Source organism: Pinus tabuliformis, chromosome 8 (assembly GCF_031772625.1).
Source record: "Pinus tabuliformis cultivar Carrire ecotype Pingquan chromosome 8, CPIR1, whole genome shotgun sequence".
Classification (NCBI taxonomy): Eukaryota; Viridiplantae; Streptophyta; class Pinopsida; order Pinales; family Pinaceae; genus Pinus; species Pinus tabuliformis.
Window position 1 is genome coordinate 767,634,104 of NC_142294.1, and position 144,179 is coordinate 767,778,282.

At 38.0% G+C, this 144,179-nt stretch overlaps 1 long non-coding RNA gene across 1 annotated transcript; it reads left to right on the top strand.

Annotated features, from left to right (window-relative positions):
• The first annotated feature begins 37,810 nt into the window (after positions 1 to 37,810).
• LOC149237844 (uncharacterized) lies at positions 37,811 to 115,975 on the top strand. The gene is made up of 3 exons (XR_016246329.1): positions 37,811 to 39,163; positions 44,947 to 45,060; positions 115,416 to 115,975. It is a non-coding gene; the product is annotated as an uncharacterized LOC149237844 (long non-coding RNA).
• The last annotated feature ends 28,204 nt before the right edge of the window (positions 115,976 to 144,179 follow it).

Here is a 144,179-nt window from a genome sequence, read left to right on the forward strand (position 1 = left end):
ACTCACTAAGATGACAGTTCACAGTGCAGCAAGTTAACATTGCCATCAAGTCCAAAGGGGGAGATTGTTGGCATTATGATACAGGTGTTGTCCTTGATGGCAACTCACTCAGATGAAAGATCAAAGTACTGCAGATTAACAGCAAAGAATTATAGTTCAGGCTACACAGAATGAAGAAAGAAAGGTATACGCAGGTTCACCTTGACCAAGCTGCGTATACACATAGATTCATTGAACAAAAGGAGCGTATACGTACACATGCACTTTCACAGAAAGAAAAGCGCGTATCTCTTGGGAAAACAATTTTTAGGTCCAAGGTATTTCTTTGGTCCAAGGCATTTGGTCCGTGGTATTGGTCCATGGTATTGAGAAAGGCCTAAAACTCTATAAGGAGGAGAAGATCATTAGGCCAAAGAGTACAAGCATTCTTGAATATCTAACGAAGTGTGAGATCTAGTATGCAGATTATGGGTTTATGATGTTCTGTTTGATCTGAACCAAGGAGAAGCCTTAGCGGTTGATGGAGGACAAGATCTAATGATGGATCGAGATCTTAAGGCTTGGAATGAATAATCTTTATATGGTTTGATCATGTTTATTCTAGATCTGTATACTGATGCATGTGTTGATCTGTAAATATTATGATCTGGTTATAACTGAAGTCTAGAATAGCTGCAAAATTATGAATGAATATTTACAGATGTATACGCTGGTTGACCTTGGTAAAATCGCATATACACATAGGTTCGACACATCGAAGTAGCGTATACCTTGTGAACCATGATTTTTGAAGTTGCAATTGGTTCTGGTTGTTGATGTAGAGTTCTGGGTTTTACATTATGTTCTGGTGACTGTTTTCTGGTGACAGTATTCTGCATATTCAGATTGGTTGATTGTGATTAGCTTCAGAGTTGATGGATGAAATCTAATGATGGATCAGGATCATAATGACTTATCATTATGTGATCTGATAATGGATGGGCTAGATCTGATCACTAACACATGTTTTATCCTCTATGTGTGATTATGTCTAAAGTCTGGAGGTACAACAAAGTGTTTGCAGATCTACACGTTGGTTTGCTTTAGGGAAGCTGCGTATACACGTAGGTTGGCTTCTGCCAAATAGCGTATACACTTTGAAGCATAGTTTTAATATTATAACTGATTCTGAATGATAATGTAACTCAGATCTGTGAACTGGTTACAGTGATCTATTTGTTGTAGTTGATTGGTTAAAGTATGAATGATTGATTGATTCAGTTGTGTCAGAGGTTCAGAGGTTGTCAGTGATTGATTGAGTTTGGTTGATTCAGGTTGAGTTTCAATGATTAGTTGATGTAGATATTTAATGGATGTATTGTAGTGGTGATTGATTTTGAGCTTCAATGTTGTTGATGGGTCCAGTATGAAAATTGGATGAAACGTGGCCTTTAAATTATGATGTTGTGTTCCAGGAGTATCTAGTCTAAAAATTTATGAAACGAGGTCCCTGGAGGAAGAGAGAAGGTTGTAGCCTTCAGTAGGTCGGAACCTACGTACTAGTAAGCATATCAGCTAGTACAAGAGCTAGGGGGTCATAGCTCCCTTCTAGTAGAAGCTGGAGAACGAGAGAAGGTTGTAGCCTTTTGCAGGGAGAAGCCTGCGTACTGGTATGAGTCTACACCAGTACATTATTGTAAATAGATTTTCTTATTATTAAAAGACGATAGAGACAAAAACAGCAAGTGGTTTTCACCCACATTGGGTTTCCACCTTAAATCTTGGTGTTCATGTGTGTTGCTTATGTGTGATGGTTCACTCTGTTATTAACTACATATGGTTACTATTTAATGTTTAATAAAGTACTGATGCACAAATTAAGATCAACATGTGATGAATTAACTGAATCATTAGTCTGCTGGATATACGCTTGTTTCCTTAAGCACAGTTGTGTGTACACGAGTTACCCACATGGAAGTAGCGTATACAAATTTGAGTATGAAAAGAAAAAGATTATTGACTTAACTAATACTGATTCACCCCCCCCCTTCTCAGTATTATTTCCAACAAGAAGGAAGATCCTCCGAATCTCTACTATGACTAAGTCAAACTCTTTACTTAAAGTCTTCTTTAAAATTTTTGAGTAGGTTAGGAGCATGTAGGAATAGAGTAAAATTGCATGGCTAGAAACATCTTCTAGAATCTAGAAGCATGTTGTACATAGAGTTCTAAATACTCATGTAGAAAAAGAATTTATAATAAGCACAAAATGCATGGATAGAAATATCTTCTAGAATATAGGAGCATGGTAGATATAGCTCGAGATATTAATATAGAAGGAGCATACATAGTATAGGACCTCATCCACAATGAAAGAAAATTGATGATGATTAAGAATCTTAGAATACCTCCATCATCAAAAGAAAGAAACATTTGCAGGGTAAGGGTCTTCAAGATCCTATGATGGAATCTTCAAAAGAAGATTCATAAACAAAAGCAGATGTCTCATTGGGAATTCCATTCATGGTATTCAAGAAAAGGATGATATGCAGGCAAGCTAAGATGAAGCAAGAAGGGCCACACCAAGGACAACCAAATGAAACTAAGATGATCAAACGAGAATCAAGATGAGGTATGTATGCGTCAAAGTTTAGTCATGTTATCATTTTTATATTATTGAGTCATGGGAATAGTTCTATAACATGATCAAGTAGGAAATCAACGCTTTCACCAATGACATGCTCGAAGGCATGTACTATAATGCAATGAAGGTCAAAAAAATAAATACTCACTCAAGGAGTATACGATTACCGACTAAGAAGTAGGTGAAGAAGGAATGTTGACTAGTCCTAGAAGCAAGCAATGAAGAAGTGATCCCACAAGGAGCATAAGATGGTTGATGAATCTATCCATGAGGAAGCAAATAAATAAAGAGATCAAGCATGTGAAGAACACTGTGATCACAAATAATCACTATCTGACAAAGATCCGTTGAAGACATCTCCCGAAAGAAGGTAGGACAACTCTGACTAAGAAAGGAAAAGATCAAAGGACCCTTGACATCTATGAAGGCATTGGAGATATGAAAGTTGTAGATAATTGATTCTACTCTACGAAGATATCATGATGAAGAAGCCATCGAGCAAAATCACCATTTAATGTTGAAGCAATATCAGGATGAAGTCATGAAGGACTACTAGATCAAAGCATGGGAACAAGCAAGTACAAAGAAGCATCCATGTGAATAGTAGTCTGAAGCATAGACAACATGACAAGGAATAACCAGATGACAAGAGAACCTAATATGTGACAAGAAGGCCACTTTCCATGAAGGAAGCAATGACATGACAAAGAAGGAAGGAAAGTGATAGACGGATGGTGCCCTACCAAGAAGAAGTTCGAATAAAGACTTCATGACATCAAAGGAAGGAAGGAGATCAAGCAGATGGAGGGCCCACAAAGAAGAATTTGTTGATGAATGGACAAGTCCCTAGCTAAGAGGGAGTTATAACAAGTTCCCAATTACAAAGGAACTTGGACAAGTACCTTGTCAGAGGATACTTGGGCATGTCTTCTTCAATTGAGAGGAAGTGATGGACACACCATTCTTGTCTTCACTTGGGAAGAAAGAATGGGAGGATTGGGTAATCATCTAGCATTTGATACTCTTTGATGATGTGTAGGTCATCCAAGACAAGAGTAGGCAAGAGGACCGATATTCTTTAATGGTTGGGAACCCAAGATAAGAATAGTCCTAGAAGGTCATACTCAGTGAACAGTCGGGTGGGTATGTACCTTGAGAGACAATGACTAAGGTGTCTATAAGTCATTGATCTCGCCAACATTGTGCTCTAATCCATTGAGAGATAAAGTTGTCAGTCAAGGCCTTGTTGTGGAAACAATGTTGGTTATTATGATTCTATAACAGATGGATTCCCAATCTGGTTTCTCTTATGTGAATTCTTCAAGATTGAAACATAAACAAACACCTTGTAATGTTGTATGAATACCTCCCTAGTTAAGAGGGAGTGTTGAAGGAAATGTAACTTTTTATATTTGTATTTATTCAAGAAAAGAAATATTATTTTTATAATATATGTCAATAAGTTTCTTGCTCATTAAAGTATGTATAGCACATGTTAAAGTGTTATAGGTGAGTCAAAATAATTATGTTGAAGACCTTAAAGGCATGTTACACATTGTATATTTATGTATGAAAGTCAAAGAAGACGCCTCCAAGCAAAGTCAAGTCTTCTCCTAGCAAAGACACCATCAAAAGAGGCAATGGCACCATTAAAATCACCCATCAAAGAAAAGGAAGTCAAGTCAGCCTCAAGGCAACAAGTCAACCTATAAGTCAGCCTAAAGGAGGGACAGTCCTCTATATATAGAGGTTGTCCACTCCTTCAAACGACAAGCAACTAACTCTGAAATCAGCGGAGATAGAGGACCAAAAAAGAAGCCAAGAAAGGGACGAAGAAGGAGCTTCTAGTGCAACGAAGAAAAAAGAAGGAAGAGTGAAGATTTTGGGACTGTTTTAAGGCCAATACCAACCACATGTGTGAAGAGAAGGAAGGGCTATCTGCGGTAAGGACAACAGTAAGTCACCTTCCATCATACCTCATCGTTTGGGCTACAAACTAGGCCTACTAGCAAAGACACCTTCAAAAGAGGCAATGGCACCATTAAAATCACCCATCAAAGAAAAGGAAGTCAAGTCAGCCTCAAGGCAACAAGTCAACCTATAAGTCAGCCTAAAGGAGGGACAGTCCTCTATATATAGAGGTTGTCCACTCCTTCAAACGACAAGCAACTAACTCTGAAATCAGCGGAGATAGAGGACCAAAAAAGAAGCCAAGAAAGGGACGAAGAAGGAGCTTCTAGTGCAACGAAGAAACAAGAAGGAAGAGTGAAGATTTTGGGACTGTTTTAAGGCCAATACCAACCACATGTGTGAAGAGAAGGAAGGGCTATCTGCGGTAAGGACAACAGTAAGTCACCTTCCATCATACCTCATCGTTTGGGCTACAAACTAGGCCTACTAGGCCTCCTATCCAAGAGAAGAAGGAAGGACCTCAAGCAAAGGAAATAGGAGCCATATAACATCAACAAGACCTCTCACACGTGTGAGAATTAGGGCTACAGTGTTGTCACACTAAGCCTACCACTATACATCAAGAAGGTACTCGGTTGATCAAGATAAGGAAGGAGTATCTTTAGGTGAAGGATATCACTAAGTACAAAGGATAAGTATGTGTTCTAGAAGGTCTACTATGAGTGGAAGGAAGAACGAAGTGTCGGAAGAAGGACAAAGTGTCGGGAAACGAAGTGACTAAAGGAGGTGGACAAAGTGTCGGGGAAACATAGTGCGAAGAAAAAGGAAGGACTTGACTCATGCTTGGAGGATCTTTTAGTCAAGGGTCTAAGGTTTGGCATTGATCGAGAAAGAAGCTTCAATAAGAGAAAACTTATCGAAGGGTTTTCCTCTCAAGAGAAGAGAGGTTTTGGCCCTGGCAAAGAGCCAACATCTTGTGTTCTTGTTTTATGTTTTGATAGCAAATTGATGAAGCACACTCACATGCATTAATAAGGGAAAAAGAAGATTAAGCTAACAAAGGAAAATTATAAAAAGACTTCACAAATTGTTATCTAGTCCCGAAGAATCACTCTACACCTAATTGCCCTAGATTCTTCAACATGTACCATCACTGCTAATGAACATGTAATTTCTCTTTCCAATGCATGTCACAATATTGATGCCAATGATCACGACACCTGCATGCAGCTCTTTGTGAACTCCTTAGAAGGGAAAGCAACAACCAATTTCTTTGAACTTCCTCGCAAAGCCCTCTCTATGTAGGTAGAGCTCTGTTACTTGTTTAAATATACTTATAGCCAACCTCAGAGCCTTGTTGATATCCTAAAATAATACAATAATGTCACTTTTAGAAAAGGTGAAACTATTAAATTGTTTAATCTCCATTTCACCAAATTGTATAATCAGATTTCTGAGATCATCAGGCCATAAAATCAAATGGCCATGTTGCATTACGACAATATTATTCCTCATACTTATCATCACCAATTAGAGGAGAAAAATATGAATAACCTATGGACTTCTTTACAAATTTGTTTGGGATACAAACGGTAATTGCATCACAATGGTCTTCCACATGACTACTCGATCAATAAATCTAACATATCTTTCATCCTCCAATTCATGTGAGGCATGAATAATCATTTGATGTCTTTTGAGAATAAGGTTGCGACACAACCTCATCTTGAAGCTTCTACTTTAGCTCCCATTAGGAACCCTTCCTCGACATATCATCCAAATGCCATCCTTTCCTGACCATGTTGTAACTTCTGTGACGAATACCACGAAGAAAAGACATGTGAGATTAAAAAGAACACTAAGGAAAAAAAATATTGGTGAGAGAACTGACCCCATGGTTTCAACCTTGGATTGAGATGAGGATAATGAAGTCATGATGGTGAAAACAAGGAGCGCTTTTAGAGCTAGAAACCCTAGCAAACAACCCTCCAAGGAGGCTAATAACAAAAAAAAAAACCATATGCCACTTCCTCGCCTCTGAATGTAAATTCTCCCACCCCTTCCTCCTTGGTTGTCTCTCGATTCAATATTTTAAATAAAATGGTCAACATAAAAGGTTGATGTTGTGTTGCTTGATATAGTCATCATTCCCAAGTAACAACAAAATTTACATTATTTTCTTGAAGGAAAAACACCTACTCCTATCCATTTCTAGGAGGACCATGTTAGGGCCTGAATCTACCTTAGGCTGAAGGAGGGCAGGTCTAGGGTAACATCAAACCACGCTTAACATGGTAGCTAGCCCTACCAGGTCGGGAGAGGGCTCTCTCCTTGTCAATCTCAATTAGTATATTTAGCAATTAGGGCTTGAGATGACTGAATTTAATGTAGATTTTAGGCTAGGTATAGTAGCTTAGGGTTTCTGGTTTGATTTTTAGGTTTTGGTTGCTGGATCAATTAGAGAAGGCAGATAGGTCCGGGAAATCAACTTAGGGATACAGTCATGTTCTGTGGGGCGAGGTAGACAAAGGTTTATGTACTTGAAATGGATTGAGATGGTATATTAAGAGAGCTGAGGAGTTGAGGAGGGCATAAAGAGACTATGAATCCTCTTCAAACAGTTGAAAACAATGAAAACCAAATGCATTCCCAAGATAAAGCACAACAGTGTATTTTGTCCATTCACCTTGATTCTTTTAGTTTTAGAAGAGAAATATGGATTTGGATACATATAAAACATAAGAAAAACTCATTACAAAGAAGAAACAATACATAAACTCACTGTCACAAGAATCCCACAAAAATAGTTGTGAAACCTGGTTTTATTCCTTGCCAAACTGCTGATACAAAATGTTCAATGAGTCCAACACTTCTACCAAAGTCCAACCTTTGCAAATGACTGAGAAAAGACATCATATAGACCTCAAAACCATCTGAGCTATCCATCAGGGGTCGAATCCATGAGTCAAGGAACTGTTTCAACAACATCTAAACTAGGAACAAGAAAATAGGCAGTGGAACAACTTGCCTCTAAAACTAAGGAAATTGATACTTTCACCTTTGCTTTGATGTATCTACCCCCTCATGTCATTTTACATCATATTGAATCATTTACCATGCAAAATTTACCAAGAAAAGAAGAAGAAGTCAACTGCTGAAGAAACTAGGCGAATTTTGACTTTTAGGCAAAATTGACAAAAATTTGCCTGATGCGCAGTGCCCTGAGCCTAATGCATAGCACCACTTCAAGGTTACTTTTGGAGGCCTCCCACTCATCCAAATCAAGCCCAAGATAGCTTGTTGGAAATCCATGCCTGTCTAGTTTCTAGAAGACTTTGAATTTTCTGATTTGGAGGTCATTTTCCCCCTCAAAAGTGGATTCTCCCAAGACTAGTTCCTGTGTGTCCAAAAAGTGGCAGAGATGGCACTTTTTGAGTGTTTATTTTCCCTTTTGGTGGCCAAGATCTCCTCCAAATTTGATGAAATTTTCTAGGTTTGGTTTTTTTTCATGCTGAATCCAAAACTACAAGCCATTTGGAAAAAGAGTGAGCCAATCCAATGCGCAGTGCCGGTGGCGCTGCGCATCCACTAGAATTTCCTGTGTTGCCTAATTCAAAAAATCAAAATTTACAAAAATTTTCCAAAATCTGCCCAGTTTTGGCTCAAATGTACTTCATTGGTTACTTTGTTGGGCAAGTGTAACATCAGCCAAGATCTCAAGTTTGTCACCCCTCTTTTTGCTTCTTAAGGCCCTCCTTAATCTTACCTTAAGTTGATTAATTCTCATGTTACCTATCCTATTCTGGGTCAAGTAATGGTAGGCCATATGCCTAAGCATCTTTTTGTCTCTGTTGGATTTCTTTAGAAGACCCTCAAGGTGGATATTTACCCTCTCAAGCCATATTTCTCTCTCATTAACCACTTCTTGTTCAACTGGAGTCAAGGGAACTGGATGCTTCTCTACCATTTCACAAAAATCAAAACATGACTGATGTCTGAAGCGTGAAGTGGTTAATGGGCAAGCAAGCAGTTCACTCATACTGATGGGCTCCTCCCTGATAATCTTGCCACCTTTGTGAGGCTTCCTCTGCTACAAAATCCTTTCCCTAGAGCTGTCACTAAGGGTGTCCTCCTCAAAATCTGATTCACTGCCTCTTTCCATGCTTGTCTCTATGGGATGATGTGGTGATGATATGGTGAATGGTCGATAATAGATGGGGGAAAATATGAGTATGAAGAGATTTGTGAAAGGAACAATAGTGATGAGGTGAGGTAGGGGAGTGAGAGGGATGGATAGAGGACCTAGGGTTTTGATGTATGAGCTTAGGGTTTCATAAAGGAGTTAATTTTAATAAGGAAAAGGGGAAAGGGAATATGAGTGAAGTGAGATAGGATTAAAGGGTGGGTTTAAGGCAAGTGAAAATAGGAATATTGAGACAAGGAAGAAGATTTTGTAGTGGTGACAAATAAGATAGGAAAACACACTAGGGTTTTGAGTCTTAGGAGATAAAAATATAATTGAAGCATAAAAACCCTACCTAGGCTCCAAAGTGAGTGTACTTACTTGTTAAGAAGGCAAATGAAGCATTTGGGAAGATTTGAGATGAATTTGTTTGGTTTTGAAGCCTCACTGGCCAATGCGCAGCGCCCCTCTGATGCGCAACGCCGACCCTCTGATGTGCAGCGCCACTGTTCTTATGCGCAGCGCCAACTTCAAGGTAAGTTTTGATTGTCTTCCTGATGTCAAAATTGGGTGTGTGATAGCTCGTTGGAAATCTTGTCGAGTCTACTTTCCAAAACATCTTGAATTTTTCAATTTGGAGCTCATTTGCCCTATCAAAAGTCAAATCTCCCAAGACTGGTCAAAATGTGCATAATGAGACTACTTGAATGCAGAGTGTTGTTGCAGTCAACTTTTGAAGGTCTTCCTCAACTCCAAATTGAGCTCATGATAGCTCATTGGAAAGATCTTTGTGTCTAGTTATCATTTCACTCATCAAGCAAGTCATTGGCCAACCAAGCTAGGAGAAATTTTGATTTTTTTTGAGTCTTCATCTGCAACCTGACATTCAATGGCATTCGGGAGCTGCAAATCTAGATATGAGAAGTCTTGAACAAGGATTTCATTGCCCTCAAGATGGTCTAGATCGAAACTTATCAATGGTTGATTTCCGATAGCACGAAAGTTGTCTTTGATGATCTGAAACGAAGCAAAACAAAAAGGCAAAGATCCTACACTTACTTCAAAATTTGTTGCACTTTCCTCCTCACTTCCATAGCTGATATGCATCAGCTGATCACTGTATTCGAGCTTCAAGTGAATTTCCTCCTTCCACAAACTAGTTGTTGATTTATCTGCAAAACTAGCTTATGTTTGGAGGACATAATCATCATCATACTTATCAAACTGAGGCAAACCATCAGTAAAAAACACATCATCAAGCATACATGTCATATCAACAGATCTCTCTTCTCCAAGATGATCTATAAAACAATCATTATCATATCTATGACAACTGGGATAAGAATGAAAATGTTTCGGATTAGCAACTTGTTTGTCTTCAATCAGCTAGCCATGGTCTTGAACATCATACTCATTCCTTGTGGTGATCCTTTGCATCATCTCTTCCACTACACTTACCAAAATGTCGAGCTTTACCTCTAAAGATGTCAATTCCTCTGGATCTATGTTCTTCATCTCTTCTTCCTTCAACTTTGCCCTTCTGATCAGCAAATTAGCCTCTACATCTACTGCATTGTTTTGCATCTCTTCAAGTGTTGCAAGGTTCCTTTCTCTCAGCTGAAACTCCATTTCCGGATCAAAGGCATCTGGGTAGTGCAAGAGAGCGGATCTAGGAGGAGGTCTTATATTAACTGGCATCGAAAAATAGACTTGGTTAAACCTGGCAGAAAACTGTTGTACTATCTCCCCTGGCAATCTTTTCTATTGGTTATACTCTTCTATAATCAAGAAAGGGTTTTGCCTGAACACCCACTTGTCGAGGAAAACTTTGATGAACTGCTGGAAATCTGAGATGCTCGCATCAGGTAGGGTTTTGAACCAACTCTTGACTTTTCCTTCCAAAGAAAGAGCAAAAATCCTAATACTGACATCCTCTTCATCAACTTCAGAAAGGTCAAGAAAAGACTCGAAATTCAGTACATGTCTCTCAGCAGTGATGTTGTCACATTCACCATCAAATCTTGGTAGATATAGGTAATGATTTTTAGGGAAAACATGGGATATAGGAGGTAAAATCAGAGGCTTGTATATATCTGGAATTTTACAAGGTATAGGAATATGTACAGAAGGTGTAGAATTAGTCTTTGTCTCTTGAGGCTCATCAGTTTGAAGACGATCATCATAAAATTCAGAAGAAGGGTCTTGATCAAGATCAAAGGCATGCGCATATTTTGTATCCACAATCTTCAAAGGGAAAGAATCAAATGTAGATCTAGGATCTTTCCTCGAATACAATATACTTTGTAAAGCCTTCTTGACATTCTCGAGAAAAGAGAAGAAATAATTTATAACGAAGAACATAATGTCTTGGATGAAATTCCAACTTGAATACCTAATCTTTCCATATTATCCTTTCATGTTTCTGCTGGTCAGGTTCATCCTCCAGTGGAGTCCTTGGATCTGATCTCGAAACTGATTTGGAGTCGCCAGGTGAATGATTTCAGCCTTCCTATGTCTAATCGTTGTCCACCATCAGCAATCGGATCTAAACTTGATACATTTTGTTGAGGAACATAAAACTACGTTCCCCAGTGGAGTCGCCACTATGTTAGGGCCTGGATCTACCTCAGGCTGAAGGAAGGCAGGTTTAGGGTAACATCAAACCACGCTTAACCTGGTAGCTAGCCCTACCAGGGCGGGAGAGGGCTCTCTCCTTGTCAATCTCAATTAGGATATTTGGCAATTAGAGCTTGAGATGATTGAATTTAATGTAGATTTTAGGCTAGGTATAGTAGCTCAGGGTTTCTGGTTTGATTTTTAGGTTTTGGTTGCTGGATCAATTGCAGAAGGAAAATAGGTCCAGGAAATCAACTCAGGGATACAATCATGTTCTGTGGGGCGAGGTAGACAAGGGTTAATGTACTTGAAATGGATTGAGATGGTAGATTAAGACAACTGAGGAGTTGAGGAGGGCATAAAGAGACTATGAATCCTCTTCAAACAGTTGAAAACATTGAAAACCAAATGCATTCCCAAGACAAAGCACTGCAGTGTATTTGGTCCATTCACCTTGATTCATTTAGTTTTAGAAGAGAAAGATGGAATTGGATACATATAAAACATAATAAAAACTCATTACAAAGAAGAAACAATACATAAACTCACTGTCACAAGAATCCCACAAAAATAGTTGTGAAACCTAGTTTTATTCCTTGCAAACTGCTGATACAAAATGTTCAATGAGTCCAACACTTTTGCCAAAGCCCAACCTTTGCAAATGACTGAGAAAAGACATCATATAGACCTCAAAACCATCTGATCTATCCATCAGAGGTCGAATCCATGAGTCAAGGAACTGTTTCAACAACATCTAAACTAGGAACAAGAAAATAGGCAGTGGAACAGCTTGCCTCTAAAACTAAGGAAACTGATACATTCAGTTTAAAATCACCTTTGCTTTGATGTATCTACCCCCTCATGTCATTTTACATCAAATTTACATCATATTACATCATTTACCATGCAAAATTTACCAAGAAAAGAAGAAGAAGTCAATTGTTGAAGAAATTAGGCAAATTTTGACTTTTAGGCAAAATTGACAAAAATTTCCCTGATGCGCAGCGCCCTGAGCTTGATGCACAACGCCGCTTCAAGGCTACTTTTGGAGGCCTTCCACTCATGCAAATCAGGCCCAAGATAGCTTGTTGGAAAGCCCTGCCTGTCTAGTTTCTGGAACACATTGAATTTTCTGATTTCGAGGTCATTTGTCCCCTCAAAAGTGGATTCTCCCAAGATTGGTTCCTGTGTGTCCAAAAAGTGGCAGAGAGGGCACTTTTTGAGTGTTTTTTGCCCTTTTGGTGGCCAAGATCTCCTCCAAATTTGATGAAATTTTTTGGGTTTGGTTTTTTTTTCATGTTGAATCCAAAACTACAAGCCATTTGGCAAAAGAGTGAGCCAATCCAATGCGTAGCATCCACCGGAATTTCCTGTGTTGCCTAATTCAAAAAATTCAAAATTTACAAAATTTTTCCAAAATCTGCCCAGTTTTGGCTCAAATGTACTTCATTGGTTACTTTGTTGGGCAAGTGTAACATCAGCCAAGATCTCAAGTTTGTCACCCCTCTTTTTGCTTCTTAAGGCCCTCCTTAATCTTGCCTTAAGGTGCTTAATTCTCATGTTACCTATCCTATTCTGGGTCAAGTAATGGTAGGCCATATGCCTAAGCATCTTTTTGTCTCTATTGGCTTTCTTTAGAAGACCCTCAAGGTGGATATTTACCCTCTCAAGCCATATTTCTCTCTCATTAACCACTTCTTGTTCAACTGGAGTCAAGGGAACTGGATGCTTCTCTACCATTTCACAAAAATCAAAACATGACTGATGTCTAAAGCGTGAGGTGGTTAATGGGCAAGCAAGCAGTTCACTCATATTGATGGGCTCCTCCCTGATAATATTGACACCTTTGTGAGGCTTCCTCTACTGCAAAATGTTTTCCCTAGAGCTGTCACTAAGGGTGTCCTCCTCAAAATCTGATTCATTGCCTCTTTCCATGCTTGTCTCTATGCGATGATGTGGTGATGATATGGTGAACGGTGGATAATAGATGGGGGAAAGGATGAGTATGAAGATAATTGTGAAAGGAACAATAGTGATGAGGTGAGGTAGGGGAGTGAGAGGGATGGATAAAGGACCTAGGGTTTTGATGCATGAGCTTAGGGTTTCATAAAGGAGTTAATTTTAATAGGGAAAAGGGGAAAGGGAATATGAGTGAAGTGAGATAGGATTAAAGGGTAGGTTTAGGGCAAGTGAAAATAGGAATATTGAGACAAGGAAGAAGATTTTGCAGTGGTGACAAATAAGATAGGAAAACACACTAGGGTTTTGAGTCTTAGGAGATAAAAATATAATTGAAGCATAAAAACCCTATCTAGGCTCCAAAGTGAGTGTACTTACTTGTTAAGAAGGAAAATGAAGCATTTGGGAGGATTTGAGATGAATTTGTTTGGTTTTGAAGCCTCACTAGCCAATGCACAGTGCACTGAGCCCAATGCGTAGTGCCAGTGTATTTTTACATAGGGAAAATCTGCCTGATGCGCAGCACCCCTCTGATGCACAACGCCGACCCTCTGATGCGCATCGCCACTGTTCCTATGCGTAGTGCCAACTTCAACGTGAGTTTTGACTGTCGTCCTGATGTTGAAATTAGGCATGTAATAGCTCATTGGAAATATTGTCGAGTCTACTTTCGAAGACATCTTGAATATTTCAATTTGGAGCTTATTTGCCCTATCAAAAGTCAAATCTCCCAAGACTCGTCAAAATGTGCAGAATGAGACTGCATGAATGAAGAGTGCTGTTCCAGTCAACTTTTGAAGGTGTTCCTCAACTCCAAATTGAGCTCATGATAGCTCATTGGAAATCTCTTTATGTCTAGTTTTAATTTAACTCATCAAGCAAGTCATTTGGCCAACCAAGATATGAGATATATTGATTTTCCCAAGGCCACTCCAGAGGTGCAGCAACCCTCCTGAGGCAACTTTATTTTTGACATTTCTCTAAAACCATGAAACCTGTGTAAAAGGTGAAGGAGGTTTTTCTTCCTTGGAATATTATGGACAAAAACCTCTCTCAAATTTTCCAAATTCATTTTTTCTTGCTCAGAAACATCATTTGAGTAAATCCTGTCCTGATGTGTAGAACGAGGGATTTGTCGAAATGAAGTGAAATGAAGGGGATAAGAGGCTTATAAATTCTTGAGAAAGTTTTGGGAAGTAGGGAGGGATGTTAGGAAGAAGGGGAAAGTGAAATTTCAAATTTGGAGTGAGGGGAAGGGGTTCAAAAGGGAAAAACACAGGCCTAGCCTAGAAAATTGTCAAATTGTAGCAACAAGCTAGGGTTTGTGGAAAAATGATGAATTTGAGGGATATCAGTGATGGGGAGTGTTTAAGAAGGTATATTAAGGATAGAGGAAGGTTTATGAGCATCAAGATACAAGTTTTGTTGATGATTTGACCATCCAAGAAAAATTACCTTCAAAACCCTAGGAGAGGGAAATGAGCCTTACCCAGTACAACTGAAACACGAAGAAGGTGTAAAATGACCCATTGGAACCTGAAATGATGATAACTCTTTTAAATGATGTTACACTAAGCTGAATTGTGACATGGACCAATACTTGGAAAACTTTGGAAAGACTGAAAACAAACCCTATACCTAATACCTAGTAACCAAATTTTACTTGAAGACTCATTGAAATGACAAAATTTGACTTTGACACCCTGAGACCACTTTGTAAGAGCATATTTGATCACTGATGGAAGGCTTCAAAGGCGGACACTAACAAACCATATGGAAGAGGATTCTCCTGAAGACAAATCATTTGTTGTAAATAATTCTAGAAATTTTGTCAAAGGAAGGAAAATGACAAGAAAATGAACGTAAAGGGCAAGCAAAGGATGGTTGGATCAACAACTTCAACAAGAGTATTGTGTAGGTAATAGGTTGCATGTGTGATTTCCTTGTTGAGTTGTGAATGCATGGTATATGCATTTGTTTATTTGGTTCATTTGTTGTCATTGGCATGGGTTTTTCTTGGTTTGACAATGGTTTCAGCCTTGCCTTTCCATTTCATGGATAACCATGGTGTGATGGGATTCATTCTTGCTTGAGCTTTGGATTGCCGATTTTTTTTTTATCTGGGTGAGGTGGTCTTAGGAAAATCCCAAGGGTTGGGTCTAGAGATGGTTTTCTATGGGAAGCCTTTGATAGGTGGGTGGAGACAAGAAAATTACTCAAGGCATGGTGAAGGAATTATGAGGCATCCAAGCTTGGTTTGGTTTTGTGATCCTGGGACCTATTTAGGTGAGATCACGATAGCTTGAGGGTGTAGGTGGTTTAACCTTCAGAGTCCCTGGTTGTTCATGTATTGGTTTATTGTTACACATCATTTTGTCACCATGACACTTGATCGATATAAATGGGTTTCTCGCCATCTGTGAACATGTTTCATTGAACTCCCTTAGAGGTCAAACAATAAAAAACCCTTGAAGAAGATGAGAATTTTGGGGAAAATGGCTTGTATACCTTGTTAAGTATGACCTAGGCACTTTTCCTAAAAGTTTTTGTGCATTTGATGTACTTATCCCTGAGAACAGCATAAATCTGTGCGCTGTCTACCACTATAGACCGCACAGATGAATCAAAGAAAAGTAAAAATAAAAAGTGAGATCTAGAAGCATTGTTGGGTGAATATATCCCAACTAAAAACTCCCAGGTCATATCTATTCGAGCCAAACCCCTTAGATGATGGACCTAATTGAACTTATGTTGTTGAATTGAGATTGGAAGGATTATCATCTAAGGAAAGGGTTGGAGGCATTTGGGAGGAACCTCATGACATCAAGGCAAAGGTTGTAAGGCTCTTCTTTATCCTTGAATTAATACAAATGAATCCTTTTTTCCATTGTATTTTCTTACTGAAATGATGAATGGTTTATAGTTCTTTAGATATTCATTAAGGCAATTTCAATTTCTAATCTCCTTGATCATTAGATTAAGCTTGTTTGAATTGTTATGTTGCATATGCCTTTGATATTTCTTATGTTTGTGGTTGCAGGTCTTTTCAAGCATTGAGAAGCTACATCAAGACAAGTGGGGATCTTCATCAAGCATTTCGCAAATAGGTAAGAGGCTTATTCACTATCTTTTATACTCATAATTCAAACGAAGTAAGCTTAGGGAAAGAGTTATTCAATTGTTTATTTGTTTCTAGTTTCCTTTAGGATCTAGGGAGATCACTCTTGTCAGCAAGAGGGATTTATTCGCCTAACAAATTGGTGACCATACTAGGGAACGTTACTATTCTCTTCTCTTTTCTTGGTTTTGCTTTCCGATCTTCTTTGTCTAGCTGGACTTGAGTCTTAGAAAATTTATGATCTTTCAGATCCTTTTGGTTTGATTTCTTTCTTTTTTATTTTTCTTGGATTTCCCAGACCTATGCAATTTCTGTTCATACACAGAGCACATATCTGCGCAATTTTTGCGTTAAGAAACTTACGCATGCGCACTGGTTTACACTGCTTACTTGCGCAGTTCCTAGAAATTTTTGAAAAAATAGGTTTTCTCTCAGCCAAAGTTTGAATTTTGATTTCTGAAAGTGTCATCATATTTGTTTTGATTGTCTGTACCTTTTCTAAACTTGTTTGAGTGCTTTGTGAGGTCTTTTTGGGAATTAATCTTTTTTGCAAAGTCAATTAGGGTTTTGTCTGGCTTGTTTGTTGATTAATCAAAAGGAGATAGGTTGTCCTCCAGATCACTGTATTCCTGTATTTTTTTCTGTCAAATACACCAGGTCCATTATCAATCTTGCTTATTTGTGCTGAATTTCTTTGTTTAATAACAAATTAGGGTTTCTCAAGATTTAATGTTTTGATGAGATGTGTTTCTTATGCTGCATTGAAAACATAAGTCATTTTTATTCCAGTACTGAAGTTTAACCAAAATTACACTTTAAATTTTGATTTCATAACATTCATTCAACTATTTTTCATTTTAAGGATTTCATTGGGTGTTTTGAATTTGAATTCCTTTGGTCATTGCTCAAGCATTTGTCTCGGTTTCTTAACAATTTGTGCATGTTTCTGCTTTCATTTTTGCAAAAAAATTCCCCTTCAGTGGCCGGGGGCGAGGTTGAATTGTGTTTGAGTGTAAATCGCCTTTGAGTATCCTTATTTTTTATCTTTGGAATTTTCACCCGATTTCCTTTACTTACAGTTGATTGGTTCTTTAGTTGTATTAGTGAAGGGAAATAATCTTGTTGTTCTTTCGTTGCTTTGGAATCATCTTGTTTTTGTTTTGAAGAGTTCTCTTGCATAGATTACATTTGCATGGTTAGTATTCTTATTTCATGAACATAAATTGTGCATAGATTACATTGTGTGGTTTGCAACTTAGAGCTTTGAATTGCATTGAAAAATTAGAAGTGGTACATTATGGAGTTATATTTTAAAGAATAACCTCTTTACTTACTCTAGCTAGAATTCATCGAAATGAAGAAATTACAAATTTCATATTTGATGCATTATAGTTTTGAGTTAAGGCATAATACCATCAGTTTCACATCCATTTACCCTTGAGTAAATAACTACTTTATAACACATCGTTAATAAAATTAATCTAGAATTTTAATTATTTTTAGGGCTCTTTCCACCTACAGTAGATTAGGTTGTAGAGCTTTGGAATAGGGAAGTGAGTAAACCTTCCAAAGCTACAGATAGACAATAGAATCTTGCGTTAGGGAGAGAAATCCAATTATTTCAGTTTTACTCTGGGAAGCTCTTCTTATACATGAGTTAAGCACGAGATCATGTCGGATCTGGTGAAGTGATCGTACCCACTTAATTGGCTATGATAAAGTGATTTGCATGTAATACAATGATGTCGAAAAGGTGCTTGGAGTCACTTGAAAGTAAACCTCCAATTCACCACGTTGAGGAGATTTCAAGGGGATTGAGCTTTGTTACTTTGCCCTTGCGTGTACGTCTGATTTACGAATGTCCCCCTAGGTAAGATTGTCATAGTTTGTAAACTTAGAGACCATAATGCCAGGGCTCTACCTAAGGTGACAGCATAGGGAAGGTCCTGTTGTACCTGGAACATACGTTGACTAGACCCACTTGGAATTTTTTTAGGGTAATCTTTGCTCGAGATGGCATAAGAGAAATTACTTGCACCAGACTGTTTCATTAAGTAGGTTGTCAGGGTCACTAGTTCCAAACTCTCATATCTATAAAAAAATTCACTTTGATCTCTATGATGTTCGATTTCATCACCAACTAGTAATTATTGATCTCTGTGACAAGTCAGTTTGTATGGTTTGAATCCCTAGATTTTTTTTTTAGCATGTGTTACCTTGTTTGTTTTTACATTCTACAAGACCTTGGGTGTGGATTGTGAATATTATTTAATTTTAATAATAAAAACTTATTTGGATTGGCTCTAATGGAAAAATGTCGGAAGTTACCAATAATGACCTCCCTTTTAACGAGAATCCTAATCCTTTTCCTAATTTTGCAAATGTCGGTCCTCCTTATATGGCTACATTGTCACTTCCTAGATTTACGATAGGTTTACTTGTATGGATGTTCTCAACTCATTTCATTACAAATACTCCAGTTGTACCAGCTCAACCGATTTTTCCACCTCAACCGAGTTCTCCATCTCAACATCACCAACCTACTGTTGACCCTTTTCCTTCTTCATCCAACATGTCCTCCTCCCTTTCTTCTTCTCTGCTTGGTAAAATACTTGATGCTAGTAACCAAGTGACTAAGAATAAGAAGAAAGTGAAGAAGAAGAAGAAGCAAGATAAGAAAGCAGTCAACCAACCAACCATGGTCATAAGTATTGGTAATGTTGAGGGAACTTCTACAATGCATCGTAAGCCAAAATACCCTTGCAAGCTTTGTAAGGGTTGCCACTTCCTTATCAATTGTCCTAGTATTCCTAAGGTTTTGGAAGTATGGTCAAATAATTCTCATAAACTATTTGTTGATCCATCAACCCGTGATTCTCAGATTTTGGGGAAAAAGCTTAAAGTTAGGTTTCCTTGTAGGTTATGCAAAGTGAATCATCATAGTTCCTTTTCCCTCACATGGATGAAGCCTCAAAATTATTGGAAAAACTTATTGTTTCACATCAACAACTTCCAACTAATTACCACAAACTTTCTCCCCCCCTATCGTCAATTAACGAAGTGAATGATCTAAATCCAAATAGAGTCAATCTCACTCTTCCATTGGAGTGTGAAACATGTGTCACTCAGCTTGATGGACCATTTGTTGATCAAGTGGTCGAATCGATTCCATTTTCGGTTGATCCCACTCTCCCTTTGGAGAGAGAACTTCATGTCGCTCAGGTGTAACAACCCTAGTGAAAAATTCCATGTAATAAAAGTTAAAAACAATAACCACGATCGATGGGATAGTTATTCCAAGTTGAATGTTGGGAAAGACATCCCAGGGGGTGTTCATTTGGTTGTTTATGGCTAAGGAAATGGCTAAGGCTTTGGAAAGGAAAAATGGCATTTTTAGCACATTTGTTTATGAAAATAATGGAAATTGGGAGAAAAAGGAAGTGAAAGGTCACAGGTTGCATATGAGGAGGAAAATGAAGGAAAATAATGGAAAATGAAGAAAATAGAGGCCTCATCCATAAGAAGGATTTTGAGGATCAGTTGGTAACCTTTTGTCAGTTCAGTGTTGGAGTTCTCTCTCTCTCATACTCTTGGATACTTAGAGTTTTCCTGGAGCACTCTTGGAGGGTGTGGCATACTTGGATTCTTGGAGGAAGAAGGCAAAGGAAGAGCACGAAAGTGCAAGAAGGCATCAACATCAACATCTACATCATATTTGCTTATAGGTACCAAGTTGCATGTATGATCACTAGTTTTGACATGCATGACATATGCATGTGGCTCCTTGGTTATGATCTATCATTGGCATGGAGGATTGCCTGGATCGACAATGGATTTCCTAGCCTTGCCATTTCCTAGATAGACATGGTGATTGTGGATTTATTTTCATTGATTGTTTTTGGTTGGTTCTCATGTTTCCTTAGCTTGGGTTGAGTTCTTAGTCCTAGAAGTCCTGGTTGAACAAACGCTCTGGAAGCCCTATAACAGCTTGGGTTGAGTTACTAGTCCTGGAAGCCTTGGTTGGAAAAATTCTCTGGAAGCCCTTGGTGGGTTGAGTTACTAGTCCTAGAAGCCCTGGTTGGACAAACACTCTAGAAGCGCTGTATAAGATGTGGGTTGAGTTACTAGTTCTGGAAGCCTTGGTTGGACAAACACTCTGGAATCCATCGAAGGCTTGGATGGAGGCCAACCTAATGATGGTTTTGTGATGTCCGACCATGAGGTGGAATCACCATTTGATGGGTTGAGGTAGATGGCCTCTGGAAGCCCTAGATGAGTTTTGATTGACATTTTTTATGAGATCCCACGTTCATGCTTGGAATATAGCACAAGGGTGAAAGTTTGAAGAGAGATTTGGCTCAGCCATTTTATGGTCGGGTGGAACGTGGTAGTCCCATCTCCGGTTGGTTTATTGCATTCATTAATGAGAAATTCATTCCCCTAATTTTCATGTGTAAAGGTACTGATATATATATGGATTTTGATGGTTGATATGTTTATTGTATTTATGTTCCTATTATGATGGTTATATGCACATTTTATGACAACAACTATGTATGGTTCTCATCATGTTTTTACTTGTATATGAATGGATAATGTGTCTATGACCTAATAGATGAATATGCAACAAATGACATGAGGGAACAATGGTTCATAATGATTCTCATATAAGTATGAGATCCATACACTTAATTTTGTTGTTTACACATGTAGGTTACATGTTGACAATATGTTTGATGAAATGCCTGTAATGGCTAGTAGGGGTCTGGATAAGGTCTTAACCAACTATTTACTTTTGCATCATTGTTTCCTTGTACTTTACTCGATTTTTAGGTTTCATTCCATTCTGGGCAGTGGCCTGGGCTCTAGGCCTGAAAAAGTGGCTTAATTCCTGGGGTCGCTCGCACACAACTGGAAAGTTTGGTCCACAGTCACTGGCAGGCAGACCTAGGAGAGCGAAGTTGGGTTTATGGTCGCTCCCTTGCCCATAGCATGAGAGTGACTATGGCCTAAGAGACCTAAAACAAAAGTGGTACCCAGGGACATGTTGTTTGAGTGGTTGACTTGTCTCCTGAGGGTTTTGTAGATGATGTTGGATGATTGTATGTGACGTTTCGTCGATTCCACTTCCTTGAGGTCACATAGGAAGTCGAATTTGATCATAGTATGCTCTCATTTCATGTTTACCTGGTTAGCATGGTTACTTTGGGTATCCTGAGAGGAGGGTGTTACATCAAGTTCTTCATGCTACCTTAGATACTTCTACACATGGGGGCATTTCATTTGTTGCTTTTGAACCCATCCAAGTAAGGCAGCTATTTATTTTTATTGGAGTAGACTAATAGAACCTCGTCTTCCTTATTCCACTCATTTCCAAATCATTATGAAGGCTTATGGTAAGAATGTGCATCACATAAATGTAGATGAAGGTGCTTCTGTCAGTATTTTATCCTCGACTACTTGGCAAGTTTTGGGTTCCCCTCAACTTGTGCCTGTTACACATAATCTATTAGCTTTTAACAGAACTGTTAGTGAACCTTTAAGGATCCTTCATAAGTTACCTATTACATTGGAAGGTAAAATTGTTTGTATTGATCTTGTTGGACACCTAATCCTCAATGGGTTAGTGTGGAAGCCGGATAGACAAAAGGAATCCAAGAGACCTTGGGATGTGGAATCCAACGGTCACAACATGTACTATAAATGTAAATCATTTGTTAATAAAAATGCATTCTCATGTTTTATCCTTCAGATTATTCTTGCTGCCCATGTGTGTTTAACATGGTATCAGAGCGGGCGATTGCTGGTCCTGCTCCAATTTAAGCCACTAATTTTTGTGGTCATTTTTTGTGAGTTTGTTTCTAAACCTTAGCGTTATCTAGACTCTCTGAAATCTGCAACTGTTAGAACGCAGGACCTAAATTGGGCTCTCTGCCCCACTAAATCTTGCTATTAATCATTCACCTGCCGCTACACCTTATTATAGCCTGCCCCAGGCAGTGTCATATACGTTTTTGATATTGTTTGCGCCCTCTGTCAAGAGACCTGCTGCAAACGCTGCCTCTCTGCATGTCTTCTGTGCATAATTTTCTGCACCATGGGCTCTCTGCCATTACTATTCTTACTGCACCACTCTGAGGAATCTGCCAATCCTGCCTCTCCTTGTTTTGTCAGACCTATTTTCGGAAAGCATAGCACAGTCCAAAAATAATAAAAAAAATGAGAGGGCGAAGCTGGTTGGCTCGCCTCGCAGCGCACTGCATTGTCATGATCTATCCTTTCCGTTAAATAGGATCGATCAATCTTCACCAAAAGCACCTCCTCTGCCCTAACTCTAACCCTAACCAAGCTTATCAACCATGATGAAATGAAGGTCGATTGAAGTGTTAGCCATGCCTTTATGAGTGGGCACGAAACCACTGTAAATTTCTGAATACGTGTACAAACTCCATAAATCAAAGGAATTCTTTCAAGTGCTGGTTTATTTTTGGTGCGTTATACCTGCTCCGGATTGGCGCCCACATTCCCGAGGTCACTGATTTCGTAGGCGAGGGCTTGAGACTGTATGCCACCGAACGTATAATTCCAGGGCAGAGAGAGGATCTGGCGGATTTGAATGCAGATAGACGGGTCGAGTCTATACATCAGTCGGCCTCCATACACATCAACCTCGGCCTCACGGCCGCTCACGACTTCATGAACAGTCGACGCTCCGAACAAACCTCATCGAATCATTGGAATCAGTCCATGCTTGATAGGGAGAATCTTTGTAAAGGGCAATATATCATACCCTGAGATCTTTTCTACCAGCTGGAGCATCCAGTGCTGCTCGTCTCAGTACTACCATTGGTCTAGTCTTTGAAAGAAAGTTGATTCTTTAAAACTATAGGCGACCACTTGTGTTCATCATGAGATGAGTCCGCGGGGTTTTTATCATTTCCATCATAGTTCTGAGATGCTGATAATATGTTTCCAGACATGTTGTCAAGCAGCAATGTTGTGAGCAGAGAAAAGGCAATGGGACCCCCAAAATTTCAGAACACCGCCACAGAGAGGAGTCTGCAATCGCACCTTATGCCAGAATCAGTAGGTATAGCGCTTGCTAATTAACGTAGGTATAACGCTTGCTACACGTGTTATTCCAGAGGTGTCATAAAAGTAATGTTTGCTGTGGTATTCACACTGGATGACAACGTTGCAGTTGAGAGGTTTTCAAGTCACTAGTCTCGCAAGTGCCCATGCTCGAGCAGTCGAGTTTGGAGGCCGATTCCATATATATTAACGGTCTTCGATTAACGCTTGGTCCTCTACAGGAATAACACAGTTGAGCTCCAGTCCTCTGCCACCGGTTTATAACCTTGTGTGGAAGGTGGAGCGTTATAACAGCCTCCGGGGTGGTCGGACCCTCGGCTTCCAGCTTCGAATAAACAATCCGCTACGTTTCTCCAACAGCTGTTCCGGCTTTGCCTGTGTAATCAGATTGAAGAAGTTGTTGCCTATGTTCATTTTCTTTATTCATCATTGCAATCTTGTTGTCAAATCAGGGCTTACGAATTCATAGAGGATACAAAATCGAAGAATAATCCACAAAAAATCAGTCTATATCGATAGGAATACTTGTTATCGTATTACTCTAAGCGCCCTGTCATACTGTCAATTCTGCATTCAAAATGCCATTCTTCAGATAATTATTCCCACTCTGCATTCAAAATGCCATTCTTCAGATAATTATTCCCACGTACTTCAAATAATTATTTTATTAATTTCGATACTTGCATTTCTATAATTCGGAAGGAAGATAATCAACAAGGGTATTGCCTTTTCAATAACCATTTCCTTGGTCGTATCATTTTATGCTTATCGACTTTCCTTGCATCTCAAACAATTGGAGGGTTGAGTAACAAGAGTAATTGGCAGTGATATTGTTTGGAGTCTTTATTGTCTTTATTGATATTGTTTTGAGATCCTCGCAGAGCAGAGCTAGAATTATTTTAAAGGTTTTGAAAGCTCTACAAGGAGAATATTTGGGCAAAGATATTTGTTGGACAAGAAAGTCATTTTACAAAAGGGAGTAAAATTTTGCTAAAGAAAAATGGTTCCAATTGATGAAATATTAGAGTTACTGGACAATCTAATACTCTCTACTATAGATAATACAGTCAAAATCAGCGAAGATTTTCTCACCGATATTCATAGTTGTTTACAAGATGTACATGAAAAGATTGATTTTTTACAGCTTGAATCTCAATTCCAGTAAGAAGAATTAAAACGGAGGAGTCATTCTGAACCTGTTTCTGTTCACAACAATGAAGCAGACTCCCATAAACAACAAGACAATATTGTTGAAGTTCATTCAGATCCAGTGCCCAATAAAGCAGTAGTTGTACATGCAGATGCAGAAACTCAATCTGCACTTCCCAAGTCCATCATCAGACCTTGGGAACAACTTGTCCACAACAAGCACAGAACTGGTCTTGGATATGACAAGGACTTGTCCTTTCATATTCCAGACTACTCAAAGCCCATTCAGTTTCAGAGTGCTGGATTCATTCATGACAGTTCACATCCAGCTGTTCCAGATTCCGCTCCTCTTCCACAGCAATAGAAACAACAACAAATTATGAAATGTCAACACTGTGACCGAGTTGGCCATCTGAAAGATCACTGTTTTGATCTTCATCCATGTAAGCACTGTCATAAAATCAGTCATTCTTCAAACAGATGCTTCAGAAACAAACATCCTGCAAGAACAAAGATTCATCTTGGATGGATTTCTTCTTGGCAATGGGCATCAACAGCCAAGAAGATATTCCAAACACATGTCAGAACTTGTTCCAGGGTATTGAACAGTCTTGCAGATGAGTTTTCTCCATCATCTCACCTTGTATATGACAGGGGGGGAAATGATGGTCATTTACAAGCTTCAAAGTCACATCAAGCGAGCCTGAGCCACAACTTGCCACACCAGTTTCAGAGTTGTAGCCAGAGACAAAGATGCCTGTGAACATGCCTTCAGTTGGTAATCTGGGACACTTCCTCTAGCAGAAGACTTCAGCTTCTTGCCAGTTTCGGAAGAATTCCAGGAACAAAATTGAGAACACTTCCTCTAGCAGAAGACTCCAGCTTCTTACCAGTTTTGGAAGAGTTCCAGGAATTGCATTAAGCATTCCAGAGTTGTTGGTTATCCTTAAACCATCACAAGTTGAGACTTCCCTTTTCAGGTTGAAGTTCTTCCTTTTATGTGGGGTGAGACCTCCCTTTCATGGTTGAATGTTTCCCTCTTCAAAACAATAGGAGCACTTACTCTAGTAGAAGACTTCAGCTTCTTGCCAGTTTTGGAAGAGTTCTGGGAATTGCACTAAGTGTTCCAGTGTTGTGGGTCATCCTTAAACCACCGCCCTTTATACCAACATTTTAGAGAGCACATTCAGCCTAGTGCTGCCATGCGTTTTTTGCACATTTTGTATTACAGCTCTCTTCTTGGACTCATACATAACCCTTCGGATTAAGGGGGGAATGTTGGACACCTAATCCTCAATGGGTTAGTGAGGAAGCCGAATAGACAAAAGGAGTCCAAGACATCTTGGGATGTGGAACCCAACGGTCACAAGATGTACTATAAATGTAAATCATTTGTTAATAAAAATGCATTCTCATGTTTTATCCTTCAGATTATTCTTGCTACCCATGTTTGTTTAACAGATCTTATGGTAGTCCAAGGTCCCTTAGATTTCAATTTGCTCCTTGGGCAAGACTATGTTTATGCCATGAAAGATGTCATATCGACACTCTTTCGCGTGATGTCCTTCCCTCACAATGGAAACATTATGACGGTTGATCAACTTTCATATGTTGATCTTGCTTCGACTACTAGTCATTCAACACCATTGAATGTTCCTTATATGGAAGTGGTACCTACCCCACCACGGGTTAATTATGTGGCAACTTGTCCCATGTTTTCAGTTACCGATGCAAGCAAGCCTCTTACTATTTCATCAACTTCTTTTGACTTAAATCCAGTAAGTGATGTGGTCAAAAATTCAATGGGGGCATTTGAATACGATTTTCTTCTCCCTATTGATCCCCTTGACATGTGTTCCTTTTAGGGAACTGTTCTTCCATATGATGAAGATTTTTGGAAGCCATGATCAAAGGGTGTCCCTTGACATGTGTTTCTTACATATGGAAGCCATGAATAGATCTCATGAGCATAGTTCTTTTCCTGTGTCAATCTCGTTAAAAAATGAAACAAATCCTCCCTTATTTGAGTTGAGTCTTTAACTAGATCTCATAAATGTTAAGTCGAGTCTTTCATTTAATCTCGTAAACAAGCCTTAATTTCATCCACCTATTAGTAACTTATAGTCTACTTAGGTGAATGAAACGAAGTTTTGGGGGGCATGTTCCCTTGCAGTCATTATGCTAGGGGCATGAAAAATTTCAAGCACAATTTTCTCTGTTTCAAGCTTGTGTAAAAATGAAACCAGTCTCAAGCAAAATTTTCCTATGTTTCAAGCTTGTGTAAAAATGAAACTACTTTCAAGCACAATTTTTCTTTGTTTCAATCTTGTGTTAAAATGAAACCTACCTCGAGTCCATTTTGGTTATTATTTTCAAGACTCAGTAAACTCATGAAAATCCCAAGTTCCTTTTGCTATCTTTTCATCTCGTAAAATGTACATGAAAATGCTGAGTTCTTTCCATCTTTTCTTGCTCGTTAATTAAAATTGAAAGTCGGTGATTTGAGTTTATTTTTATCACTTTTTTTCGAACTTGTTAAAACTTACGAAAAACCGAAACCATGGAGTTCTCTTTACGCCCTTTTCAGAGTCCTTAAAAACGAAAAGATTGTCGAGCACTTGATTGTTCGAATTCGTAAAAATAAATGAACAATCACCCACTCAGTATAAGTTTACCCCTTTTACGGACTGAACTGAACTATTTATGAAAAAGGTATACGTTGACTGATTATGGTCATTAGAGTTCTCTCCGCATTATTTTATCCTTTTTCGAGCTCGAGGGAGTAAATTACGAAAAAGAACATGACAAATTTTTCTTATGTTTTTCTTTTGACTCCCTAAAACTAAAAAACATTGAGCTTTACTTTCTCTGGGATCGTTAAAAGTTTACGGTAAAAGAATTGAATGGGTTTCCTTTTTGTGTCTTTGTTAAACTCTTAAAATAAAATGACATCGAGTTACTCCTTTACTGGACTCGTAAAATTAAACAATACAGGACTTGTTAAGCATAACGAGACTGAACCACTCCTTCTTAGGCTTCGTTAAAAATACTAGGGTGGACTCGTCCGAAGGATGAGCTTACAAGACAAGCATATGTTATCCTCCTCAAGCTTGTAAAAAATAAAGAGGTTCTTGCCAGTAATGGTGGGGGAAAATTGGGAAAATGTGTTCATTTTACATTCATCATAAAGGCAATATGTTACTATTAAACACGACACTCTGTCACATTTATGTCCAAGTTGGGAAATCCATTTATCTTACAGTTAATCGAACCTCATTAAAAGTCTTCAGCTGGTTTTGATTATTATCGTTGAGTCAAATGCTTCCAAGTCAATTGTCGTGTCGTTATGTGTTTAAGAGAAGTTCAACCTCAGTTTATATTCCTCTATAATTTTTTCCTTCAATCGCGTTGGCCATCCCTAATTCAGTCTATGCAAACTATTTTCCAAAACTTGACATTGTGTTTCATGTCGTAGGCTTTCCTGCGACATGTCACTTCCTATCAACTTCAACTCATTATCTAGGAAGTTGATATAGAAACCTTTAGTACTTTGATGCCTGCATGCCTTAATGCAGGTTTCTCACCTTCGATGATAGGTTCTCATCATTGGCCTTCAATCGAACGATTCTATGAGTGTTCGACTTCAGATCACCTATTCGCACTTCATAGATTGTATTGGGAGTACCTTGAGAGCCATTGCCATTATTGGTGGTTTCTCTCGCACTTGTTAACGGTTCACATCATTGACCGATAATAAAGTGGTTTCTACCATGTTCGACATTGAGACATTCACTCGCATGGATAGATTCGTACTATGGATCGTGAGACAAAGATCAAGACCCTGGATTTAGTTTCATCAATCCAGGTTGCGAGGAGTTTTATATTATGATCACGTAGACCAATTCACAACAGATGGCTATGCCCATACTATGTCTACTATCGATATGATTCTTGATTTTTTTCATACTTGTTCATTGAATTAACTTTACTCTAAGTATGGAAATGCCTACCTCAGTGATGATTATATATATTTGCATTGTAATCCTTGAATGTTTCTTGCAGATTTCCAAACATTGTCTCTAATTCGATCTTTGGCATGATAAAGTGCTTCAATCTTTAAAACTTATTTTTCAGACTTTGCACTTTAGGGGGAATCTGTTACACATCATTTTGTCACCATGACACTTGATCGATATAAATGGATTTCTCGCCATCCATGAACATGTTTCATTGAACTCCCTTAGAGGTCAAACAATCAAAAATCCCTTGAAGAAGATGATAATTTTGGGGAAAATGGCTTGTATACCTTGTTAAGTATGACCTGCACACTTTTCCTAGAAGTTTTTGCGCATTCATTGTACTTATCCTTGAGAACAGTGCAGAACTGCGCTTTGTCTGCCACTATAGACCACGCAAGTGAATCAAAGAAAAGTAAAAATAAAAAGTGAGATCTAGAAGCATTGTTGGGCGAATATATCCCAATTGAAAGCTCCTAGGTCATATCTATTCGAGCCAAACCCCTCAGATGATGGACCTAATTCCCTTTCCTCAAGGAACCCTAATCCCTCAATTAGGGGATCTCATCCTCCTCTTTTGGATTTGAAACTTCTTCCTCTTGGCCTATAAATTGACTAGAGGGTAGAGGGATTGAGGAGGTAAGAAAAGATAAACTTATGTTGTTGAATTGAGATTGGAAGGCTTATCATCTAAGGAAAGGGTTGGAGGCATTTGGGAGGAACCTCATGACATCAAGGCAAAGGTTGTAAGGCTATTCTTTATCCTTGAATTAATACAAATGAATCATTTTTTCCATTGTATTGTCTTACTGAAATGATGAATGGTTTATAGTTCTTTAGATATTCATTAAGGCAATTTCAATTTCTAATCTCCTTGATCATTAGATTAATCTTATTTGAATTGTTATGTTGCATATGCCTTTGATATTTCTTATGTTTGTGGTTGCAGGTCTTTTCAAGCATTGAGAAGCTACATCAAGACAAGCGGGGATCTTCATCAAACATTTCAAAAATAGCTAAGAGGCTTATTCAGTGTTTTTTATACTCATAATTCAAATGAAGTAAGCTTAGGGAAAGAGCTATTCAATTGTCTGTTTGTTTCTAGTTTCCTTTAGGATCTAGGGAGATTGTTCTTGTCAACAAGAGGGATTTATCCGCCTAACATTTATCCCATGAGATCCCACATCATGCTTGAAATATGACACAAAGGTGATTGGCTGAAAGAAATATTTGGTTTAACCCAATCTATGGTTGGGTGGTACGTGGAAGTCCCTGATTTGGTTGGCTTTTGCATATGTAATTATGAGCTATTTTCCTAATGTGAATAATGAGCACATGTACTTGTTATTATGTTGATTTCATGGCGGATCTGTCATGGTTCCTATTAGGGTTACATGCTAGTTATATGCATGGTTATATGATGTGTTCTAGCTATGGCTCTCATTCATTTGATAAGTTAATGAATGGTTGACAAATGCATGGGATAACAAGTGTTATTATAGCTAACACAAGATGACATTAGAACTTCTTGGTGATTCTTAGATGGAGTTCAAACTCTTGTGATCAGATATGCATTCATGACATGTAGCTTCTATGTTTACCATATGTTTGATGAAATGTTTGGCATGGATTAGTCATGGCTAGGTCAAGTTCTGAATGTTTAACATTGTTATCATCTTATTTATGTTTCTAGAAAGTTACAGTTAGATCTAGGTAGTAGTTTGGAGGCTAGCTTGAAAAGTGGCTTAGATCTTGGAACTGCTGGCACAAAAATTAAATTTTTTGGGTCACAACCACATGGAAGTAGGCCTATGAGTGCGGTTATAGCCTCATAACTGCATGCACATTGTGTCAAGAGTGCGATTGTGGTGTTAAGTCAGAGAAAAAGAGTTCCAACTTAGGGATTGATCATTTGGGGTGCCCAGTTGGCTCCTGAGTGGTGTGTAGTCCCTGAGGGATGTCGAAAAGGTTTTAATTTGTAGACCCCACTTCCATCACTAGAACTTGGAGGTCGGGTCATTTAATAGTAGTACTCAACTCATGTTTACCTTGAAAAGCTTATAAAAGTGGGTAAATGTGGGGTGAGGCATTTACATCCTGGATATTTTCCTAAGTGATCATCTCCTTGTTCCCTATCTTTTATTTTTGGTTTTAAATATGAATTCCGATGTGGATTTGAAACATCAACAATTGAACATGTTTATTGCCGATTATTATCTAGAAAATCACCAGTCCAAAGATATTATCTTATTAGATAAAAGAAGATGGGCTTCGTTCATAACTATGCTTTCATGCAAATGATATAATTATACTCAAAATATCAATTTTTATATTAATAGGCTTTAAGAAAGAGAAGGTGCCATCTCAATACCTCTAAATAGTATTACACATTGGTCCATCTTCTTTACTTTATATTTGATTTTTCATTATGAATATATTATAGCTATCATGTAATTACCATTCTCTCATAACAATTACACAACATACTGAAATCACTTATTTAGGGTTTTTATTATTAGTGCATTTAAAATTAAGGAGTAATACAATAACATAATCAATGTTATAAAAAATTTAAGGCTACAAGAGGAGAGAGCTTATTGTAACTACACATATAAATGAGCATACAAAAATATGGTTACAAATTCGGTCTCCTTGAAAACACTATGGGTCAACATTTCCTTCTACCATTTATAAAACATAGTTTTCCATTATGTGAGATGTTGTTCAAGATTTGTATTTAGTCATCGTGAAATTAAAAGCAAATTCATATAAATCCTTGTGTTCTATGTCTCAATAGTTCAAAGTTGAACAATATTTACAAGTTGTTGTTTGCTTGTTTTTTTGTTTGTTTGTTTAGGCTTAGGAGTACCAATATTCAAGATGTATCAACAAATTCTTGTAATCTTTGATTAAAAAATATTTTAATTATACTTTGAGATGAGAAAATATAAGAAGTAAAAAATTTATTTAAAATTAGATTTCACTCAATTCATTAGTTTGAAGTGGTTGTAAATTTAGCCATAAAGAACATATGGTGAATCATCTTAGTGAATAAATCAACTCTCGATAACCTCACCACTACTTCTTTTATTCGTTAATGACTTCATAATAATACTTCATCAAACCCTAACTTTGAAACTAAATCTAAAATCTGACAAATATATGCCAACTTTCATTGCTTGCCATTTAAACTTCATTCAAAACCTCGTAAGGACCACATTTGTATGTATGCCCATTTGTGACAAATGTAGAAGGGAAAAACATGTAACTATAAAAAAGAGAAAATACAAAGTATGTGCATGTAGTGACATTGCCAAGGTCAATTTGGATGTTTTGAATTATAATGCTAGACAACAACCATGGAGGAAAAATTCAATTAAAATGTTCAAAGAGGTAACAAAAGTAAATGGTAGAAAACAATTGAATATGAACCACTTAGGCATCACAAATATAAATGGAGACTAAGTACAATGGTTACTAATAGGTGTAGACACTGAGGCATGACTTGGCATAGTTGCACATAAGTAGTGTATGGATGAAGGTAGGAACAACATAGAGGTGTAATAAAGACGATAGATGGACCAATTTGTAGTGGAGGTAGGTAGGTGAAATGCATAGGGTCAATAAACTTGTATCTAAGCTGGACCAAACACATAGTAGAGAGGTTGTGGGTTGGCAGACACTCATGCTAAAAATGTATGAAGGGTTTTTTGCTTGCAAAAGTTGCTAAATGACATGAATAAATGAAAGTCATGTGGGAAGAATGGTTTTAGAATAGGTTTGAGACAAATGGACCATGGAGAGGCTTTCGATGGTCATCTAATGAAATGGATGGAGAAGGTAGCACAAGTTGTTCCAGATCTTGGGGGCAAGATCTAGGAGCCATAAATGTCGAGAGAGGAGGAGAGAAAACATATAGATCTACCATGAAACTAATCACAAGAACATTGATAAAAAAGCAAGAACTGAATACATCATAAAAATATGAAGAGAGAGAGCCAAAATTGGAGAAGAAGAAGAATTCAATTAAGAAGAACCATTGCATACAATGAGGCCAAATTTGGAACCGCTCCTTCCCAACCTCCACTCTATTCTTATTGCCTTCTTATAATGTGTCTTGTTAATGAATCCAACTTTGGTTGGGTTTAAACCCATCGGTTACATATCGATTAAATTCCCTTTTACACAAAAATATGACTTGATGACTTATACATTTGAACTTAGGTTATAAGGCCCCTTAAGATTCATATCATAAGTGTCCCATTAAAAGTCATATAAGCCACAAAAAAAATTCCCTATGATGTAACTAGAAATGCCACTAAATTGTTATTAGTATTAGTCAATCTTAAAAGATATAATATATTAAGCTTAAATTTGTGTAGAGTTCCATTTGAATTAATGTAAAATAATTAGGTGAAGTGAAATAGTTAATTTATAAAAATATATATTTCCCATGTAAAGTATGTCTTAAAAAACTATTACATTATCTATGCATGCATGTACATAAGCTCAAGGTTGGGACTAAAATATTAGACATTGTAAACTATTATGGAGTTAGACGTGGCAACAAAAACAAAGACTTCATTATCTAATCCATGCAAAGGGATAAACAACAAAGACAACATGAATTAAGTATATCTTATTGTGACTAATACAAATTGATGGGTAAATATTTTAGACCAGATATTTATTACTCTCTTCTATTTATTTTATTAAATAATTAGGTAACATGGTGAAAACATCAAACAATTTCTTTGTAGTGACCATCATGGAACAACAATGTGCTTTCAAGGACTTTCATATTGACTGTGTGCAATAAAGTAACAATTTATGTTTTTATTATTGTTTTTTCTTATGAATTAAATTCTTTTCTTCTAATTATAAGTTACAGTGAAATTAGTCTTCAAGTATGACATAAAATAACTTTTGCTTGACTAAGAACTTGTCTTCCTTAGATGTAAGAAAAAATGTCAATGATCTAAGACCTAGAGACATTTGTTAGGAGTGAAAGCTAGCCCCTTAAAGTTATAGATTGAGACCACAATTTACATCATATTTATTCCTTATTATATTTTTTTGGACACCAATTGAAAATAAATGAATGATAACACCATAGGAAATGAATGGATGATAGTGGCATAACTCTTATTGACTCACACAACTTTTGGACTTTGTGTAGAAAAAGTAATGGATTTTTTAGAAGATGAATCTCGATATCTCTTCCAAACAATTAAGGGAAAAGCACCCAATGACATTTGGTGATATTTATTTTAACAATGAAATACATGACCAAAAATTAACAAAACTTAAAAGTTAAGTTACAATGCATTGTCCTAATTATACTACCATAAGACACACCTTTAATCTTAGTACAAGAGTTGTTGGGATATATAAAACATATGGATATGAAATTTATAATGTTAGGATGCCTCCAATTTCCTTTCAAATATAGATTAATAAAACTTTTTTTATCCATAATTACCATGGTTCAAAAATAAAATACGATTAAAATGAAGAAAAAAAATTGCTATTCTTATGTTTGTACTTTTGCTATCAATAAATAATACCAATCCCTAATTATGTATATATTTTATATATTTATTTTTTTCACATTAAAATGACAAAAACATTAATATATTTTTCCCATGGAAAAAGTCGTAATTTTATTCATAAGACAAAATTACATTTTGTAGATGCTAAAGAGCATATGCAAATGGTTCGTTCCTGTTTTCACAGAAACCAAAAAAATAAAAAAGTAAAAATGCTATTCTTTTCTCCCTTTCTTTTTCTCCACCTTTCGCCATCCTCCAGTGTTGGGGGTAGCAGTTACAATGGATAGCTGATTTTCGGTTATAGTTATGGGAGAGTCCTTGTCTGACTCAGATCCTTCTGATCCATGAGTTCTCTTGTTGCCAGATATTTCCTTTCTTGTTGGCTGGGAGGCTTGTTGCTGCAAAGGGTTACTGGGGGCTTCCTCTTTCGTTAGTGTGTTGTTCTGGACTTTTTGTTCATCCATTTCTGCTTTGAAATCTGCAGTCTCTGCTGTGTCTTCTTCTTCATCCAATGGATCTGTATGTTGCCATCCTTTAGGCTTCCTCTGTTGCTTCTTGTTCCATTTGGGGAGGTGGCTTGCCTGTGGACAAGCACTAAGAAGGTGGCCTGTTTGTAGACATCCGCAGCATCAGAATGCTGTATTTTCATAATCCAAAGATTGTATCCATTGTGTATTATTGAAGTTCAATGTTATACTTTTTGGTAGTCCTTGACTGAGATCTACTTCAACACAAATTCTGGCAAATGTAAATATTCCCCTTGTGAGTCTGTCTCCATCAGTCTTTAGAAATTTTCCCAAAGTGTTCCCTATGGCAATTAAAACCTTGTGGTGCCAGAAGTGTAATGGAAGGTTGTGCAACCTGATCCAAACTGGCATCTTTGATACCACCATTGTGTTGGCATCGAAATCTGGAAACCAAGGGGTCATGAAGAGCCCTGCGCTGCCCCAGAACCATGGTCCCTTGTTGAGGATGTGCTCCTTTTCCTGTTCTGAGTTGAACCTTACTATAAAAAACCCCTTGGGGCATAAGTATATTTCACAGTTTGGTGTCCATGTAGTGTGTATCCAGTGGTGCAGAACATCAGATTTAGGCCAAAATCCATTAAATCTACAGATAACTGAATGGGAATAAAGATCTGTATACAAAGCATTTACCTCAGGCATTGCAATGGTGAGAGCAGGGTTCTCAGTTTTTTGTTCTACAATGTAGGGCCTAGGAAGCTCAGGCGTTGTTACTGGTTTGGTCTGCACTTTCCCTTTACCTTTGACTGCATCCTTGAAAGATCCTGTGTTCTTTGAGCTGGTTCTAGAACATCCACCACGCAAACGGAGGTTGATGATGATGGTCGAGTCTGTGGTTATGTTGTAATCCTGTAAGCTGCGTCCCATGTAGATCAGATTTTGCCCATGTTCTGGTATACCAAGGAGGTTCTGTATTTTATACCTTAGTTCCTGGATCCTGTTGCCCTTCTAAAACCTCAAGCAATAATGCCTCCCTTCCGGTGTTTTGATGAAGAACTATGTGAGATCCGCCACTCTAAGGTATAAATCTGACTAAGAATGACCTCGATCTGTTGCCTGGGTTGTCCTGCTCCAAAACCCTAGATCACCGCCATTTTGTTTGCCTATCAGGCATTCTTCTGCGTTTGTGGCTTGGGATTCAGGGCAGAGAGGTGTCTTGACGATTGCATGCCCCCAGATTTGGATTTTGCGTGGGCTGCTCGTTCTTCTAAGTGCCTCAGAGTCTATGCCGTATAGGCTGCCAGATCCAGCCCTATAAGTGTCCAGATTTCCCTCTTGCAGCGCCGTCGCTGTAGAAAACTGGAATCTCAGATCAATCTTGTAGTCCTAGGCAATCTCCCTTAAGGTAACTTTCCAGGGCTTGTTGATGTGTTCGCAAAAGGCAGAGACGATCTATCGGATGTCAACGGAGTACTCGACATTGAGGATGGCCCTAATGTGACTAGAAACAAGACAAAGCTCGCCGTTCCAGAAGCCAAATTGGGCAGACTGACCGTCGGAGGAGAGGGCCATGCTCTGGACGAAATGAGAGTGACCAGTCAGGCGGCGTCGTGGGTTTCCCATGTTTCTCGGGCTCCTTGGTTAGGTTCCTCAGGATGATCGGCTTGTCACTGGATGTAGAGACGATCATACCTAGGATGTCGATCGGGGTTGCGTTGGCCGTCACTGCAACGGTGTAGCCTTTCTTTGTGCCGCACAAAACCAGTGCTTCCGCCATAGCTGCTTAGACTCTGATCGGGCTTCTAGGGTTTTTTCCAAAAGCCACTCGTCTTTTCAAAAAAATTAATATATATTAAAATGACAAAAAAAATTAATAGATAAAAAAACATGTTCACACACAAATGAGAAATATATTTAACCCTGCAAATTTATAGAAACATATTTTTTTTCAGCATATTTATAGAAACCTATTTGATAGCAAAGGAAAAATGGGTAAATGTTAGTTGCACACCGATTAAGCTACCACTTCTTGAGCTAATTTACTTTCATTCCATCTTCAAAAAAACTATTACATTATCTATGCATACATGTAAACAAGTTGAAGGTTGAAACTAAAATAACATACATTGTAAACTATTATGGAGTTAGGACTTGGCAACAAAAACACAGACTTCATTGTCTAATCTATGCGAAAGGATGAACAATAAAGAGAACATAAATCAAGTATATCTTATCACGACTAATACAAATTGATGGGTAATTCTACTTATTTTATTAAAAAATTAGGTACTATGGTAGAAACACCAAGTAATTTCTTTGTAGTGACCATCATGGAACAACAACACACTTTTAAGAACATTCATGTTGATTGTGTGCAATAAAGTAATAATTTATGTTTTTATTATTATTTCTCCTATGAATTAAATTCTTTTCTTCTATTTGTAAGTAGTGAATTTGGTCTTGGAGTATAGCCTAAAATAACTTTTGTTTGACTAAAAGTTTGCATTCCTTAGATGTAAGAAAACATGCCAATGGTCAAATACCGAGAGACATTTGCTAGGAGTGAAAGCCGACCCCTTAAAGTTATAGATTTAAATTACCCAATAACATTTGGTGATATTTATTTAAACAATGAAATACATGACAAAAATTCACAAAACTTAAGTTACAATGCATTGTCGCCATATGACATGCCTTTAAATTTAGTACAAAAATTGTTGGGGTATATAGAACACATAATATGATGGTTATAATACTAGAATATTTTCAACATTAATTAATAAAACTTTTTTATCCATTTACTATGGTTTAAAAATAAAATATAATTAGAATAAAAAATTTTATTTTTTATTATTTTTTACTTTTGCCATCAATAAGTAATACCAATCTTTAACATGTATATATTTTATATATTTAATTTCTTCACATTAAAATGACTTTTTTAAATAAATATTAAAATGAGATAAAAAACATGTTCACAGATGAAAAATATACATGTTCACACTGCAATGAGAAAATCGAATTTATAGAAACATTTTTTTTTCATCGAATTTATTGAAACATATTTGATAGTAAAGGAAAAATAAGTACATAAATGAGAAATATATTTAACCGTAGAAAAGGAAAAATGGGTAAATGTCAGTGGCGCAACGATCGAGTGATTAAATTTGTCCAGAGAGCGCTCTGCCAATGATGTTACATTTTGAAGGCTCAACGCTAAGTTTTTGAAAGAAAAGCACAAAAGCACAGAAAACTTGGAAAGTTTTGGTAGACGTAGGTCATCTCTGGAAGCCTTGGAAACCTTTTGGCAATTGCAACAGAGTTTGAATCGGGTCATGGAAATTTCCCGTGCGGCAAACAAAGAATGCATGTTACAGAGAATTGACTGGTGCTTGGCGGCAACAGTGGAGGACAACACAAAGCATCGAGGATTGTTTGTCAACCGCTAAACCCTAGCGTTCAACCCATTTGGATGTCACATGCATACGAAGGAGAGACTCCGGAGAGTCTGATTTCCATGGCGTCACAAAGCTTCGAGGCAGGGAGGGTTCCATTGACATTACTCATTTTAAGAAGCCTAAAATCTACTTTCTGTTCTTTCAAGATGCGGAAATAAAATAGAAATTATGAGAATTAGAACTTTATGCCCCAGGACAATGATCTATATGCATATATGGATGCGAGTATGGTGCGTCTATTGGATTAAGGGTAGGGGCTCCTTTCAGCCCAGAAAAATGGGCAATAATCACTTGGGTATTTCGTCACTGAATCATAATGACGGGTTTAGGAGAAGTTTGGGGTACCATATGTTGTTGTGGAGAATTAAATATCAGCACAGTTCCCGTATCCTTCCAGGCTTCCGAATGCATATAATGTAAAAAGTAAGTCCAAGATGATTGTTCTGGGCATTGACTTAGGCAGCCTTACTGGTTTTGTAGGTGCTGGGGTTGTAGCATGTGTTATGATGGCCGTTGTGATATATATCAACACGATGCTTCTGATAAAGGAGTCCATTTCAATTTGATTCTAGGATCGATTCCAAGATGCTATCATTTAGGACACGAGGGTAGCCTAGACGAAGCAGACCTTGCCAGGGTCGGATTCAACGGAATGGATTATAAGGCCAAACTTGATAATGGAATGATTGTTTCTAAGTAATCCCATGATATGATGAGTACTTCTATCATGAGACAGATTCAGGATGAGTTGTAGGTTATAGGCACAGTCAGGCATATAAATCTTGCGGTTTTGCTAGCTTATATTCGACAGCACAATGCCCATTTATTAAAATATGATTTCATAAGCAATGTTAGTCTTGATGGTGCTTGAAGAAAATCAAGGATAAGCAGTTGTAGCGGAGCTGGCCGATGTGGCATAAAATTGCCGTTGGCACAATCGTCGATCACGGCTGTCTTCATTTCCAGTGCAATTGCCATGTTGTACTACAGGAAATTGGTTTTGCAATAGCCATTGCTTAGAGGTAAACATGGTCTTCACGGCCAGCTTTTTCTTTATCAATGAATATTCCTTCGTTGCCTGATTCAAAAGATTTTACAATCATATAAGTGCGACTCCGAACGTGTTATGCAATTTTTTTTTTTTAACAAAATCGGTTGCTATATTAATCGCTGAAAAAGAGAGGAGTCAGAGCTCCTGAGATACATTAGATACCGCTGGCAGCTTGGATCAGAGGAGTTACAAAATAAGGATCTCTCCTTGATCCTTTTCCTGCTTGTTCTACTTCTAAAATTACCTGAGCTACTATAACTTCTTACATATTGGAACAACCAAAATTCACATTTGCAAAACATTTTTAATCTATTTCTATGTGACTAATTTGCCTTGCGGTGGATTCCTCCGGATTTTGATCCGGTTCTGCCTGCTTGGCACTTGAGGAACTAGGGGCTGCCTGGTTTCGCTTATCCATCATATACTGCAGGATCGAAATCGACTCTTCAGCATGACTGCATCGGTTTGACAAATGGCTGAACTGTTCATGAAGAGAGGCGACCCTATGCAGGAAGAGGTCGATTTCAGCTCGGTATTTATCATTGATGATGCGATTCTGGTCTTCAATTCTCGTCTCCAAGATCCTCTGCTGATTCTCCAAGATACGCTGCTGAGCCCTGACTTCTTCTAACTCAACTTGCAGGTCCGCGCAGTGCAGACAATCCTCATTGCGTGCCATATTTGCTGCAGGGGGTGAATGAGATAAGGAGCGGGTGCGGACGAAAGTTGAAACAGCACCGGGGACAGAGGGGATGGTAGCAACAAACCACGAAGCTGGGCACTTGAAGGCCTGAAACCGCCTGGAGACGCGGACAATCAAACGGATAAAACAAAATAGGACTGTCCAGAGGGTCGGATCGCTACAGAGAGGGCAGAGGCTATCTCTGAGGCAGAAGCGAAGGATCAAAAAACAATACAGCACACGAAAAATCGCCAGAGAACAAAAACGCTTGGAAGCAATGACAAACTTAGCGCTGATGAAATAGGAAAGGGGGAGAAATATAGGGGGAAGCTGAAGAGAGGAGGGGCGGGAAAGGGGCCAGCCAGTCACGGGATGGAGGAGGGGATCCTGCTGGAAGATCGGGGAAATGTCCTGGAGGATCCATGAATCGGATCTGAGGGGACGTCTGCCGGCTGAGATGTTGAGATTATCAAAATTAATGAGTGTTTTATGGATACCATATCTTTTCAATATCCTGCTGCAGTAAGCTATCCTATTGACAGCCCGAGGAACATGATTCGCATCGATTCTATCATTGTTTTTGTGCTTGACGCTAATGAGATTATTTGGAGTCATGGCAAAGGTTGGTAAGTCTCCTTGGAGTTGCAGCTTAGGACGCCAACTGGCCTTCCACACGCACTGTTGGCGCGGTCATCGGCCCTCTTATTAAGGTTACGAAGAATATGGTGATATTGAATGTCATCCATTGCCTGATGCAGAATTTGGTTGCGCCTGTTTATCTGCTGTAGAAGGGTGTTGGGAGAGCTCTGCTGATGGACCATTAAGCGGATGACAACAGAGGAGTCCCCGAATACCTTCGCCTTCTTTATTCCTAGTTTGCCTAACTGAGTTAGGCCCTGAAACAGAGCTAATGCTTCAGCTCTATTATTTGAAACCTTCCCTAGGCCCCACTCATAATGGAGAATGCACTCCCCATTGGCGTTAAAAATCAGCCCTCCTGCTCCAGCTGTACCAGGATTTGATTTGGATGCCCCAAGGAGTTGCAGTTTTGTATCCAGTTGGCGAACTCCTCTTCTTTTAATCTAACTTTCCATGAGCTGACTTCTACTTTGCTCTGTGCCTCCCTCCTGCTAGCTTCCTGTGCATTGTGATTTTTTTCCAGAATGTAACTTATGAAATCTCGCTCCTCTACACTATATTTTGTTGCATCGATCTTTCCAGTGGTGTTGATTGAGATAGTTTCCAGAGCAAGGGTTTTGGCTTTGCTGCAGATTATTTGTGTATTTGAGCTCTTGTCTTGGAAAATTTTTCGATTTCTAGCTAGCCAGATTCGCCATAGCAAAGTGTGGGGGAGAGTGTTCCATACTCTCTTCACCAAGTTGCTTCTTTTTTCTTTCCAGGGGCAACATTTTCTCCATTTGTAGATTGTCTCAGCTATGGTATGCTGAGGTTCCCAGTTTAAATTACCTGTGGAGGACATCTTTTCCCAACAATCAACAGCAAAGGGGCATTCTATGAATAGATGATGCATCGTTTCCTCGGCCTTGCAACAGTTGGGGCATCTGGATGGGCCGTTAATGCCTCTTCTTTTTAGATTCTCTGCTGTTAAGATTTTGCCTTTCAGCAAAAGCCATATAAAATTTTTTATTTTTGGAGGAGCCTCTGTTCGCCAAACAATTTTCCAGTGGTTCCACAAACTCATCTGAAAGGTGCTGTTGCAAAGATGTTGATGGCCTACTCTGACTGTATAGTTTGTTCCTGTTGAGTCCCAACGAAAACCATCCATTTCACCTTCCTTGATGGGAGCCTTACTGTGGAGGAGCGTCTTCAGGTAGCTGAGACTAGGATCTAAAGCATTGGGGATTTCAGGAAAGGACCAACCAGTCCAGACATGGGAATGAGGATCCCAACTAGAAATTTGAGCCAGATGATGGATACCTCTATTGTTGAAAAATTTGATGACGGGAATGGCCAAGGGTTGTTGGCCCAGGATTTTGTCAGTTCCAAAATTAATGCTGGTTCCCCCCCTGGAACTTTCGAAATATTTTGAATCATAAGAGGAAGGGCCTTCTTGCATAATCTCCAGATTTTAGTGGAGTCTCTGTTGGGGATATTGGAGTCAAGGAGTTGCTGCCTGGGGAAGTTTAGATATTTGACCTCCAGCACCTTTTTCCACCACGATGAAGGTCCTGTTATTAATCTCCATACAATTTTCGCACCAAAGGCCAGATTTAAGAACTTTGGTGATCTAATACCAAGACCTCCTCTATCTTGGGTTTGAATAACATGCTTCCAGCTGACTAAATTAAACTTGCTTTTATCGTTCTTCCCCCCTTGCCAAAGGAAGTGGCGAAGTGCAACTTCCAATTTATGGTGAAAAGTAGCAGGAGCTTGATATAGAGAAAAACGATAGAGGGGAAGGGAAGTGATACCTGATTTAAGGAGAATGAGCCTGCCTGCTGGGTTGAGCCACATTGTTCCCCATTGCTGCACTTTCCTCTTTACCTTGTCAATGATTTCGTTCCAAGTTTCGGCCTTCAAAGGCCCCAAGCTCACTGGCATGCCCAGATAGGAAAAGTGGGTCCATTCCAGATTGCATGTGACACCAAATATGTTTGCAATGCTGTGGATAACCTGATTTGAAGTGTTCCATCCGTAAATACAGCTTTTGAGCTGATTGACCAGGCCTCCGGAGTACCCCATAAATTGGTCAAGAAGTTTCTTGAATCTCCTTGCTATTGTGGTGGAGGCTCCCCCAATTAATAAGGTATCATCAACAAACTATGAGTGGTTAATGTTTTTTGCTCCATTCCCAAATTTGATACCGGTTATAAGGCCCACTCTCCGATTGTGGTCCAATGCTTGACTGAAGGATTCTGCCATGAGGATGAAGAGGTAGGGAGAGAGGGGACAGCCCTGTCTGAGCCCCCGGGAGGATTGGAATGCTTCACCTGGCCTACCGTTGATCAGGGGGGAGATCCAGGGCCCAGAGATGCAAGCAACAATAATATTAATGAAGGGGGTCTCGAAGCCCATCTTTTTTAGGACAACAATAAGGAAGGAGTGCCTTACTCTATCGAAGGCGTTCGCCAGATCGAGCTTTAGGACAAATCCTTTCTCTTTCCTGGATAAACTCGAGTGGATGGCTTCTTGAACAAGAAGGATGGAGTCAGTGATATGTCTGTTGGGCAGGAAACCTCCTTGATTTTCAGATATCAAGGAGGGAAGAAGGGGTTTGAGTCTGGTAGCTAAAATTTTGGATAGAATTTTGTAGGAAGAATTGCAGAGGGAAATGGGTCGGAATCTGGAAAAAGAAGAGGGCCGATTTTCCTTGGGTATGAGGGCAAGAAAGGTGGAATTGGTGTATCCTCCTAATTTCCCTTGTGTTATGCAAAATTTTGATTCAAGAATATCTGTTGTATTAAAATGCATGCTAACGTGGCATTACTCTTGTGAACAAGCGGGCACTCTTTTGCAGCAGCTCTCAGACATATTGCTAAGGCTTGTCTCAAAACCTTTGCTATGAGATTGTGATAAAATTAGGACAAAGCACGAGAACAGGTTTAATGAGAGTAGCATTTTCATATGAATTTCCCATTATTTTTCATTGAAATAGTTTCCATATCAAAATTGAAATACAGTAAAATACTCCAATGTTCTTTTTATATATACGCACAAAGAGAGAGAGAATGCTTCCCTCAACCATTAATATATGTTGTACAAGTAATGCTTTAAATTTTTTAATAAAATACCATCTGCAATAGAAGAAATTGTTGCATATTTATTGCCCCAGCTATATCCCTGAAGGGAAATACACAATTAGTCAAAACTAAGAAAAACAAGTATCTTAGTATGTCATACCTGTTCTCAGTTCCCTAACTAAATGTCGTTTGTTTTTTGAAAATCTCCTTTTTATAGTTGTCCAATGATTTTACTCTCTTGGTTGCAATGCTGCTTATCTCTACAGGGTCAAAACCTTCTGATCCCAATGTGAGGATTGTTTATGTCTTATCTGATCTCAATTCCTTTGAAACCGCATGTCTTTGATATTCTGAATATCTCCTTTTTGGATTTGTCCAATGGTTTACCTTTATTGGTTGCTGTACCGATGGATTCTATGGGATCCAAACCCCCTGATCCAAATGGGAAGATTGCTTCATTGGATTTGATGCCCTTTTCCCTTTTACTTCTTGACTTGAATTCACCCCCATTCGTGTTCTTTCCTAGAGGGAATATTAGGTTGGGGGGTTAGCATAATCTGCTTCAAGCTAGCAACTTCCGCTTCAGATTTATTTTTGTTGCCAGGGTTTCTTTTTCTAATATTTTATCATTCATGGAGGAGCCATCCACTCCTATCTTTTTTCCTTAGGGATTCTTGGAAGATTTTTTAGCATCCATTCTTTGTGTTGGACACGAAGCCACCATACTCAAAGCATAAGTTTTTTTCTTCTAGAGCTTGCCAACTATTTCAATTAAGCTGTCTTCATCCAAGTATTTAGAGACATCCACCGTTGTACACAACTTGGCATAGGTGGTGATATATCTACCACTAGTTTATGGGAAGAAAAAATAAAATTTGGAATCCTCACAGTAGAGCTCCAATTTCACCTTGATATCACGGATTTTGGGGTCTGTTGGTTGAGTTTTGCCTGTAATAACTAGAAGCCCAAAATTTTGACTTGGTATGGAGTTACACCCTAATATGACCTCGAACCACTGTTTTTAGATTATTTGTGGCCAGTGTTTCATATTTAGTTGATTTTATGAATTTCATCAGGCAAGAAGGATATGGATTGTAAGTATCCCTCTCTAATATGCTTTCACCTTCACTCTAGGAAGTGTTTATAGATTGGGAGTTGTTTTAATTTTTTAACTTTTAGTTGCTTTTATCTATAAAATTTTCTTGTGGGGAATTGGATTGGTTGAATTAGTACTAGAAAAGCAAAATGTAGATGTTGTGCTTTCATCTATTTCATGGAGGATAATGTGTTCATGTGAAGAAAGTGCAGGGTTTTAATATCTAAATTATATTTGTATAAGAATTGAATTGGAAATGTTTTTATGTGCTTCAGAAACCCATCTTTGAATCTTCACAGTGGAGCTCCAATTTCGCCTTGATATTGTGGAATACAGGGTTTGGTCATAATTTCACCTGTGATAACTAGAAGGTCAAATTTTTTTCCCTGGTATGGAGTTATCACCTCCTCAAACTCCTGTTTTTAAAATATTGAATTGATATTTGTGGCCTGTGGTTCATATTTGATTAATTTTATGATTGTTTTTAGGCCAGAAGTTTTTGTATTTAAGTATCCTTCTGTAATATGCTTTATGTTGACTGTAGGGAATGCTTATAGTTACTATATAGTTGGGAGTTGTTTTAGTGTCTTAAGTTCCAATGACTTTCTTCTGTAAAAATTGTTTGGGGTGCTTGGTTTTTTGAATCAGAACCAGAAAAACAAAATTTAGGTCTTATGCTTTTATCTGTTTCATGGAGAATAAGGTGTTTATGTGAAGAGAGTGTAGGGCTGAGTTTCATGTTAGAGGGAAACGAGTACGAGTTTCTGAAATGAAAACATGCTGGAAATGTGCCTTCCCAAAAATTTCGAAACAAGGAAATGCTATATACATGTATGTATGTATGTTTATGTGCATATAAAGAGCACATTATATTGAAATCTTGAAAGAAAGAATTATGGATAAATGAGCAAGACCATCCAAATGACATACATAAATAAGTAATGTTCCACCATCGTTTATTCTGGGATTTTTGTCATTAGTATCACACTTTGCCTCTTGTCTAGCCATTACATCTACTTTGATCCTGTAGGGAAATCAGCGAACTCTACCCCGTTTTGATGAAACCACCTAATCAAAGCCTTAACATTTGGTATGAAAAGCTTAAGTTTCCTAACCAATGATTTTGATTTAAGCAAGTGGTACCCATGGCAGAGGAATTCAACAATCCACAACACCAACATCGGGGAACATAAAGGGCTTTATTCTCTTGATTGAATGCTAATATCATACCCTCATACATGATAGAATTCAATGAAAATGTTACAATCCTACCAATCTTGAAATCCTGACAGCTGTTAAGTTTGCTGATTTTTGAATGGGATATGAAATTCTACATTCTTCATATGAAGTCTGATGAGGTCGTAACCACTAGCAAACATATTGAAATAATCAATGGTAATGTTAAAAATTCAAGTAAAAAGATAAAAAGAAAAGATAAAGAAAATGCTAAAACTAATTAATGGTAATGTTAAAAATTCTTAAAGGATACAAAGAAAAGATAAAGGAAATCCCAAAAGAAATATAAAGAAAATGGAAAGATAAAGGAAGTGCCAACTTTTACTTTAAGAATTTAACATTACCATTAATTGCCAATATTTTTTGGCAAACCTAGTTAAATCAAGTCAAAATAGGTATATTTAGTGTTTGAAATGCATCTGATGGATGCTGTATGGCTCGAAAATATGTTTCCTTCCTTACATACTACAAAGCATATTTCCCACATGTGGGATATATTCATATGGTCTGAAAATGTTTCAAGGCAGTACCACATTGATTTCTATAAAGAAATGCACTTGCTTTAGTACCTCAAGTGGTATTTATTGTGGCATACCTGCAGGGTTTTCATATCAGCAATACTTTTAATATGAATATTGAATCGGAAACATTTTTATGTGCCTCAAAAACCCATTCGCCAGTTATTCAACACCTATCTACAAGGTGGGATATCTATTCCACTTTCGTATCTTTTTTCTTAAAAGATTCTTGGAAGATTTTAGCATCCATTTTTTATGTTGGACATGAAGCCACCATACTCAATGCATCTTCTACATTTCAAGGCTACTTGTTCATAATTAAGTTTTTTCTTCTATACCTTGCCAACTATTTCAATCAAGATATCTTCACCTGAATCTTTAGAGACATCCACTTTTGCATGCTACCTGACATAGGGTATGGTATATTTATCAATAGTCATGGGAAGAAAAAATGATGCTTCCCCATAGTACTTTGAATCCTCAGAATAGAGCTTTGATTTTGCCTTGATATCATGGATTTCAGGGTTTGTTGGTCGTAGTTTTTCCTGTAATAACTATAAGCCCAAAATTTTTACTTGGTATGGAATTACAACCTAATATGCCCTCAAACCACTATTTTTAGTTATCTGTGGCCAATGGTTCATATTTAGTTGATTTTATGGGTTTCTTTAGGCAAGAAGGTTTTGTATTGTCAATATCCCTCTCTAATATGCTTTCATGTTCACTCTAGAAAGTGTTCACAATAACTAGATAATTGGGAGTTGCTTTATTTTCCTAACTTTCGTTGAAATTCTACAAGGTGTGCAATAGTGTACATTTTTGTTAAATTTGGCAACTAGGGCCAAACATCACTTTGGACTGCTGATATTTTTTTCTTCTTCTTTCCAAGAGGTGTAGGATTGATCTAAAGATCATCCCATTCTGACATGTACAAATGAAGTTATGAATTTATTTTGATTATGGACAAATTGTCAAGGTCGGCTAGCAATCAAATTAGCCTCCTCCAACCTTCAACGTTGCATATAAATACAAGGTACCTCCTCATCATTTTGGCATCACTCTCATTCATCTTTCTCTCTCTCATCTTGATTGGGTACAGATTTTTGGGCTTCTCTCTCTCCACATGTGCGAAGGAAGGTTTGATCTTTTAGTTGCTGCGTTGACCAAATTTGATTGAAATTTCAGGAGGCTGACTTTGACCAGCCTTGACTTTGGTTTTGTGAGGGAGACTACTGTTTGGGCAGGCCGCAACTTTTGGCACAAAATCTGAGGCGGTTTGACCCATGCGTTGACCAGCATTGACTACCCTAGTTCTGGTTGTTGCATTGACTTTAGTTGACCAGGTTCGTCGGTTAATTTCAGACTGTTTTGGGTTGCATTATCTTGCTGTTGGAGGTCGAGTTGACCAAGGTTGACTGCGCTGTTTTGGAGGTCTATTTCAACCCTATTGACCAACGTTGACTTTTTGGTTAGGGCTTTCTGTTTCTGTTGTTTTGATTGATCAGATTGGGGTTTGTCCCTGGCTGGTGCCATATCTTGTATCCTATTGTGTTGGCTTGTCTTCTACTGTTATTGTTTATGTTCTATCTGCATTTTACTATCATGATGAAGTGATTGCTGAACTGGATTTTGATATTGGGCTAGTAAAGAAATTGAAGTAAAATTGCTCTAAGCATAGAACATACCATTGTTATTGTAAAATTAACATGGAATCAGAGCTGAGGTGAAGACAAAGCCCAAGCAAGAGTGAAGAGCAATCACTAAGAGGAGAAATCATTGATCAAGAACGAGTCTCAATGGCCTCCACATCCTACTTCAAGTCTGATTATCACACATGGAAGATGTATCTTGATTTGACTTTAGAAGAGCAAGATGTCATGGATTATGTTCAGGGAAAGATTCCGGAACCTCCTTCTAATGCACCAGTTGCTGCTAAAACCAATTATAAGAAGGGTGAAGTCAAAGCCAGGAAGATCATCAGGGATTCTATTCATAAGCAATTTGTTGTTTACAACTCCGATTTGAATACATCAATGGAGATATATGACATGTTGGTTGGCATGTTCAAATCTAGCAATGCAAATCAAATTCTTTTCCTCAAGAACAAGCTGAAGGATATAAAGAAGGGAAAAGGATATTCAATCCTACTTCATGAAGATTACCGAGATAAAAAATGATCTTCTTTTGATTGGTGAAGCTATTGCTGATAGGGAGCTCACTCTCATTGCCCTTGGAGGTCTTCCTCCTTAATGGCATGTGTTCAACACTACTATTCTCAATAACGACAAAATTCCATGTTATGAAGAATTGCTGACTAGATGTTCTCAAGAAGAAACAAGGATGATGGAATTGGAGATGCCTTCGAATAAGAATAATCCTATCGTATTCTCTGCTCATGCCAAGAAGAAGAACAATGCAGGTTCAAAGAAGCAAAGTCAAGGAAGACCGGGATTCAAAAATGGAAGGAAGGGAAGATGCTTCCTTTGCAACAAGTTTGGTCACTATGCTAGGGAGAGTCCAAATAGAAGGGACACATCTCATGATGATGATCACAATCATTCTAGGGGCAACAACAACAATCAAAGGAATGGCAGGTTCAACAACAAAGGGAAAAGGAATGTGTCCACTACTCAACTTGGAAATGATCGAGCTTCTAAAAGAACAAGAAACTCCAGGCATGATGAGTCTAATGTTGTAAATTCTAAGCAAAAGGAATTTTATCTTATATCTGCCGTCTCCACTGCCTCTCCTCTGGATACTTTGGGAAATTGGTTGATTGATAGTGGTGCCTCCAGGCACATCACCCGGTACAAGGAAGCTCTTTCAAATCTGATAGAGAAGGATATTTGGAAATTATCCTTGGAGATAATGCCACCTATCCCGTGAAGGGAGTTGGCAATGTTACTCTTCAATTGAATCAAGGTAACACCGTTCATCTTCAAGAAGTACTATATGTACCCAATCTAAAGAAGAATCTAGTGTCTATCTCGGCGATGGAGGACAAAGGATTCAAGGTGGCATTCATCTATGGAAAGGTATGTGTATGGAATAAAAATTTCAAAGATGCATTTGCACGTGGTATTAGGGTTTTTCAAAGATGCATTAGGGTTGATAGCCTATATCAAGTTGGAGAAAGCCCATTGGGAGCTATGTCTTGCGACACATCACTTCAATCTAAATTATGGCACCGGAGGTTTGTTCATCTACATTATAAGGCTCTACTTGATGCAAGGAAGATGGTGATAGGTATGCCTGAATTTAAAGTAGAACATGAAGGTGTTTGTCAGGGGTGTGCCGAAGGAAAGCATACAAGGGGACCATTCCCCTCAAGTGATAGCAAGACTACTAACATATTGCAATTGATTCATTCTGATCTATCTGGTGCAATGCCTGTGAACACATTGGGAGGATACTTATATTATGCAACCTTTATAGATGATTTCTCTCGCAAGACTTGGATATATTTCTTGAAGAAGAAGGACGAAGTATTCTTATGGTTTCGTTCTTTCAAAGCTTTGGTTGAAAATCAAACTGGGAAGTAGATCAAAATATTGAGGATCTATAACGGAACCGAATATGAATCAAATGAGTTCAAAGATTATTGTAGAGAAGCTGGCATTAAGAGGGAGACTACTACCACATATACTCCTAAGCAAAATGGTGTTGTTGAAAGGAAGAATTGTTCCATTATAGAAGCCACTTGTGCCGTGCTTCATGATCAAGTACTTCCAAAGTTCCTATGGGGAGAAGCTGCCAACACTGCTGTGTACGTTCAAAATAGATGCCCTCATCAAGCGTTGGATTCCAAGACTCCCAAAGAAGTTTTCACTGGTAAGAAACTTGATGTTTCTCACTTTAGAATTTTTGGTAGACCAGTATATTTTCATGTGCCGAAAGAAAACAAAAGCAAATTGAATGCTTTCGGGAAGAAAGGAACATTTGTGGGCTATAATGAAACTTCTAAGGCATATAGAATCTATGTGCCTGGTCAAAGAGAAGTGGAGATAAGTCATGATGTCACTTTCGATGAGGATGCTGCCCTTGGGAAGATTAGTAACCTTCCTCTTCCAAGGAAGGACAAAGAAGTAGATTCCGGAAAGCAGGGAGAATCGCAGATGAGCAGATGCTTGATGCTGAAGGACTGATGGATCCCATTGATCCTCCTCCTCATGTGCCCTCCTCCTCCAAAAGGAGACCCTCATGGCTGAGGGAAACTCTCGAAGATGCCGAGAGACATGTTGCATCGAGGGGGACATTTCATAAAAGCAAGAAGCCTAATAGGCACCAAGGGTACTTAACTGCTATGAGCACCATTATTCAGTCTGAACCTTGCTCATTTGAAGAAGTTGTGAAGCAACAAGTATGGAAGGATGCTATGAATGAAGAGTACGAGTCAATTTTGAAGAATGATGTCTGGGATGTGGTCCCTAGACCCTAGGACAAATATGTTGTCACCTCTAAATGGCTCTACAAGGTCAAGCATGGTGCTGATGGAAGTGCTGAGAAGTTCAAGGCCAGATTTGTTGCTTGAGGCTTCTTTTAAAAGGAAGGTGTAGATTACGATGAGATATTGCACCCGTTGCTTACTACACCATCCGTTTGATTATAGCCCTTGCTGCCTCGCAAGGATGGAATCTACACCAGATGGATGTCAAGACTGCGTTGTTGCATGGTTCACTTAAGGAAGAAGTCTATGTGGAACAACATGAGGGGTTCGAAGTTCAAGATCGCTAGTCACATGTATGCAAGTTGAAGAAAGCCCTCTATGGGTTGAAGCAAGCATCCTGGGCTTCGTATGAGAGGATCGATAGCTATCTAATGAAGCTGGGATTTATGAGAAGTGAAGCTGATCTGAACCTTTATTTTAAGGTTGAGAATGATAGACCTCTCATCTTGGTACTCTATGTGGACGATCTCTTTTTGACAGGTGCAAACCCTCTTATTCATCAATGTAAGAGGGAGTTGGCTTTCGAATTCGAGATGAAGGACCTAGGACTGATGCATTACTTCCTAGGGTTGGAGGTGTGGCAAAAGCCAGGGGAGATTTTCCTTTCTCAAGGAAAATATGTTGTGAAGCTACTTGTAATATTTGGGATGGTGGACTGCAAGTCTGTGATTACTCCGATGGAACTTAACTTCAAGAAGTTATGCGGAAGTGTTGCTGGGCCTGATTTGGGAAATCCTTCTAAGTATCGTCAACTCGTGGGGCCCTGATGTTCTTGTTGAACTCCCGTCCGAACATATGTTTTGCAGTGAATACATTGAGCCAGTTTATGGTCGAGCCTCATCACATACATTGAATTGCTGCCAAGAATCTCTTGAGATGTCTTCGGGGCACAATCACTTATGCACTGAGATACACTACCGGGAATGTGAGGCCTCCATGGTTACTCTGATGCAGATTGGGCTGACAGTGTGGTGGATCGTAAAAGCACATCTGGATGCTGCTTCTCTTTAGGTTCTGGTTCGATATCGTGGATGAGCAGGAAGCAGAAGTTGGTTGCCTTGAACACTGCTAAGGCTGAATATATTGCTGCTAGTTTGGCCTCTTGTGAAACTGTTTGGTTGAGGAAGCTCTTTAGTGAGCTGTTTGGACATTTGCTGGATACCACCATTATCTTCTGCAACAATCAGAGTGGGATTCGTCTTTTGGAGAATCCCGTGTTTCATGACTGCTCCAAGCATATTGATATCAAGTACCACTATATCCAAGATATGGTACACCAGGGAGGAATAAGGCTCCAACACATTGGGACTGACGATCAGGTTGCCGATATTCTTACGAAGCCCCTGAGAAAGGTCAAATTCTTGACCTTCCGTGAATGACTTGGAGTCGTGGAGAGACCCTCTTATGAGGGTCTCATATGAGATAGATGTTGAGCTCTGGGGGCTTGGGGTACTTCTTGGAGTGATGAGCCACCATAGGGTGAGTGGTTCACCCTCCTCTATTGGTGCGCAATCTACAGGGTGAGTGGTTCACCTTCCCTTGTGATACCCCATGGTGGCATATGCATAGGATGAGTGGCTCACCCTCCCCTATGGCATATGAGCAGGATGAATGGTTCACCTTCTCTTGTCGACACATCCTACCCATGCAGTCTAGGACTCATGGGAAGTACCTCTTATTTGGCCAATGAGTAGGGAAATGAGGATAGGGACCATAGTACTACCGATGGACGCATTGTGTACTACCGTATTCCCTATGTTAGGATGTTGATATTGATCTAGGATCAATGGAAATTGACTTCGGGTTGGTTAAGAGTGGTATGACAGACTCTCTATTATTGGACACTGACTTTGGGTTAGTAGAGAATTGTATGATACATTGTCGATTATTTCTTCTCTCTTCATGGTTCAACAGAGCATAACAGAGCAGTGCAGTGATGGGGATGGTACTAATTGTCAGACAATTTGGCAGGTGATGTTCTCCCTAGTTGAGAGGGAGTGTTAAATTTGGCAACTAGGGCCAAACATTACTTTGGACAACTCTTATGAGGAAACTGATATTTTTCTTGGATTCCTCTTTCTGAGAGGCGTAGGGTTGATCTAAAGATCATCCCATTCTGACATGTACAAATGAAGTTATGAATTTATTTTGATTATGGACAAATTGTCAAGGTCGGCCAACGATCAAATTAACCTCTTCCAACCTTCAACGTTGCATATAAATACAAGGTGCCTCCTCATTTTGGCATCACTCTCATTCATCTTTCTCTCTCTCATCTTCATTGGGTACAGATTTATGGGCTTCTCTCTCCACACGTGCGAAGGAAGGTTTGATTTTCTAGCTGCTGCGTTGACCAGATTTGATCGAAATTTCAGGAGGCCGAAATTTCAGAAGGTTTACTTTAACCAACGTTGACTTTATTTGACCAGGTTTGATTGGTTAATTTCAGACTGTGTTGGGCTACATTATCTTGTTGTTGGAGGTCGAGTTGACCAAGATGTTTTGGAGGCCTATTTCAACCCTGTTGACCAGCGTTGAATTTTTGGTTAGGGCTTTCTGTTTCTTCTGTTTTGACTGATTAGATTGGGCAATTGAATATTGTAAATTGTACTCTCTCTTCTCTAGGCTTTTGAAGAATTATTAGAAGAATTGATTGAGGGTTTCCCCACATTGGGGTTTGTCCCTGGCTGGTGCCATATCTTGTGTCCTCTTGTGTTGGCTTGTCTTCTACTCTTATTGTTTATGTTCTATCTGCATTTTACTATCACGATGAAGTGATTGCTGAACTGGATTTTGATATTTGGGCTAATAAAGAAATTGAAGTAAAATTGCTCTAAGCATAGAACATACCATTGTTATCCTAAAATTAACAATTTTTCTGCCAGATAATTATTTCCTAATGATTTTTCAGAGTATTTAATACCACTGCTATTATTGAATAATTACACTCAGGAAATATCAATAGTAAATGTAGTATAAACAATAAAAGATCATATAGAAAGACAACCATGCACAATAGAGACAATATTTTTATCCCGGGAAAACCATCCTTGGGAGAAAGCCTGACAATATTTCTTAGGAGAAATTATTTTTCAACAAGGTTTACAAATCAACATTTTGTCTAGAAATTTATGCCAATAATCTAAGTCAAATACCAGTCAAACCTGGTAAATGTTGGTCAAACCAGCCAAACTACACAGAAGTCAAAGCTAGTCAATCACAAGGTCAAAACTAGATTGCAGTCAACTTTGGTCTTGTGGTCAAACTTCAGCCTTGCAGTGAAATCCCGTGGTCAACATTCTGCACATGCGGCCTTCCTGTCAAATTCAGTCAATGACATGCGGTCAAATCTGGTCTCACCTTTGAGGTTAAGCTCAGTAAATTCTGGTCAACTCGATCAAATAACAACTAGGTGAATTCTGGTCAAAATTTGTTCAAACATAAATCAAACTCGTTGGTCACACTTCTCACATGTGTGGTCTCAAGGGGAGAAATAGAAATGATGAAGAGAGAGAGAGAAGACTTGCTCTTGCTTGTTTTTCAAATGAGACATCACAATGTCTTATTTATACATGTCAAAGGGGTGTGACAAACCAAGGGACATGTCCCTTCACTAGTTGTCCGACTTGTCTTAGTAAAATAAAGATTTACGTAATTTATCTAGGGCTGACTTGAAGACCCTTTAGCCACGCAACAATACCTCCCAATGTTGCACAACAAATCAATTGTTGAGAAATCTAGGGCATTATCACAAGGGGATTTCTCTTTCATTAGTGACTGCTTGTGAATGCTTTTTACTTCTTTAGATTAGGATCTTCTTCATATTAGATTGTTAGTGTTCTTCTTCATCAAACAATAACCAATGCATGAACATAAATACACAAGAGACACATCATGTAGGCATGAGCCAGGGCCAAAACCTCTCACTCTTTTAGAGGAAAGCATGCACAAATTCTTCTTATAGAGATTCCAATTGACGAATACCAAGACCAAGACCCTTGACCTATTAGCCACTCCAAGACCAAGACACTGCTTCTCTTGATTGTCTTTTCTTCTTTGAGATTCTTCCTTCACTTCGACTTTCTTTCCATCAAGACATTGTCTTCATATCACTGTCTTATCAAGATCTTTTTTCACGTTGTCATGACCACCATAGTACCGAAATGTATGACTGTGGTGCACTATGAATTCTCTCATCTACTTCACTGCTCCTTTACTTGTCATTGTCACTGTAATCTGAATTACATAGATGAACAAAACTCACCTATGTAGCCTTCACCCAAACTTTGTGACTATGCTTAGGGCATTGGAACAATCACACCGATCTTGAAGGTAGTTTGAACTACTTGCTGCCATTGTTCTTGCGAAATCATAGAGGTACCCATTCGAACTTCCTTCTGTGCCACCATACAAACTTCTTTTTGTCTATTGAAAACACTCAGAGAGATACATTGAATTGTTTTGTAGTTGATCACCAAAATTTCAGAGGAAATCTGAATTCTATTCTTCTGCTACCCAACCGAAATCACCTGAACTTTTCATTGTAATTGCTATGCGAAAATCTCAGAGATGCAAAGTTCTATTCACTGTAATTACCCACCGAAATTGTAGAGGTATCCAAGTTCTGTGTTCTACTTCAATCCTTTTGAGAAGACCATAGCCATGTATATATAATGGTCTGTCCCATATATTTAAGCCGACATGACAGTGCGAATGGTTGTGTCTATTGATGTGAGCCGACATGAGATCTTCCACACAGTTTGGAGGCCGACTTTGAAGAGGATGGCAAGTGCTTGTCATTGGAGGGCTATCTAGACATATACATAGACTCATATACATTGACTCATGCTCAAGAAGAGCTCTTCATACATGACATTGACTCTTTGACTTAATGATAAATCCTAAAGCTCTCAATGGGAGCTACTAACAAATAAAATCTCTTGCTCATGAAACCCATGAAGCAAGGCATGCAAAAATAATTTTGTTTCTTTCATTTCATCATTTACAAATACCATAATTACATGTCATTATGTAGACCAAACCTATTTACACTTTTCAACATCAACACTCCCTCTTAACGAGGGAGGTATTCTTCTTAGTTGAAAACATATTTCTCCTCCATTAGAAAAGTTCATGATGTTGATGTAGTGTCTCCTCACATGCACGTCTATTTATATAAATCACTCCATCCCGATGTAGGCAATGTGAGTATCGCAGGCCATTTTACCCCTAGCCAAATTAGCATGGCGCCATGGCTAAATGTATCTTCCCTGGTCAAATTAGCATGACCTAGCCAAAATCAACATGGCTTCTTAGGAGAAGGTTTGCCCCTAAGCCATTCACCCGTGGCCAAATTAGCATGACCTAGCCAAATCAGCATGGATTCTTAGGTGAATGTATCATTACCCCACTAGTGAAATCAACATGACTCCATGGGAGCCCTTGGGCCATTCTGTTGATTTTATTGTAGCAGTAGTCGATATTCAAATGAACCCAAAAGAGGGAAATTGAATTGATTCTAAACTACTCAAGTCGGCTCCTAAAGAAACATAAATTTAAATCTTGAATTTTGCCTCTAAAAGGGAAGTCGGCCCAGATTAAGATCACCCCTCTTGGGGTACTCCAAATCACTATAAAAGGAGCACTCGACCTACTCCATTCAATCATCAGTTCAGAGGATCATCATCTACTTGTATCTCTGTTCACTCATGCAAAATGGAAGATTTATGAGTTAAGAGGACTGGAGTTCTCGTGTCTATATATTCTTGCGTTTGTGGGAGGGTTGAAGCCCTAGAAGAGGTCGAGAGCCTCCTTTTGTAAGCCGAAGGGACCTTAACCTAAATTCTTGGCAGCCGAGATAAGCAAGGGGAAGACAACAACTTGTTTTGAGACCAGGTCTCAGGTCTAGAGGGGACTGAGAAGCTTCAATCATTAAGAAGAGAAGATCGAGTTGGCACAGGCATGTGGAGAGACCAATGAGGTAGAAAAAGAAATTGTTGTTTGTGGGAGAAGGGCTGGGTTTTGTTATGAAACTCAGATTGTACTTTTGTTAAATTGAAGAATTTCTCCTAAGAAAAGATTTATGGGTTTTTCCCTAGTTATGGTTTTCCCAAGGTAAAGTTTTGTGTCTCTTGTGTTTGGTTTTCTCTTCGTAATCCTATTGTCATTATTGTTTTACTGGTGAGATTTTCTATGTATAATTGCTTAATGATGAACACAACTTAAGATGGATTAATGAAGAAATCATTGGAAAGTAATTATTGTATTAGAAGATCATGAAAAATCAACATGGTTTTAGAGCAAGAATAAGGGATCAACCATGAAGAGGCCAAGGGCTCTGATTGGATTTGTTTTAGGGCAAATCTGGAGCAATTTTGATCTTGCTCCTGAGGCTTAATTCTATCTAAAGAGTATCTTATTCTTGAGGCAACAAATTCGAAGTCTCTTTTTAGGGCATCTTTGTGGCAAGTATATATGCCCTATGTTAGATTTTGGGTAGCTCGAAAGGTTTTTCTGAGAAAGGACAACCCCCAACAAAGAAGTTGGGCAATTTTTCCAAAGTGGGGTTTTCGACCCAAAATAGTAGGTTTAAGACAAAAAGAGAAATAATTATTTATTCTAAAAGGTCAAGATGCTAAAACCCTAGATCTAGAGGTTTCCTAAGTGACCCAAGGAAAAGCATAAATAAAGGAGTCTTAAGATGAGGTCTCACACATTTTGTGCAAGAGAGATGTGAGCTCTCTTGTGTTAAGAGTCCCCTAGGAGGGTTGAGTTTTGCTGAAGGAGGTCGAGATACTCTTGTTTTAAGAAGGTTGTCAAGAGAGCAAGGGCAACGAGGGATGAAGAGTAAGGTCGAGGGTTTAAGGGCATGTTCTAAGGCCAACATGGAAGACTGTCCAATGTTCCTGCTAGTTGTTGTGAACATAAGTTTGAGGAAGGGTCTAGGGCAGAGCCAAAACACCATAATAACTCATCTCGAAGAAGCAAATCGAGCCCAAGAAGAAGACAAAGAGCCTCATAGAGCCACAGTAGGAAATCGTGCAAGTTTATGGTCTATTTCATGTTGGAAGGAAGGTCGATTTTACTCAGGAAAAGCCTGAGATTCATTTGTGTTTTCTGTGCCCTAATAGGGCTTTGCCCAGATTGAGTTTAGGAGGAGATATCACTAAGATTGTGGGTATGATTTGTGCCCTAACTGAAGTCTGTTCAAGCAGAGTTAAGCCATTAAAATTCTGTGGGAGGTCTGCATATTGTTTTGTGTATAAGGGAGAGGATCAAGCCATTGGAAGAGGTATTACAAGCCACATATTATATTGCTATGGAGGGCCAAAAGGCCACAAGTGCTGTGTTGTATTTCTGTGGGTGGGCCGAGCCCTGAGGGATGTCGAAACTAGTCTCAAAACCTTGGAACAAGAGTTGTGAGTTACCTAAGTTATAGAGAGATGGCATAGGGCAACGAAGGGGCTAATGTGTTGGAGTTTTGAGTTGCTAAGTATTGTATCTCAAAGTCTGTTCACAACGTACTATAAGGGCTAAATGTACAATGGATTTCAATGGCAAACCCATTGTGAGTAGCAGACTTCCCTGGAAGTTGATATACACAAGTATTTGGAGCAACAAATACTCAGTGAGCAACTGGTGGACGAACAAGTACAAGGTGGTGTTTCTCCGTAGTCAAAGGAGGCAAAGGACCTGCCAGGTGTTGAGGCAAATGTGGACTCAAAGGGCTGAAGGAGAGAGGCTTCTCAAACAATTAAGTTGTGTATTTGTTCTTGTCTCGTCATTAGGCAGATTGCAGATTTTAAGTAGTAGATTGCAAGCCCTAGTTTGTATACTATGTATACTAGCTATGCTAGTGATCGAGGGTCATGATCCTTGTTTCGAGAGCCCCATGATTCTTTTATTGTTGGATTAATAAAATAATCGAGTTTTGGGCTCAAATCTCAGTGTATTTAATTGGTTTCACTGCTGAAGATTTTTGCTGTGCAAAGTGCTAGAAAGTTGAGGGTTCCTAGTGTATTTATGTGCGTGATTAGCCTCAAACTAGATCTAGGGCCTAAGGAAAATTCAACATGGTATCAGAGCTTCTTTGAAGAGTACGTGGGCCAGAGTGTGCACAAAAGGAAAAGTGAGTCAGTGGAGGTTGTGTAGGCTTAAAGGGAGTCTAGCTTCAAAGGGAGACTGCGAAGGATTGTCAACTACCCTATGGAAGTCAGAATCTTCAGGTTCTAATGAGATAGAGAAGTTTTCATCCCATTCTAGGTCAGCTACATACCATGAGAGAACATTCATGGTGGTGCAAGGAAAGTCGTAGATCTTGCGAGGACAAGCATGGATCACACTGGAAAAGTCATGTTGCATGTGAGAACATTCATGCACCATGGAAGACAAATCTTGGCCAAATACAAAGACGTCGTGGCACATACGAGCATGGGTATGGCTATGCAAGGAAAGTCATGACTCATTCGAGGATGGTCATGAGCATCCAAGGAAAGTCACGGAGCTAGAAGCGTGAAGGAAATACCTTCCTCACTAATAGGAAGTGTTAGATTTTGGGTAGCTCGGAAGGTATTTTCGAGGAAGGATAACCTGCCAAAATTAAGTTTGTTGGGCGAGTTAACCAAATTGGGGTTTTGGACCCAAACTAGTGGGTTTAGGATCAAAAGAGAAATTCATTCTAAAGGGTCCAAAGGTTAAAACCCTTGATCTAGAGGTTTCCTAAGTGACCCAAGGAAAATGATAAATAAAGGAGGCCTAAGATGAGGTCTCACACATTGTGTGCAAGAGAGGTGTGATCTCTCTTGTACTAAGAGTGCCCTAGGAGGGCCAAGTTTTGCTGAAGGAGGCCAAGATACTCCTGTTTTAAGAAGGCTCTCAAGGGAGCAAGGGCACCAACGACTGGCGAGTAAGGCTAAGGCTTTGAGAGCCTGATCTTAGGCCAACGTGGAAGTCCGTCCCATGTTCCTAGTAGCTGTTATGAACAAAAGTCCGAGGAAGGGTCGAGGGCTGAGAGCCAAAACACCATAGTAACTCATCTCAAAGAAGCAAATCGCGCTGAAGAAGAAGACAAAGAACCTCAGAGAGTTGCAGTAGGAAATTGTGCAAGTTTATGGTCTATTTTGTGCTGGAAGGAAGGCAGAGTTTGCTCAGGAAAAGGCCGAGATTCATCTGTGTTTTCTGCGCCTTGATAAGGCTTTGTCCAGACCAAGTTTAGGAGGAGATATCACTGAGATTGTGGGTATAATTTTGCCCTAATTGAAGTCTGTTCAAGCTGAGTTAAGCCACCAAAATTATATGGGAGGTCTGTGTATTGTTCTATGTATAAGGAAGAGGATCGAGCCATTGGAAGAGGTCTTACAAGCCACAAATTAGACTACTGTGGAGGGCCGAAGGGCCACAAGTGCTGCGCTTTTTTTCCTATGGTAGGCCAAGCCCTGAGTGAGGCCGAAACTAGTCTCAGAACCTTGGAACAAGAGCTGCAAGTTACTTCAGATGCAGAGAGATGGTTCTAGGGCAGTGAAGGGTTAATGCGTTGGAGTTTTAAGTTGCTAAGTATTGTATCTCAGAGTTTGTTCATAAATGAAGTCGTGAACAACTACTATAAGGGAAAAATGCACAATGGCTTTGAATGGAAAATCTACTGAGTAGAAAACCTACTTGGAAGCTGATATATGCAAGTTTTTGGAGCAATAAATATTCAGTGAGCAGTTGGTGGATAGGGAAGTACAAGGAGGTGCTTCTTTGTAGTCAAAGGAGGTAAAGGACCTGTTAGGTGTTAATGAAAATATGGATTGAAAGGGCTGAAGGAGAAGGGCTTCTCCAACAAGTAAGTTGTGTATTTGTTCTTGTCTTGTCATTGGGCAAATTACATGTTTGAAGTAGCAGATTGCAGGCCCTAGTTTGTATACTATGTATAGTAGCTGTATTAGTGATGGAGGGCGATGATCCTTGGTACGGGAGCCCCATGATTTTTTTATTGATGGATTAATAAAATAATCAAGCTTTGGGCTCAAATCTCTGTGTACTTAATTAATTTCATTGTTGAAGATTTCCTCTGTGCAAGGTGATAAAAAGTTGAGGGTTCTTAGTGTGTTTGCGTGCGTGATTAGCCTTAATTAATTTCACTGCTAAATATTTCTGTTGTGCAAGGTGCTAAAAAGTTGAGGGTTCCTAGTGTGTTTGCGTGCATGATTAGCCTCAGACGAGATCTAGGGCCTAAGGAAAATTCAACACCCTAGTTATGGCATCCAAAGGACTATAAGAAAATCTTTTCGATAGGCCAGGCCCTAAAAGTTATCTGAAGCAAGCTTGGAGTATTGGCTATCTTATATAGACATTGTTGTAAAGCTGCCTTATTGACAATTTTGGTAAGATTTCTTAAGCTTATTTATACCTTATGTCTGAAGCATTATTGAACAATTTTTTTGCTGCCTCCATTTGAAGAAATTTTTTGAACCTTTTCTATAGTTGTATACGAATTTTACTGAGGCCAAATTCAGCCTTGGTTAAGGCAACCACTTTCAGAGGTCATCTTGAGATCACTCTATGGGTTATTTTGACCTTGTCTGCTTAGGGAAAATTTAAAGCAGATCTTATAGTTGTTCTTGTGGATGTTGACATTATCCTTGTAAAAGATTGGAACAAGATTTTGAAGTTATCTTTATAGAAGTCTTGGGGTACTCCAAATCACTATAAAAGGAGCACTCGACCTATTCCATTCAATCATCAATTCAGAGCATCATCATCTACTAATATCTTTGTTCACTCATGCAAAAAGGAATATTTTTGAGTTAAGAGGGACGAAGTTCTTTTTTCTGTGGGAGGGCTGAAGCCCTAAAGGAGGTTGAGAGCCTCAGTTAATAAGAAGGGACCTTAACCTAAATTTTCGGCGGCCAAGATAAGCAAGAGGAAGATAACAACCTATTTTGAGACCAAGCCTCAGGTCTAGAGGGGATCGAGAAGCTTCAAACGTTAAGGAGAGAAGATCGAACTGGCTCAGGCATGTGGAGAGACTAGCAAGGTAGAAAAGGAAACTGTTGTTTATGGGAGAAGGGCTTGTCTAGCTCTAAGAGTTTTCAGGCTGTCTTATGAAACTTCGATTGTACTTTTGTTGAATTGAAGAATTTACCTAAGAAAAGATTGTTGGGTTTTTCCCTAGTTAGGGTTTTCCCAGGGTTAAATTTTGTGTCTCTTGTGTTTGGATGTCTCTTCATGATCCTACTGTCATGATTGTTTTATTGTTGAGATTTTCCATGTATAATTGCTTAATGATGATGCAACTAGAGATGGATTATTGAAGAAATCATGGGAAAGTAATTATCATATTAGAAGATCATGAAAAATCAACACATTCACCTCTAGCCAAATCAACAAGGCTCCATGGGTGAATGCATCATTCCCCCACTAGTCAAATCAACATGACCCCATGGGAGAATGTCTGCTCAATGTTGTAAAAACATCAACACTCCCTCTCTAGGAGGGAGACATTCAACATCATGCCAACCTTGTTTTTGAAGTACATAAACTTCATTCCAGACAGAGGCTTGGAGAGATTGTTCGCAATTTGCTCGTTTGTGGATATATACTGGAGCTTCATTGCTCCCTTCTGCACCATGTATCAGATGAAGTGATATTTGATCTCAATGTGCTTCAACTTGTCATGAAAAACTAGATTCTCCAAAAGCTTGACACAACTTTGATTATCACAATGTATCAAGGTTGTCTCTAGCTCCTGATCAAATACCCTTGCAAGTAGCTTTCGAAGCTTTATTGCTTCTTGCCTTGCAACATTGGCTGCGATATACTCTGCCTCTGGTATACTGAGTATGACAAAAGTCTACTTCCCGCTAAACCAGGATATCATAGTTGATCCCAAGCTGAAGTAGCACCCCGAGGTGCTCTTTCTATCCACTGCACGCAATCTGAATCAGTATATCCGTGTAACCTCAATTCACCACCTGAGACATATCTCAAACCATATCCAATTGTACCACGCAAGTCTCTCAACAAATGCTTCGTTGCAACCCAATGTACATGCCTCAACTCAACCATGAATAGGCGCAAATATCTAGCCTAGTGTTAACTTGGTACATCAAGGATTCAATCGACTGCTTGTACACAGTGGGATCCACCTAATCTGAGTTTGAGGCAAAATCTCTCATCTTCTTTAGATTTGTCACCATAGGTTTAGCCATGTACTTGTAATCCATCATACCGAATCTCCTCAAAATATGAACAATGTACTTCCTTTGTCCGAGGAAGATCTCGCCTGGTCTCTGCCACCCATTTAATCCCAAAAAATAATGCTTCAAGCCAAGATCCTTCATCTCGAACTCTGAGGCCAACTCCCTCTTGCACCCAACTATGGGACTCTCTACCCCAATAAGGAACAAATCATCACATACAACACCAAGATCAAGGGATCAGCATCAAGAACCATGAAGAAAAGGTCAGGGTCCGTATCACTCTTGGTGAAGCCCAAACTCATCTGGTATCCATTAATCTCGGAATACCATGCCTTGGGTCCCTGCTTGAGTCTGTACAAAGCCTTCTTTGACTACTAACATGGGTGTCCTTCTTGTTGTAGCTCAAAATGACCCAGTAATTTTTTTTGGACTGCTATATTTGCCCAAAAATGTTCGCCACCTTCTTTATGTTCTCGAGCTTTGTTTGGGAATCACCTCAAGTTTCTGTTGAAAAGGAAAACAATTCCGTATAAGCACAAAAATAATCCAAAAAACGAGCTCAAAATCCTCGCCTGTCTGCATGATGCGAGTGACATACTGAACACTTACTAGGACGTTGTAGTTGTAACTCTTTAGCTCAACTCATCGACTATGTAGTTTATGTGAATAGTGATTTTTGATTTAATTTGATTTGAGAAAGGATGAAGGCCTAAGTTAAAAGTTGAAGGCAGCCCCAATTTGGGCATTTGGGCCTATTTGGGAGCACAAGTTGCAAGCTTCCTCGAACACCTGAACACCCCTAAACTTAATTGTGGACCCAGTAGGTTGTTTGTGCCTTGCTCGCCGATTCAGGCCCTCTCGCTTTTTCGGGCCTCTTGGCAAGTGGGACCATCGAACAAATGTTGCACCACTGAACTCTTGTGTGCCCCAAACTTTGGCATGGGGCCTAGCCCGAATAGATTCGGGACCAGACCATTCAGGGCTTTTGGGTGCGCGTTGTAAAAGTCATTGGCCCCGAACTCCTGAATGGGTTGAACTCGTGTGTGGACCTTGCATATCTAGCCGGCTTGGTCGAGACTCTAGGCTTATTTGGGCCTTCCTGTATTGTTGGGGCATCACGACATATTATACCCCAAATGCTCGAATAAACGTGGGCTCGATAAGAAAAGGTTACATCTAGCAATATATGAATTTCCTTGAACTTTGGGTTAAATTTCTTTTTGTCAATGCCGACAATGTTGACTTCCCACCTTTTTCCTACCTGATGATTCAGATCGTAATTCGAGTTACTCGTCTGGTGCTTACTACACGCTATCTCTGAGACTGCAATGTACTGAAATGTTAAACACACTTGCGTCATATTTCCAATTATTAATTAGTTAGGAGTCATTTACAGACTTGTAAATTAAACAATTTTTCAAAGGAATGTATAAAAACAATGAAGAACCAAGGGAAAGGGGTTCAAAAGATAGGGCTAGGAATGATTTTTGTATTGAGAAGTCTGTGAGACATTTTCATAGCTGATAAAGATTCCAATTCTTGGATGCATTTACAGTTTGTTTCTTGCCTCTGTTATTTGTTTTACCTTACATCGTCTTGTTCCTTCTTAATAGTATTTTGGGATTTGAACGAGTCTTATTTCTTGAAATACATAAAGTTGTCTCTGGAAAGGTTTTTATTTGTGTAAGGTAGATAGATTTGCGCAAGTCACACCTACTATTTTATTCGAGTAAACTATTACGTTCATGATCCTTTATAACAAATACTATTTTATCCCTTTAAGCATAATTGTTTAAAGTGGTGCTGCACTGAGCTCTAACTTCTGGAATTCAAGAATCATCTACTAAGGGAGCTAGTTCTTTTTCTACTTTCTTATGTTATCCTTTTTAGCTGTCGAGTCTATGAATATTCAAGATATGTCCTTTTGGTTATAGAGAGTAATTCTTTGACTTCAAGATCCATTGCATGACAAGCTTGCTTCCTAACAAAATTTATTACAGAAAAATTTAGATGCCTGGGCATGATTCCCTAGCCAAGAATTGTCTCTAGGTGTTGCATCAACTTGGCGCCATTGTTGTGGAACAAATGAAAGAAGCTATGTTTCCCGGAGTGTATGACATAACAAGGTCTATTTCTTGATGGTGAACAAGATTTAGGCATCAAATATTGGCTACTTATCATTCAACTGGTGACTCCAATATTAAAGTCTCCATTGGAGAATGAAACCTGCTGATAGAAAAATGAAGAGACAATGTGGAAAGGCCAAGTGGTTTTTCAAAGAAATTATATTCTTTTTCATCAGTTCTTTCCTGTTTTTTTTCCCTTATGTATGAAGAAGATTATCCTTTGCTTTGTATACTCAGATAAGCACAAACCTTCAATTGAATATTCCTCACTAGAACAAGAAAATTTATCTTCTTTTATTGTTGATCTTGATCTGGTTCATTCCTCTTAATCGCATCTGAAAGAGGATGTCCATATCACAATTTCTCCTTAACATGACCAATCATGTCACCCTGTAAATAATAAAGTTGATACTCTCATGATACTTTCCTAATGTATTGGGGTGAAAACAAGTCTTATGATCAATACTTTTCCGAGTTTTATGCTACGAGGAGGAAGAAGGATGAAACTAATTTTTTTCTATGTGATTCACGGACCTTGGATATCAGTGAGCACTACATCCATAAAATTTTACCAGGCAGATCCACCCGCAGGGATCACTTGCCGATTCATCCATGGAACCTAGCACTGAGAGTATTCAGAGAATTGAACCCGTGACCTTGTTGGACATTGGATAAACCAACACTTTCCGTGTGTTTTGCGACATGTGCTAAACCGCCTCTCGTGTATCCATTAACTCTGGCGACGCGTTCGTTTACTAACACTTGCGGTTTTTGGTGAAACGACAATTGTGATTCCAACAAGTGGTATCAAAGCCAAAGGTCTCGAGTACGAATCACATCTGACCTGCGCTTGGGGGAGATTGTTGGATATTGGATAAACCAACACTTCCCATGTGTTTCGTGACATGTGCTTAACTGCCTCTCGTGGATATGTTAACTCTGGCGTTGCGTTCGTTTACCAACACGTATGCGTTTTGGTGTAACAACAAGCATGATTCCAACAAACCTCTCAATAGCAAAGGTGCTTTAACGACGGGGACTCGACCAATTGAGCTAACTCTCGGGGCTAGAAGGATGAAACTGTTACCAAGTTCAATAGAAGATTTCAAAGCTTTTACCTTATTAGTATGCCTAAGGACATTTAGCCTTCTAAAGCTATTGCCATGTTGTGTTACACAACAAATCAACATCCTGATTTGCCTTTTTATTTCAGAGAGAGGAGACCTTCAACCTTAGAGTTGATGTTTATTGATGTTGAAGAGATTGAAAATAACCTTTGGGCTTGTGGTAAACTTTTAAGACCAAATTTGGGATGAAGATTTGGATGCAGAGCAACAAGATAAAGGATATGAACAACAAAGATCAGATCAAGGCTTTCATTTGTATCAACAAGATGATTTTGCATGTACAGTAGAATTTTTTCTAATTATGAACATATGGATGATTTAGCTTTGAGATTTCTTGAAGATCATTTTGCTAAGGATAATTACACATGCTCAAATTGTAGAGGGCCTTTTGTCGACAACTTTGGGAATGTTTTGAGTCCTGATAGAAGATTGTTACATGATTAGTTTGTTGAAGAGGAGCGTATGCAAACATGTCTTTGAGAGCAAAAAATTGTTATTAGATTGTGGTAAAGAATTTGCTTTCCTCGAATTCAGTTATCTTGAAACCAAAGCAGAGGTATTTGATGATCATGAAGACGTCGTTCTTGACCTATCTCAAGATCCTGTAGCGACCTATTTGGAGATATTCTTCAATTCAAATTCTCCACTCTCATCTTGCTGCAGGTGTGATGACCCCATTGCAATTTGGATGGAGTATTCTATTTCAAGGGTTCCAAAAGTCACAATTTCTAGCTTGCTATTAGTTTGTAGCAACAAGTATCAATTGCCCATGGAATTTTTTGTTGCATAGACCATGTTCTTTTAGTTTCTCAGAAGGTTGCATGCAACCAAGTTTGTCAATCAATCACATGCTTACCTGGTATCATTGGAAATTTGCTTACGCATGAGCAAATCAATTGAATTGGCCAGAGTAGGAAATGTATATAAATAATCTTGCCTTCCGAGCATTCAATTTGCATCAATGTAGTGAATAAGGACTCCATATCCCAATGGAGAAGTATGGTATAGAGCGGTTTGTCTTCAGTAGTCTTGAAGTGTGTGTTTACTTTCTGCATGGTTGCTTTCAGTTGAGCAGAACAGGGTTACAGGGTGTAGGACAAAAATGGATTAAAGGCATTGGTCTACAGTTCTTGGTGGCTTGCATGGAGGTTACCGTCCATAGATGGAGCTAATGTTGTAGCTCAAAATGACCCAGTCAATTTTTTTTGGACTGCTACATATTTGGTCAAAAATGTCCACCAAATTCTTTATGTTCTCGAGCTTTATTTGGGAACCATCTGAAGTTTATGCCGGAAAGAAAAGCAATTCCATATAAGCACATAGAGAAGCCAAAAGGCAAGTTCAGAATGCCGGCGTGTCTACACGATGCGAGGAACATATCGAACACTTATGTGGACATCATAGTCATAACTCTTCAACTCAACTCACTGACTCTAAAGTTTATGTGAATAGCGCTTTCTGTTTTGATTTGAGAAAGGGCGAAGGCCAAAGTTGAAAGGTTAAAGGCGACTCGAATTTGGGCATTTGGGCCTATTCAGGAGTACAAGTTGCAAACTTCCCTGAACTCCTGAATACCCTCGAACTTAAGTGTGGACCCTGCAAGTTGTTTTGGCCTTGCCCGTCGATTCGGGTCCTCTTGCTTGTTTGGCTTTGAGACAAGTGGGACCACTGAACAAAGGCCACACCCTCGAACTCCTGTGTGCCTTGAACTTCGGCATGGGGCCCAACTCGAATACATCTGGGATTAGATCATTTGGGCCTTTCGTGTGTGTGTTGTAAAAGTTACTAGCCCCAAACTCCCGAACAGGCCGAACTCCATTGCGGATCTTGCATATCTAGTCGTCTTAACACATTCGGGCCCGAATTGCCTAGCTTGTTCGAGACTTTAGGATTATTGGGCCTTCTTGGCTTGTTGGGGCCTCACGACATATTATGGCTCGAATGCTTGAATAAACGTGGGCCCCACAAGAAAAACTTACAACTAGCACATATATAAATTGCCTTGAACTTTGGGTTAAAGTTCTTTGTGTCAATGTCGACAATGTTGGTTTCCCACCTCTTTCTTATTAGATGATTTAGATCGTAATTTGAGTTACTCATCCGGTGCGTACTGCACACTATGCTCTTTGAGGCTACGATGTACCAAAATGTTAAACACACTTGCTTCGTATTTTTAGTTATTAATTAGTTAGGAGTTAGTCACAAACTTGTAATTGCAATAGTTTTTCAAAGGAATGTATAAAAACAATGAATAACCAAGGAGAAGGGGTTTGGAAGCTAGGTTTGGGAATGATTTTTTTATTATCGAGGAGTCTATGAGACATTTTCATAGCCAATAAAGATTCCAGTTCTTTGAAGCATTTACAATTTCTTTCTTGCCTTTTTTATTTTCTTCACCTTTAAATCATGTTGTTCCTTCTTATTAGTATTTTGGGATCTAAATGAGTTTTATTTCTTGAAATATGTAAAGCCATCTCTGGATAGGTTTTTATCTGTGTAAGGTAGATAGATTTATGCAAGTCACACCAACTATCTTATACAAGTAAAACTGTTACATTCATGATCCTTTATAACGGATACTATTTTATCCCTTTAAGCATAATTGTTTAAAGCGGTTCTGCACTGAGTTCTAACTTCTTGAATTCAAGAATACTTTGCTAAGGGAGTTGCTTCTTTTCGTACTTTCTTCTATCATCCTTTTTAGCTATTGAGTTTGTGAATATTCAAGATGTTGCCTTCTAGTTATAGAGAGTTATTCTTTGACTTCAAGATGTTGGAAAATTAGAAAGGCAGTAAAGATTTTCTTGTTCTTGATAATTGTTTGTGATGTTTCTTATTATTATGATTCTTTATATCTTCTTTCTTTAGTTCATCAAGCAATTACCAAAAGCACCAACACATAAAACAACAGACACAATATGTAGGCACATGCCAGGGCAACCCTCCTCGAGGGGAAAACCCGTTCAAGGTAATTCTTCCTTTCAATAGTATTCTTTGAGACTCTTCACCCTAGACCAAGACAAGACCTTCCATCCACACCAAGTTAGCCTCCCAAAATTTCGACCTCTTTCCAGCAACTTTGACTAGGGCAGCAACTTACGACAACTAGCAGCTTCTGGCAACAACGAAACTTAGGAGACTTCGTTCTCCCAATCCAGAACACGAAACACAGAGAGAGAGGCACCAAAATTTCGATTTTTCCTTTCTCCTTAGACTTCCCCAAACTCGCATTCACTTCAGCTTCCCGGCAACAAACTTTGCACCTTTTCCTAGCTACAAGAGAACTTCGCACTTCTGCCCAGCAACAAGAGAATTCGAACTTGATGAGAGAATGATGCTTCAAATGAATTCGATGTGCTTCCTTTTATAGGCTTCTTGTGGGGTCGAATGGGTCCTTAGGCCGACTTGATCTTCTCTTAGGCCGACATGGTGTGGAGGTTACATAATTCATATTTGACTCAATACTTAACCTTTTTACATGATTCAAAAGCCCAAGAAGGGTCTTTTTAAACGTACAATAATTCTATAAACTCAGAATAAATCCGAGAAGCCCACAATGGGGATTTTGACTTAAAACATGGTGACCCAAGCATGGAACCCATGCTTTAATAAGTTGATGAGCCCCAGAAATGGGTAATTATATGGGCTCATTTTGCCTCCTAACTTAGCTTAATCCACAATTCTCATTAGTTTATTGCATGTTTTTGATTATATTTATGCTAATAGAGTGAGTTGGGTTAGTCATTATGCCATGAAGTCTAATGTGTGCTTTACGCAGATTTTTGGTCAATTTTGAGACAAAGTCAAAGGTTTAATGAGCATTTGGCAGCCAATATTCGAGGGAAATAAGGAAGATGATTTGTAGGAGGGTGTCCCCCTCATTTATGATTCCCTACTATGAATCCTCCTTCAGAAGGCTCTGAGCACAAGCAACCACATCAATGCATCAAAGGGGCAGCCGAGCAAGTGAAGAATAATTGCTGTCTATCTCAAGTCTTGAGAGCCAAGCCTCCTTGATTTTAAGAGAGCTGTTGGGAGCGCCAGTTGTATAAATAGAGAGGCCTAGGGCCTCATTAGGTTGTTGGATGTTAGTCAAATTTTCACACTTTTGTTGCAGCTTTTGTTCAACTCATTTTCGAGCTTACTTTTGTGGACAGTTTTATGTAATGTGAATATTATTTTGATAATGAAGATGGGATCTTTTCTGAGCTAGCACTAAGTTCTCTTAGAGGGCTGAAGCTTTTGGGTTAGGGCCCAACCCAAGCTGCCCAGCACCTCTTGTTTTGTATTTATATGTTTTGTTTAAGTTCATGAATTAGTTGTTGTTAGATAGATTTTTTTTCCTTAGTAGAATAGGTTGCTTTTGGTGATTTACATAGCTATTTCCATTTCAGTTTGCTGAAGTAGGTTAAATAGTGATAAGAAAAAGATACAAAATGGCCATCAACAGAGCCTTGACCTCCTTTCCTCCCTTTGGGACCATGAGCTGAGGTCAAGACCCTCTTGCTGCCACAAAAACACAGTTTTGCCTTCTCCATGCAATTTCTAGTGTTGTAGTTTGATTTAGAGGTTAATGCTTTACTTCAGATCTATTTTGCCATGCTCATTTATGTCTTGCAATAAATTTCCTTCCATGCTTTCCTTTCCTTTCCATATAGCATTGTTCAACATTTTCTTTTCCTAGATCAAAATTTAGGTTAACATGAAGTATAGTTCTATTTTTGTGCAGCTAGTTCCTTTTCTTGCCCAGTTTCAGTGTTTGATTTGCAGCTTTCTTGCAGTACACCTCTACTCATTATAAGTCAATAAATCAGCCATCCCATCTCTTTTGTTGCATGTTCCACAGGGCATTCACAACCCCTCATAAATCTGCCCTAATTTTCTGCATCTTTTTCATAAACTTTCCTCTTGTCTCTTGGACAAATCCAACCATCATTCTCTTTCCTAAATCCTCCCTGATGAACCTCAGACACCTTAACACATCCTTCTAGCCTTCAGCTACCCTTTCCAACCATTTTCCCACCTTCAAAACTTCTAAAACAACTCTCGACATCCTCCTGTAGATCCTCTTGTAGACCCCTTGCAGCCTCCTGTAGAATTTCCTGTAGGTGACTTTTTGAAGTCCGATTGCAGGGAAAGCCTTCAGAAGGTTGCCAAAGGCCTCCTAGGACCCCTCCACACCTTCCTACACCTCTGCAAATTCCAAAGTCGCCTTCCATCGCCACCTAATCGCTGCCACCTCCACAAACAAATAAATTACATGCATGACAATTTCACATAAAATACATAAAAATCCAAAAAGATGTTTTTTCTCATTTCCTTCTAGAAATATCTTGAATAGATGTAGTTTACCTCCTCAGTAGGTAATGGCATTCATTTCATAGGTTTTCGTCTCTCTTTCTGCAAAAGTAGGGTTAGTTGGTAAATTAGGGTTTGTAGGTTGTGCTTCACATTCCAGTCTTCTTTCTCTTTCTGCAAGTAGAATAGCCTCTGTAGAGTGAGCTTTATTTTCTTTCATCACATTTAAAGCTTCTTCTGAAATCCATAGAAGTTGGCTTGAACTCCTAGTGATCTTGTGCCAGTTGACCAAGTGACAACCTGCAGTAAGAACTAGTATTTGTGCATACAACACCGTCGCTTCCAAGTTTGTTACGAACTACCGGGTTGATAAAAGTAAAGTAGGAAGCCCCAAGAGTTGCAACATTATTGCTGCAATACTGGTGCTCACCAGAAGTCACAATAATAATAATAAAAATTCTTTTCTTTATTCTTTTGACAAGTACATTACATGATGACTCAAGTACATTATTGAAGACCGAACATAGTTACATTTTCCAACACAAGATCCATTGCACAACAAGCTTGCTTTCTAACAAAATTTATTACAAAAAAACTCAAATGCCTGGGCATGATTCCCTAGCCAGGAATTGTCTCTAAGAGCTACATCACTTCCCGTGTACCTCAAAGCCATGAGGTTGCTCTATGTATACTTCCTTAATCACACCATTGAGGAATGTGGTCTTTACATCCATCTGATTTATCCTCCAACCCATAACAAAAACAAGAGAAACAATAGTTTTGATAGAAGTGTACTCAACGGCTGGAGCAAACGTCTCATCATAGTCCACTCCCTCTTTCTGGTAGAATCCTCCTGCGACAAACCTTGCTTTGTACTTCTCGATGTTGCCATTTGTTGCATGGTTGATCTTATAGATCCTCTTAGAAGTCATTGCTAACTTCCCTTATGGTATTGGAACTATCTCCCACACGTCATTACTCATGATGGACTAATACTCTTCCATCATGTCATCCTTCCAAATTTGCTAACTTGCTGGCTCCTCATAACTGGAAGGTTCAAAATCAATAATGTGGCTCATAAATGCCATATAACTTGAGAACCTTTGAGGTTGTGTTTTCTCTTTGAAGGTACCTCTGGGAGTTGCATGCCCTTCTGCATCCTGCAAAGTGTCACGAAGCCATGCTGGCCTCTTCCTAGTCATAACAACATCTCTAGGCATGTCCAGTGGCTTTGCCAACTCTACTGACTCCTCCTGATAGTCTGAAGGATGATTAACTGGAATAGAGGGACCTATACTTGCATCCTTCGGAGCCTCTTGCTCCTCACTATCAGTCTTCATCGGGGACTCTGCTAGACATCTTAACCAATATATGCAGTCCTCCCTCTCGAACATCAATTACTCTTGCTGTGTCTATGTTCGAGCCTTTAGGCCATACATGAACCTAACCATCTACAAATGTAACTTTGTAACCTTTTTCCTCCAACACCGAGATAGAGAGCAAGTTATTCTTTAATCCTGGTACAAACAAAATGTCTCTCATGTGTAGAGAATATCTAGATTCTAGCTGAAACGGTACTGTCCCAACTCCCTTCATTGCGTATTTGGCATTATCTCCAAGTTCCACTTCCCATGCTGAATCCTTTTTTGCCAAATGTGAGAGAGAATGATCCGGATTTAAACAGGAACGCAACAAATTACAGAGATAACCATAAACACAGAGATGAAATGGAAATAATACTTTATTTCATTAATGTAAAATACTGAAATATTCTTACAAACAGAGATGGAAATAAACCAACTAGGGCGATGGTAGCTTATCTCTGAGAAGAGATGTGGTGTCTACATGCCTCTGAACTGCCTTACAATGAGGCCCAGGGGCCTTTTTATTATTGAACAATAAGAGCAAATCCTAAACAACCAAAACCCTAACCCGAGAAGATGTAACACCAAGAAGTTATGGGCCCCGTTGGGGCGAGTTGGACAGCGAACTTCCCAGGGTCGCGACTTGGTCATATTATCTCCATTTGACGCACATGATAGCCCGTTGGAAAGATCTCTCCGAGGACTAGGACGGAAAATATGAATTCAGGTAAGAAATCGCTGGCGGTAGATTTCCAAAAAAACGTCGTGTAGGGCCTCAAAACGGCTCCGGAAGTATAGGACCTGAGAAACTGCTAAAAATAGTAAACATTGCTATAATTAAGGAAACTGAAAAACTGAAAGAAGCAATGGTTGGGGTCCAAGTGGAATTGGCGGGTGGCCACCAATATCCACCTGGATCATTCCTCCCCGCTTAGGAAGCAATGGTCCCCATTGCATTGAGTATCTCCATGAGATGAGGGAACTTCTGCTGAACTTGGTCCCTGGTGAGCCACTTGCCCTGGTGAAGGAGTTGGCCTGCTTTGACAACTCGATATAGTTGGATATTCTGCTCGCGTGTGTGCTTGATTTGTGTGTCCATGATCCAATCAGTTGCAACTTGTACCATGCAATGTTGGATGTGTCTAGTAAAGGTGGAAAGTATGGCCGAAGGCTGTCGACATTGAACACTGGGTGCAGGCCAAGGAATGGGGGAATGTTGAACTCAAATGCATTGTCTCCCACAGCCTTGGTAATGGTGTAAGGACCATATCGGAGTGGTTTGAGCTTCCGATAGGCTCCGGTAAGGCGTTCCTTTTGCAAATGCAACCAGACTTTGTTGCCCACATGAAACTTGTGTGGCACCCGATGTTGATCATGTCATTGCTTGTACTTGGCATTTGATTTCTCCAGAATGTCATGGACCTACTGGTGAATATGATGGATGTGCTCAATGAAGTTGTTTTCCTTATTTGTGTCGGATTGGACATGAGCCGAATCTGCGTGAGTAGCTGCAAATGGCATGGCCACATCAATGGGACATAGTGGCTAGAATCCCAAGCCCACTTGAAAAGGGCTATGGTCAGTCGAGCTGTGGAGAGCCTGGTTGTGGCTATGCTGAACATAGGGGAGGCTCTCGTCCCATGTGCGTGGATGCTTTGAGTTGTACATGCGCAGAATGTGTACGATCATCCTGTTGACAACCTTTGTTTGGCCATCAGTTGGAGGATGGAAGGCTGTGGACTTAGTGAGTTTGGTGTCCAGCATCGACCAGAGATTGGACCAAAATGTATTGAGGAACTCGCTGTCTTGATCTGGGATGATAGACTGTGGGATCTCAAAGTGTACCCACACTCATTCAAAGAAGAGTTTAGCAGTGGCATCTGCTGTGATATTCTTCTTGCAGGCCGCCATAATGGCCATCTTCGAGAACCTGTCGATGACCACAAAAACACAATCATTTCCATGTCTAGTGGAAGGAAGGCCTGACATGTAATCCATGGAGATGGATTCCCAAGGTCGACTAGGGGTAGGCAACGGGGTATAGAGGCCTTGCTTCCTGATGGTCGGTTTGGCAATGGCACAGACAGTGCATGATCTGATGTACTTGCTGACATCCTGTTGAAGATTCGGCCAATAGAAATACTTCTGCAGTACTGCCACTGTTTTCTCGACCCCGAAATGCCCAGTGGTCTGACTGTAGTGTGCTTCCCAATCATCTTGGCACGCTTGTTTGAAGGAACACAAAGGTGACCTAGGTGGCATAACAGGGCATCCTGGAGGTGAAAATCTGGAACATGCTGACCCTCCAAGAGTATCTGGTATGTGTGGCCGAATTTTGGGTCGCTTTTGTAGAGAAGTGGCCAATCAGAAGTCTCGTGTCCACAAGAGTTGAGCACGGTGGTTAACGCCATGATCAGTGGTCGACTGAGGCAATTTGCAACATTTTTTGTCCTGGCCTTCTTATACTTGATATTCAAATGGAATTGTTGCAGGTATGTGGACCACTTCTGTGGCGATCATTCTGCAATTTCCCTTGGGTCTGTATGAACTGCAGGGCTCGGTGGTCTGTGTGGATGACCATTTCCTTCCCTAAAATGTAATGCTTCCATTGTCGGCAGACCTGCACAACGGAATACATCTCTTTGTCATAAGTGGGATACTTCCGGACTGTGTCTGCAAGTGTCTCACTGTGATATGCCATTGGATGCCCGTGTTGAGTAAGGATTGCCCCAATAGCATTGTCAGAGGCATTTGTCTCGACCTCAAATGGTTGTTGCCAATCTAGTAATGCGAGCACTGGTGTCAAGTAGAGGCGATCTTTCAACTATGTGAATGCTTTCTGTTGAGATTGAGACCAAAAGAATTTTGCTTTCGCTCCTCCCTTGGTGACTTGATTCAAGGGCCAAGTGATCTAAGAAAATCCCAACACGAACCTGCGGTAGAAGTTGGCCAGACCTAGAAAGCTGCGAAGCTCTGTCAGAGTGGTTGGAGATGGCCAATCCCGAATGACTTGGATCTTGGCTGGATCCACATGCACCCCCTGTTCATCAATAATGTATCCCAAATACTGAACCTGGGTCATGCCAAAAGTGCATTTCTCCAAATTGGCACATAACTTGTGTTTCCGCAGTGTTTGGAGAACCTGTCGGATGTGGTGGAGGTGCGCTTCCAATTCTGGCTGAAGATCAGGATGTCATCCAAGTATACCACTACAAATGAGTTGGTGAATGGCCACAAGATGTCATCCATTAGCCTCATGAAGGTTGCAAGAGCATTTGTTAATCCGAAAGACATAACCAACCATTCGAAGAGGCCCTCCTTGGCTTTGAAGGCAGTCTTCCACACATCGGAGGGTTCAATTGGTACCTGGTGATATCCTGACTTCAAATTGATCTTGCTGAAATATTTTGCCCCTTCAGTTGGTCCAGGAGGTCATCGATCGGTGGGATCAGGTACCTATTACGGACAGTGATCTTGTTCAACGCCCGATAGTCAATACAGAGTCTCCAAGTCCCATCCTTCTTTTGTACCAACATGATCGGGCTCCCACAGGGCGATGAACTCGGACGGATGTGACCTTTCTGCAGCAGCTCCTGAATCTGCCCTTGATTTCATTGTTCTCCAGAATGGAGCGCTAATAGATTGGTCCATTGGGCAGCGGTGCACCTGGGGTCAGATCGATGGATTGCTTGACCTGGCAGTGAAGATTAGGATGTCATCCAAGTATACCACTACAAATGAGTTGGTGAATGGCTGCAAGATGTCATCCATTAGCCTCATGAAGGTTGCAGGAGCATTCGTCAATCCAAAAGACATAAACAACCATTCGAAGAGGCCCTCCTTGGCTTTGAAGGCAGTTTTCCACACATCGGAGGGTTCAATTGGTACCTGGTGATATCCTGACTTCAAATTGATTTTGCTGAAATATTTTGCCCCCTTCAGTTGGTCCAGGAGGTCATCGATCCATGGGATCGGGTACCTATTACGGGCAGTGATCTTGTTCAGCACTCGATAGTCAATACAGAGTCTCCAAGTCCCATCCTTCTTCTGTACCAACACGATCGGGCTACCACAGGGTGATGAACTCAGATGGATGTGACCTTTCTGAAGCAGCTCTTGAAGCTGCCTCTTGATTTCATCGTTCTCCAGAACGCAGTGCCGATAGATTGGTCCATTGGGCAGCGGTGCACCTGGGGTCAGATCGATGGATTTCTTGACTTGACAGTGTAGAGGAACCTCTGTGGGGGAGGTGAAGATGTCCTCGTACTCCTCCATGACCTTGTCCATTTGTACTTGTGCTGAGGGGCCTTATCTGGAGGTCGTGGCCTCCGTTTTCTTTCCTTGAGGGCGTATCATCAGGAAAACAAATTTCCCGGTTTTGGAAATGAGCTTACTGCATTGTTTTGCAGTAACCAAAGGGATGGCGGTAGGCGGTGCTACCTCTGGTACCCTGTACAACTTATTTCCCAAAGTAACAATAAAAGCACGGGGCCTTGATTCATACGTAGCATGTTGCTTCCACAAGTATGGTTGTCCTAATAATACATCACAAACTTCAAGGGGATCAATGTCACACAATACCTCATCCGTGAAGGGCTTGATGTTGTATGGAAGGCGACATTGCTGGCTCACACGAAGATCCCGTCCTTGGTGAAGCCACCCGATGGTGTACGGTTGTGGATGTGAAGTGGTCGGTAAGCCCAGCCGTTTCACGACCTCTGCCGAAATGAGATTCTTTTGGCTCCCGCTGTTGACAATGAACTATAGCGGGGAGCGCTTTACCCACATCTGGGAGTGGAAGAGACGCTCCTCCTCCTCTGTATCTTCGGGTTCCTCCTTTTGGATCTTCGTGGCAACGGTGGCGTTGGGCTCCGCATCGATAATCTGCTTCCCTTTGTCATTCCCCTTGTGAGGTTCTGATTCAGAGTCGGAACATGCATCTGATTCTGAAACCTTTAGCTCGGCCACCAGTGACTGCTTGGCCCGACATTCACTTGCGTTGTGAGTGGAGCTCTTATGGAACTCACATCACTTTCCCGTGTCCTTTTTCAGCTTCGCGGCGTTGTTCTTTGCTTGCAGCTTTGGTGGGTTTCTTGGGCCACCCCGCCTTGGCTTTGTCCTTTGTTCTGCGGTTTGGGGGCACCTTTCCCTTGCTTCAGATTCACAGATCCAAAGTCTCGCTTCTTCTGTTTCAAATTTTTCTCGACCTTGATGACATATCGGTATGCCGTGCCTAGCGAGGAGATGTTCAGGAATTCTATTTCTTCCTGGATGTACTTGTGCAGGCAACCGCGATATTTGAGTATCAAATGCTGCTCTGTATCCTTGATACCCAACTTTGTGCGAAGGGGTATGGAAAATATTGGTAAACTTTGGAACGTCTTGGTCCCTTCCCTGCCGCAGCATGGTCCACTTTATGTATTGATCCTCATAGCTTCCGACAAGGTAATACTGCTCCTTGATGGCATCCTGGAATGAATTCCAAGTGGGTGCGGCTGAAAATATTGAGCTTGTACTTTCATCCTTTTGCTCGCAGTAGGTTTTCCTCCAGTCCTTGATGTGGGGGGCTCCTTTGAGAATAGCGAAAATAATCTTTTCCCGATTGGAAAAATCATGAACAGAAAAATAACCCTCTAGCAGATTTAACCATTTATTGACAGCATCTGTGTCTATCTGACCCTCGAATATGGGGATTTCAAAATTAGCTTGTACCTTAAACGGTGTGGCGTTCCCAGAGTAGCTGTTGGAAGTTGATGCGTCGCCCCTGGGTAGTAGCTAAAGGATCTGGGCAAAGCTGTCCATCATCGCGTTCCTTCGTCGCTCGATGGCTTCTTCGATCAACATTTTGATAGGATCTCCTGCCCCCTCATCTTTCTTCTCATCTGCCATGGGAGGCCGTCGGGATTTGTGACGCTGGTCTTGTAAAGGTTCGACCAGTTCAAGCCCTAACTCCTTATATCCCGACCTCATTGGGGACATGCAAAAAAAACAGAGAAAAAAAAAAGTAGACCGCTCTGATACCACCGATCCGGATTTAAACAAGAACACAACAAATTACAAAGGTAACCATAAACACAGAGATGCAACGGAAATAATACTTCATTTCATTAATGTAAAATACTGAAATATGTTTACAAACAGAAATGGAAATAAACCAGCTAGGGCGATGGTAGCTTATCTCGAAGAAGAGATGTGGTGGTTACGTGCCTCTGAATTGCTTACAATGAGGTTCAAGGGCCTTTTTATTATTGAACAACAAGAACAAACCCTAAACAACCAAAACCCTAACCCGAGGAGATCTAACACCAAGAGTTTATGGGCCCTGTTGGGGTGAGTTGGACAACCAACTTCCCGGGGTTGCAACTTGGTCATATTATCTCCATTTGACGCGCATGATAACTCATTGGAAATATCTCTCTGAGGACTACAACGAAAAAGATGAATTTAGGTAGCAAATCCATGGTGGTAGATTTCGAAAAAAACGTCGTTTAGGGCCTCAAAACGGCTCAGGAAGTTTAGGACCCGAAAAAGTGCTAAAAATAGTAAACGATGCTACAATTAAGGAAGCTGAAAAACTGAAAGAAGCAATGGTGGGGGTCCAAGTGGAATTGGTGGGTGGCCACCAATATCCACCTGGATCAGTGAATCTTGAAAACCTATCATGTGCATAATGTGCCTAGAAGCACCACCGTGCACCATCCAATTATCATTGCTGTTAGCAATAGTGCCTGAAAGAGTAGAGAAGGAAATATTCCTTTGGCTTCTTCTGTGGTGGATGCTCATCATCATCATCAACATCGACTGCTGATATATGTTGCTTTCCCTTCCTTTTCTTATGAGGACACTGGGAGGCATAGTGACCAAATTTGTAACAATTGAAGCACCTGATCTTTGAGAGATCCTTCTTCTTCTGATCCTGAATTGGAGCTAGTTTTCTACCAGTATCTTTCTTACCAAATTTCTTCTTCCTTTTCCTTTTCTTGCATGATTTGCAAGGGCTTGAATTTCTTCATTCGAGGTGTTGACAAGCTATTCTTGGACAACAATCTAGCCTCCACTTGGACAAAATCAATCCATAGTTTATCAAACTTAGGCAACTTATCTCGTGCACAAATGCCTCGTGCAAATGGATCACATGAGCAGGGAAACCCATTAAGAGTCATTGTAACAAGTTTTGCATCCTCAATGGTATCTCCAATGGATCCAAAGTTTATCTCTCAATTGAGAGACTCTCATAAGGTAAGAGACAACATAATCTGATCTAGACATCATGACACTATGGAGTTGATGCCTCAAGGTTAGTTTCTTGCTAGTGTTGTTACTCTTGAACAATCCCACCAAAGCATCGTACATCTCTTTGGTAGTCTTCAACTCAGCAACATGTGGAATTAAGTGGTCCTTTATGGAATCTATCAATATTCTCCTAGCCTTGGCATCATTCTTCTTACACTTTGCTTTCTCCTCAACTCCCTCTGGCCATGGAATAACCTTCTTCACGTGATCTTGAAGGTCATTTTCTTCCAAGACAAGTAGTATCCTGGTCTTCCAAGATCTGAAATTGGTGGCACCATCCAACCTGTCTTCAACTTTGAGACTTGGCACCATTTTGACAAGAGATCATGAATTCAATGAAGCCCTTGAATACTGGTCTCTAAGGCTGACTTCAATGGCTAATATTTCAATAAAGCTCTGATACCATGTTGAAATTCTACAAGGTGTGCAGTAGAATACAATTTTCTGCCTGGTAATTATTTCCTAATGATTTTTCACACAGTGTTTTATGGCACTCCTATCATTGAATAATTTACACTAAAAAAATCTCAACAGTAAATGCAACAGAAACAATAAAGACTATAGAAAGACTGTTGCATTTTGATTTTGTTATAGGTGAATGGCTGATTATAATTTGTTGAATGGTGTTATCATTGGTGCCAATGTTGGTTCTTAAACGCTCTTAATATATGTCATGGATTACATCAGTTGGAAACTCCAATAGACAAGAAGCCCTGGAAGGAAGCAAGGAAACCCTAGAAGCTTTGCACTTGGAGTTTTTAAGTATGAAGATTAGTGAATTTGCTCTGGAGACCTTCATTAATTGATGCTCCTTGTCATGTCGATTCTAATGGTATGTGGCATGTTGATTTGGGGTAGCATTGGATGTGCTCTAGCCACAAAAATTGGTGGAGAGGCTAAGGCACATGAGATCTCCAATACCCAGAAAGGGTTTGGGCAGATTCTAAACAGTTTGGGAGATATTAAAATAATTAATATTTTTAATGGAGTCCCCAAGTATAAACTTAGGGAAAATAAAATATTAATGTGAATTAATATAAAACTGTGTTAGAAGGGTCCAAAAGTCATGGATCAAGCCAGACTTAATCTTAGCCGTTGATTAGGGACTTAATCTCGACCATTGATTTGTCAACGAGAAAAGTATAAGAGGAGGCTTGAGGGTCACTTGGAGAACACACTGAGAGAGACCAGTCAGTTCAATTTTTGGAGCGGGGTTCGCTGAGGAATTGAACCAGTGGTCTAGTGAGCAGTCAGGAGGCAGCAAGTATGGAGCAGAGCGGCGGGATCAGCCACTGGAGATCAGTGCTGAAGCAGGAGAGGGCAAACACAGGGCTTTTCAGGCAAATGCAAAGTCAACAGAAGACTGTGCAGTCACTCGCTGGGCTTGCGTGGGTGGTGACGCAGAGAGGCCCAGGGCTGACACAGTCAAGGAGGGGCTGACGCAGAGGGTTTGAGAGCCATGCAGAGGTCAGCCGGGTTGACGTTGGGATTGGGAGAAGTGCTGGAGAATTATTTCTCTTTGTGGGTAAGCCAGTTTGGCACCGTGTTGTACTGAAGAATTGGTAAATAATAAAATCCTCCCTTGCTGCACTGGTTTTCCCACATTCTGTTTTTCTGGGGACTGTTGTCCAAAATATTTGTGTCAATGTGTTAATACTTGTGCATATGTTTGTTTCTGTATTACGGTGTGATATCTGCAACAATATTTATTGAAGTAATTTCATAAATGCCTTATTGTGGAATAAGTAGGAAAAATAAATCAGTTGCTATAGTGATAGAATTTTCACATGGTATCAAAGTGAGTAACAAAAACAGAAAGGGAAAATCAGTTATGGGTCGAGACCATGATTCAGAGGCATCTACGTCAAGGGGCTCACATAGATTTTCAGAAGATTGTGCAAGAGAAAGAGATTTCGATTTCTCTATGTTGTCTTCCAAGCTGGAAGAAGAAGTGGCGTGTATGACTAGTGCTGCATCACCAGAAGTATGGTATATAGACATTGGAGCTTCGTGGCATATGACGGGAAGGAGGGAGTGTTTCTCAGAATATCGAGAAGAGAAGATGAACTTTCAGATCACCATGGGGAACAAGGCAAAGTGTACTCCAGTAGGGAAGGGTACCATAGTTTTTCAAACAGAATCGTGAGAATAGTTCTGTGCTACAAATGTGCTGCATGTACCAGGATTGGGGATGAATTTACTTTCCGTGTCGCAACTACAAAGCAAGGGCTATGACGTCTACTTCATCAAGGAGAAGGTATATGTCAAACACCCGATCTGGAAAAAGAAAGTGCAGATCGCGATCAAAAGTAATCGGTTCTATAGATTGCAACTAGAATCACCAATGACACTAATAGGCAATCATGGAGAGAAGGACTTGAATGAACTATGGCATAGAAGAATGGGTCCCTTACATCATGGAGCTCTGAGAATTCTTAGGAGCACTATAACAGGAGTTTTGGATCTGAGTACGGAACGAGATGATGTATGCAGGGAATGTGCTCTAGGAAAGTATGCCAAGGCAACATTTCCTAGGAGCAAACATAGGGCCAAGAGTGTACTAGGATTGATACACTCTGATATCTGCGGACCTATGTCTGTCAAAGCTCTCAGTGGTGTCGAGTATTTCCTTATTATCTTCATTGATGACCACTCAAGGAAAACTTGGATTTATTTTCTGAAAACCAAGGATGAGGTTTTTTGTCGATTCAAGGAGTTCAAGGATCTGGTGGAGAATCTGATTGGGAAGAAAATAAAGGTCTTGCGCTTAGACAACGGTGGAGAATATGTCGATAAGGACTTCATTGATTTTTGCGCTAAGGAGGGCATCAAAAGGGAGTGGACAACTCCATATAATTTGGAGCAGAATGCGGTAGTAGAAAGAAAGAACAGGACTATTGTAGAAGCAGCTAGGGCCATGATGTATGATCAAGATATGCCAAAATTCCTGTGGGCAGAAGCATGCAACACAACAGTCTATGCTCATAATAGGACTCCTCATTGGGCAGTGGGCAAGATTACTCCAGAGAAAGTCTTCGTAGGGAAGATACCTGAAGTCAGTCATTTCAAGATATTTGGGAGTCTAGCATATTGCCGCATAACTGAAGAAAAGTGGAAGAAGCTGGATCAGACTGCGGAAAAGGGATATCTAGTAGGATATAGTGAGAACACTAAGGCATACAAAATCTATCTTTCTGGGAGCAGGAAGGTAGTAGTACAACGAGATGTAAAGTTTATGGAGGACAACGCTTTCAGAAGATCCCGAGAGATGCCTTCTGAGGAGTAGTCGAAAGAGGAGCCGTGGGTTAAACCTCTTCAACCAACAGAAGTAAAGAATTCTTCCTCAGGATTGGAAGATTCTCAGGATGAGGAGGAGGAGTGAACAAAAACACCTGCTGGCAGAGGAAGAACTAGTAGGGAACTTCGTCAGATTCTGCGAGATGCAGAGGACTTCATCGGTGTGCTAAGAAACAATAAGAGGGAGCGAAAAAAGCCAGATAGATATCAGGCATTAGTAGTTTAGGATGGAGAGCCTGCGAGTTTCATGGAGGCAGCTCAACATCAAGTTTGGCTAGATGCGATGGTAGAGGAATACAACTCCATAATCGTAAACGATGTCTGGGAGGTGGTGCCAAGACCTCAAGACAGATCAATGATAGGTTCAAGATGGACCTACAAGATCAAATATGCTGCAGACGACAGTTTTGAGAAATACAAGGCCAGGGTGGTCACCAATATCCACCTGGATCATTCCTCACCCCTTAGGAAGCAATGGTCCCCATTGTGTTGAGTTCCTCCATGAGATGAGGGAACTTCTGTTGAACTTGGTCCCTGGTGAGCCACTTGCCCTGGTGAAGGAGTTGACCTGCTTTGACAACTCGATATAGTTGGATATTCTGCTGGCGAGTGTGGTTGATCTATGTCCGTGATCCGATCAGTTGCAGGTTGTTCCATGCAATCTGGATTTAACTCTGTGGGTGTGAGCTGTTCTGCAATGTCGGATGTGTTTAGTAATGGTGGAAAGTATGGTCGAAGGCTGTCCACATTGAACACTGGGTGCAGACCAAGGAATGGGAGAATGTTGAGCTCAAATGCATTGTCTCCCACAGCCTTGGTAATGGTATAAGGACCATATCGGAGTGGTCTGAGTTTCCGATAGACTTCGGTAAGGCGGTCCTTTTGCAAATGCAACCAAACTTTGTCGCCCACCTGAAACTTGTGTGGCAGTCGATGTTGATCATGTCGCTGCTTGTACTTGGGATTTGATTTCTTGAGAATGTCATGGACCTGCTGGCGAATATGTTCGATGTGCTCAATGAAGCTGTTTGCCTTATCTGTTTTGGACTGAACATGAGCCGAATCTATGTGAGTAGCTGCAAATGGCATGGCCACATCAATGGGACAGTGGCTGGAATCCCAAGCCCACCTGAAAAGCGCTGTGGCCAGTCGAGTTGTGGAGAGCCCGATTGTAGCTGTGCTGAACATAGGGGAGGCTCTCGTCCCATGTGCGTGGATGCTTTGAGTTGTACATGCGCAGAATGTGTACGATCATCCTATTGACAACCTCTATCTGGCCATCAGTTTGAGGATGGAAGGCTGTGGACTTAGTGAGTTTGGTGTCCAACATCGACCAGAGACTGGACCAAAATGTACTAAGGAACATGCTGTCTCGATCTGAGATGATAGACTGTGGGATCCCAAAGTGTACCCACACTCGTTCAAAGAAGAGTTTAGCAGTGGCTTTTGTTGTGATATTCTTCTTGCAGGCCGCCATAATGGCCATCTTCGAGAACCTGTCGACGACCACAAAAACACAGTCATTTCCATGTCTAGTGGAAGGAAGGCCTGACATGTAATCCATGGAGATGGATTCCCAAGGTTGACTACGGGTAGGCAGTGGGGTATAGAGGCCTTGCTTCTTGATGGTCGGTTTGGCAATGGCGCAGACAGTGCATGATCTGATGTACTTCCCGACATCCTGTCGAAGATTCGGCCAATAGAAATACTTTTGCAGTACTGCCACCGTTTTCTCGACCCTGAAATGCCCAGTAGCCCGACTGTAGTATGCTTCCCAAATCATCTTGGCACGCTCGCTTGAAGGAACACAAAGGTGACCCAGGTGGCATAATAGGGAATCCTGGAGGTGAAAATCTGGAACATGCTGACCCTCCAAGAGTGTCTAGTATGTGAGGCCGAATTTTGGATTGCTTTTGTAGAGAAGTGGCCAATTAGAAGTCTCATGCCCACAAAAGTTGAGCACAGTGGTTAACGCCATGATTGGTCGTCGACTGAGGCAATTTGCAACATTATTGGTGCTGCCCTTCTTATACTTGATATTCAAATGGAATTGTTGCAGGTATGTGGACCACTTCTGATGGCGATCATTCTGCAATTTCCTTTGGGTCTGTATGAACTGCAGGGGTCGGTGGTCTGTGTGGATGACTGTTTCCTTCCCCAAAATGTAATGCTTCCATTGTCAGCAGGCCTGCACAATGGAATACATCTCTTTGTCTGAAAGTGGGATACTTCCGGACTGTGTCTGAAAGTGTCTCACTGTGATATGCCGCTGGATGCTCGTGTTGAGTAAGGACGACCCCAATAGCATAGTCAGAGGCATCTGTCTCGACCTCAAATGGTTGTTGCAAGTCTGGTAATGTGAGCACTGGTGTTGAGCAGAGGCGATCTTTCAACTCTTTGAATGCCTTCTGTTGAGATTCAGACCAAAAGAATTTTGCTTTCGCTCCTCCCTTGGTGACTTGATTCAAGGGCTAAGTGATATGAGAAAATCCCTACACGAACCTGTGGTAGAAGTTGGCAAGACCTAGAAAGCTGCGAAGCTCTGTCAGAGTGGTTGGAGATGGCCAATCCCGAATGACTTGGATCTTGGTTGGATCCACATGCACCCCCTGTTCATCAATAATGTATCCCAGATACTGAACCTGGGTCTTGCCAAACGTGCATTTCTCCAAACTGGCACATAACTTGTGTTGTCGCAGTGTTTGGAGAACTTGTGGGATGTGGCGGAGGTGCTCTTCCCAATTCTGGCTGAAGATCAGGATGTCATCCAAGTATACCACTACAAATGAGTTGGTGAATGGCCGCAAGATGTCACCCATTAGCCTCAAGAAGGGCAGGAGCATCCGTCAATCCGAAAGGCATAACCAACCATTCGAAGAGGCCCTCCTTGGCTTTGAAGGCAGTCTTCCACACATCGGAGGGTTCAATTGGTACCTGGTGATATCTTGACTTCAAATCGATCTTGCTGAAATATTTTGCCCCCTTCAGTTGGTCCAGGAGGTCATCGATCCGTGGGATCGGGTACCTATTATGGACAATGATCTTGTTCAGCGCCCGATAGTCAATACAGAGTCTCCAAGTCCCATCCTTCTTCTGTACCAACACGATCGGGCTCCCACAGGGCAATGAACTCGCACGGATGTGACCTTTCTGTAGCAGCTCTTAAATTTGCCTCTTGATTCCATCGTTCTCCAGAACGCAGCGCCGATAAATTGGTCCATTGGGCAGCGGTGCACCTGGGGTCAGATCGATGGAGTGCTTGACCTGACAGTGTAGAGGAACCCCTGTGGGGGAGGTGAAGATGTCCTCGTACTCCTCCACGACCTTGTCCATCTGTACTTGTCGTGCTAAGGGGCCCTGTCTGGAGGTCGTGGCCACCGTCTTCTTCTTTCCTTGAGGGCGTATCATCAGGAAAACAAATTTCCTGGTTTTGGAAATGAGCTTACTGCATTGTTTTGTAGTAACCAAAGAGATGGCGGTACGCAGTGCTACCTCTGGTATCCTGTACAACTTATTTCCCAAAGTAACAATAATAGCATGGGGTCCTGATTCATACACAGCATGTCGCTTCCACGATTATGGTTGTCCTAATAATACGTCACAAACTTCAAGGGGAGCAATGTCACACAATACCTCATCCGTGAGGGGCTTGATGTTGTATGGAAGGCGACACTGCTGGCTCACATGAAGATCCTATCCTTGGTGAAGCCACCCGATGGTGTACGGTTGTGGATGTGCTGTGGTTAGTAAGCCCAACCGCTTCATGACCTCTGCCGAAATGAGATTCTTTTGGATCTCGCTGTCGACAATGAATTGTAGCAGGGAGTCCTTTACGCACATCTGGGAGTGGAAGAGACGCTCCTCCTCCCCTGGATCTTCGGGTTCCTCCTTCTGGATCTTTATGGTGGCAACGATGGTGTTGGGCTCCGCATCGATAATTTGCTTCCCTTTGTCATTCCCTTTGTCGGGTTCTGACTCAGAGTCGGAACATGCATCTGATTCTGAAACCTTTAGCTCGGTCACCAATGACTGCTTGGCCCAACACTCACTTGTGTTGTGAGTGGAGCTCTTATGGAACTCACACCACTTTCCCGTGTCCTTTTTCGGCTTCGTGGCGCTGTTCTTTGCTTGCAGCTTTGGCGGGTTTTCTTGGGCTGCCCCGCCTTGGCTTTTGTCCCTTGTTCTGCGGTTTGGGGGCACCTTTCCCTTGCTTCGGATTCGCAGATCCAAAGTCTCGCTTCTTCTGTTTAAAATTTTTCTCGACCTTGACGGCATATTGGTATGCCGTGCCTAGCGAGGAGATTTTCAGGAATTCTATTTCTTCCTAGAAGTACTTGGGTAGGCAGCCACGGTATTTGAGTACCAAATGCTGCTCCATATCCTTGATACCCAACTTTGTGCGAAGGGTATGGAAAATATTGGTAAACTTCGGAATGTCTTGGTCCCTTCCTTGCTGTAGCGTTGTCCACTTTATGTATTGATCCTCATAGCTTCCGACAGGGTAGTAGTGCTCCTTGATGGCATCCCAGAATGAATTCCAAGTGGGTGCGGCTGAAAATAGTGAGCATGTACTTTCATATTTCTGCTCGCAGTAGGTTTCCCACCAGTCCTTGATGTGGGGTGCTGCTTTGAGAAGAGCGAACATAATCTTTTCCCGACTGAAGAAATCATGAACAGAAAAATAACCCTCTAGCAGATTTAACCATTTATCGACAACATCTGCATCTATCTAACCCTCGAATATGGGGATTTAAAAATTAACTTTTACCTTAAACGGTGTGGCGTTTCGAGAGTAGCTGTTGGAAGTTGATGTATCGCCCCTGGGTAGCCGCTGAAGGATCTGGGCAAAGCTGTCCATCCTCGCGTTCCTTTGTCGCTCGAGGGCTTCTACGAGCAACATTTTGATAGGATCTCCTGCCCCCTCGTCTTTCTACTCATCCGCCATGGGAGGTCGTCGGGATTTGCGAGGCTAGTCTTGCAAAGGTTCGACTAGTTCAAGCCCTAACTCCTTATATCCCGACCTCGTTGGGGACATGCAAAGAAAAACAGAGGAAAAAAAAAGTAGACCGCTCTGGTACCACTGATCCGGATTTAAACAGGAACACAAAAAATTACAGAGATAACCATAAACAGAAAGATGCAATGGAAATAATACTTCATTTCATTAATGTAAAATTCTGAAATATGCTTACAAACAGAGCTGGAAATAAACCAGCTAGGGTGATGGTAGCTTATCTCTGAGAAGAGATGTGGTGGCTACATGCCTTTGAATTGCTTACAATGAGGTTCAAGGGCATTTTTATTATTGAACAATAAGAGCAAACCCTAAACAACCAAAACCCTAACCCGAGGAGATGTAACACCAAGAGTTTATGGGCCCCGTTGGGATGAGTTGGACAACCAACTTCCCAGGGTTGCGACTTGGTCATATTATCTCCGTTTGATGCGCATGATAACCCGTTGGAAAGATCTCTCCGAGAACTACGACGGAAAAGACGAATTTAAGCAGAAAATCACTGGCAGTACAAGATACAGTAGTGCAAAGGATGTTGGGTAGGGAGGCTTAGCATCAACGCAAGGACCGATGCCGGATGATCAAGGTGATACTTAGTGAGGAGTATTACTAGAGCACAGTCCTCGCTAAGAAGGAGTGTTGATTTGGGGTAGCATCGGATGTGCTCTAGCCACGAAAATTGGTGGAGAGGCTAAGGCACATGAGGTCTTCAATACCCAGAAAGGGTTTGGGCAGATTCTAAACAATTTGGGAGATATTAAAATAATTAATATTTTTAATGGAGTCCCTAAGCATAAACTTAGGGAAAATAAAATATTAATGTGAATTAATATAAAACTGTGTTAGAAGGGTCCAAAAGTCATGGATCTAGCCAGATCTAATCTTAGCCGTTGATTAAGGACTTAATCTCGACCGTTGATTTGTCAACGAGAAAAGTATAAAAGGAGGCTTGAGGGTCACTGGGAGAACACACTGAGGGAGACCAGTCAGTTCAATTTCTGGAGCGGCGTTCGCTGAGAAATTGAACCAGTGGTTTGGTGAGCAATCAGGAGGCAGCAAGGACAGAGCAGAGAGGCGGGATCAGCCACTGGAGATCGGTGCTGAGGCAGGAGAGGCAGACGCAGGGCTTTTCAGGCAGATGTAGAGGCAGCATAAGATTGCGCAGTCACTCGCTGGGCCTATGTGGGTGATACAAAGAGGCCCAGGGCTGATGCAGAGGGTTTGAGAGCCACGCAGAGGTCAGCTGGGTTGACGTTGGGATTGGGAGAAGTGCTAGAGAATTATTTCTCTTTGTGGGTAAGCCAATTTGGCACCTTGTTGTACTGAAGAATTGCTGAATAATAAAATCCTCCCTTGCTGCACCGGTTTTCCCACATTGGGTTTTTCCGGGGACTGTTGTACATAATATCTATGTCAATGTGTTAATACTTGTGCATATGTTTGTTTTTGTATTATGGTGTGATATCTGCAACAATATTTATTGAAGTATTTTCATAAATAACTTATTGGGGAATAAGTAGGAAAAATAAATCAGTTGCTGCAGTGATAGAATTTTCACATGGCACGTCACGAGGCTTCTCATGGTTGAGGAGATATGCTTGATTAAATTTTGAGGCCCATTCTTTGGTTAAGAAGCCCCACAATTTGAATTCTATTGGCAGATTAATGATTGGTCAAATGGTGGCATTATTATTATTATTATTAAAAATGTTTCTTGGTGGCCCTCGCTTAGCAAAGATTCCCTCCTTGAGTAGGTATCCAAGAATAAATTATTTTTGGCTCCAAAAAATTTAATTTTGAAAATTCAAGTTTAAGTTTTGTAGGTCGGCTCAGTCAAAAAAATGATTTTTTAAGCATGATCTAATATTGTCTCCATAGCAGTTAGGTCATGTTGGCCCCCTCCCTTGAGCCCCCTCATCCACTGTAAATAGAGGGTTCAATTCCTCTTCAAAGATCATCATGATAACACATTTTCCATCTGAGATTTATGAGGCCAAGGGCTTACACACAGATTCAAGGAGAAGGTTGAGTTCAGAAGGGTTTTAGGCTTTCATTTCTTGCATTTTCTTGTTGGCTTGTTGGCTGGGTTTTATAACAGATCTCTGTGACCACCTTCATCATACAATCTTTGCATTTGTTTGAGGTCATATTTGCAGAGGTCTAGGGTTGTACTCTTGATTACACTGTGCAGGCCCTATTTCGGCCTCCCTGAGGCAGTATCCTGAGGCTCAGACTTGAGGTTTATTGTGAGATTCCATGTCCTTCCGTGAGAAGATTTGAAGGGTTATTTTGGGTCATCCTTCAGAGAAGAATTCACTTTTCTCAAGGTCTATCACTGAGGCCTATTCAACCTTCTTTTCAGATCTTTATGGCATTGATTTTGAAGGCAGTCCTGTATAATTAATGGAGTAATTCCAACCTCTGTTGCAGAGGCATATAACCCTCAATTCAGCCCTGAGGAAGTGACATGTCACACATGATTTAAGGGGTATTCGACACTAATTTGAGAAGCACATTTGCAAGTTAGTTGGCAGCTTGAAGAACCTTTTGTTGACAATTCTAAAGCATTAAAGTCACTACCTGTGCCCTAATCTGAACTATTTGAAGCACCTTCAGTGAGGCCTAATCTGAACATTGCTAAAGGCATATTGAAACAAATTCTAAGTGTCCTCTCGACTAGTTATTGCAGAAATTTATAACCCTCCTATATGAAAACTTCTGTGACATTCTCAGCCAGCCTCTGTGGAGACGTACTAGACAGCCTGAGGCCATCCTTTGCAGCTCGTACCTAAGGTAACATTTTGTTCTTTTCTGTGGCTTAGTTCAGATCTAATGCTGAGGCCATTTGGCTTTATTCTGAGTTAGATCAGGTGTATTTCTGAGGCACTGCATGGGCATAGTTGCCTTATCATTTGAAGCATCTTCGTTGGATTCAAGGAGTTAGTACTGCAGGACGTTATTTGTGTGGACTTGTTGACTAGGGTAAGTCCGTAGAAGGTTTGTTGTGATGACTGGACTTCAGGGTTTGCCTAATGTATAAAAATTGGTTGTATTGTGCGGAGGTAAAACTTGTTCTGTAGAAAACACAGTGATGACAAGCAAGGATCATACTGCCATGGCTAATGTGTGGTTGGAGCTTATGTGTTAGCTATGCACATCTTTGTTTATTAGACTAAAATGGATAAACAATAGTTGAAGTCTTGCCAATAACAAAAGTTGGTCACTCTTGCTAAGAATGAATTCTATGCACTGTTTTGACAAGACCTATAAATTGCTATATTTGTAATGCAAAGACTGACAGTATCCTGTATCCCTGAGCAAAACTAATCCAATGTCTGTGCTAGGCGAGGCAAAGAATATTGTTTATAACTTTACACATTAAACATATGTACCAGTGGTTGCATTGCAGAGCAATTCTTAAATGGCACTGACATTAGTTACTATTGCAGATTCACATGTATGATACCTCTAGGGTTTGATCCGTTGAACAGAAGCTGAGTCACTGGATGACATCGATTCCCTTTTATTAATTTGTTGATGATGAATTGGGTGATTCTTTGTTCAAACATCATCCCTTATAGCTTAAATTCCTCTTGATCAAGATGTGGGTGGAACCCACAATCCAATGAACCTCTTGTTTGATTGTTGGCATCGAAAATTCAATGGGGCTTTGTATAAATCAATTAGTAATATACATCTACTACTGTTCCTTGGATTTTGTGACAACTAATAATAATCAATAGGCATTGTTTGAGATTATTACCTATAGCCATACACCTCAACCTATGTGACGATCAACAACTTCAATTGTCATTGTGCAAACATAGGGTTAGACCAGTGAAGCACCACCCTCATTAAACCCGCAGGTAAGAACAGGTCAGAAGGGAGGATGGGTGACCCTCATTAAACCCGCGTTCTTTACCCTTACCTGGGGGGTTTTGTACAAGACCCATTTACCCTTATAAGACCCTTGGGTAGCCTATAAGATTCCTATCGGACCCCTATAAGACCCTTTGGGCAGCAAAACCCCCAAACTGTCCAATTTTTTTTGTTTTTTGTTTTTTGTTTTTTTTGGAAATGAGGTGGAGGAAAAGGGAAATTCGAGGGAGTCGTGGAACATTGGTATTAACCTATCATGGTTTGAGTAAACAATATTCTCTTGGTTTTTACTTGTATTGAAGATCTTTGAACGACAATATGATTAGCAAAGTTTCATCTTATGTCTGGCATTCCATCTTCCGTCTCTTATTGATATATGTTCCCAGGATTCATGTTTAATGCTACTGCAATAAGAATTTGAAGCTAAGTGTGGTTTTTGTCACTTGAAAAAAGGCTTTGGATGAGGTGCATTGTATCTAAGGCTTTTGTTGCTTTTACTTGGTGGTTGACAGACCTTATCTATTACATGTCATTTCATTGCAAGATATGTTATTGATTATCAGCCTAAAGTAGGAGCTCGTCTTAATGTTATTTCAAGTTCATTCAAGCACATCTTTGGAAGGGCCTTTTACTCTTTTATTTCCAACCATATTAAATCTGCAACCATTACTAATTTTCTGCATGTTATAACAACAATTATTTCTCCCAATATTTATCATCCATAACAAGTTCTCTTTATTGCTTCATAGCTCCATATGCCCTTTGGGATATTTGGCACTAGTCTTTCCCCATCAATCACCTTTAAAATAAAGCTAATAAACTCGATAAAAAATTATTTTACCATAGTAACTCTTCACTTCACCCAAACTCTTCACTTCACACATCTTGGTCATGAGTTATAGCCTTAGTAGTTCCTATGATGGATTAGTTCTTTCAATTTGCAACCCCATTTTGCTTTGTTTTTTTTGGAACAATTAGTCTCCACTTGATTTTTGCCTCCTTGTATAAGCCCTTGTACTCCTTGGGGGTATAATCAATCCCATTGTCTAATTTCAAGACTTTGATCCTCTTCCTTGTTTGGTGTCAACTAGAGCTTTGAACTCCTAAAACATGCTAATGACCTCATCCTTGGTCTTTGAGAAGTAGATCCAAATCTTTTGAGAGAATTCATCAATAAATGAAACATATTACATGCTAATAAAATTAGTCTATAGACGTCAAAATGCACCAAGTCTAAAATCTCCTTAGACCTATGCTCATTGCATGGGAAAATAGCCTTGGCATGCTTGCCAAGCGTGCACCCTTTCCATACTCCTTGTTGCTGAATGCTGAACTCTGGAATACTTGTGACTATCTCCCTTAGATAGGGAGTGCTTTATGATGCAAGTACCTCATCGTCTTGTGCCACAGGCACAACTCATACAAGCCATCTTTGTTATGTACTAGGGCTCGAATAGGTTCATCCTACGACTTGTATTAATTGCCTTCACTAACCACCTATCACTTGTGCTGCTTCTAGGTTAGATTCCTTTAGCTTGATGAGGACCTACTAGGTCTTGAACTCTACTGCATGGCTCCTATTCCCCATAACTTAAATTGAAAGTAAGTTCTTCATGAGAGCTGGAACAAACAGAGCATTGTTAAAGTCTAAAAGGTTACTTCATTGGAACTAGAAGGGAATGGTACCAACTCTTGCTACTGAGTACTTGACATCATTACCAAGTTCTATTTGAAGCCTTGAGTTGTGCCCTTTCAGATTGGAAAATCTATTGAGCTTATGTCATATGCTGATATACCCCATTGTCCACATAACAAGTATCCCTTGGAAATGTGTTGGTAGAAAGGCAAGATGCCATCGAGAAATCCTTTTGGAATTTGGTAGAAAACTCATTCCTTTGAGTTTCTGCAGAGGTTGCCATTTACTTTTGCTACTACTGCCCTTTACTCTTCTTCTCATTTGGACACTATGATGCACAATGCCCATGCTTATGATAAATGATGCATTTGATCTTGCTCAAGTCCATCTTCCTTGGCCATGAATTTGACTCCTCATTATAGATATGAGATGATGTTATGAATTATTGCATATATTGTGGTTTTTATAACTTATAAGGATTGGAATTGTCATTAGTTTCCTTTTTGTGCTTAAAATTTACCACATTTTAAGTTTTTTTTTTTTGTATTTTGACGAGTCTTATAAGGGTCGTTCCCGAGTCTTATACGAGTAGACGAGTTGATGGCTCACCGAGTCTTATACGAGTATGAGTCGTGCAACACTGGTTTAGACCAATGTTATTAGAATTGAACTGGTTTCTACAAAACTGGTTGGTTTGACTGGTTCTGTGGCCATGCCAATGTGATTGAGGGTTTCGAATTAGAAAAGATCGGTTACATACAAAATCGGCTAGTTTGACTGGTTTTGGGGCCATACTAGACTCCAACGTGCTTGAAGGTTTAGGATTGGAAAAGGTTGATTCATACAAAACCGATTAGAAATGTCAAAATTGCCCAATTTTATACAGAACCATACTACTGGTGATGGGGACCACTTTAACTTAATTTTTATTTTTTAAATATAAAAAAATATAAGAGGTGAAACACTAAACCTAACCTTAGGTTCCTTGTAATGCTGTTTATGAGGTATCATGATTATTCCTTGTAATGCTATTTAAAGAGGTATCACGCTGTTTATGTCTTGTGTGTAAGGTCGGAGGGTGCCAAGTGGAGGAGATTGAATGTCACATATATAGAGTCTAGACTTCTTGGGAGGCTAAATGGGTGCCACAACAAGCTGGGCCAACTTGATCATGTGGAGGGATGATTTGACTTTCTTGGTGCCAAAATCTTCAAATTTGAAAATTTTGAAAATGACATGAAGAACATGTCTTGTATTTATTATTTCATATATATTTGAAGGGCTAAATCATTAAATACGAAGAACGACCATAGCTACAAAAATCCAACGGACCAACACCCTCTCTTAGCTAGGGAGGTATTCATAATGACTTCATGTGTTCTTCTTGTTGAAAAATTTCTCTAGGGATAGGTTGAATAAGCTGGCTATATTGATGTGTCAATCCACTACCCATGATTCACCAGTGATCCAAGTCGTCACTGGGAAGTTGGTCAACACTTGTGACCTATGGTGAAACCTCGGGCTATTGCCATTCTTGCATGCTGATTGAATGGTGTCTCTCTCGTCCAATACTAAAGGCACTCACTCGTGCACTTGGGGAGCATTTTGGGCCTTGAGGCTTGATGCTCTCTGGACCATTTCGGCACTCACTCCAACCACTAGCCAAGTACCTCTTGGCAATATGGAGCATGCTAGGCCTTGATGATCTTGGGTCTATTCTCCCTAACCACATTACAAGGCAACATGGCCAGTACCTTTGACCTAGGGAGAATGTTTGTCCTTGATGCAACAATATCAACACTCCTTCTAACTAAGGGATGTTGATTTGGGGGTAGCATCAGATGTGCTCTAAGCCTCAAATTTTGCACGGAGGCTTGGGCACAGGGATTCCAAAGAACCCAAAAAATGTTTTGGGAAATTCTAACCAGAAGTGATTTTATTAAAATAATTAATATTTTTAATGGGGTTCCTAAGTCTAAACTTAGGAAAATTAAAATATTAATGGGTATTAATGTAATCAGGGGTGAAAATTCTAGAAAAAGCCATGGATCAAGTCAAAACGATCTAAGACTTTGATTATGTTTTAATCTAAGTTGTTGGTTGTCCAACAGGAAGATATAAGAAGGGCCTTGAGGGTCATTTGGAAAATACACAAAGAACTTCTGAGACTTCTCACTTCAAAAAATCGATTGAAGGAATCTCTTGCAGTTGAGGGCAGGGATAGTAGCTTTAGGAGAGAGAGATTCTCAGTCAGAGATACATCAACAGAGAGAGGCAGTGAGTGATCCAGAGGCCTTGATGCAGAGGCTGACGCAGGGCCAGAAGGGCCATGCAGAAGTGACGCAGAGGCTGAGAGAGAGTCGAAAATCAGAGAAAAGGGTCAGTTTCAACAGCCAGAAGCCGATGTCTGAGATTAGGAGGTTGAGAGCAGTGACTCTGGGCTTCTGATCGAGTTCCCAGCTGGGTGACGCAGTGCCTAAAAGGGTTGATGCTGGGAAAACGTAGAGGTAACGTAGTGCCTGCCAGGGGCATCTCATCCAATAGCCGGAACAACTGGGACTTTCCTCAGTGATTGTGTGAGGTAAAATCACAAAGCTTCTGCCAGTATTTCTCTCTGTAATTGAATAACCTTGTGAGGTATTCAGTGATGTATTCAGATTTTGCTATTGCATAATTATAAAACCCTCAGAGCTGCTGCACCGAGTTTCCTGCATTGGGTTTTTCCGGGGATTGTTTGTCCAAAAATAATTGAGTCCTATGTGTTGCATTGTTCTTTCTTGCTTAGTATTTTGTTTCCGCAAATATATTAATTAATTGAAGGCTGCAGATGTATTTACTTAGAAATTTACCGTAGAAGACAGTAAATAACTTGTATGATTTAATCAAGTAGGAGAAGTAACATCAGTTTGCTGCAGTAGGGATTCCAATGTAGGAATTTTCACAAGGGAAGCATTCTCAACTACTCTAAGCTTGTCCCTAAAGTATACAAACTTCACCCTAGGACATAGGCTTTGTGAGAATGTCAGCATCCTACTCGTCTGTAGAAATGCATTGCAACCTTACTGCTCCCTTTTGTACCATAGCTTGGATATAGTGGTACTAGATCTCAATGTGCTTCGACCTGTCATCATGGTCATCTCCTGCACCTGTTCAAGCAATCTTGCGAGTAGCTTTTGAAGCCACACTGCTTCAAAGCTTGCTAAACTAGTTGCAATATACTTGGCCTCTGCAAATTGCAATGTTGAGTGCATCGATTGTCTGCTTCTTGCTCATCATGAAACAACATCCTGATGTGCTCTTCTTGTCTTGTGCACTCTCTGCCCGATCTATATATTCCTGCATTTGTACTTCATCAATTGTGACATATCTTAATCCATAACTGATTGTGCCATGCAGATATCTCAATACATGCTTGAGCCATGTGCTTTGGCTCAATCATAAACTGATCGACTTCCTTCACTTGATTTCTTACCACAACTGCTTTCTAGTAACCTTGTTTGGGTGCTCCCTCTAACATTGGAATAGGGCTTGAATGCTCCCTTTATCGTGAAGGGAAATCCTCCTGCCACTACTACCCCCTCTGTCACTAGAGTCCTGTTCCTATCAGAAACAAGGCATATAATAACAAGATCAACCTTAATCCATTAATCTAAGTATGCCAAGCCCTGTACAAAGCATTCTAGAGCAAACTATTCTTCATAATCCATTCCCTCTTCTTGGACGAATTCGTGCTTTGTATTTCTCTATGTCACCATCTGTTGCATGCTAGATTTTGTCGATCCACTTGGATGTCACCATTGACTTCTCTTCGGCACAATTTTCTTTATCATTACATCCTTCAAGCTTGCTGGTTTACTTGCTCCCTCTGAACTAGGAGCTCTTCTAGTCATTAGGTACGATTATAGATGTCAGTACAATTTTCTTCCTCTAAATTATTGATCTGAGAGAATCCTCTTGCCACAAACTTTGCTTCATTCTTTCCAATGCTTTCATCTGCCACGAGAGTCTTGGCAGTCTTTACGATGTACTTGCAAATGTCATTAGGAAGCCATGGAAGAACAATTATAACCCAACAAAAGACACAGAAGCAAGAGGCTATTTAATAGTAAAATAATAATAATCAAGGAAGAGAGTTATAAAGTACTTATCTTTGAGGATTGAAGAGAATTTGTTGGCTGCCTCTTGATCCTTGCCTTCTTTGCAGAAATCATAGAAATCCATATGCAAACTTGTCATCTTTTTCCTCGTCATCAGCCATGTTACCTTTCCTTCCTTGCATGATCTAGGGTTTCTTCATTCAGTGGAATCATTGTCTTTTAATACTTTGGGTCTAGGGTTTTGTCCCCAAACCTTATGGATTTCTTAATCATATCTTTCAACATTTACTTAGGGTTTACAAACCCTAGGACTATTAGATTTTCCAAGAAGGTCTCAGAGCACAAGTGTTATGACTCTTCTTCTCAGCTCCCTCTGATTTTGTAGCAACTATCTTGAACCAAATCAAATTGGTCATTTATCAAATACTTTGAAGGAAAAACTCTGCCATATACTGATCTGTTCTAGCAACAGCTAGAATTGAGCAACAAATTCAGCAGCATATTTTATCTATCATAGTTACAATAGTATAATGCAAGTCATTCTTTGCATTTTTTACAAAAGCCCTTAGCCATACAGTATATTTCCATAAGGTATATTAGAGTCTGCAACTTCCAGAAATAATACTTCTGCTGATGAACACATATCTTACAGTACGATGCAACTCTCAGGTTCGTACAACGACTTCAATAAAATATTCTAGGCACATTTTGTCCATCTCAGTCAGCTGGCCTTATCTTGCCATTATCCAAATGACGTTATTGCTTCTTGACATTTCAAGAGGGCTTATATGCTACAGATCAGCAAATGTTCATTCATTGGTTGTAAGTCAATGATCTTACAACATCTTCAAGGATAACAATATGCGGAAACATTTGTTCAGGACATACATTTCAGGTCTTTTACAAACCCTAAGACAAATATGATCATAAAATTCTGTCATATGCAACTAAGTCAGTAGGTCTTGTTCAAGGGTTCTACAAATCCTTAGGATTTCAATACAAGTTGTAACTTTCAATTTCTCTTCTGGATCTTCTTTGCCTCACTTTACTGCGTTACTTTCCATCAGTGTTGCGGGGGAGCGCCCCCCCCCCCACCCCCCTTTGAACCCGCTCCCGAAGCGCGCTCCGGGCGGGAGCGGCTCGGGAGCGGGTCGGGAGCGCGTCCCTGAATCTCTCCCTCACAGACTAGGGAGCGCTCCCGTAAAAAAATTTGCGCTCCCTAGTCTGTGAGGGAGAGATTCAGGGAACGATCGCTCCCGCGCTCCCGGAGCGTTTTTTAATGCCCAGGAGCGATCGCTCCCTGATCGCTCCCGGGCATTAAAAAACGCTCCGGGAGCGATTTTAAACGGGCCGGGAGCGGTTCGGCGGAAAAAAAAATCCGCCGGACCCGAAATTTATAAAAATTTTAGAATTTTTTTTTTAGTTTATAAGCCCAATGGGCCAAAAAAAAATCATTTCAACTACATTGAGCAAGAGATTGAGAGCTGAGCAAGAGCAAAGGAGCAAGGAGCAAGAGTTGAGGAGCAAGGAGCCAAAGCTGAGGAGCGAGGAGCAAGTGCCAAGGAGCGAGGAGCAAGCCTGCAGAGGTAAGTAACTTAATCATTTAGTTAGTTTAGCTGGTTAGGTAGTTAATTTGGTTAGTTTAATTTACCTGTTTGAGTTTAAAGATCATTAATTTAAATTAAATTAATAAATTAAATGAATTAATCCCAATAAACTAAAATTTAAATTAATTTGCAGATTCAAGACTCAAACCCTACAAACATCAAACACCATGGACCTGGGGATATTTATTGGCATTTTCCTCTTCCTGGTCCCTTTTATGGTTATTATGGTGGTGGAGAGTAGGAAACGGAGGGGGCCTCAAACTGAAGAGGTGGATGAAGAAGCCGGAGGAAGTCAAATGGGTGAAAACCCCAGTGAGGAGGAGGTGGAGGAGGGTGAACATGAGGGTCAAAAAACTAAACAAGACCAAACTCCATTGTGGAAATATGTTCACAGGGCTGAAACAGGGAGAGGGGGTGGAACCACTAAATTTCATTGCCCCCATTGCAACACTGATTACACAGGCTCATACACCCGTGCTAGAAGACACCTCTGCGGGAAAAGGCCATGGGATGGAGAGAAACAAATAGGAATCAAAACTTGTGACAAGGTGTCAACAGCAGATAGAGCCAAATACATAAAGGAAGAGGAGGACGCCCAATACAGAACAAAAAGATCAAGGGGTTTCTTTGAACCAATCTCACCATCACAAAGAACTCCTTCAGCATCCTCCCAAGGCAGTGGATATGGACATGGAGGCACAGGGTCATCATCTTTAAGGCGTAGAACCATATCAGATTTCCTTGATGAGGGGTGTAGGAATGATGTGGATTCAAAAGTTTACAGGTTCCTCTATGCATGTGGGATACCATTCAATGTTCTACGCTCACCTTATTGGCACGAAATGGTTTCTGCCATAAATGATGCCCCTAAAGGATACAAGAGCCTTGGGTATGACAAGGCAAGAACTGTTGGCCTTGATCATGAAAAAGCAAAAATATCACATTCTTTGAATAAAATGACAAGTTCTTGGACTGACAATGGGGTGTCCATTGTATCTGATGGATGGACAAATGTAAAAGGCAAGCCATTGATAAGTGTTCTTGCTGTGTCCCGAAGTGGTCCCATCTTTCTAGCTGCACATGATTACTCAGACAAGTTCAAGACCGCTATCAACATTGCAGAAGCATTGCTTGAAACAATTGAGCGTATTGGCCCATACAATGTCATCCAAGTCATCACTGATAATGCTCCTAATTGTAAGGCAACGGGAGCAATTATTGAGGATAAATACCCGAACATATTTTGGTCTGGATGTTTGGTTCACACATTGAACCTTCTGTTGCATGATATTGTCAAAAACAAAAATGAACAATACCAATGGATTGGTGATTTGTACAAGAAAGGAAAAAAAATGATAAAATTTATTACAAATCATAGCAATACCCATGGCCTTTTCCGCAGTCACTCGAGATTGGAGTTGCTGAAGATTGCGAGGACTAGATTTGGTAGCTATTACCTCACCTTCAGGCGCCTTTTGAAGGTAAGAGAGGCATTAGCTAGCATGGTATCAAGTCCACATTGGCAGGTGTTAAAGGAAAGGGCTACAAATGTAGCTGACATGGCAGGTTTTGAAACGGTGGAGGAGGCCGCTCTTGATGGGCAGTTTTGGACAACTGTGAGACAGGTATTGGATTTCACCAAGCCAATTTATAACATGATTCGGTTTGCAGATACAGACAAACCAGTGATTGGCGAGGTGTATGAGCAAATGGATACCATGTTGGGGGAAATAAAAGACATTGTTCATAATAAAGATCCCAACTTGTACAAACTGATTCATGATTGTGTGTGTGAACGGTGGAATAGGCTTAACCTTCCACTACATTGCTTGGCGTATATCCTTACGCCAAAATACTACTCAGAATCTTGGTTGGGCAAACCTGCAGCAAGGGGTGGTGTTAGGACCAAACCCCATTTAGATCAAGAGGTAACTAGAGGATATCTGGAAGCATTAGAAAAGTTGGTGCCTGACAGGGAGGAATGTGCAGCTGTGCGCCTTGAAATAGGCAGATACTTCAGTGGCAGTGGTTTGTATGGTAACTTCCATGCAATGGACGACAAAGATAAATTTGATTCTCTCACATGGTGGGAAACATATGGCGGCCACGGACTTTTGCCAAAATTGGCAAAAAAAGTTCTTTCACAGGTTGTAAATTCTTCTTCTGCAGAGAGGTGTTGGAGCACCTACAGTTATATACATAATGTGAAAAGAAACAGGCTCAACGAAAACCGAGCAGAAAGCTTGGTTTATGTGCACTACAATTTGAGGTTGTTGAGCCATTACTGTGATCGGGCTAATGAAGATCCCACATATAAAATTTGGGACAATCACCCTGAGGACGACAATTTGGAGGATGGCATTGTACATATGGAAGAACTAGAAGAGGAGCTTGTACGGGATGAAAATGAAGCAGCTGCAGCAGCCATGCCACCTCCACCTCCACCATCCAGTAGCAGTTCTCGGGGCCCGAGTCTTGTTCCATTGTTGTCGCCACCTCCATCGACACCCTCGCGTGGAGGCTCTAGTTCTGGTCGTCGGTCTGTGCGGGAGACTCCTAGAAGACCACCACGACCTACTTATACTCCTGGAGACTCTCGTGGCAAGGGCCACTTGTAGATTTACAATTTACTTGTCTTTTTTAGTTTCTATTAGACTTTAGTTTTCATAACTGTTGAGTTTTGAGTCCTTGACTCTTGACTCTTGACTCTTTCATATCATTGACATTATGATATTTTTTGTAAACATTATATCACTGTGACAATGAAAATTTGAAGTTTGAAGTTGGGCCTTGGCAATTATAACTCATTGGTAATGATTGTGAATTATGAATATGATGCTTTGTGAAAGACTAAAGTTGTTTCATTTCATCTCATTATTCATGTTTCATTTTATAAATTTTTAACATTTCATATCATGTTAACAGTTAGAAGTTAGGACTTAGAAATATCTTCGATATTACTTCTTGTAATGGTTAAACTTGGCTTACAAGTACAACTTGTTACTTTGGTGATCAATGATGATAAATGTTATTGAATTTTCAATTCTGAAAGCTTGAAGTTGAAACTTTAATATTGAATTTGATGAATCATGATTTATAAGACTCAATATGTTGCAGTTGTAATATGTATTTTACTAACTTGTGGACATGGTTGATGACGATTATAATTTCTAGATGATTGATGTGATATATGGTTCAATGATCAATTTATGTTTTTTTATGTTTTTTATGTCTATTTCATCATTCTACATGTTTTTGTTGACATATATGTATCAAAAATTAAAAAATATAAAAAATATATATATTTTTAAAAAATCGCTCCCCGATTCGCTCCCAAACCGGGAGCTTCTGAAAATGGTCGCTCCCGCTCCCGCTCCCCGCTCCCGCTCCCGCTCCCAAGTAACATTGCTTTCCATGCTGTCCATATGGCAGTGTTTTTCGGTTTTAGATAGGCCTGGTCCAGCTCCCTCTATTTCTGAGGTCCTCTGCTTTGTTTAATTTTCAATTTGGACTGCTCTACTTAGACCCCAACTGTTTCTGCAAATCAGAACATGTATCTCATATCATCAACAAGTTCAAATTATTCTTGTATATGAACTAGATTAATTACAGGTCACATCAGTCTTCAATTTTATCCAAAGCATTATATAGTGGACTATTTAGTGTGTCTAATGTTCTTTTGTTGCGAGCCACTCATTGCATACAAATTTCGTAGACAGATACACCGTTTTGAAGAAACAATCTTCCTTTCCGGAATTGTTCAACTTTATACACCAATCCAACTTATCAAGCTAGTCACTTAACGTTTCAAGTTACCCAACTACTAACATCCTATAGTATTCAATCTCATAACTGACTCCAATTCTTTTACAAAGATCCAATCTTTACTCATACAATGTAGTTCTGAAATTTTGACACCGTCCTTTCAACTTGGTTTGTAACTCAGCTGACAATCTTTATATTATAAGGATTGCAATTCAAGGAGACATCAAAATCATGCTTATTTAAACCTCCTTTACAAACAGACTTTAGCATACTTTGTATACCTAAGACAAGTTTTATGGCCTTTTTACTGGACTGAGACATTTCGGGTTTGATTTTCCCAGGCCTCAGATTCTTTTGATCACTCTCTGAGATCTCTCAGTCTCATTCTTCCTGCGGCCTTCCTCAGACAGGCTGCAGCCTAGTCCTGAGGTTTATTTCCGGCCTAGTAAGAGATGGAATTCGGTCCTGCACCTAGGGCTTCAGCTCTTCTCCAGTCCTGGTCAAATTTTCGTTTTTAAACAGAGCTTGGATCTCGACATCATTTGTTCTTGGATGAAGATAAAGACTGATCGTTTAAGGTAAGGGGCCAGGGCTGTCCAAAATTCTTCCCTAATCTTTAGACTACCCATCTTTCAATAGAATTCTATCTACCTCATTTTGTTCTCCTTCTGGCGTTTTGACCAAAACTTCAATATTTAACAGGCTTGGCCCCTTCTTTTCTTCCAGGTCAAGGATTTAATTGAAGAATAGGGATTTCAAGTAGTGATCTCATTGGTCTTTCTTCATCATAGCTCTGGTACCATGTTGATTTGTCAAGTACAATAGATACCAGTGTTTATTTTTGCAACTGATAATTACTTCTAATGATTCGGTGATTATATTTAGCACTTCCAGTTAATCATTAAGCAATTATACTTCAGAAATTCAACTATAAAAGCAGTAGGATAGTAGAGATCACAATGAAACAATAATACACAAAGACAACACAAGGTTTACCATTGGAAAACCCACTTGGGGGAAAACACAACAACCTTTTCCTTAGAGAAATTATTCAATTCAGCAAGAGATACAACTGAGCTTTTCTAGTCAAAATAAAGTCAAATAGACCAGCAAGAGAACCCTAGTCAAACCTGGTCAAACTGTCGTCTTATCAAGTCAAAATGCTGCCCAATAGATTCGGCCTGGTCTACTCTACTAGGGCCAAATTTCTGCCTCCTTCTGCACGCAGAAAAACAAGGACCTGCTGCCCTGATATGCCCAGAAACTCAGCCACACGTGCAAGGTCAATTTGAGAGAGAAGATGCTGGATTAGTCTTCATCCTTCTTTTCCTTTTCTCCTTTGCACAGAACAGAAGATATTATGTCTTGTGTGTAAGGTCGAATGGTGCCAAGAGGAGGTTGAATGTCATATATATAGACTTTTTGGGAGGTCAAATGGGTGCCACAACAAGATGGGCCGACTTGATCATGTGGAGGGCCCACTTGACTGTCTTGGTGCCAAAACATTCAAATTTAAAAATTCAAATTCTTTGTTTTGAAAATGACATGAAGAACATGTCTTGTATTTATTATTACATATATATCTAAAGGGCTAATTTATTAAATATGAAAACCGATGATAGCTACAAAAATCCAACAACTGGAACTGATCGACATGTGTCTTATATGATGTGCATTGTAGCTCTTTTAATTTATTATTTGTGCCCGTGGCAAGAGACTCTTGTGATCAAATTTTGATTCTCGTGCTCATATGTTGGTTCTCATGTGCTTATATATTATGACATCTCCTGTCATTGCAGACCACAAACTTTTTTGTATCTGTAATAATTATAAAAGAAACAACTGGTACAGTGTACAATCTCACGGAAGTTTGAGAATTTATAGCAGTCTTTCCTGTCTTCAGAGAAGTCATGGACAAATAATCTTTCTTTTTATTTTGTGTCGCTTTTTTTTTTATATTAGTAAATATAATCTTAGCTAATATATATATATATATATATATATATAATTTTTTTTTTTTTTTCTAAATTAGGTATTATTATTATTATTATTATTATATATATATCTTTTTGCAGATATATTTATTTATTTATCTATTTATTTGTTATTTATTTATTTGTTATTTATTTATTTATTTATTTGTTATTTATTTTATTATTATTATTATTATTTATTTATTTATTATTATTATTTTTTTTTTTCGGACTTATTTATTTATTATTTATTTTTGTATTTATTTATTTTTAGTTAATTTTAACTTATTACTAATTTCTCGTTCTAATATATAGTTATTCTAACTAACTATTTCCTTATATATATTAAAAGTAAGGTCTTCCATATAACTAAATCCCGTTTAAATTAAAATAACTTATAAATTTTAATTATTAAATGATTTCTTTTTAACTATTAACTTAAATATCAATTAAAATTATTTTATTTATATATTTTAAGGTATGGTCACCGAATATAACTAACTTCCTTAAATTATCAAAATGACTTTTTGACTCTGGTCCCTAAGTCAAAATTAGCCGTTGGTCAAGATAGCCGTTGGAGGCTCTGCTCAGACTATATAACATGCAATTGCTGGATCTGTTTCTTCAACTTGTCCTGACGATGAACCACACTGGTTGGTTCGAAACGCATCGACAAAGGTCTATCTATATGTGATTTACGCCGAAGTTCTACTTATAACTATTATGGATCACAGAAGCCTCAATTCAACAGTTTGTCTTGTCTCAGGGAATTTATTGAAGTCTAACAAGTGTGACAGTTTGTCTTGTCTTTGAGAATTCAGGGTGGTCGAATGACATATATAAGTTGGTTTTATTACACATGTATTCTTCTCGATTTGTGCCTGAATTTGAGGGCTTAATATTTGAGGCTTTAAACACTTGATTTCTGTGCACTATTTCTCTTGTGTGTATAATCCATTCATATATTGAGTTTTCACATTTCTCTTTTAGCTTCATTGTCAAACTATTTACTTGAGCTCAAGGAATATGGATATATCTACCAGATTTCTTGTTTAACATCTGATCTCTTAAATGAATTTCAGTTTGAACATGATATTTTTGAGGTTACTGTTGAGATTTTAAAAACCCTATGAATTTGCACTTTTGAAATCATCTGGTGTCATTAAACCCTGTCAAGACGCATTACTCTCTGCTTCCATGCCCATAAAGATTTGAACCTGTGTCATTTGCATGGTGATGCGCTCTAGGAAACCCTAGACTCCATCCTGACAGAACATAGTCTCCATCCTCTTGATTGGATGGCTGAAGTCCAAATTTTGGGGGCCACCTTCTTAGGTTCAGGTGTTGGTAATCCTATGCTTTTGGGTTTGGTAACTTGTCAAATTTAGAAAGCAGGAAGTTGTGGTTTTAGCCAATCTTCTCTAGGCAATACTGCACATTGCAGATTTCAAATTTATTGATACTCTTTGTGCAATATTTAAATTCTAAGAGAGCTGGAGTATTTGGTCAGTATTATGGCACTTTTAATTTTTTTAGTATGTTTAACTTTAAGCTACCCTGATGATTAGGAGTTTTTTGTAAAATATCCCTAAATCAGTTTCCGTGAACATTTACAGGTGTCCATATTAGGGATTTGATCTCATTATCTTTTGGTAGTTTGTAGACTACCAAACCTTTCTTTTGGCTTTACCTCCGAACGTGGTATTGGAATTGAAGTTTATTTGTAGTTTTAGGGATAGGGAAGGAAAATATGTGTCTGTCTTGTTTGAATTGCTTTTATTGCAAAAGTTTTTGACTTCATGATACCCTTTTTGGAATAGGTTAGGTATATTTTGTATCATTAGTTGCCAGTGTGCAGACATTTTGGGAGGATATTGACTGGAAACTCGAAAGAGTTGGTTGAAACTTGAGATATTGACTGGAAAGACTATAACTACGAAGTTAGGGAGTGCTGACACAATTGACAATGTGAAAGCCACGATTCAAGAGAAGGAAGACATTCCTCCTCATCAGGAAAGACTGACATTTGCTGGAAAGTAGTTGGAGGATGGACAAGCCCTCACTGGTTATCCAAAAGGAATCTATGCTTCACTTGTTGCTTGTTCTAAGAGGTGGAATGCAAATCTTTGTTAGGACTTTGAATGTAAAAAACCATTACTCTCGAGGTGGAAAGCTCATACACCATTGATAATATCAAGGAAAAATACAAGATAAGGAGGGCTTACCTCCTAAATGACAATGGTTAATCTTTGTTGTCAAGCAACTAGAGGATGGTTGTATCTGACTGATTACAATATTCATAGGGAATCTCTCTCAATTGGTTGTGTTTGAGAGGCGAGTGTAGATCTCAAAACTCTATTTGGGAAGACAATTACTCGAGGTTGAAAACTCAGATACTATCGACAATGTAGGTCTATTCGAAAGTGAAATGAGGGTGGGGAAGGTGGTCCTATCTCTTCTTTCCCCATCATCTCATTTATGATGGGGCTAAAATTCAAGATAGGTAAGGAATTCCTCTAGATCATAAAAAATGTTTCTTTGCTGGATAAAGTTTGATTATGACAAGACTTTGGGTGATTATGATATTCAGAAGTATCTACCTTGCTTCTTGTCCTTCATCTCCAACGAGATATACATATCTCCATGAAGATGTAAACTTATAAGACTATTTTGAGAGCTTTGATAGAATTGACAATGTGAAAACCAAGATTCAGGATCAGAGAGAATTCCTACAAATCAGTAGAGGTTGATATTTGGTGGGAAGCAACTTTAAGATGGAAGGACTTTTGCTGATTTATTATGAAAGAATTGACCCTCTGCCTTGTTCTTTGTCTGCATTGTGGTATGCAGATTTTTGTCGAGACTTGAATGTAATATCCCTTAGGAGAATTTACCTTTGGGGCTAAAAGAGGATATGCCAATTTTGTACCACTATCACAGCATCCCTTTTCAATTAACAGAGATGCCATTGATTGCACAACGATGTAAACAATTAGATAATTTTTCAGCAATACCAACAGTGTATAGGAAGTTACAATTTCATAGTCTCACTCCAAGGGCCGTTACACCAGCAGAATTTGTGGTACAACGGTCAACAATTTAGAAATAGTAGCACTCTTTTTCAAAGATTACAATATCAATTATCCTATCAACAACACAACTAACCAGCTTACAAGATCTTTCTGTCACTTCTCAGTTTTCCTTCACAACTCTGCTTCCTTGTTATCATCAGAGAGCCCTAATAGACCTCGTTGCTATCCTAATAGGCCTTGCTGCTGCCCTGCCTGGATCGGGACGTTGCTGCTCCAGCTCACCTTTCTTAGCACCTTGCTGCCCAGACTCCACTCCATTGCACCAGATGTTGCCTTAGATAGGGGTTGCTGCCATAAGAAAGTCTTCAGATGTGGTTGCAGCCACAGGAGGGCTAACTCAAACCCTCTCCGCCCTGAACCAAGCCTTAGACGATCACTGTGCCATAGAATTAGCCTATGCTGCCAGAGAAAATGCCCTCAAGATGGGCCATAGCCTCAGATCGAGATTCAGAGGTATTTTCTTGCTTAGATAAGTGCCTCAGAACTAGCACATGGAACTTTGCTGCTTCAGAACTGTTGCGCTGTCATTAAATGTGCCTTAAGATAGCCACTGTCTCAAGTAGGCCACCAAGTTTAAAGTGCTGCGTCAGATTTCTTTGGGGAAAGTTTCAGGGGTAATCCCCTTCCTAGGTCAAGCTGTAAAGTTAACACGCTGCCACAAAACCTCCTTAGTGAGTGTCACAGAGAGACGCTATTCCAACATAACCTTGGACTGGCCTACACTGTCCCAACAAACCTTCGCTCCTCAAACAATGACACAAAACCTCGCTGCTACAAATTTACTTCCTTAGAAACAATTGCTTGCCACAAACAGATGAGTGATGTTTCAGAAATAATGCTGAACAGAATAGAAAGAAAGGATTGTCTAGGGTGGAATCTTTTGCAATTTCGGGTGCTGCAAGATCATCTTTGTTACAGTACCTTGCATGGGAACAACAAAGCTACTTCTTTCTACCTTGGCAGTAGCAATGGTATTTGCAGAAACCTGGGGTTCAGACCCAACATGATAGCTGTAATAACTAGGAGAACGATGCCTATCTGGACCCAAATGATGAGTTCCGCCTTCTGCCCAGGGGTCAACCCTTCCCATATTATACATCATTCCATGAGAAGGTTCGACAATTTTGCCTCTGGTTGGTTTCCTTGAAGCAAAACTCATCTTGTGGAAAGACTTCCATCTTCCTCCTTGTAAAAGGACGTGATAATAAAATTTGGCTTAAAGAGAAACATATTCTCTTGTCCCAAAGCAACTGCATCAAGCAATACAATCAACCTGTTCTGCTGTGCTAGAGACGTCCACTTTGCTGTGTGAAGAATACTTAGCTCCAGCCACCCTAGACCATAGTTTTAAAACTCAGACTCGGATTCGGAACTGGCTAAGGGTCGACCCCGACTTGGTCTAGTTGATTTCAATGACTTGGTCTTTGTAAAAAATACATTATATATATATATATATATATATATATATATATTTTAATGAAAAATACATATTTTTAAAGATTTTCATTCATGTTTTCAAACTCAAAGCATTAGAATATAGAGAGAAGACAACATATGATCAAAGTATGCTGATGAATAAATCTATTATATCAAAATGGCACCAGTGCACTGTCCAATACATGTAATATATAGAGATCAAAACAAAAACACATAACGAAGGAGGCTCTAAATGGTCTCTACAACAAAACATCACTAGTCACTACTGCTAGAAAAGCCAACATCATCTGGCTCATACTCTGAATCGAAGATGGGGAAACCCATGGCTCCTCCTATTCATCAAGATCTCCAACTACAACTCTAGAAGTAGTAGCACTCCTTACAAATGCTCGCACAAATGCAATGAGATAGCTGTGAGGAAATGTGAGGGGGTTGGGTCACTTTTATAGTCTTGGGAGAGGGGTAGAGGAATTAGGAAAAACAAAAAAACAAAAGAAAAATCAGTTTCAAGCCCGCCTTGTCACCCTTATTTCCCGCAGACCAACACGACCGGTTTAAGACAGGCTTGGTCGAACCAGCTGGTCTGTTACCGAACCGGCCGAGTCGGTGTCTGGCTCAGTCGGTTTGGTAATGGACCGGCCGTTGGACTGGTTTTTTGACCGAGCTGGCCAGGGCAGGGGTTTGGCTTGGTCGACCAGGCCTAATCCGATTCAGACTGGCCTAGTTTTAAAACTATGGGCCTAGACCGGATAGGGAATACAAAGGGTCCTTTTGCAGAAATCCTTTTTCCGTTTTTCCTTATGCTCGAGCTGCTTTCTAAGCTCTACACTACACAACCGAAGTGTTGCCTACTTGCACCAAGCACTTTGTATTTTGGCACCCTTCTCTCTGGCAGTTTGGAGTCATCCAATCAAGAAATTCACTTCTATCAACAAATATGGTTAACAACCTTTGATTTTGGTGAATTGGGTATACCTCTATAAGAAATGGTCTCAACAACTACCTCACACCAACAGAGGGGCATGAATACCAATATATGTGATGCCCCCTTCCACGCGATTGTTGCCCCTTGGTGGTTGGATCTCACTATGTCTTTTGGCATTCCTGAATCATATATAATTTATCCCTTGAAAATGCTGCAAACAGAACCAGAAAGAAAAGCCGACAAGATTGAAACATGCATCACAGAATAAACTTCAAAACCTAATGGCACCAAGAAGGTTTTCATTGAACTCTCGGGAGAGGAATACTCCCTTTATCCAACCATGCTTACAAACGAGGAACACCATCCTTTATATAGTTGAGGAAAGGAATTTCCTATGCAACAAAATAATATTATTTAGGGAGGACCTTGAACCTAGTCTAAAAAGATTAGATCTAGTTTAACTAAAAATAATAATAATATTAGTGGAAAAAGGCACATGTACAATGTTCAAATGATAATTCCCACTGGAGGGGTTTTATCCGCCCAATTATAGCAGAAGGGATTTACACAGAATGAATTTTGGAAAGCAAGCTCAACATCTATTGAAGGGTCTGGACTCTGGTCCCACTCTTTAAATAAAAAATGCAATGTCCAACTTTAATCACGTCAATGTGTCCACGTGTCCGAGCTTTGTGGTCCAACTAGTTGTAGGAATTGTTTTGTGATTGATTGCAGTGGGATCAGCCAATAGAAACCTATAATTCATATGCTCATGATTATTTTTAACAAGAAGGCTTCTAGATAAAAAGGGCCAAAGTCTGCACCAACGGGAGTGTTATCAACTTATCAGTCAGCTTTACTAGACAAGGTGCCAGGGATCGCGACCAACTTAGTTTGAATTTCCGGCGAGATATATGAACATTTAATTGTGGGGGAAGTGATGGATCCTGTCAATTGCCTTTGTGTTCTCTCTACAATTTTCATCCCATTCTTTAGTTGAAACAATAACATGCTCATGGTCTCAAATGAATTTATTTTGTCCTCTTGCTTTTCCAGTGTGACTAGGGCTGTCCCTTTCAACCTCTCTAAATCATCCACACCAATCTTCTTTCTTTACTCCCATCACTGACTCTTTGTAACCTTAGATCCAGTGCATGGGCATTGCCATCCAGTTTCGATGTGGCAAAAATCAGAAGTGTTGTGGGTTAGTGATCGGAACCTGCCATGTATGTTCTCACATTTATTCTGGCCCATTTCATCCTGATCCTCTCTTCTGCCACTCAATAATTCATCTTTGTTAGCTCCACTCTATGCAACTCTCTAATTCCTTAATTGATTCTCAAATCCCTAAATTCTTCAACAATGCATCCTTCATGGAGGAAAACCCTCAAACAGCTGACTGGCAGTCTCAGAAATCTTGTCCATTTAGGGAGCCGTGACCTTTCTAACCCAACAACTAACCCTTTTTCTTGGAGAAAATTGAAGCTGGGAAGTCAAAATAATTTGAAACAACAGCTTCAAAGGAAGAAATATTTGGAACAACAACCTCTCCTTATCAGAATCAAAAACTTGTGCTTGAATTCCAATCATGTTGTTCGATCATCCTTAATTTCTGTTTATTTTTTTTACTGTGTGTAACACTCCCTGTATATTGAACCCTAGAGACTTCAACAACACAGATAAAAGTTGGCAAATGTATCTTTCCTGACCTTTGACAGAGATAACTAGAAAGTGGCAGGCTCATTTTTTGTGGATACTCTTGAAGGAGATTCTTACATAATCCTGTAAGTCCCCATTAAGTGGCACCAATAATAAAACTTGGTGAGTTTCCCATGGCTGAGAACGAACACATAGGTGAAATCTCACATCATTAATAATAGCAGGATTGGCATTAAATGGGTGAAACTTCGCATCATTAATAATAGAAGGATTGGCATTAAATCTGGCACACCAGAGAGTCGGGAATTCACTTGCACCTTACCAAAAACTTCACACTTCAAAAGAAATCCATCCTTGTTGATAATGGCATCAAAAACTTCATTGTTTGGATGTTTTAGGTCACTTGCATGCCATGGAGCATGAGTTGCAATGGCACGTGGAAGAGTATTGCTCACACTTGAAGAACCCCCAATCACAACATTTAAACATTCTACTGACAATATTTGGTGGTGCAATTATATCATTCAAAATATTAGGTTGTTTAGTTAAAGGAAATCCACTATCCATCTTCTCATCCAAAAGCTGATATACAATAACGAAGTTATGTTTTAAACTTTTATGAAATCCTCAATAAATCTCCCACTTAGGCTTCTAGAGCAGCATGTGTTTTAACTTTTAACTGTAGTTTTGACCAATGATTCTGCTTTGATAGGAGCTAGCTCCTCTGAGACAAGTTCTGTTGCATCTTCAGTAGCAGCAACAACAACAACAACCTGTGCTTTTGTGACTTGTTTATCAGGTTGAGACAACCTAGTATAACCAAAGGCAACAACAACAATGCTCTGTTCTCCTGTTGACAGATCTGCTAGCAAAGCAAGCCAAGCATCTTGGTGCTTTTTATCAATATCAGCGAATCCAGATTTTCAATATCAGTGTCAATACCTGCCATGAGACTTTCCTAGTGACTTCTGATAACTCTTTCCTTTTTAAAGCAACCTTCCAACACTCAGATATAATTTACCATTGGAATCTGTAAAGAATTCTCCATTTGAAGAAATGTTTGTCATGAGTCCCTAGATTGTCATCAACTGGAAATGGTCTAACCAGGAAATCCACTTCAGCATCCTATGCATTCTTGTACAGGTTAAATACCTTCTATTTAAAATGCTGGTAACAGAGGGAATTAAGCCCAACTTAGTGCTATGGTAAACATGGTACCTGTAATAGAGTCTATATTTAGAACAAGTGGAGTACCCCTCAAAAGGTAGCTGCCTAACCAAAGAAAGAAAATTGGAAATTGAATAATGTTAATCCCAATTGGGCAATATTTGAAATTTCAATTGTGGGTGACATAAGCACTTTGCCATGGGGAATCAAGTTAGTCCCAGTTCAAGGGGAGGATATGCTCCTGCAATATTGTGGGTGAGGTGGATCTTGCTTAGGATCTACCTCACCTACCTGGGTAAAGTTGGTCTCAAGGGGTAGTCTATGTATAAGGGGGAAAATCTACAAACATCAAGAAGCCAAACACAGTGGAGATAAGCCAGAAGTCAATATGCATATTTTCCTGCTCAAGGTCTTAATAGTTATGAAGAAAGTACCCTGCAAAATATTGTATCAATGAAGTTGAACAACGAAGCTTGATAGGAAGAAACCAGGAAGATAAACTAGTATTAGTAGGAAGAAACCAAGAAAATTGATGTAGAACCTAGGGTTCACTTTTATTTATGGAGAATAGAGGTTGCTTTAGCATAGACTTAGAAAAGAAACTAAGGGCAAGGCATATTGGGCCTGACAATGGTCAAGAACCTACAATTAATGAGATTGGCACTAGTCTCACAGACAGTACAAGCAACAATGTTCCAGAGAAACTTAATGATTTATACAAAAAATCACTGTTGATGATGTGGAGACTGTAATGATGGTTACAGGGAATCTTACGGGAGATTACAAGACTTAATCATGCATGTGATAGAGAGGTTGGTCCAGTTTCTTGCCATTTCTATTTTGTACTTATTTGAAAAGGTCAAGAGTTATAAGTGCTACTATTTGGTTTGGTTTATTGATGCTTTGCCTTGTATATTTAATATCTTATACGAATTAGGTTTGCAGTCTGCTTGTATGATTAGATTCTGCTTCACATATAATGTTGTATGAAGTTGTTTATATCTTACAGTGCTCTGTAGTTTTCTTTGTAGTTTTATTTATCCAGGAAAGAAACTTCTCCAATGCTTTTCTAAATGTCATTTAATACCGTCTATGATACTGATGCAGTTGGATTGGAGATTTAGTGGCATAGTAGAAATTTTGGTGGATGAATTTTTTTTTAATTAATTTGTGTCAGCTACAAATCTATAGATTTTGTATGAATTGTTATCTAGTATTGACATTTTTCTGAACTGACACTGCCCTTATACTAGTATGGTTTAGCTAAATGAGAAACAATTTTTATTTTCCCGAACTACTGATAAGACGTGCATGTTGTTAAAGATGGACAAATTTTGAGTCGATAAGCTGTTTGTTTTTTCTCCCTCTTGCATATAGCTAGTTTTCTCAATGTCTGAATTTGACATGGCTTCTTGAAACTTACGATGTTAATGTTTCCTACTTGTGTTTTCATTTGGTATTATGCATGTGCTAAGTAGTTTTTTTCTTGAATATGTACTATACCATCAACATTACAAGGGCTTAAATGAAGAGCATGTTGAATTAGCTTTCTTGAATATTTCTATTTAATATTCATGTAAATTACTCTGATACTTACTGCAGAATGTAGAAATTGGTGTTACAAAAGTGAGCCCAGTTGGTTATGGTAAGATCATTACTATGGATCTTAGGCTGATTTTGATAATGGCAGGTCTTGTGAATAGGTCGAGATTTTGGATAATGGTGAAGATCATTGATTGCCTGTAACAAAAGCTTCCATGCAATGGCCACATATTTCTCTCATTACTATGGATCTTAGGCTGATTTTGATAATGGCAGGTCTTGTGAATAGGTCGAGATTTTGGATAATGGTGAAGATCATTGAGTGCCTGTAACAAAAGCTTCCATGCAATGGCCACATATTTCTCTTGCTTCGCATATCTTGGAATAATTCTTTTGGAATTTTGTTATTTGGTCATTTTAAATGACTAGGGTCTTGCATTGAAGCAAATTGATAAAATGATTCTCAGTTATGCCTTGACAAGAGTTACATGTTTGGTATATCCTTTTCATTTTATTCTCTCGACATTTCACCTTTCAATTTGACATTGAATTGAAAAGAATCTGTCCTAATTTGTCACAACTACTTTTCCTTACAATGAATGACAATCTTATATGCTTTTTTGTGTTGACTTCACAGTTGGTCCTTGGCATCTTTAGATTCATCCTTTCCTACTTTAAGGTTTCCTTTCTTTTTTGAGTGTTCTTTTACAGTTTTCCATGGAAATCTACCCCATTCTTTTCAAAATAGGTGCAAAACCTTTTTTTCTTTGAAATTAGAAGAAATGGTCACATATTTAGCACTTCAGCGATGCCAGATAGGAAATTCAAAACTAGACAAAACTAATAAATTTATGTATCTTAGTTTGACTTACTCGTTGGTACTAATTTTAAATTTTAGCGTGTTTGAATTAGCCCAAAAGAGTAAGGTTTTTTGGTAAAATATCCCCCAATCAGTTCCCTGGAATTTTTAGATACCATAAATGGTTACATATTTAACACTTTAGCTATGGTTGATGGGAAATTCAAAACTAAACAAAACTCAGAAAAAGAGGTATCTTAGTATGTTTTACCCATTGGTACTGAATTTAATTTTCATTGTTTGAAATAACATCAAGGAGGATTTTTCAGTTTCTTTGAATTCAGTGTATTTTGGTAGTTTGTAGATTGCCACATTTTTTTTTTGGCTTTACCTCATAACCTATTTGGAAATGAAGTTTATTTGCAGTTTGAAGGATAGAGAAGGGAATGCTATTTCTTACTTGTTTGAATTGTTTTATTGCAAAATTTGATTGACTTTATCATACATTTTTTGGGTATATGTTGAAGTTTATTTGCAGTTTTAAGGATAAAGAAGGGTAAGTTATATATTTCTTGTTCGAATTGTTTTATTATAAAAGTTGATTCACTTTATCATACACTTTTTTGGTATGGAGGCTTGTTTTGTATCAGTGGTTGCCAATAAGTAGATATTTGTAAATACATTAACTTAAAAGAGCTAGTGAAGGTATTCATTGGAAAGACTATATCTAGGGGTAGAGAGTTCTGACTATTTTGACAATGTGAACGCAAAGATTCAGGAATGAAACTCACTGGAAACAATTGAAAGATGGATGTGCCCTTGTTGATTAATTATCCAAAAGGATTCTACAATTAATTTGCTGCGTTTTCTTAATGGTGGGATGGAAATCTTTATTTAACTTTGAGTGGCAAAACCATTCTTTTGAGGTGGAGATCTTGGACACCATTAAGGAGAGTATACAAGTAAGCTAGGCAAACATACAAGTTGAGGAGGGGATACATTCTAGCTACTAACAGTGAATCTTGGTAAAAAGCGATTGGAGGATGGTTTTACCTCAAGTGATTATAAACATTCATAAGAAATCATCTCTTTACTTGGTTTTGTATTTGAGAGGTGGAATGCATATTTTTGTCGAAACTCTAATTGGGAAGACAATTACTCTTGAGGTTGAGATTTCAGATACCATAAACAAGTCAAGGCCAAAATTCAAGGCAAGGAGGGAATTCCTTGAGATCATCAAAGATTGTTCTTTGTTGGGAAAGCAATGTGAAGATGATAGAACTCTAGCCGATTATGACATTTATAGGAATCTATAATGCTTCTTTTCCTTCATTTTTGAGGGGGTATGCAGATTTTTGTGAATACATTCATTGATAAGAGTATTACAGTTGACGCTAAGAGCTTCCCCACAATTGAGTGGCAAAACATCTCTTTACTTGGTTTTGTATTTGAGAGGTGGAATGCATATTTTTGTCGAAACTCTAATTGGGAAGACAATTACTCTTGAGGTTGAGATTTCAGATACCATAAACAAGTCAAGGCCAAAATTCAAGGCAAGGAGGGAATTCCTTGAGATCATCAAAGATTGTTCTTTGTTGGGAAAGCAATGTGAAGATGATAGAACTCTAGCCGATTATGACATTTAGAGGAATCTACAATGCTTCTTTTCCTTCATTTTTGAGGGGGTATGCAGATTTTTGTGAAGACATTCATTGATAGGAGTATTACAGTTGACGCTAAGAGCTTCCACAATATTGATATAGTGGAGGCCAAATTTCAAGATGAGGGAATTCCTCTAGATATGCGAAGGTTGATCCTCTGTTAGGAATCATTTTGGAAGGATGCATTTGGTCCTTTGTGGTGGGTTTTAAAATTTTTATGGTAAGCCATGTTGGAAACCATAAATTTTTTAGTTGGGGTTGTAATTCGTTAAGAATTATGGTTTGTTTTAGTACTTAGCTAATTTTCAAATGTAAATTTGGTTTAATATTTATCTAATTTTGTAATATAAGTTTGGTTTTAAATTTTAAAGGTCGTTGCTATTATCTAGTGATCTTTTGAAATCAATTATTATGCCTTCTCATGTAGAATACATGTGTTTTTCCTCTTGGAAAATTCACAAAAAACTTGTTTTATGCTTTTAATGATGCGTAATGTATTTTTATTTTTTATTTTAATTTATCTAAATAGATAATATGCTTCTCGATGTGTGGACTTGTTTTATGTTTTCAATGATGCCAAATGCATTTTTTAATTTATCTAAATAGATAATATGCTTCTCAATGTGTTCATGTGGTATGCTCTATTTTTAGGAGGCTAAATTTCAAGATAAACAGGGAATTCCTTTAGGTCAACAAAGGTTGATCCTTTTTGGGAAGCAACTTGAACATTATGAGTTTCGCAGGTTAAATTATTCATAAGAAATCGACTGCCCACCTTGTTCTTTGTTGCATTGTGGTATGCAAATAATCTAAGGTGTCTATCAAATCAGTTGATTGTTTGACTTATACCATTGTCTTTAGTTATGTTTGACTTATATTGTTGTCTTTAGTTACTCGGTTGACGATATCCTTTGTAAATGATTAAGTCCTTTGTAAGGTTTAGTGGTTTGATTTTAATTTAGAAGATATTATAAAAGAAACATTTCTAAAATTATACTAGAATGTTAATGTGACTTAATGTGATTGTAAGTATGTTATTAATTATTAACAAATTTTCTTTTGTGACACTTTTTTTCCATTATTATCAGAGTACATGTCTTTTATAGGCATATCCATTTCATGTAGTTTGTTTATCTTTTAAAGGCATTTTGCGTGAATTCAAAGTCTTTAAAGTGTCTGAATTTAGCTTGGCGATGTGCGATACTAGAGAAGAATGGGGTTAGGTTTTTGTTTTGTTGTTGAAGACACTCGTTATTGATTGTGGAAAACCTAGGTCTTATACCAAAGTTGGCTTTATCTTGAATGCATGTTATTGGATTGGAAAGAGACATTCTATAGCCCACTCCACCAATAGTTTAAGCGTTCGATCCAGCGCCTCCCACAACAAATCGAGTTTAAGATAGATAACATAATCAATCGAGTTGACGTAATTGACTCAATTGTTGACTCTGGAGCATCTATATAAAGGATAAGGAACTTACCTTTCCACCGAAGGTGTGAAGGAATGCATGTATTCATAAACTTTCTAGTATGATTCATATCCATGACTTTATCTTTTCATGAGATGGCTTTGATGGGTTTATCTAAGGGCCAACACTATCACTTTGAATTGGAGAAATTTTGGGTGGCTTATGTATTGAAGTTAAAAAGGATAAGTTCATATTCAATCCTTTGAGATTTAAAAAGGATAAGTTCTTAAAAGAATTAAAGTTAAATAAAATTAAGAATGGAGAGTTTGTAGGGTTGGCTAACTTTTACTTCATTTAGGTCATTAAGGTCCTTGTTATTGGAGGATGGGACATTCCACAACCTTTGGGATCATTTGGAGGATGGGCCATTCCACAACCTTTGGGATCATTTGGAGGATGGGCCATTCCTTTACCCTATAAAAAAAATCCACGGAGCTCTTTTTATGGTTTCTTTCCTTTTATGGTACTTACTTTTACCTTGTGGGGAAAACTAAGGGATGCTTCCTCATTGTAGTAAGTTGGATGTTTACATATAACAATTTCAAGCTTACATTGACTAAATTATAGAACTATAATATTTATGTAGGGAAATTCAATAGTTGAAGGTAAGTCAAATCTCCACTGTTTAGACTGATAACAATACAAAATATGACAATGCATTTTTGGGAAAGACCATATGAATAATATTAATAATAATAGTCTAACTTTAAACTCATGGAAGCCCAAACACCAAATTGATGTATGAGATCACCTTGTTTGTGTAACAAAGGATTTGTCTTCACGTAGCAATTTGGTTGCTAAAGTCTTCGAAAGTTTACATACTTTACTTCCACTCTAGATTTAAACATGTGGCCTCATATGAGGAAGACATGTTCATAACCATTAGGTCAAATCATATACACCTACCCTTTTGATAGAAAGCTTGCAATTGGGTAGGTTAGCGAAGCCTTAATGACTGTGATATGACTACACAAATACTATACAACAATTGCAGGGATTCAAGTCAAACTTGTAACTCGCTTTGTCACATTTTTGCAAATGACATCCATCATAGTAAGTTATCTTGACTAAATTACATAACTATAGTATTTAAATAGAGAAATTCAATATTTGAAGGCAAGTTAAATTTCCACTATCTAGATTGAGAAAGACCATATGAATATTAATAATAATATAATGATAAGGTCATGATTAGACACCAAATTGATGTCTGAGATCACCTTGTTTGTGTAGGATCTGTGTTCACATAGTAATTTCATTGCTAAAAGTCCACAAAAGTGTATATACTCTACCCCAACTCTAGATTTGAACACGTGGCCTCATATGAGGAAGCACATGTTCATAACCATTAGGCCCTCTCCTACACACCTCCCCTTTTGATAGAAAGCTTGCAATTGGGTAGGTTAGTGAGACTTACAACTATACAACAGTGACAATCACAAGGTTTCAAGTCAAAGTCCTAATGTGCATGTTTTATAGCCATGTATTTTGGATATTGTTGTTCAAAGCGCTAAATATTTGATAAATAACACTGGTTATGTTGCATAAATTGTAAGGACTTACAAACACATATATGAAAGTTAAATTATATTATTTAAATGAATTATATCTTTTTTTAGTAGCCACACATGACCTTAAAGTTGAATAGAAAAACAATTTGCCCACTAATGGGCTTCTATAAATAGTAGTCAATTTAATAAGAGGCAAAACTCGACTTGGTGCGAGCCTAGATGCTAGGTGAAAACATTGCTTTATAATTTCGAATTGTCTTTGTTTTTATTATGTAGTCAATTTAATAAGAGACAAAACTTAATATAATGAGTACTTATAATTTTCAAATTATAGTTTTCCCTTTTTACTATATTGACTTAATTTAATATGGTGTAAATTTTTTAATTATTGGACATGTGAGAAATAAAATGTCATAATACTTTATTTATTTATTTATCTTTACACTTAATTTAATATGGTGTATTTTTCTTTTCTTTGTATTGATTGGATATGTGGAAAATAATTATGTCTTCCCTTTCTATTATATTGACTTAAATTTAATATGGTGTATGTATCATTTTACAAATTATGTTGACAAAATGTGGTAATTCTTGTTTTTTTCTTTTTCTTTTAAGGATATATGAAAAATAACCATTTTTTTTATTACATTATTAATTTAATAAAAGAGGCAAATACCTATTTTAATATAATTTATGTACCATATTTTACAAATTATATTGTTTGTAAAGGACATAATGTCCTTATAAGATATTGATTGCTAAGATCTCGTCAAGTGGAAAGATGCTAAAAATGACGGAATCACCACTTTTCTTTTCCTTTTTTTTGTTTTTTGTTTTTTGTTTTAGAGTCAATTTATCTATAAAAAGGTTTAATTGGATTAATATTTTCTTATCAAGTAAATGTAGGGTTTAATTATTTTAATTATTATATTTTAATTGGGTTAAATTTTTTATATGATATAAATGTTTATTGTTGGGAAATCTCTTTATTAGGTTTATTTTTATTTGTTATAATATTTAATATTTTATTTATTACATTAATTTTAATTTATTATAACAATTATTTAATTACTCTAATATTTTATATATTATTTCTAATTTTTATATTTAAACATTTATTTTTATTGATAATTAATTAATTATTTAATAAAGTAATTATAATTATTATAATAATTTATTTATTATTTATAATTTATAATTATTATTTGCAATTATTTATTACAGTGTCATGATCCCGATTATCCACAGTTTCTTGTTCATTCTGCCGACGTTTCAAACTCCAAAGGGGGTCCATCATCAGAATATGAATGAAAGTTTATTGAGAGAAGAGAGCCTTCTAACCTGTGTATAAATAAACCAAGAACCCTGATTTTATAAAGAAACCGACATATGATTTCTTATTATTATTATTATTATTATTTTTTAATAATAGTTTTATAAAAATTTTAATTATTTAATTATTATTAATTTAGGTTTAATTATTATCATTGTTTTAACCCTGAACCTAAAATATTTTAATTGATATGTCCAATTCATAAAAAAGTTTAATTTATTTATTTTGTATCTCTTTTATTAATTTTAATTGATTAATTCTTTTAATTAATTAATTAATTTAAATTTTAAATTTTTATTTGATTAATTAGTTTAATCTTAATTATTTTTGGCTTTAATTTTCAATTAATCAATCAATTAATTAATTAATTAACTAATTTATTAATTAATTTATCTAATTAATTAATTTATAATCTTTATTTATTTATAAATGTTAATTTTTTATTTATTTGTTTAATAAATTGAATAATTTTATTTAATTTTCATTTTTATTTAGAATTAATTAAAACTAATATAATTAAATAATTAAATTAATTCGTTTTTAATTAATTAATTAATCTCCATTAAATTTAATTAAAATCTAATTAAAAACGATTAAAAAACTAATTTTATAATTCTTTCTAATGCTTTAATTTTTATTTGATTATTATTTAATTTCTCTCTTTCTTCTAATATAATTAAATAATTAAATTAATTCATTTTAATTAATTAATTTTGATTTAAATAATCTTAATTAAAATCTAATTAAATTCTTTCTAATGCTTCCTTTTTTAAAGTGATTTTATTTAATTCCTGTTTCTATTAATTAAAATTATTTTAACAATAATTAAAGTTAATTTCCTTGGTTATTATTAATTAATTGAGAATTTCTTTTGTTTAATTTCTTTTTTATTTAGAATTAAATAAAATTAATTTAATTTAATCTAATTAATTAAATTAAATTAAGTTAAAATTAAATTAAATTCAATTAAATTAATTAATTTGTTTTAACTCATCTAATTAATTAATTAAATTTATGAAATGAAAAACCCCCTTTTTTGATCTTATGCTTCCAAAGTTCCGGAGGGGTTTATTTGTCTGATCAGGGGAAGCCAATTTCCACTGATTTCACTCCCATTGTCCCTGTCGAGGTTCTCAGGAAATTTCATAATTTCAATGGCCTATCTGATTTTTCTTTTATGATATTTGTTCTCTCTTGCAATTACTTTGGCGTCTTGTGTTTGGTTTTGGACGAGTGCTCTGCAAGGGCTGATGTACGGGATCTCTCATTCTTTATGTCAGCCGCGTGCTCTTTCAGTCTTATTTTCAGAGACCGACATGTTTCCCCAATATAACTCTTGCCACACGAGCAATCGATCTTGTACACACCCTTGAATTGCTGACAATCAATGTTATCCTTAACTGACCTCATCATTTGCCTTATACTTCCACATGTTGTAAATTGAGTGTTTATGTTATTCTTTCTTAAAAATTTTGCAATCTTATCTGTAATCCCTTGGATGAATGGAAGGTAAACTTTCCCATGATTTTCTTTCTTGTCTTCACGGGGACGCTTAGAGAGGACCTTATCTTGAGCTCTTCTTATAGCTTTCTTGATACTCCACTCCTTGTATCCAAGGTTTTTGAAGATAGAGGTTAAGTGTTCAATCTCTTCTTTTAGGTGATCAGGGTCAGAAATCCTGAAAGCCCTAACAGCTAGGGTGTTTAAGACGCCAGATTTTTGGGAGGGATGATGGTAAGAGTCAGCATGAAGATAGCTATCAATATGAGTTTTCTTCCTATAGACCTGGTGTCCCAAAGTACCATCTTCTTTTCTACTGATCAGAACATCTAGAAAGGGGATCTTACCGTTCTCTTCAAGCTCCATAGTAAATTTGATTTCGGAAGATATAGAGTTGAGATGATTGAAAAACTTCTCCAGCTCTGCCATTAGGTCAAATCATATATACCTACTCTTTTGATTTATAGCTTGCAATTGGGTAGGTTAGCAAGGCTTTAATGACTGTGATATGACTACACAAATACTATACAACAATTGCAAGGTTTCAAGTCAAACTTGTAACTCGCTTCCCCACATTTTTGCAGATGACATCCATCATAGTAAGTTAGATGTTTATATATAACAATTTCAAGCTTGTCTTGACTATATTACATAACTATAATATTTAGATAGAGAAATTCAATATTTGAAGGCAAGTCAAATTTCCACTATCTAGATTGAGAAAGAGCATATGAATATTAATAATAATATAATGTTAAGGTCATGATTAGACACCAAATTGATGTCTGAGGTCACCTTGTTTGTGTAGGATCTGCGTTCACATAGTAATTTCACTGTTAAAAGTCCACAAAAGTGTACATACTCTACCCGAACTCTAGATTTGAACACGTGGCCTCATATGAGGAAGCACATATTCATGAAGCACATATTCATAACCATTAGACCCTCTCCTACACACCTCCCCTTTTGATAGAAAGCTTGCAGTTGGGTAGGTTAGTGAGACTTACAACTATACAACAATGACAAGGATCACAAGGTTCCAAGTCAAAGTTGTAATGTGCATGTTTTATAACCATGAATATATTATGTATTTTGGATATTGTTGTTCAAAGTGCTAAATATTTGATAAATAACACTCTTGTTATGTTGCATAAATTGTAAGGACTTACAAACATCTATATGAAAGTAAAATTATATTATGTAAATGAATTATATCTTTTTTTACTAGCCACACATGACTTGAAAGTTGAATAAAAAAACAATTTTCCCACTAATGGGCTTCTATAAATAGTAGTGAGCCTAGATGCTAGGTGAAAACATTCCTTTGTAATTTCAAATTGTCTTCGTTTTTATTATGTAGTCAATTTAATAAGAGACAAACCTTAATATAATAAGGAGTACTTACAATTTTCAAATTATAGTTTTCCCTTTTTCCTATGTTTACTTAATTTAATATGGTGCGTGTGTATATATATATATATATATTTTTTTTTTTTTTTTTTTATTTTCTCTTTTTTTAATTGATTGATTGGACATGTGAAAAATAAAATGTCATAATACTTTTATTTATTTATTTATTGGACACTTGAAAATTAATTATGTCTTCCCTTTCTACTATATTGACTTAAACTTAATATGGTGTACGTATCATTTTACAAACTATGTTGACAAAATGTAGTAATTCTTGTTTTTTTTTAATGGATATATGAAGAATAACCATCTTTTATGTTTATTACATTATTAATTTAATAGAAGGCAAATACCTATTTTAATATAATTTATGTACCTCGTTTTACAAATTATATTCTTTGATTGCTAAACTCTCTTCAAGTGTAAAGATATTGATGGCTAAGATTTCCTCAAGGGTAAAGATGCTAAAAATGATGAAATCACCACTTTTTTTTTATTATCTTACAATAAAGATCAGTCAATTTATTTATAAAAAGGTTTAGTTGGATTAGCATTTTCTTATCGAGTAAATGTAGGGTTTAATTATCTAATTATTATATTTTAATTGGGTTAATTTTTTTATATGATATAAATGTTTATTGTTGGTAAATCTCTTTATTAGGTTTATTTTTATTTGTTATAATATTTAATATTTTATTTATTAGGTTTATTTTAATTTATCATCAATTATTTAATTACTATAATAGTTTATATATTATTTCAATTTTTATATTTAAACATTTATTATTCATAATTAATTATTTATTTAATGAAGTAATTATAATTATTATAGTAATTTATTTATTGTTTATAATTTATAATTATTATTTGCAATTATTTATTATAATACTAATTTTATTATATATTAGGCTTAAATATTGATTATAATAATTCACATTAATAATTTAAAAACTCTTCATTGTTTTGAGTTTGTAACCTTTACCAATATTAATGTACCCGAAACTTTTAAGCATTGTTGATATGAAGTTCTTATTGAATAAGATGGTGTTTGATTCATTTTCATTTGTTTGAAATGCTATGTTTTAAATGAGTAAAATTTTATATGATATAAAATTTTATTATTGAGAAATTTATTTATTTTTTATTTTTATTTATTTACGATTTATTATCATTATGATAAGTATAATAATAATTTATTATGTTTATTTTTAAATATTTATTATAATAATTTAATATTTATTAAGTTTATTTTTAAATATTTATTATAATATAGGTTTGTTTTTAAATATTTACTATAATATTTATTTATTTATTTACCCTTTATTATGATAATTATAATAATTTATTAGGTTTATTTTTAAATATTTATTATAATAATTTAATATTTATTAGGTTTATTTTTAAATATTTATTATAAATTTTTTATAATAATTATAATTTTTTATAATTTATTATGATAATTACAATAATTTATTAGGTTTATTTTAAAATATTTATTATAATAATTTAATATTTATGAGGTTTATTTTAAAATATTTATTATAATAATTTAATATTTATTAGGTTTGTTTTTAAATATTTACTATAATATTTATTTATTTATAATTTATTATAATAATTATAATAATTTATTTATTTTATGTATGATTTTATTTATAATTTATTATAATAATTATAATAATTTATTTATTTTATGTATGATATAAAGTTTATTGTTGGGATATGTTTATTTTTATTTATTATAATATTTAATATTTTATTATGAAATAATAATTAAAATAATTATTTACAATTTATTTATGGTTTATAATTTATTAGGTTTATTTTTAAATATTTATTATAATTTATTTATTTTTATTATGCTTATTATAATACTTTTTCATTAAAAAATAAAGAAGCTCCTCTTTTCATCGAGATTATAATCTCTACTAACAGGGTCAACCACGTGAAGGTGGAAACTTATATGCCCCAAAAACTTGTGTGCATTGTTGTTGGTATGAGGTTTTTAACATATCAACATGCACAATTGCTTTAAGTTAAATGATTAATAATATTATGATTTGTTTTTAAAATATATTGATTTAATATGTTAAATACATTAATAAAATTAATGTATTTTTTAAAACTATATTAATTTTACAAGTATGAATGGAAATAAATTATGATAAAAATTTATAATTAATCATATTATTATTGTAATGTTTATAAAAATAGTTATTAATAATATTTTTTATTTTTCTCGAGAATAGGTTAAAATTATATGTAATAAAATGTATGTATTTTATTGTAAGTGTTAAAGTTAAATGGTTAGCTTTTAAATGATAAATGCAAAAAATTGCAAGGAAAATCATTTAAAAAAGAATAGAAAAAAAAGTTCCAAAATATTTAAAAGTAGGAAAATTTAAAAATAATAAATATTATTTTATAATAGTGACAAATCAATACACCAAACACATTACAGTTTCAAATTTTATACAAACATACATCAACAAACATAACATTGATAAAACCTTTCTAACATACACATGCAATATCAACACAAAGAAGATAAACATTACAAATCCATATACATGTTCAAATCAAAACACAACCAAACATTGACCAAACACTTCATATACATACATAAACAATTTCAAGTAAACAAACATACATATACAAATTAAAAAAAAATGGACTTAACAAACCTATATTAAAAACACACAATACAATTAATCACGATTACAAATCAATACACCAAGCACATTACAATTTCAAATCACATACAAACATACATCAAGAGACACATTACAATTTCTATTTTGTGTTTAATTCCAAATCACATACAAATATCCATACAATCACTTTGGCATAAACATACAAAATATAAATTCAAATAAACAAACATACACCTACATTATATATACACATTCAATTTTACAAAATAAAATTTATTGCAATCACAATTCAATATAAAAAACACATTACAATTTCTATTTCATGTTTAATTCCAAATCACATTCAAATATCCATAAAATCACTTTGGCGTAAACATAGAAAATACAAACTCAAATAAGCAAACACACACGTACATTATATATACACATTCAATTGTACAAAACAAAATTCATTGCAATCAAAATTCAATCACAAAAGACTATATACATACATAAACAAATTCAAATAAACAAACATACATATAGAAATTCAAAAGAGTAAGCAAATCTACATTAAATACACACAATAAGACTCATCATAACTACAAATCAATAAACCAAGCATATTACAATTTCAAGTCAATACAAAAACAAACACTCAAATATTCTTATGCAATTTTAAATAAGTAAACCCACAATACATTAATTCAAACCTAGATCATATATACACATTCAATTCTACAAAACAAAAATTATTGCAATCACAATTCAATACAAAAAACGCACATTTGCAATCACAATTCAATACAAATATCCATGCAACCACTTTGGCATACACATACAAAATATAAATTCAAATAAGCAAACACACACCTATATTATATATACACATTCAATTCTACAAAACAAAATTCATTGCAATGACAATTCAATACAAAAACCACACATTAAAATTTCTATTTCGTGTTTAATTCCAAATCACATACAAATATCCATACAATCACTTTTGCATAAACATACAAAATACAAATTCAAATAAGCAAACACACACCTACATTATATATACACATTCAATTTTTCAAAAAAAAATTCATTGCAACCACAATTCAATACAAAAAAACACACATTTGCAATCACAATTCAATACAAAACGCACACATTACAATTTCTATTTCATCTTTAATTCCAATCACATACAAATATCCATACAACCACTTTGGCATAAACATACAAAATAAAAATTCAAATAAACAAACACACACCTATTATATATACACAATCAATTCTACAAAACAAAATTTATTGCAATCACAATTCAATACAAAAAGCACACATTACAATTTCTATTTCGTGTTTAATTCCAAATCACATACAAATATCTATACAACCACCTTGGCATATACATACAAAATACAAATTCAAATAAGCAAACACACACCTACATTATATATGCATTCAAATTTACACAACAAAATTCATTGCAATCACAGTGCAATACAACAAACACATTAAATTTCAATTTGTGTCCAATTTCAAATCACATACAAATATTTATACAACCACTTTGGCATAAACACACAGAATACAAATTCAAAAAAACAAACACACAACATAGAATTTAGATTGAAAATATTGAAATAAAACATTTTCAAAATCACAAATATCCATACAAACACTTTGGCATAAACATACAAAATACAAATTCAAATAAGCAAACACACGGCTACATTATATATGCATTCAAATTTACACAACAAAATTCATTGCAATCACAGTTCAATACAACAAACACATTACAATTTCAATTTGTGTCCAATTTCAAATCACATACAAATATTTACACAACCACTTTGGCATAAACATACAAAATACAAATTCAAATAAGCAAACACACACCTACATTATATATGCATTCAAATTTACACAACAAAATTCATTGCAATCACAGTTCAATACAACAAACACATTACAATTTCAATTTGTGTCTAATTTCAAATCACATACAAATATTTATACAACCACTTTATACAAATTCAAAAAAACAAACACACAACATAGAATTTAGATTGAAAATATTGAAATAAAACATTTTCAAAATCACAAATATCCATACAACCACTTTGGCATAAACATACAAAATACAAATTCAAATAAGCAAACACACACCTACATTATATATGCATTCAAATTTACACAACAAAATTCATTGCAATCACAATAGAATACAACAAACACATTACAATTTCAATTTATGTCCGATTTCAAATCACATACAGATATTTATGCAACCACTTTGGCACAAACATACAGAGTACAAATTCACAAAAACAAACACACAATATAGAATTTAGATTCAAAATATTAAAATAAAACATTTTCAAAATCACACATAGACATACAATTTTAAATGAATAAATACATATTACACAATTCAGAATTTTATCAATTATATATATATATATATATATATATATATATATATATATATATATATATATATATATATATATATAATCTTATTTAACTATACAAAATATAAAATAATACACAGGCAACCAAAAAAAATTCAAAAAGTCAATCAAAAACAAAAATAATATAAAAATGAAAATAATATGAAATATAAAATAATACATCAAGGGAGAAAAAAAACTTTCAAAAAAACAGTAAAAAACAAAATAATATAAAAATGAAAATTAAATTGAATAATTTGATTAGTATAGAGATATTTAGTGTGTTTTTTTATGTATTTGTGTAAAATTGTATAATTTATATGTGTGCAATTATTATTTATTTATTTATTAATTTTAAAATATAAAATTGATATAATTGAAGTGTAGAATTGCATGTTTTAAATATAAATGCTATAAAGTAAATGTATTGTGATATGTATGAGTTTAAGGAAAAATAATCAACCCACAAAAAACTCTACACTAGTCTAAGAAGAATGGGGCCCCATCCTCCTCGAGCATTTGGAAGGAGTTTTAACTCCTTCCATTAAAAAAATCACTTTATTAATAAGTGTATGTACATAATTTTCTCACAATATTGAGAAAAGAAAATAATTACATCAATATTTCCATTGATCAAAACCATAATGAGAACACAACCATTGCTGTGAATAAATCTGCAATACAACATATAAATATTACTTTGAGTAGAACCCTAACGAAAAGCCATCTCTGTAAATAAATCTGCTACACAACCTACAAATATTATGAAAAAAAACACAAAAGGCAAATTTTATATTTTTTCTGATATACCTTCATTGGTACTTTTCAGAAAGTATAAGTAAACCTTTATTTAGGAGCAACTTTTGTAAGCAAACCTGCCATTAAAAAAGAAATATAAAAAAACAAAAAAACAGTTAATTAAAATATAATATAAATATTCTATCTCAATATAAAAATGATAAATATAATTTATATAAAATATATATTATAAATTATAATTCCTTTTAATAATATAATTAATATGTTTTCTATTTAAAAAAAATCAGAGCAGACATTGACCATCTGCGCTGGAAATCAGTACATGCTTTCATATATACACGGGCGTGATGGGGGCGTTGAATTAGACGAAGAGGTTTGTAGTCCAGAGTTCCCCACTGAAGCGAAAGAGCTAGAAGAAGAGGTTTGCAATCCAGAATTCCCCACTGAAGCGAAAGAACTAGAGGAAGAGGTTTGTAATCCAAAATTCCCCACTGAAGCGAAAGAGGTAGAAGAAGAGTTTAATTCAAAACAAAAAGAAATTTAATAAAATGATGCGATGAGAGCTCTTTAATACCAGCAAGTCGAAATATGGTTTAGATCAACAACAGGTTCTGAACAAAAAGAAACTTAATTAAATGATCCGATGAGAGCTCTTTAACACCAGGAAGTTGAAATAGGGTTACACAGGTTCTAAACAAAAAGAAATTTAATTAAACGATGCGATGAGAGCTCTTTAATACCAGGAAGTTGAAATAGAGTTTAAATCAACAACAGGTTACCAGGTTCTGAACAAAAACACCACCATAGAGGCGAGCTCAATAACGCCATAAAGAGTACAGGCGGCACAACACACAGCCAGAGCAGGGTATACCAGAAGATCACGGGAAGCAGATTTACACCAAAAAAAGCAGGATATACTGTAAAACTAAAACGACAGAATAAACCCAAAAAAGCAGGGTATACAGTTAAGCTAACACACTACATGGTATAACCAAAACCATGGATTAAACTACTAACATACCAAAAAACCATAAACATAACACACCGCACCAATGATGCTTGAATTGGCATGGGAGATAGTGGTTACATGATAAAAGCAGATTTGAGAAATGAATGAAAAATTATATCTACTAAAAGTGGTGGACGCATCAGGTTTAAACCATTGAGAAGGACAACGGAGCTTTAAATTTAATAAAAATGACAGAGATGCAGGGCCATTTATATATATATATATATATATATATATATATATATCTATATATATATATATATATATATATATATATATACCTGGAATTGGGATTCCATACTAATGATTTCATTTTTTTAGCGAGGTAGGCTTTCAAATTTCAATCATTTCTCGTGCAAATGGCTAAATAATTTACAATTAGAATTCCTTCTGACAACGGAGCAATGGAATTCGATTCCTACCAATATTGAAAGATTATTGATCTCTATGAAAGAAATAAATGAAGAAATAAATCTAATAAATGTGGTGGACGCATCAGGTATAACTATTGAGGAGGCAGAGCTTTAAATTCAATAAAAATGATTGATGCACCGCGTTTAAACTAATTAACAGGGGAGATGCAGGCCAATTTATATACATACCTGGATTTGGGATTGGTAGTGATGATTCCATTTCTTCAGCAAGGTAGCGTTCGAACCGCAGCAACGCCAATGATCTGTTTCCTTCCTCCACTCATTTCTGGTGTAAAAAAGAATACAGAGCAATTAAATAGGATTGTCGCTGACAAGAGAGTAGATAAATTAAACGGAAATCAATTCTTACCATGCCTAGAAAGATCATTGATCTCCGTGATCCCAAGAACTGGAAACAACTCAATTGCCATTTTTCTTACCTCCAATCTGTTTCACTCTGGCCTCCTCCTCCTCTATCCACACAGACAGACATGGACTCAAACTCGACGTAGACACAGACCGACCCAGACTCGAACCACTCAAACCACAGACTGACCGACCCAGACTCAAACCACACAGACAACCCACAAGGATGCCAATCTGAACATAGACAGAGGAGGAGGAAAATGCTGAGAACTGATAAGACTTTCATATATATAGACATTCTCCATCTTCCTTCAACGGCTATATATTTTTGGCCGCCTACCTCCTCTGGAGCCCTACACCGGCCAGCGCCTACCACCTCTGGATGAGGTGGTACCATCCACCGATTATAGATAGAAACGAACACCTGCTGTCTATTCAAATTTTCAAGTTCCAGTTCATCTTTTTTGCTTTTATGGGAAGCCACTACCTCCCTCTTTCTTTTTTTGGAAGCCACTACCTCTTTTCTTTTCTCCCTCTTTCTTTTTTTGGAAGCCACTACCTCTTTTCTTTTTTTTCAAGTGCCAGCTCATCTTTTTTTAGTTTGCAAAATGTCAGATGCAAGATATTTATTCTATGTATCCTCTCTCCTTGCATTATTCACCACCCCATAACATCTCAACACTTATCCGATTTGATGGTTGTAGGATGTCGGATGCAAAAAATCACTTTTCCTCAACAAGCCACTCTTATCCTTCACTTCCACAACCTTTGTTTTGTCTTTTGCAACATCCAAAATATATATTTATTCACTTCCATACTCATATTCTACACAATGCAAATTATAGGATACCTCATCTGCAACTTCATTGTACCACCCACCCTGCATATTGCATTTCCACATCTGTCATTTTTCATCTTGCATTAGTTAGATTATGTAATACCCCTTTTTAAAACCCCAAGTATTTTAATTGTAATTAATACTTATAATGTTGGAGATGGCTAGCATGGATATCTTGATAGAATTTATTTGATGTAATGTGCATTTTATTTTATATATTGCTAAAAGTCTAAATAAGGGAGTAGTCAACACAAATCTTAATACCTGAGAGGAAATTGTGAAGAGGAATGGGAATTTTCCTATTGTACCTTGAATTAAATGTCTAGTTTTCAAATTTGGCAAAAGAAATACCCAACTACGAACAATTATGGAAAGGATTTATGAAGTGGTGTTGAACTTATCCAAAGGTATTGGTTGCATACCCATTCTAGATACATTTGAAGTAACCATGTAGCCCAAGAGAGGGACCCCAAATTTTGATGCAAATAATTGGGTAGTGTGGTGGTATGTAAATAAGTAGAGTAAATGCAGAGAAGGGTGTGTGAACTAGAGAAAATCCATGGGATCAAATCCACAATGAGTGCTGAGACTATGTCTATGAACAAAAGCATCCAATAAGCCTTTGAGTCATAGAAAATCCTATGTGGAATTGTGATTTTAACTAAATTTGGATGAGGAAGTTAGTGTGGAAGATTTTAAGCTAATCTTGAGGAAACTTTTCTAAACAATCGTATTAACTAATCACGTAAGGCACTAAAAGGGGAACTACTAAGGAAATATTGGATCAATGAGGGACTCCCATTGTGTTATGTAGTCCCACAATGGTCATACTATGAGTTTTAGTATGACTTGTAATGCAAAATTGAAGGTGATGGAAAAATTGCTTCAAGATGCTCACAAATTGCTCCAAGATTTGTTTTGGCAAATGCTTCACTGCTTACATACTTTTACTTCATTGTTCAGAGTTATAAGTTCATCACTGTCTCAACATCCAATCTTCACATTCATCACACAAGTCCAAGGTTGCAATGGGTAGAGGCCTAAATGTGTATACACTCCACAGGTCAAAGCTCCACTGAGATTGCAATACCCAAGATCCATCGAGGTCCAATGAAACTACTATAAGTTTTGCACCAAGTCTTAACTCCAAGTATAAAACAAGGTATGAATGTTGAGTACAAGATCTTGTGCCTTATCCAAGAGACTGTGTGGGAATCCGAGCTTCTGTGGAAGATTTCAAGGTTCTCTGAAGGAGTCTGAGGTTCTGTAGTTGCCTGTGGTTAAGTCCAAGCCTCCACTATATCTGATTTAGTTGCCGAATAATTCCAATCTGATTTATAACCCAATCAAAATTTGCTTCTTCTTCTTGGCCTTAAGCTTCTGTTCCTTGGTACTATAAAGCTCTCGAGTTGTGAGTTGTATCTTACTCTCTGTGATGGATGACCAAGATAGATGATAGAAATGCAGTTCTGTGGTTTTATTTATATACATTGTGTTATGAAAATGAAGGGATGTGACCCTTGGAGGGAGGCCGACATGACTTGGATGGGTATCAGAGGTTTGGGTATCAGAATCTTTAACATGACACAGCATGCAAAACTTGCGATATAGAAAAGTTTCGACGTAGCGGGCGCGATATTATATTAAAATGTTATGATAAATGCAATAGGGTTCGCAACCATATTGACAATAAGAGATTAGGTCTTATCGGAGGTGTCATTTCAAAAGTTCCGATAAAGTGGCAGATGCAATTTGATAATTAAATTATTAACTTAAATCAAATCGGGTTTTCATATCGGAAATAAGAGCTTGGGTCTTATCAGAGGTGTCATCTCAAAAGTTCCAATAAAGTGGCAGATGTGATTTAATAATTTAACCATTAACTTAAATCAATTCAGGTTTGCATATCGGAAGTAAGAGAAAATCAGAGGTTATATGATATCGCATATCAGAGATCGAAGGTTTTGAGTGGTCACACATAATAAATACATCGATATGATGTTTCTTTGATAGGGTTTTATTATATACGTTGTGTTATATATGATCTCAATTGTCATGTCTTCAACTATGTCATCATATCATCTCCATGTCATCAAATGGTCCTCCATATCATCATGTGGTCTCCAACCATGTCATTATATGTCATCATCAAGTGTATTCATTCATGTATGTCATCTTCATAAGAACTTTCATCACTAGGGTATTTTGATCAATGGGAATCTTCATAAGAACTTTCATCAATATGATCAATGGGAATCTTAGGAAAACATCACAGATCATAGGAATTTACCATCACAAACAATGTCATATTGACATTATGACAACCTTGACTAATATGAGGATCCAATATGAGGTTCTGCTATGAGTCCTAATAAACTAGGCAATTTTTTTCAGGGGGTACAATAGTGGTTTGGCGGAATGAGAAGGGGGGTCCCGCAATAGATCTGGGTTGTCCATGTAACTTGGTGGTATTATCAGGCGGTTTCCCATGTTCCCGCCCCCCCATGTTAGCCCATGATAATCCTGGGAGGCCCTACAATCTTGTTGGGCCATAAATCTACTCATTCCCATAATAATGTTATTTAAAGGTGGTCGCTTGTTAAATGAGGGGTCCATGGTAGTCATGGGAGGCATCATAATCCTATTGGGCTATAGATATTTCCATTCTCTTGATCACATCATTCAAAGGTGGTCACTCATTAAATGAGGACCCCATGGTAGTCTTGGGAGGCCTCGTAATACCGTTGGGCCATAGATCAATCCATCCTTGAAATTGTATCATTTAAAGGTTGTTGCCTGTTAAACTAGCACCACACACAATGAAAAGTTGAAAATACACATTGAAAAAATTGGTGGATGAAGGAATTTTCTAGTGGCAACAATAATGACCAATTCAACATCAAATTCTGGTATCATAGAATATTTTTTCTTGAACATGGCAGAAAGAAACAAAGGAGTAGCTCGAGGAGCAAGTGGAAGGAGATTTGTAGTTAGAGGAGCAGGAAGATGGAGACTTGTAGTGAATGCATCCTTAGAACAGGAGATGAGGCACACTTAAGAAAGGTTGGTAGAAATGCAAATTTCTTAGAGATGCCAGTGAAGAAGGAGGGGAATCAACATAAGAGAAAATGCTAAATATGATAGCCAAAATGAGCACCAGATCAAAGATGGAAGTATTTATATATGAAGGTAATTTAAATGTTGATGAATTGATGGATTGGATAGATGCCATGGACAAGTATTTTGATTATGAAGAAGTAAATGAGGCAAATAAAGTGAAGTTTTTTGTTATAAGGATGAAAGAAAACCAAACCCTATGGTGGGATGAAGTGCAAGTAGATAGGAAAAGAAAAGGTAAGTCCAAAATTATATTTTCGGATAGAATGGTAATAAAAATAAGAAATAAATTCATGCCTAAGGATTACCAGTTAAATATTTTCAGGCGGTTGCAGAACCTTATACAAAAATCCATGATATGAAATAATATACTAAAGAATTTTATAAATTAAACATTAGATCTAGACACATTGAAGAGGATGTTTAGGAAATTACTAGATATCTTAATGGCTTGAGGTATGAGATTCAATATGATATTGGTATCTTGACTATGAACATAGTTGGGATACTTACAAAGCTTCTTTGAAAGAGGAGGAAAATATTTCTAGGAAACAAAGTTAGAATAGCAAAGGAAAAGGTCATGCTAGAATCAAAAGACAATCGAGTAGCAAAGAAAGATTTCAACCTCCAAAGGAAGAAGGTGGGAATTCAAATAAGAAGCCACCAGGAGGAGGTGACTTTAGAGGAAGAATATCTTTCTCTAGAGGCAGAGGCAAATATTACCAATGCATATGCTATAAATGTGGACAATTGGGCCATATGTCATGGGGATTCCAAAATAATACTCCAACATGTCAGAGGAGTGTACATGTTGCATAAGCTAAAGAGGAGGATGTCAATACAATTTAAATTGAAGAAGTTCTTGATACATGAGAATCATTCTTGTTAAAGAGAGTTTTTATTAAATTAGAAATGGAAACTAAGGAACCATCCTAGTGGAAAAGAAATTTCACGACCCTGTGCAAGTCAAGAGGTAAGTGTTGTAAGATTGTAAATGATAATGGTAGTACAAATAATCTTGTTTCTACAAAGATGCTAAAGTAACTATATTTAAAAAGAACACCACATCCTACTCCTTACAGAGTTTCATGGTTACAAAAAAGCCATCAAATCCTAGTCAATGAACAATTTAAAATAGATTTTCGGATTGGACGACACAAATATGAAACATTGTGTGATGTAATGCCTAAGTATGTTTGCCTTTCTTTTTGGGAAGACAATGGAATTTTGAGAGGATATCTATCCATGAAGGCAAAAGGAACTCCTACGCACTTAAGGAAGATGGTCACAAGCATACATGAGTGAGAAGGAGCTGTTATAAGGGGTCAAAAAGAAGGAAGTATATTTTGCATCATTGGTAAGTCTGAGGTAATTTGTACCAACACAAGTTTAGATTATTTTCCTAAGGAAGTCAAGGTTATATTCGATGATTTTGTTGACACAAATGTGGATGAATTACCAAGTAAATTACCTCATGTTCGAAGCATTAGCCACCATATGGATTTAATTCCCAGAGCAAGTCTTCCAGATAAACCAGCCTACAAAATGAATCCTAAATAAAATGAAGAAATGAGGAAACATGTACATGAGTATTTTCACAAGGGCCTCATTAGAGAAAGCCTTAGTCCATGCGCTTTTTCCACTGAAGAAGGAGAGTGGATGGAGGATTTGCACTAACTCGAGAACCATCATTAAGATAACTATCAAGAACAATTTTCCTCTTCCACATATTGATGATCTAATTGATCATTTTAGTGGTGCTATATATTTCACGAAAATTGATTTGAAGAGTTGATACCATCAAATCCAAATCAGAGAAGGGGATGAATGGAAAATGACCTTTAAGTTAAATCATGGATTATGTATGTTGTAAGATTGTGAGTCTCTAAACAATCACAAAGTCTGAGAATAAAATTGTCATCCTTACCTTGACGAGGTGTCATGATTATCCATTGATGAGTTGTAAATGTGATCTAGATCCATATATAGAAGATTGAGAAGGAAAATTGATGTATGATATATTCACATTTTTTAGATCAATAAAATACAATGGAGGGCTTAATGCCTTTTCCACCATCTTTCTTGTCTCGTCACACCCATGTTAATTCTTAACATGGTATTAGAGCCACAGTTGTAGTGAGATTGAAGTTGTCATGAGAAAGTGAGGGTTGTATTGTGAATTGAGTTGCAATATGAAGAATGAACCGCACTCAACGTGAAGGAGAAGGACACAAAATTTTACTTGAGCATGTGATAGAAATTATTGAAAGAGGGTTGCATTATTATATGAATTATATGAAAGAGATTGTTTGGAGTAGTGTTATATGATAGAATTTATTTTGAGTAGCTTTATACGGTTGTGACTGTAGTATCAAGCTCGACATTCAATTCAAAGGTGCTGAAGGATTTGACTCGGGACGAGGGTTCACCATTTTGTGGACACATCATAGTGGTTTGCAACTTTCAACACTACCTCTATAGAGTTTAGTTGAAGCTTGAAGGTTAAAACCAAGCAAGATTCACAAGTTGGACTATTGAATCATGAGTTTATTATATATGGACCTTGCAGAGTGATTGAAGATTAAAAAAAGAAAAGAAAAATGCGCTAAGCAGTTGGGATTTTTCAAAAAGACAAAGAAGTTGATTCACTAAAAAAGGGATCAGTCCACAGCGTGTTCCAGGCCCAAGTTCCATCATCCTAACCAATCTTCACTTGATGTCCAACACTGTCTAAATAGTTCCCAAAAGATTGATCTATTCCTAGATCCGATCTGGAATTGATCTAAGACAAACAATTAAGGTATTACAGACTCGTGTGCATGGATGTGCTATGTTACTTTATGTAATGGATCGATAAGATTGCGAAGTACACAGGCAATGAAGCAATCAAAGAAAACATAACAGGAAAATATATAAACACAACAAGTTTAATAAGGAGTTCACCTAATACTCCTGGGCTACGTCTCCCGGTCTAGCCTTCAATGGTGGCCTCTCTATTATGTTTTCAAAGCAGAGTTTTACAAAAGTGAGCTCAATTTGAGTCTCACATAGCAGACATAAATCAACAAGACTGTACCTGGATTCCCCAAGTCTCTGGACTACACAGACTCTCCTTACTAAAACTCGACCTCTATTGGTAATAGTAGTATGAGCCCAATCTAAGACTCATACCTGAAAGGCATATACAAAGGAGTTTACTTGAACCTCTCAAGTTGTCTTTGGCTCTGTCTGGCTCGATGCTACCTTTGCTCTGTTGGTCAGCTCGATTTCCTCTTTCTGCTTTCTGCTTTTTCTTCACTTACTTACTCCCTCTCTGCTTCTCGCTTGCACTGTCTCTGTCAGTTCGTGGCTTTAAAGCCACCTCCTTCCTGACTGTTTGTTTCCACTTCTCGGCTCTCTAGGTCCCTACCTATGTCTGTTTGAATCCCTCTATTCTGCTTAATCATCACTGTATAACACCTCAAAGGGAGGTGGCCACCTATTCTTTAACGGATGGGTGTGTCAGGTTCACTGGAAATGTTTGAATGACTGTTTTGTCCGTTAACTCCAAGAATGCCTGCGAAACATGAATCTCCACCAACGCATTGTCCATATCAGACTTCAAATCTTATATAACTTTACCTTTTTACCCTATCGAATCTGGTCATCCATCGGATTGCGTCTCCGCCGTTGATCTGGGCCTCCCAAATCCTACAGTCGTCGCTCATATCGGGCGGTTGAGTACCTCGATGGTTACCCGTCCGATGTGAGCAGTTTTCTCTCTCTTCTGCTGGACACGTGGCAATGGATGTGTGGCATCGAGCAGGACTTGGTTGAAACCGCTTATCGCTCGAAGCCCCTCCGATATCCTGCTGGTTTTGTGGAATCCCACTCCGTCGAAACCGAATTAATTACTTTTCCGCATTTCATAATATTTCGGGTTCGGATGCTCGGGGTTTTTCCTTCTTTGAGCTTGTCACTAATCGCATATCAGAAACTGCTCCCATTTCTTGAATTGACCTCTGGTTTTGCCAATTTGTGCCAGCGCATGTTACCATGGGCCGATGGTCTGCGTGCTTGACCGAGGGTCCTCGTTGCTCCGTGCTGATAAAAAATTGCAACTGTCACGAGGATATCTCTGATAGATTTGATCTTTTATAAGACTTTGAAACTTTGGCATGAATTTTAAAGAGTTCATGAAAACTTAGAGAGTGTTCTAGGATCCAATTCGGATCATGGCCTTCCCACTGAGAAAAATATTTTGTACCACCAAAAGTTGGTTTTTAAGCATCAACCAAGTGAGGATATAGATTCCTCGCTTGCCCAATTTCTATCCATATTGCATTGCTTAGTTTTGAACCTTTGAGTCCAATCCTAAGGTACTGAACATCCCCTCTGCGCATAGTCCTCACCTTCCTGTCTAGAACTGTATCTTCCTGCAACTCATTGAGATACTCAGGCAACATATCATCAATAAAAGGAAATTGACTCTGCTCTTCGGGATCTTCAATCAATGAAGGTTCAAATAGTCTCAAGCTTTCTGCATTAACTATTGAATAGATGTGCATGTAAGCTGGAAAATCAAGGCGAAAAGCATTCTCACCAATTTTCTCAAGTACCTTGAAAGGTCCATACCTTATTGGCTTCAGCTTCTTACCTTCACCTTGCATTCTGTCTTTGCTGATGTACAACCAGACTTGGTCACCAGCTTGGAAACTACACTCAGTTTGATGCTTATCATGCCTTGCCCTATACTTGGCTTGGCTCTTCTCCAGCTATTCCTGCACTGCCTGGTGAATTCCTTAGACCTGTTCAATGAACTTGGTTGCCTTGTCCACATCACTGTGTCCATCAACTACTATGTCTTTACCAAAGACAAAATCCAAGGGAGACCTTGGTGTGAAACCAAAACAGGTCTCAAAAGGAGATCTCTGTGTAGAAGAATGTTTAGCCCGGTTGTAAGCATGCTGCACATAACATAAATGTTCATCCCAAAGATGGGATGCTTACTGCAATAGCCTCTGAGCAATTGGATTACTTTCCTGTTGACTACCTCTGTTTGGCCATCTGTTTGTGGATGAAAGGTTGTGCTCTTCTTCAGTTTGGTGTCCATCAATTCCCACAGACTAGACCAAAATTTCCCAATAAATTGGGTATCTCGATTAGATACAATGGAAGTGGGTAATCCAAAATGAACCCATACATGCTGAAAGAACAACTTTGCAGTTTGTTCAATAGTAATTTGTTTGTTACAAGGTATCAAAATACACATTTTGCTGAACCTATCCACAACAACATATAAATAGTCATGACCTTTCCTAGATTTAGGCAATCCTCCAACAAAATCCATGGAAACACTTTCCCAAGGATGAGAAGGAACTGGTAGTGGAGTGTACAAGCTTAGTTTTCTATTGCTGGGCTTGCTTTTAGCACACATAGTACACCCTCTCACATATCTAGAAACTGTTTCATTCATTTTCAGCCAATAACAAAATCTTTGTAGCTGTGCAACTGTTTTACTTACACCAAAGTGACCTGATATTAGACAAGTGTGTGCTTCTCGAATTATCTTTACTCTTTCAGTTTGAGGAATGCATAACTTTCCCAAATGATATAAGAGTTGGTCCTTAACATGATAATCCAACTCTTCTACTTGTTTGCCACGACTTAAAGTTGCATATACATCTTTAAAATCTATATCTTGAGCATACTGTTCAATGTAGGTTTCATGCAATATTGAGTTATGCTTAAGTATAGTAGATGCATTTATGATTGGTTTGGACAACATATCTACAACTTTATTGTGTATGCCCTTTTTATATTTGATGACAAGATGAAATTGTTGTAGAAAACCCATCCACCTATAGTGTCTTGATTGCTGCAACTTAGTTTGTGAGTGTAAATACTGAAATGGTTGATGATCAGTATGTATAACTGTTTCTTTGCCCATTAGGTAATGTTTCCACTTTTTCACACTCTGCACTAATGCATACAATTCTTTATCATATGTGGGATAATTAACTACTGCATAATTAAATGTCTCAGAATGATAACATATGGGTTTACCGTGTTGCATCAACACTGCTCCCATGGCATAGTCACTGGCATCCGTTTCAATCTCAAATGGTCTTTGAAGATCAGGCAATGCTAGTATTGGTGTTGTACTAATCTTTTCTTTTAAGGTGTCAAAGGCTTTCTGTTGTTTGCCTCCCCACTGAAACACCTTGTTCAATCCTGTTAAAGCATGTAAGGGAGCTGCAATCAAGGAAAAGTTAGAAATAAACTTTCTCCAATACTGTGCTACTCCTAAGAAGCTTCTAATTTCTGTAGCAGATTTGGGTTTAGGCCAGTTTACAATGACTACAACCTTAGAGGGATTTATCTTCAATTCACCACCCCCTACAATATGACCCAAATAATTCAAGGATGTTTTGCCAAATTCACATTTTGATAGCTTAACATAAAGATTTTCTTTTTTCAAAACATCTAGAGTTGTCTTTACATGCTTCAAATGTTCTTCCCATGTTTTACTAAATACAAGAATGTCATCTAAATATACAATGACAAAATCATCAATAAAAGGCCTGAGTACATCATTCATTACTCTCATGAAAGTAGCAGGAGCATTAGTCAAGACAAAAGGCATAACTAACCACTCATACAATCCCTGTTTCGTTTTGAAAGTAGTCTTCCATGCATCTTGCTCTGCAACTCTGACTTGATGGTGGCCACTATGCAAGTCCAACTTGGAAAAGTAAATAGCTTCTTTCAACTGATCCAATAGATCATCTATGCGAGGAAGGGGATAACGATTTTTGATCGTTATCTTATTCAGTGCTCGGTAATCAATGCACATTCTTCATGAGCCATCTTTCTTTCTCACCAAGACAATTGGAGACCCACATGGTGATGTGCTAGGTCTTATGAACCCTTTCTCGAGCAACTCCTGTACCTGCTTCTTGATTTCAGCATTCTCTAAAGTGGACAACCTGTACAATCCGATGTTAGGCAAGGGAGCATCTTGTTACAAATTAATATCATGTACTATTTCCTTTTTGGGTGGCAGACCTTTAGGTTCTTGAAATAATATATCATATTCTGGAACAACTTTTTCTAAATCAGCTTGCTATTTAGCATTACAACCCTCAAATACATTGGTTTTATCAGGTTTCTTTTCCTTTACAACCATCAGCAAAAATTGTTTTCATGAATTTACAATTCTCTTCATCTGCCCTGAGTTTATGAGAGTATAATTATTCTTGAGTTTATGAGCTCTTACAATATATTCAATTCCATCTTTAACGAGTTGATACTTGTTTTCTGCTCTATAGGAAATGGCTTTTCTATCGTACAAATAAGGACTTCCTAAAACAATTCCACATATATCCAAGGGAACTATATCTAAGTCAACCTCATTTACAAATGCTGACCCAAAAGAAAACCTAAGTTTACATTGTCTAGTCACTTGTAGCTTTGCTTTATCACATACCCAACCCAATGGATATGGCCTCTTGTGAGGTGTGGTTAATAATCCCAACTTTTTTACAATTGCTTCAGAAATTAAGTTTACTTGTGAG